We start from the raw sequence: 121,270 nt of genomic DNA, 5'->3' as shown, positions 1-121,270 counted from the left end.
GATCTGTGAGTTCCCCAGATTGCACAAGTATTTATTTATTAGTCCCATCCATTGCTTTGGATGGATATGTAAATTCTTCTTTTTGTGTTCCAGTGTTTTTAGTCTGATGGTGTGTTTGTTCCAGTGCCAGTGAGTGATGGATTTTATGATTAGCCACAGCTCAATGACAAATCCTCACCATGCTGTCATTTAAAGAAAACTGGAAGGATCAAACTGTTGATTGTGAAAGCAGTTTTTCTAAGAATAGGACTTGTCTGCTGTCTTCTTTGTTTTGAATTATCTCTGCTATTTATGCTGTTATTCCTGCTCCCTCCCATTGCAGAGGAACCCTCAGTTCTGGCTCAGAGCAGGTTGGTTCTGCTTCAGCTCTGCAGCTGTTTACATTGGTTAACACCCTTGTGCTCCTGCTTATCCCTCACCAGGAGTTTTCAGACATGAGAAGTGGCTTTGTTTGATGCCACTTGGCCTCAGTGCACCAGCACAGCTCACTCACTGCACTAACCACGGAAACTTTGCTTCACTTTCCCTCTGCCAGTGTTTGCCAGCAAAGAAAAGCTGCCCTGGAGCTGTGCTGCAGCTGTGACAGCCTGCAGGGGTTGTCACTCTGTGTTTAACCCTGAGCCTGCTGCTGGGGGACACGCTGCCCTGGCTTGGTGCTGTGGGTTTGGTGGTGTTTCTTTTCCTGCTGTTCAGAGTAACCCAACAGCATTTCCATTCCAGCACTGTCGGTGTCTTCAGCTCTTCCTAAACTCCTCCTCTAATCCCTCATCTGGGTACAGCTTGACCTAATTTACCGTGCTCCTGCCAGCTATGCCAGTTTCAGAAGGAGGGGTAAGATGTGGAATTTGTATGAAATACTTTGTTATGTTGCACAAGACTGTGTTTTCTTTCTGTTCTAAGTAGTAATTTATGTGTAACTTAAAACCATCTCTCTTGATGCTCCTTTATTTCCCTTATGAATAAATAAAGCTGTTTTAAAAGGAAAAATAAAGAAAGCCCCAACCCTTAATTCCTTCTGCACGTGCTCTGCTTCCCACCCTGCAGGGGACCCCTGTGTGCCATCCCAGTGGCACGGATGGGGACAGGTGCTCAGGGGCAGTGGCTCCCTCAGGTGGGCAGGACAATCCCTCTCTGATATGGAAATGTTTTGGCACTGGAACCAGTGAGAGGTAAAATGTTATGTTGGTCTGTGCAGGTATTTGAATGTGATGAACTCAGAATGTGAGAGCAGCCCCACTTAATCCAGTGGGAATAATTATGGAATAATGTTATCCACAGGCAGGGCAAGAGGGAGCTGATCTCTGTGCCTCTGGTTTGGCTGCTCCTGTTCTTGTTTCCTGCTTTTCCTTTGGAGAGCCCTGAACAATTGATGAGAATGTGATTTCTCTTTGGCTCAGAGGCACTGGGCAGCATCTCATGCAGGGTAACACCTCTCTGTGCCTCTGAACGATCAGCTGATGTTACATTCAGCCCAGAGCTGCTTTTTTATAAAACCTTCACTTTTGGGCTGTCCCAGTGCCCAGGGAGGACACTGCTCACAGCACCCCCTGCAATGTCCTGCCAGCCTCAGAGCTTTGCTGGAGCTGGGGATGTGCAGGCAAGCAGAGAAATGTGCTATTTCTTCTTCCAGATCTTCCATAAGACATTTCCTTATGTCTCTGGAGAATCAAAAACCAGTTTGGATTGGAAAGGACTCTCACAGATCACCTACTTCCAACCCCCCCAGGAGTATCTGCTTGTGCCCCAGCAGTCCCTGTGGCCTCTGAGTGCTCCAGTGGTGACCCTGCCCCTCTCCTGGTGCCCCAGGATCCATCCTCCAAGTGCCTTCTGATGTGACCCAGCCACCTCCCTGTGCCTTTTGGTGCAATATGGCAAATAATTCAATGACAGATTAATCTGCAGAAATTTAATCTGCACTAATGTACTTCCCCTGATTTAATTCCAGTTGTTGCTGTAAAATTCTGTAACATATGCATTTTACCTGGCATTTATTGTGAAGAACTTGCTGCTCCCTGACACCAAAACACAAAGGAGTGTGAAGTTAAGGTAAAACATAATTTTTAAAACCCTCCAATATGAAGCAGAATTATAACTTTTTGAGCTCTTTTAATTATGTCCTCTGGAAATCCAAGGTAAAGGCATGCTGTCAGAGGCTTTAATTGCTTTTAGAGTTTGGGTCAGATTCATTCAAGGAATTTTGGAGCTGAGCTTAATGGACTTCCTAAGGTTTGCACTGGATTCCTCAAATGCCTTGTGCTGACTTCCTGACTAGCTGAGAGAAGATGCTGAACCAAGAGCTGTTGCTAAGCTCCAGTTCCCAGAGTGGGGAATGCCAGAGCACACAGGATTTGCCTGCTTGCTCTGAAGCTACAGCCACACTCAGTGTTTCACCCACACTCCCTGACAGCTCTGCAGTCACTCCTTTTCTTGCCTTCCAACAGAGCTCAGCAGTTGAAGCTCTCAGCAGGGGATTACATAAATTGGGGCTTTGCTTTTATCCTGGAGAGAATTCAAGGAGCCTCTATTATAATCTTCCAGCTGATTGATCTGGTGTCTGTGCCAGCACTGTGCTGTCCAGGGCACTCTGGAGCAAGGCTCTTGTTTGACCCTTGCTGCTGAAAAGGTTCTGCTTTCTGTGGGCTGCGGAGGAATTGTGTGTGCAGCAGGAAGGATCCGTGTTCCCCCACTGCTGCTGCAGTGAGCATCTCCCCCAGATGAGTGTCTGTTTACCAGCTCAGTTTCCTTGAGCTGGGTTTTGGCAGGCTGCCCTCCTGCTCCCTCCCCTCCCACCTCCACTTTGGCTCACTTTTTCCACAGCTTTCTCAGTACTCCTCCCTCAGCAGCTTCCCATTTTTCACCCTTTGCTCCTTCTTCCATCAGAGTGGGATCCCCTCCTGCACCTATTGTGCCTCAGCAAGGTGATTCACCTCCTCTTGACACCCCTTAATGGCACTTAAGAAAATGCTGTTGTCTGTTAGGATCCAGAGTAAAACCATTTTTATCCTATTTTATATTACTTATTTTTATCACATGCTTTAATTACATGCATTTTATTTCCAAGCTCAAATATATTTGTGTTGTCTGTATGCAACCTGTCACCTGGATGTGAAAGACCCCAAGATTTTTGTAGAGAAACAGAGCTTTGACAAAACTGGTTATCCAAATCAGAAAGTGGGAAATTTATTAACTAAGTCCCTCTAAAACTTGCTTAACCATTTTTTCAGGAAATCTGTCCTAATAAATATTTAAATATTTTCCTAGCTTCAAATACTAAAAGGAGAGAAACCCTTTAATTTTTTAACCTCCCTCACTTCAGCCCCCAGCTGCTTTGTTCAGAAAACATGAAAATCCTCCACTTCCATCAGTTAAGCTCTTCAGGCACTTTTCTGAGCACCTCTTTGCACATGAAGATCCAGTGGAAAATCTCAATCATTAATTACTTTCAAATGTTTAACAAAAAGAGAGCTGCTTCAGTGAAAGCCTTCAGTCTTTACTATGCATGTATTGATTCAATTTAGCTGCAGCATTTGTGGCCTGATTGTAGCAAACAATCTGCACAGTTTCAGCCTGATACTCCTTTGCAAAAACAGGACCTTGCAGACTTGCTGCCTTATTTGGGCTGGTTTTTATCCTTCACTATTTCAGAGCGAGCTCTCATCCATCTCCAGGGTAACAAGGCAGAGGCAAAGGAGAAGGGGCTGTGATACAAACACAGGGATGTGAGACTGGAGGCTCACACTGGCTCCTTCCACCTTTGCAAGCAGAACAGGGTTCTAGGGAGAGCTGCAGCACAGAGAGCAGAGTCTGCTGCAGGGGCACTGTGCTGCCCTCAGGAGCCAGGAATCCACAGCCTGCACAGCTGAGTTACTCATTCAAGCTGCTGCTGGAAACAGAAAGGCAGAGAAGGTAACAACGAAAAAGTCCTCCTGCCCTTCCTGTTCTTTGCTGTTGCCTCTCTATCAATAAGAGAACCTGGCAGCTGACATGAAATAGCTTTGGTTCACTCCTCATCACCTGGAGTCTCAAAATTGGTGCTCCTGATGCTGTTCCCATTGTCCCTGTATTTTGTGAGTGAGAACTGAAGCACAGGTGCCTGTTGACTGTCATTCCATGCACTAACGCCCTGACTGCAGGAGTTCAGCTGTCAGGATCCTTCCAAAGCACTGCTGTGTTTGCTAACCCAGTCCAGCTGCCTTCCAAACCTCTCTCTGGGCTCATGCAGCAGCAGGACAGACCCTGTGCTGTGCAGAGCCTGTATTTCCTGCTGGCATTCACAGGAGAAAGGAGAAAACTGCAGCAAGCTCAGTGCTTGGAGTGTGTCAGGCCAGGCAGCTGGGCTGGGAGGATGCCATGGGCTCCCTCTGTCCCCTGTAAATGACCCAAAGATGACCTGGGGCACCCCTGCCTGAGCTCCCTCTGGCATCTGTCAGCTCCTAAAGCAGCAGTGACTGAACAGAACTCTGGAGCAGCTGAGCAAAGAGCCCCCAGCAAACAAAATGCTGCTTTCAAATGTCCCAAAAATGACTCTTTGGAAAGAACACACAGGTGTATATGGCTCCAGCTGATTTTATTTGAATTAAATAAAAAAGTGTATTCCCCACATTACATTGATTCATCTCAACCAGTTTCAGCAAAAGGCAGGTGAGCCCTCCCACCACCCCTGAAATGCAGACACCAGTCTGTGGGCCCTGGGAAATGTTTTATCTGCATCATTCCCTTGTGGAAACAAACTCCACTGCAAGGCCATCAGGACTGAGCTCCTGTTTAACCCTTCTGCTCCCACTGCCTGAGCTCTGCTCTGAGCTGCTGGACACACATCCTTACAGGAATCCCCCAGTGTGTTCTTGGCACAGGTAAGTCTGAGCACGGTGCTCGGCTCTAACGAGGTTGGCTGAGCAGTCCTGCCTTGGCTGCCAGAGCCTCGTTCTGCTGGATGTGGTACTCCTGGAATCTCATGGAGATCCTCTGTGTCATCTTTAGATACTTCTGCAAGCAGTTTTCTGAGCAAGTTATCTGCAGCAAGAGGGAAACACAGGGCTTCAGACAGTAAGTTAAACACATCCCCAACCAGGACCCAAAATATCACCACAGACAGGGATAAACAATTAGGTGAGTACATCCCATACTGTCAAGATGAAGGCAGTAGGAAATGCAAAGTTGATTTTTTCTGGTATGCCTGAAACATTTACTAATATTCATTCTCATATTAAAGTCTCCATGGAAAACACCCTGGACCTGGGAGATACCATCCTTTTGTCCTTGGGCTCCTCTTGTGGAACTGAACTATATATTTTGAAATTAATAATAAATCTATTAAATTAGGAAGTTTTGTTTTAATTCTGTTTACAAAGACATACTGGCTTTGACACCCAAATATGATCTGCTCTCTGCTAACTTAGTTTAACCCTTTTTTACCCTTGTTCCCATTGGCTCTATCAGCCTTCTGCTACCTGCCTTGCCACCAGAGTACATCAGTCAGCTGAACTGGGAAATAAATACCAGAGCCTATTCCATCCACAGTATTTTTCAAATTTATAGTGTAGAGAAAGAGCTGTGAGATGATTTCTGAGCTACAGTCCTACTAATTGGATATTCTGTGCCATGGCTCAAAGCTATCACTGCAAAGGTAACAGATTTGGGTAGAAAGGAAAGCCAACCCCTTTGCCTGGGAGCGCAGACATTGCTTTGGTTCTGCTCAGTACAGAGGATGTGGAAAGCAGAAGGGATGAACTGAACTGGACAGAACCCCAGCAACTCCACACAGCACCCAGCCCCTGCCCCTCTCTGTCCTCAGCCTGGCACCAGCTACAGCCAAACCTGCTGAGCAGGAGTGGAGTCTCCCTAGGAAACAACTTCTGGAACTGCCCCAGGCCTCTGGTGCCAGAGGGAGCGGCGTGCGTGACGCTGCTGGGGAGTCCAGACTTGCACTGGCACTTGGGTGAGGAAAGAGCTCAGAAGTTGGGTTTTTTCAAGTGTAGGATCCCAAAGGGGATGTGTGGAGGTATAAACCTCAACTATTTAATAAGAAACTACAACTCTCAAGAGAAACATGGGAATTTCCATCGCAGTGTCCATCTAGACAAGTGTCCTGTTTCCAGAGACAGGAAATCCCATAATGGACAATCTGGGCAGAACTTCCCAGAAGAAAGTCTCTTCCTAGTTCCTCTGTGAACAGATGGCTCCTGTGCTGCCAGACATGAACCCTCTGCAATCCACAGAAGCAAAAAGAGGCAGGTGACAATCAGAAAATGGTTTGGGTTGGGATGGATCTTAAATATCATCTCATTTCAGCCCCCTGCTGTGGCAGGGACACCTCCCACTAATGCAGGTTGCTCCAGGAATCTAAGAATATTTTGGACCTAAGTAATCTTTAATCCACAATAATTATGACCTGTAATATAATTCCACTAAAGCAGATGCAGAGAAGATTGGGAAAGAAGAAATCTGTCTTGGGAAGCTGAGAGAGCTCTGTTCAGGGCAGCAGAACCAAAGCTGAAAGGAGACATGAGTTTTGCCTGCAGTGAGGAGTTGAATTCCAAGGAGGCAGAAAAGGCTCAAAAACAATGGTTTGTTTAAAATGTTAGGCTTTTTTTTTTCTGCCAGCGGAGTCAAGCAAAGGTTATTAGATTTTTAACCAATAAAGTGATTAGGCTCTGAAACAGCCTCTCAACAGGAGAGGAGAAGCAAAACCATGCAACTAATCTTATGGAGAGCTTAATCTTTCTGCAGATGACGACGAGAGGGAGCTCCCTGCAGTGCAGGGAAGTGGATTGAACAGCCAGAGCTGTGCTCCCATGACTCACTGCAAAGCAGGAACGTGGGCAGGTAAACAAATATTTCAGCAGGATTCCTCAAAGAATGAGATGCAGGCTGTGGGTGGGCAGCTTCCATGTCCATGGAGTCACCATCCATGAGAAGTTAAGGCACAAGAACCTCCACTGACAGCTCAGGGAATGAAACACACAGAATTGCAATGAGCAGCCAACATGCAGTGGGGACTGGGCAGATTCTGTGTGTGACAACCACTTCTAGAATGGTTTTGGTGGAAGGAACCCTAAAGAGCATCCAGTTCCACCCCCTGCCACGGGCAGGGACACATTCCACTGTCCCAGGCTGCTCCAAGCCCTGTCCAAGCTGGGCTGGGATGGGACACTCTCTTGGAAGCAACATGCCACACACCCACACTCCACTGAAGGCTGCTGCTTTCCATCTTAGTTTAAAGATCAAAACTCTCTCAGTTGCTTCTGAAATTGGAATGCTGCACAGCAATTCTGCCAAAGAGTCATTAGAAGCCATCACCTACCTCTTCTGGTTTCACATCTCTGCTAGTGAAATCCTTTATGCAATCCACAAAGCAGTTTTCTGTAAGTTTATTGTATGTGCCAAGAAACTCTTTGAACTGTAAATAAAAATTGGACAACGAATATTAAAAAAAAAATTTAAAATCAGTGTTTATTTTTCTTACATACAGCTGCATAGTGTAAGGAAATCTGAAGGATAAGTCCCTAGAAAAATTTACTCTTAGTCAGAAGTTTCAGCACCAAAAGCTGCTCGTACACAAAACATGCTGTTTGTCAATGGTCACCTGCTGAAGTTTTGGTTGTGTTAACTCAGCTGATAACTCAGTTTTTGTCCTTCCCTGTGCACTACACCTTCCACTCCCTGTGACAGCAGCACAAGGCTTTCAAACCACCCCTCCCAAATGCAGCACCTCACCTGCTTGATCTGATCAGCCTCTGATATTTGTCCAGCCATGTTCCACCTCCTGTGGCTCAGTCACCTAAAGGTGAGGATAAAAGTCGAGTTTTAAATAAAAAAACATAAATATGAACTGCAAAATTTTACATCAGAATGGAATTTTGTGCACCCTTGAAGTGTTTAAATGCAACTTTGCTAGCAAACTTCCAAGCCATTCACTCAAAGGGAAGTTACCTGTTGGGAATGCATTCAGTTAAAAAAACCATCCAAGATAATTCCAGGCATGAAATCTTACGAGATCCACCTGCTAATTACTGTCCTTTAAAGACTTTTAGAGCATTTCACACAGCTATAGTGACTTATAAAAACAAATAAGGTATTCTATAAGTGCTGTCAAACTTACTAAATAAGCTAGGGCAGGAGCTGGGGAAGGAGCAAAGTCATAACACTTTCTAGCCTTGGAGTTTCAGTGATTTTAGATGGGATCTGTAAAAAGTAAGGAAAAAAGGCAAATAGAAACTGGCAGTCACTGAACAGATGCAGCACAAGGTGCAGGGCCTGGTTTCTGTGTAGCTGCACCAAACACCTGAACTGCAGCAAATGTTGTGGTTATTGTAGTGAATTAAATGCAAGAAGAACACAGAACAATGAAAATGGAACGAAACAGACAAAGAAAAAGGGAAAAAAAGTAAACAGCCATGGATCTAAGAATTTAAGCAAGTATCCTCAAGGAAGACTCACATTCCTAACCCAACACAGTGAACAAGTTAAGGCTTGAAAGCATCCCTGCAGGTTTCCTAGAAGACTGAAGCCTGCTCTTCCTTTTCCCTTAATTTCCATGTTATCTAAGACCTGTTATCACAGATGACAATGCAAACTAATATCACGTGTTGGCAAGAACAAGCTCCTTGGTTTAATTCAACTTGTGGAAGAAAAACGAGCACTGAAGTGCAGTCACTTGGGGAAAAAAAATAATTTTAGTCCTTTAGTGAGGGCTACTTAAAATTAATCTTCTATTATGCTTTGCCAATTTTTGGGCCAAAGACATTCATGTTTTAGAGAGCTTTAGTTATTGCAGTCTCTCAGCAGTGGGAAGGGAAGGGTAGCTGAACATGAACAAAGAGACAGCAACAATTATTTCTACAACAGAAAGAAAACGAAGCAACTAAAAATAGCATCAGGGAGCTCTCACAAGAGTGAGCTGTCCTACAGCACAGCGATGGTGACATCTGCCTCCTGATGTCACCACACCTTATGCCTCACAGGGAGCCAGTTCAGAGACTGCAGGCCGAGGGCACAGATGATCTGGGATGTCAGATGCAAGAACTCCCCAGGGGCAGGCAGGTCACACAGGTTATGGTGGGAACAAGGAACCAGCTTTTATTCAGGTGGTCACTGAGTCACAGACTGCTTTGGGATGGAAGGGACCTTCAAGATCATCTCATTCCACCCTCCTGCCATGGCAGGGACACCTTCCACTATCCACAGGCTGCTCCAAGCCCCTCCAGACTGGCCTGGAATAATTCCAAGGATGGGGTACCCACAGCATCTCTGGGCACCCTGTGCCTCCCCACGCTCACTCAAGGATTTCTTTCCAGCACCTAACCCTGCCCTGTGGCAGGGCAAAGCCACCACCCCTTGCCCTGTCACCCCATGCCCTTGTCCAGAGTCCCTCTCTCCTAAACCCCTGATTTGTTTCAGGAGCATGGACATGCCCATCACTGGAGAGAAGTGGTGGCAAGTCCACTCTCTCTTTCTCACCTGTGAGAAAACAAGAGCAGTGACAGTTCTCCCGGGGCGGGGTATGTGGATAATTAAACAGAAACTGCAGGGAGCACTTCTGTCCTCTGCCAAAGGCAGGAAGCTCAGAGTTTCACCTGTCGGTGCCATTTTCCCACACTCAGGGCTGCCCCATGATCTGTGTTTACAGCAAACCTGATCCCTGTCCTTCTGGGACTGACTTGGCAAGACTGGAAATGGCAGACTGAAGCTGGAGTTTCACAGACCTTGACACCTGGGAAAGGCTCTGATTCACATCAGCACAGCCTGATCTGAAGTGCCTGAAGCGCTTGTCCCTGTACAGGCATTTCACACATTCCACAGGGGAATTACAAGGCTCTGCTGCACCTTCAGCAATAAATCAGTCTTACATGTAAAAACCAGCTACTGAACATTCCCAGGAATGTGCAAACCTGCTTTGTTCCAAAATAGGCTAAATGTATTCTTCCAAGATTTCCTGCTGCTTCTCCCCTTTCCCTCCAACTCTGCAAAAAGCTTTTAAAGGGTGATGAAAGAGCGCCCAGCACCTCAGCCAACCCAGCCCAGAGCTCCCTGCAGAGCTGTTCACACCACCCCTGCAGGCTCAGGCTTAACCCCGTGGGCTAAACACGATTAGAAAATTCAGCACTGCCTCTCCAAGCAAGGATGTTCACACTGCAGGAAGCAGAGGCCTCTGAATAAACCTCTGCTGCAAGGGACACGCAGCCTGGGTGTGCTGCGTCACCAGAAAGGAACAAGAACTGGGAAATCTCCCTTCTTGAAAGCCTCTTCCAAATATGTAAGTTCCATTAAGAGAAGTCCCTCTGATCAAAATAAACAGGCCCTGTGTTTGGGATTGCCCTCCCCACCTTTTTGAGAAGAGCTGCATTTTTCTGGGAAGAAGAGTACAATAAATCCCTCACACTTGCAATCCCCACTAACCATCTGAATCAGCTGTAGCCACTACCTACTCCATAAAAAGAAAGCTGGAATGTCTCTTTCAACCTTTGCTTCCAGCTGCACACAGAAAACACCACACAAGTGTTTCTGAGAAGGAAAAAGAAGGGTAAAAGCATCAAGTCAAAGAAATGAGACAAAGAATAAAAATCTCAAGTCAAGGAATTGTGTCAAGGTAAACTCCCCACAGCTTCTAGAGAAACTTATCATGGGGGATTACTAGGCTACAACTGGATTGCCTTCAAACTTAAAAGAAGCCCAAACAAATTAATGTTAAGAGGCATTTATGGAAGTGAGATGGAGAGGGTGAGATGAGAGGGGCGAGTCAGGAGCTGGAAAATCAGGTGCAGCTCGTGCTCAGCTTATCATTCACTGCCTCCTGCGCTTGGCCTGGACCCTGCTCTGAGGGAGAAGGATCGGAGGTGGAAATGGAGCAGCAAAGGGGAGTTACCAGGCTCAGCCTGGCCTCGCGTGTACGGGCACCAGGCCTGAGGGAAAACACACACATTCCCCCCAGCACTCTCCTCTTTGAGCGAGATCACACCCGGCTGACGCTTCTCACCCGACAAAACCAAAACCTGAGCCGAACAGGCCGAGCTTTATCTTTTTTTGCTCTTCTCCTTCTACTCCATCCCCCAGTTCTCCCTTCCAAGGGCACACCGAGTTCCTCTCGCTCGGGAATCGCCCCCTCAGCGAAGCCCGGCCCAACACCGGGATCTCCCCGCTGAGGGCCCTCGGGAGCGCTCCCGGACCCTCGTGGACCACGGGGAGTCACCCGGTGTCTCCTGGGCCCTCAAGGGGACGCTCCCGGGCTCTCCCGGGTCCTCAAGGGGAGGCTCCCGGTGTCTCCCGGGCTCTCCCGGGCCACGGGAAGGCTCCCGGTCCCTCCCGGTCCCTCCCGGGCGCGCGCCCGCTCCCTCGCCCGCTCCGCGCCCGCGCGCACTCACCGCCCGCGCGCCGGCCCCGCAGATTCGCCACGCGCGCGCGCGCGCACGAGGCGGGCCCGGGCCCGGCGCCGCAGATTCGCCACGGGGCGGCGAATCGGCCGCGCGCGGAGCCGCCGCCCGATTTACCCTGCCGGGGCCGCGCGTTTCCCGCCGGACGCCGTTGAGGGGAGGACCCGCGCGTTTCCCGCCGGACGCCGGTTAAGGGGACGCCGTGGCCATGGCACCGCGCGCTTCCGGTGCCGCCGGCCGGGCCGGGACAGCGGGAACGGGGCTGGGATAGAAGGAACGGGGGTGGGATAGCGAGATAGGGGCTGGGATAGCGGGAACGGGGGTGGGACAGCGGGAACCGGGCTGGGATAGAAGGAACGGGGGTGGGATAGCGAGATAGGGGCCGGGACAGCGGGAACGGGGACGGGATAGCGGGATAGGGACCGGGGGGGCTGGGATAGAAGGAACGGGGCTGGGATAGCGAGATAGGGGCCGGGACAGCGGGAACGGGGCCGGGATAGAGGGAAAGGGGTTGGGACAGCGGGATCGGGGCCGGGATAGCGGGATAGGGGCCGGGATAGCTGGTACGGGACCGGGACAGCGGGAGCGGGGCCGGGCTATCAGGAGCGGGGCCGGGGCAGCGGGAGCGGGTCCGGGCTGTCAGGAGCGGGGCCGGGCTATCAGGAGCGGGGCTCTCCCCGGCCGTGCCCGCGCTGCCCCGGGAGCTCCGTGCGGCTCCCCCATGGAGGCGGGCGGCGGCTCGGGCGGCAGCCGGGACTCGCTGGGCAGCCTGACGGCGGGCGAGGTGCTGGTGCGCTCCACGGCGGCCCGCAGGGAGCAGCCCCCGGCCGGTAGCGGCGCCAGGAGGGGCCCGGGGCCGGGGCCGGTACCGGGGGCCGGGGCCGTGCAGAAGCTCCGTGCCGGCGGCTCGCCCTGCCCCGCGGATGCGGCTGCGGACGGAGCTCCCCGGGCTCCGGGGGGCACCGGGACCGGCACCGCTGCAGGTGCGTCCGGGAGCCCAGGGCGGGGCTGAGGCGGTGTCAGCGCGGAGGGGCTGTGGGGCTGGGGAGCCCCCCGGCTGTCAGCTCGGTGTTCTCCCGAGCCATGACGCACATGAGTGTGGGCTGTGGGGGCTGTGTGGGCTCAGGGTGCCCCGGCATCCCGGGCGGTGCTCCAGGCCGGGCTGGATGGGGCTCGGAGCAGCCCGGGCTGATGGAAGCTGTCCCTCTCCACTGGGGCAGGGATGCTTCATCCCCGCTGAACATCTCTAGGTAAAGGATATGATGCCTCAGGGTTTAGCTGTTATATTTTCAAATTTTCTGCTGCTTTAGTGTGGAGTTCTGAGCTTCACATGAGGGGATGGTGAGCTCTGTGCACAGAGCAGGGAGACAAAACAATTCCTGCTCCAGCTGGGCACCAAGGACAAATGATCCAAATCTCAGCCCAAGAGCACAAACCCCGTGGGCTGGAGAGAGAAAAACAAGCAGGATGGGACTGCAGGGGCTAAAGCTGGAATTGGAAAATTAACTCCAATATGGTAATAGACCAAAACTTATAAAAGTTAGAGACCCTGTCACCTGTGGTCCATTTTTGTGACCATTTTGGTTCATCTTTGGTGCAGCCCTGGCTGGGCTCTTGTGCTGCCCAAGGTGCATCCATTGAGGCCTCTGAATAAATCCCTGCTTTGTTCTTTAGTTCCATCTAGTCTCTGTTCTAGTCAGCCTTCACAAGGCATCAGCTGTTTAGTAATGTTGTTTTTTAGAGGTTTCCCCATGCTGTAAATTGAATTTCTCATTCAGACTCACAGAATTCATTGATGTTTTTAAGCTTCAGCTCAATCTCTGCTCATTTGTGTTATGAGGGTCATGATGTTTAGGCATTCAGAAATAAGGGAAATGTGGAGCTGTACAGAAAGTGCACCACAAATGATTCACAGCAAAACTGCTTTTATTTTAGGAGTCCTAAGCACCAAAGCATATCCAGAGTGTCTGCTTCCAGTTGAAAATTCAGAGCCCATGTTTTTATCCCAAATGGTAAGAAAAGCTGCTGCTCCTTCCTGCAATCCTGAGCTAAGAGAACACTGCTTTCCTCAAAAGGCTGTAGCTCCTCTAAAAGCAGCACAAGATTTTGGCTCAGCCTCTGCAGCACAGCTGTGCAGCTGCTTTTTCTCTTTGAGTTGCTGCTGATGTGGTGTTGTTGCTGGGGCTTTATTTAACACTGAGTGCTTCATTCTCTCTGTGTGAGCAATCCTGAACTGTCCAAGGTTAGAAACTTCTCTAAACTTCAGCAGGTTCAGTTTCACTATTGCTTCTTTGGCCACAAATGAGGAGAATAATCTTACTTAGCACTTAGAATATGTGGTTTTGATTTGAATTGTGTTTGTGGAGTTTTAGTCCCTAAAATGCCATGGGAGTTCTTGCCAGCAATGTCCAGACCTTTCTGTGGCAGAGGTCTTGTCATGTTTTGTGCCAAGACCTTTGTGTTGCTGTGTGCAAATGGTTCCATTTGTGTGCTCAGCAATTCCATCTGCCTCTAAAATTTTGGTTACAGAGGCTTTGATCTCTGCTTTTTCTGCTCTTGTTCTGAAGGGTCCTCCAAAAGAAGCTGCAGCACAAGATGATCGTTTGGGGCTGCTGGAAAATAGCAGAGGACCTGAAGGTAAAACACACCAATCACCATTTTTTTTTTTAAGGAGACTGATTAATTAAAGGAAAGGAAGCTTTTAGGTTGTTTTTTTTTTCATTATAGAAGCTTCTGAGTGAAAATATTCAAAGGTTGCTTTGATATAAAGATGATAATAGTAATAAAAATTCTTTACTTTTGCAAATCTTATCTCATTCTTGCTGGCATTACATTTTTTTAATTGAGTGGAACTTCTGCCAGTGTGCCAGAATTGAGATTCCCTCTGTTAACCAAATAGTCATGTCTCTGAATAGACAGTTTGGGGAAGGGGCTTGTTTTGATTAATTTTCCTCTTGTGAATTATTGTGCTGCAAAGGCATATTTTTCTTCAAGCAGCCTGTACCAAAAAAGTGTATTTCTAATCATCAAGAATCCTAGAAATCACAATGTCAGTATCTTTTCCTTTAATTTCTGAATCTGCCAATTTCAATCAGGTTTAGGGAAGTGAGAGCTCTTAAAGGAAACACACTTATGCAGTTTTCTTGGATATCTGGAGCTGTGTAAAGGAGAAAAAATACAAATCAATACCCTAGTTAAGACCAAAAATCAGTACTTTTACACTGACAGGCAGCAGCTATTTGACTTACCAGTATTTGCTTCCTCTGCCCAGCAAACAGTGGGTGAGGGAGAGCCTGCAATGCTTTTAGCATGATTTGCACCTATTAAGAAAATTTGTTGTAATTTATGATGATGGCAGGGAAATACTCTTTCTGGGGTTTTCTTAATTAAATTTTTTTCAAGTCAGAATTTGCAGCATTTTATTGGCTGGGTTATCTGAGCTTGAGTTGCCATTGAGACTTTACTCACCATTATTGGACTTTATTGATACCAGCATTCAGTGCTATAAAAATTGTGTTAAATGAAGCCTGCTCTTACTCTTACCATTATTTAAATTTTCTACTTACTGAAAGGAAACAATTTGTTATTGCAATAGATGATGTGGTTCCTGCAGGCAACAGATTCTTCACAGCAAAATTAAATGTATTGTACTTTGTCTCTACCTGTGAAATAGACATTTTGTGCCAATTATCTCAACCAAGGATGTTTGTCCTTCCCCACAGATGATGTTTTTATTTCCCAGTATGCTACTGGCCAGAAGGAGGCTCTGAGAGCAGTGTTAATGCAAAAGTGAGTGTGAATTGTTGAGCTGTTCTGTTTCTGTACAACTACACCACTTCAGTTTTGTGCCAAAAATGCATAGCTGGTAAGGAAGAAGTGTTTTTTTACTGTTTTCTGACAGTGTTCTTTTTCTGTGCATGAAAGTGTTGATTTTATTCCCTGGAGTATCTTTGCATTTCTCCTGGAAGTTTTGGCATACACAGTGATATGAATGCTGTATGTGGGAAATATTTGCTTGGAGGAGATATGGAGAAAATGCTGTTTACAGGCACTTTTTAATTTTTCTAGAACTCAGGTTATTCCTGTTCATAAGGAGGTGAAGGTGCAGCTCTTGGGAAATGCCTCCACAGAAAAAAGGGAAGGTGCTGGGAGTGACACCAGGACAGCAGCCAGGGAAGTTGAGTCTGCAACAACCATTGCAGCAGCCACTGCTGCTGCCATTGCCAGCACAGCTCCACTCCTCAAGGTCAGTGGGAGTAGCAGTTCTTTGTCCTCTTAACATAGTAAATGTTCCAAACAAGCCTGAAATTGTTGATGGTAGCTCCAGAGAGCCTGAAATTGTCTGCTTACTGCTTTGTGTGTTTGTCATCTCACACTTGCTGATCAATATACCAGAGGGAACTAATTTGGATTTAACTAAATGAGCAGAAGACAGAGAACATTTATCTATTTATCTATGATTTATCTATTAGAAATTCACAATATTGCTAAACCACCAAAAGTTTTTGTTTCTTTTGGGATGCAAATCCAGGATTCTGTGAAGGATGTTTTGTTCTTTTGATGCTCACACATCTAAAATAATGGGGTTTTTTCTCCCTTCCTTTTTTTTTTTAAATTATTTATTGCAGGTTCAAAATGATTTGGAAGCAAAAGTGAACTCAGTTTCAGAATTGCTTCAGAAACTGCAGGATACAGACAGGCAGCTGCAACGAGTGTCTGAACAGCAAAAAAATACAAAGGCTCAACATGAGGAGCCCCACTACCAGCAGAGAGTCAGTGAGCTTGAAAAACAAATGAATGCCTTCATGGTGCAGAGGATTCAGCACCTGGAAAAGCTACAGGAGCAACAAATGAATATTCAGGTTAATAATTTCTTCTGTATCTCAATGTTGATGTTATAATAATTTGGATTGTTTCTTAGTAGTAGAAAGAAAGAAAGTTCAGTGGAAGTGGATCAAAGTGAAAGCACTCAACAATGAGAAAGACACTGAGGGGCTGGAACATGTCTAGAGAAGGGAATGGAGCTAGGGAAGGGTCTGGAGCCCCAGGAATGACTGAGGAAGCTGGGAAAGCTCAGGGGAAATGGCCTCAAGCTGCACCAGGGCTGGGTATTAGGGGAAATTCAGGTTTTGGTTGGGTGTTAGGGGATTCTTCACTGAAGGGTGGTCAGGCATTGGAACATGCACAGGGATGGTGGAGTCACCATCCCTGGAAGTGTTCAGAAATCATGGATGTGGCCCTGGAGGACTTGGTTTGGTGGGGAACATGGTGGTGCTGGGAGAAGAGTTGGGCTTGGTAATCTTAAAGGTCTTTTCAACCTTAATAATTCCGTGATTATGACCAGAAATCCTCTGTCCTTTTGTCTCCCAGTCCCATCTCATCAGCTCTGCAGTGAGCACCCGTGGCCTGCAGCAGGGTCCTGTGCCTGCCCCTGGGCCCCTGGCAGGGCACTGGGAGAAGCCAGAGCAGAGATCACTCACTAATGAAGCACCTTCATCTCACAGGGGTTTATTTCCTGCCAGTGCTGCAGCTGCCCAAGGTGGAGACATATTCTTATTTTCATTGTTAGTTTTGCATTAATTTGGTGTCCATTAATATTGGATTGTGTATCACAGCAGTAATGAGTAGTAAATATTTCTTCTGTTTAATTCGTTTGATTTCCCAATGCTCTTTATCATTTTTGTGACATTCTGAAGATGTTCCAGTATCTTCCACTCTAAATTAAAGTGAGACTTTTGATTTACTGAAGTCTGCACCAGGAGGTGCCTGGACTTAAAATAATCTTATTGAGACATAACCTGTGTGGAAGCCTGTGATGAACTGCAGTGGGGTTTTGGTTTTTTTTAATCCCCTTATGGTAGCAGTCAGAAATATGACATTTTCTTCCTGTTTACTTAACTAGTGCTGTAATTCTTTACATTTTTGTGCAGAATTTATAGACCTGGAATGGGGCTTTTCCTAGATTTTTTTTCCTAGAGTCTGCAAGGGCAGGTAGTGATAGGACAAGGGGGAATGGCTCCAAACAGAAGGAATGTAAGTTTAGATTAGATGCCAGGAAGAAATTCCTGTGATGGTGGTGAGCCTCTGGCACAGGTTGCCCAAAGAAGCCATGGCTGCCCCTGGATCCCTGGCAGTGTTCCAGGCCAGGTTGGACAGGGCTTGGAGCAACCTGGGATAGTGGAAGGTGTCTTGCCCATGGCAGGAGGTTGGAACTGGCTGATCTTTAAAGTCCCTTCCAACCCAAACAACTCTGTGATTCTATGACATAATTTCCTTTGGAGAAAATTGTCAACATTTAAATAACTTTATTTTTTTTAGTGTTCCCTGAAGCATATTCAAGCAATTTTCCAAGTCATGGGGGTCTTACACAAAAATCTCCTCTAAAGACACCAGTGCCTCGAAGATATGCTCCAGAACCTGTACCCAAAAATGGGAAGATCTCAGAGAAAGAAAACTCTGTAGTAGAAAAAGAAAATACTCCCAAACCTACAAGAGAAGGTATTGTCCTCCACTGGCCTAACTAGCATGGCCTGGTGGTTACTTTGTGTATTCCTCATCTTTTCTGACCTTTTCCCTTGGGTTGCTGGCATTTAAATGCATATATTGAGAAGATTTGGAATCTACATTTGGGAAGGGTTAGTTTTGTGTGTAAGTCACTTACTCATAAGTAACTAAAGACTTAAAGACAGTGCTGATTTAATCTATAGAGTTTCAGCAGGACTGCTCACTGAAATACTTTTCAAAGTCAAGTTTCAGGAAGATTAGACAGAATAATGTAAAACATGGGAGCTGCTTAATAACTTTGCCATTAATATTGGTTAAATTGAATTTTTATTTCATTTTTTCATGGGTCTGCAAGGTCTCTGGATTATTATATTGAAAGCAGCAGATGTAAAGCAAATGTAAAGTAATTTTCTTTTGCTGCGTTTGATCAGGTTCTGTCTCTGTTACAAAGCTGTCAGGTATTCCTATTGTTCAGTGGGTCCAGGAATAAATGAAACAAGACAAAAGAAGCATGCTGTCCATAATGTCACAGATTTGTTCTCAGTGACTCAGTTCATTGCCATCCCAGTTCCATCTAGCTTTACTAATTTAAAGCAATCTCAGAAAGACAGATTAGTGTGAGTGGTTCTAAGTGACTTGCCTTATCTGAAATAGATCTATATATTTAAATTTAATAATATTTTACTCTCCTTGGTGAGTATAGTGAAATACCTGGAAAGGAAAAGAAAATATTAAATAAATTGAACTAGCTTAACTTCATTTTTTTTTCTATTTCATTTAACTTCATTGTAGGTGAAGGGAAGGGTCTGGAACACGTTTTGAATTCTCAAGAAACACAACTAAAGCAAATGGAATATTCCAAGAAGACAGCATTAAACAGCAATGAAAGGAACTGGCATGCTGACAGAGACAGGTGGATAAACACAACAATCCAAAACTGAGGGAGAGTTTCTGTTTCAGTGAAATTGAGAGAGGTGCATTGGACACTGCTGGTGTAACAGAGTCTCTGTGTGGTCCTGCAGTCTGGCACAGCTGTGCTGGAGTATTTCTGTTTTGGCATTACCTTTTACTGAGGGAATGGCTGGAGCTGTGCCAGGGCAGGTTTGGGTTGCATGTCAGGAAAGGTTCTTCCCCCAGAGGGTGCTGGGCACTGCCCAGGGAATGGGCACAGCCCCAGGCCTGACAGAGTTCAGAGCTTGGACAATGCTCTCAGGGACAGGTGGCATTGTTGGGGTGTCTGTGCAGAGCCTGGAGTTGCTCTCTGATCCTTGTGGGTCCCTTCCAGCTCTGATATTCCAGGATTCTGTGGTTCCTGTTGAACTGCAGGCAGGTGAAAGCTTGCTGCTAAGGATAGCTCACAACACCTTTCTCAGAGGTCAGCAGGTTGCACTTGGAGTGTTTTGCAGGAGCAGCATCCACCTAACAATTCCCAAGATTTAAAATGGGAGGAAAAAATGTTCTCAGCCATGCAGTCTGAAGCATATTTTCCCCAGGCAATAATGTAAAGTTATAATTTCACTAATCCAGTGAGAAACTTCTCATATATGCTGTCTAATTTAGAACAGTATGCACAAAAATGTTAATTGCTTCAAATGGAAAGATATCCCATATCTTTGGATAAGTGTTGCTCTATTAGATGTAATTTCACTTTTGAAAATAAAAGGATTGGGCTGAAGGTGTTAAGTGGTAAACAGAGAAAACCCAGTACCCTCTCTGTAACTTCAGATGCCAAAGCAAGTTCCAGTTTATCTGAAAGTCTGGTACTTGCACTGTAAATTCCTGCTTGGTTTCACAGTTGAATCCTTTCTTGGGCCACCTCAGGAGCCATGAGAGGTGTAACCAGGAGTGTTTCTCCCCTCAGACACAATGCTTTGCCTGCAGACTTATTTCCCTCTTTTGAAAGCTACAACTCAATTGAGAAGACAGTGCAAAAAGCAGATGATTTACTTCAAGATCTTGGAAAGCTGAGAAGAGAAATGCACAACATTCTGCAGGTAAAGTCAATCTAATCACCATGAGCAGGGTTTTGAAGAAGGGGAATAAAAATGTAGAGAAAAACATAAAGGTCTGATATCAGTAAAAGTGTTGCTCTTCTACACCTGTAAAAAGATCCACATCTGTTTACAATTAATTGAAATATTGGAGTCTCTGTGTGGGGAAGAGCTTTGAGGCTGAATAATGCTCTGGGTGTGCAATGGACTCTGCCTGCCATTGTCCCAGACATAAAATAGGTGAGAGAGAGGGAAGGACAGAAAGAGAAAAAAATAAGTTAGTTTATTTTTTTGTTTTAAGGCTCTGGATATTTTCATTGCCTGTTCTCTACAGAGCTGATGTAATTTTCCCATTTGGGAAAGAATAGTGTTCCATTTATCTCCAGTCAGCTTTAGGGCTGATTTAAGCATTTCCTTTTTCATTTTGCCACTTTTTTTTTTTGTATTGAGTGCTGTTTCCAAGGAATTGCCTGGCACAGAATCCTTGTGCTGTTTCTTGTGCTAGTGGTTTTGTACCTTTGGGGCTGCAAGATCTGCTTCTGTGCTGGCAACATGGAGCTTTAGACAACTGAGGCTTTTATCTCTTAACTTGGTGCCATTCCTGGCTCCACCTGTCATTTTGTGGTCCTTTCTGTCCTTGTCAATATACACAGTGAGAAAGGAGAAAAAAAGTGAAAATTCATCTCTGTGAATTTGCTTTAAATGTAATAGCTTTGATTCTGCTGGTTCATTTCTGTGGTTGGAAGTTTCAACTTGCATATTTCCCTAAAAAATATTTTGCATTACCTGTCTGGTTTTGTTGCTATATCTGTAGAAAATGCAGCTTCATCTGTCACATAGCATAGTTGATGTATTTGTTACAGATTTTGTAACACTTTGTGGATTTTACATTTAACTATTCTTACTAGGAATGGAAACGGGTGCCACTGAGGTTGCAAATATTTTCTTACCACTGTTGCTAAAAACTTAAACAAATAACAGACGTTGTTACAACAGAACAAGATGAGATGGGATAAGGAATGGCAGAAAGACACAGTTACTGAAATTATTTGAAATCTCTCTTATGAAAAGGTCAATAGAAAGACAGAGATGTGATGACTTAGCAAATGGAGAGTTGGGTCAGTTAAACACTTAGCTACTGACTCCTCATCACTGAGAGGTTTCTAGAGTGATAAATGATAAATTTTTGAGTAAATGATAAACCAGCTCTGTCATAAAGTAAAGGTGTGAATTAGCTGAGGACAGAAGGTGGTGCTCTAACCCAAGGAATTCATTGCGGCCAGAAAAACTGATCCAATGTCTCATGGATTTTACCTTCAAATTTCAACAGCTCTTCTTCTGTCTTTTCAGGAAGCAAGTTCATGGAAATCTGACATGACTGATCTTATTAAGGTATACCTTGACCTTTTATGTTGTTTCTTTTGTGGGTTTTTGGGCTTTCTATGAAATGCTCTAATGCTGAAGCAGTGTTGAGTGTGTTTGCAATGAAATGTCACTGCCTGCCTGTGGCACACCTGGGTGTTTGTTAAAGGATTGCTCTCATACAGATCACATTCCTCCTGGCTGGCTCAGTCCTAGGAAATCCCTTGAGGGGATCATGTCAGACTGGCACAGTGTGGGCTGCTGCTACCAGCATTTTTTATATATTTAACAGATCCAGTTACCATTTCATGATCTGGGTCTCAGTAAATCTGCATCATTTTACAATTTTTCAGGTATCTGTATTTCTTACCTTTCCTCACAGATTTTACCTTACTGAGTTAGTATCTGTCAAAAAGTTTCATTTTAAAATGAATGCCTATATAAAATTGATAAATAATTTGGTATCTTGTCTTTTACTCTTTTACACCAGGCCAAAACCAAGGTCATGGGATCAGAGTGTTGGTTCCTGTTTTGTAATGGCATTGTGGCAGTACGTCTGCTTGAACATAAACTTTTGTTTAATTCTGATTTGAAGAAAGAGTAACTTTAAAGCCAAAACTAAGTTGTGATCTGTGAGATTTTCTTTTTTCTGTGCATTCAGTTGATGTTTTCACAGTCTGGGCATTTTGGTTTTGGTTTGAGGTGTTTATTTAATGTACATTAATCACTTTGAAATATTTTTACTGTTTGATGAAGTTTTCATGGGCCCCTGGGTGTTTCCTTAGGAGTGTGAGAATGAATGTGAGAACTTGTTTCCTGTGTTTGTGTCCCTTTCTTTTGTACTTAGCAGCTAATTTATGCTCGATTTTTATCTCTGTAAAAGGGTTCTGCAAAGTGAGAGGTTTCATTGTTCTTTCTGAAAAGTGAAAACGAGTAAAAGTGAAAGAGGATCAAGGGGCTGCTGTGGGTTTTATCTTGTTAAAACTTACAAGTATTGCTCGGTGTTTCTTGGGGGTAGATTGATGCCAAACAAGTGCATATATTTAGAGGACTTGGGCTTTTATTAGGCTCTTAATTATATTTAATTACTGTTACATGGAGAGATTTGCTTGTGATACTTCATGTATCTAATTGCCATCTTTTCACATGCTTATTAGCCTCATTAGCATTGCCTCTCTTACTTCCCATCATTTTCCATTTGAGATCTTTTGGATGTCTTTCACTTCTCTAAATATATTTGCAACATAATGAACATTCTTGAGTAACTGAAGTTGCTGATAGTGCACATGGGCAAGATTTCATATGATGGCATTGATGTGATAACAAATTAATAGAAAATTACAATCTCTGATTAAAAACTAGAGGTTCTGTTTCAATTTTAGACAAAAAATCCTCCTGTTGTACCTGATCCTCCTGAACATCATCCAGTCAGCAAACCATCCATCCTTCAAAATGTCCAAGTGCCAAGGTCTATTCTGACAGATGCTGAAAGGATTTTGAGAGGAGTGCAAAACAATAAAAAAGTCCTTGAGGAGAATCTGGAAGCTGTTACTCAAGCAAAAGATGGAGATGCCATGTATGCTTTCAGTAACTCCTTGAGTACAAACAGGTCAGACCCTGCAGTTCAGTGCTTTGTGAGATTGTGTTTCCATATCTGGGCGTTGAAGAACTCATGTTCTTCCCTGCAAAAAGGATTATTGACTTTTTCTAGCAATCATTGTTTGATTCTTGAAATTCAGATGTTTTTCAGCCCTTGTGGTGTGAACTGATTTTTGTCAGGTGCCTAAATCTGATTTCTGAGGCTTTATCAGCTGGACAAACTGCTCTGCTGCCAGGGCATTTAACTGTTTCCTTGCCAACTTGCATTAAAAAGAAAGTTGAAGCCTAATATAATTATTCAGAGCAGAAGAGGCTTTATAAGCCTGTGAATTTACAGAATTTAATTACCTCACAACAGATCTTTGGCTTTTAAACGTTTGCTTTGTTAGTTGTGTTAAATACTCCTGCTCGAATAATAATGGAAATTTTCTATTAAAATACAATCTAAACCTGCATTTTCCTGAGGAAGGTAAATATTCTCTATGTAGGAGGGTTTTTTTTGAGGCATGTTACCTGCCCTCATTATCTTTTAGGGGATGTAGTAATTTGTCACCTGCTTTTTGTTAAGTTGGAATATTTTTGTTTTCTTGCTTTTTTCAGTTGTGATCAAAGTAGAAAGTGACACATGGCTGCCTCTTATTCCTAAAATATTTATAATAATGTCAGTGTTTACCAGCAGGGAGTGGGGTTTGCAGGTGGCACCATGCAAGAAGAGATTTGGGGTTGGGGCTGGTGCTTTTTGGGGAGTGTAGAGGTGCAGAATCTCACTGTCTGTGTTCTGAACTTCTGTTTTTAGAGCATTTAAAGGTGACTGCTTTCCCAGGAACAAATCTGTGCAATTTGAGAAGCATTGACCTAAAATGGTTCTTTTTTCTTTTTCAGAGATGTCCTGGAAGAGATTCGTATCCGAAGGACTGTGGATGAGTGGATCAAGGCAATCAGTGAGGAAATCCAGGTAGGGCTGGGAAAATGAGTTCAGATTTTTTTGTGTTGGGTTTTTCCACCTTGCCTTGTTCTTTCGTGTCCACAGTAAAGTGATTTACTCACCTCTTGAAAATGTGAGAAAGCTGCCTATTATTGCTGACATGCAGTAAGCTATAGTAAAAGAAATATAACAAATAAATAAAAATAATTAATAAATACATAATAAATAAAATATTTACCTCTGTTTTACAACTGTGGTTGTGTAATGAAAATCCCTGGTCTCACTTGCTGCCCAACATGAGAAACAGGTCCTTTCTCAGAGCTTCAGAATTATCCACACACTCTGCTGATAGCCTTGAAGACAAAAATCTCCATTTATTATATTTATGTTTTCTATTTAGGTTGAAATGGCAAGAAGTGATTCAGAACAAGGGAAATATGATCAAAAAGCCCCATGGAACAAGAGAGCCCAAAACCTCAGGCCTGTGAAGATCAAGAAAGAAACTAAAGAGAAAACTCAAAACATCCCAGGAGGCTTGACAAAAAAGCCTTCACCTCCAGCTCAGCCATTGCAGAAGCAGGTGGAAGATAACACAAAGAAACAGAAGTTTAAAACTTACTTTTCTGAAAATGTGCAGAGCAAAGAAGAAAAGGCAGACGTGAGTTGCCAAGTACTGGTTCCTTTTCTGGGAAAAACTGTTCAGTATTGACATGAAAAATGGTGTGTGCAGGTGTACTAATTCCAAATGAAGGTGATAGCTCTGTCCTGCTCCAATTTACATGAATGAAGAATTGTAAATTACTTTTTTTTTTCCTTTCTGGTGTCCAGCAGGAAGCTGTAGGTGGAACTGCAGTTGTCCAAAGTGAAGATTATCTGTCTCAAGTTTATGGGAAACCCATTTACCACGGCCACCGGAGCACGCTTAAAAAAGGACCCTACCTGAGATTCAACTCTCCCTCTCCCAAATCTAAACTTCCCAGACCCAAGCTGATAGAGACTGTTAGAGGTGAGTGATTCTTTGATGGGAACAAGGTGTTCCTTCCCTGTTTTTCTACCAGGAATTCCTTGTGGAAATGAATCTGTTAATTTTGGTTTATCTGCTTTTCAATATAAAGCTTGAGCTACTGCAGTGGCTTTTCAGAGAGGTGGTCACTGCCTCAGGTTGGTCAGGGCTTAAGAGGCATTTGGAAAATGCCTTTAACTTAACTTTTGGTCAGCCCTGAAGTGGTCAGGCAGTTGGACTAGATTGTTGTTGTAGGTCCTGTCCATTTGAAATAATTTATTTCTATTTAAGGCCCTCTTTTCAAAACTAAAAAATATCAGAAGTTTTTAAATTTTGCTTAATGTGTCTCTCATTTATTTTAGATTGTCAAATAAGTACTTATTCCTAAATTTGATTAATGTATTCCTATGTATTTATTGTTGTCCCAGATTTAATGAGATGAACTGCTAAAATTAATCACAAGTGAGTGTGTTGATAAATGAACTCAGTTTTTGATAAATGTTACTGGGAAACATATTTTTTGTGTCAGGTTTATCCAGTGATTTTTCATTTGAATATTTAACTCATTCATTTAACTCATTCAGAGTTCAGAAATGTACTGAGACTTGAAAACTGAAGAAAGTTGAATTTCTTGTTTCAAATACATCAATTGAAAGATGAAAATTTAAATATATGGGCATGAAGATAAAAATAGTGAAAGATGTAATCAGAATCATTGGTTAAGTTCACTAAGTGCAAGTAACTCCTTTTTCTTCATGCTGTTAAGAGTTATAAGCAGAGCAGAAATCCTTTCTGTGATAGCTTGTTAAGGTTATTTAATTGATAAAGGTTATTAGTTGATTAATAATTAATTATGTTCCTTAGTTTTGTTGGCAAAGTGTTAGGATAAGAGGGTCCTAATTTTCTAACCTATTAAAAATGTGTAAGAATAACTACAAAGAGAGACTATATGATATCTGACACAGGTCAGTGTAGATAAACTTCAGCTAGAGTTAGTAATTAATCTGATCTGCTTTATTTCTTAAGTACCTTTTCAAAACTTACCTGATTCTTAATGCAAAAACTAAGAGTAATCTTGAATTGTTATTAAAAAAAATAGTGTGGATCATTTTACTGGGGAGAAATGACATGAAAAAAGATAATGATGAAGGGAAAGTGTGGAGATGGGAGAGAGGCTTAAGAGGAAGAGGGGGATAAGGTGTGGTGGGCACAATGGAGTTAATAAGATGTGCACCCATGGAAAATATTAACTGGCTCCCTCCATGCTCCTTGCACTTAGGCTGTTGTTACCCATGCAGGGAAAATATACTTGATGCAGTCTTAAATGCCATGTTTAAAAATGCTGCCTGGGTTTTTATTACAGCTGTCAAAACATTATATTCTGTGTGAAATATGAGAGATTAACACCAGAAGGCAGCCAGTCACTTGATGAAATCATGTTTTTAGGCCATTGCAATGGATGGTGTAAAACATATCTGTGTTTCTGAAGGCAGGCAGTGCTGGGGTTTGAGGCTGGGGATTTTTAAACATCATCATCACCACAATATTATTAGTAGTAGTATTAGTATTATATTTAAAATTTGTTTGTTTGTTTAAATATTGTTTAAATAACAACCTGGTTTAGTGGAAGGTGTTCTCGCCCATGGCAGGGGGTTGGAACTGCTTAATCCTGAAGGTTCCTTCCAGCCCAAACCCTTCTGTGATTCTGTGGTTATGATGTACATCCACAGTGACAAGTCCTCAAATTGAACAAGAATCTCTTGTTTGGCCTGACCTGATCTTTATGGCACTTTTCCTTACCTGTGCTCTGGACCCAGTTGTGATTTGTGAAGAAAAAGTGTTATTGGTAGAAAACATCCACAATTTTCACCACCGTCCTGGAAAATGGGGGTTATAGTCCTGGCAAAAACACAGAAAACTTTTCAAAGCTCACCATCTTTTAAAAAGTGAGACCTTGTTACATGAAAACTGACTGAGGTATTTTGTTTGCCCTCTCTTGGATGTCTTTTCTTTGGTGAAAAATGGTGTACCCTCTGCTATACTCACTTGAAGCATCATATAACACTGGTTTTGACTATTGGCTGTGCTGTACACCCATAATTTAATTTATTCTATATAGATATCTTTGGGTGAAATGTGTGCTAGTAAGCATTTAGGGTAGTAATAACAGTGACACAGTGACCACTAAGATTTGGATTGAGAACAGGCACTCCTTTAAAAATATTTAATCAGCAGTTCTGCTTTTGCTGAGTCCTAAATGAATTTTCTTCTCTATTTATTGGGCTCATGTCCTTTACAGAAGGTCATAACCTTTCCTGGAAGGCCAATTTCATAATTCCAGAAACAATATCTAGTAAAGTGGCAGAAAGAGTGTCCCACTCCCCAGTCTAATTATAACAAATAGGTAATTTGATAATTTGAAACCACCAGTTGAAATTCAGTGGTGTCAGTGAAATGAAAGGTTCTGTGCAGTTGGAATGAGCTGCTCCTGTGCTTCAGCTTTTTTCTGTTGGGTGCAAATAGAAATGAAAGGGAAAACTGCACGGGATCAATGCTGCCTTCAATCTTGCAGAGCTCCTGTGTGTGACAAACAGCTTCAGAGGTCTTTGCTGGAAAACAGAGTGAACTCTGGATAGCCTTTTCCCAGAGTGGTTCCTTCCAAGCCATGAAGTCATGCTGCAGAGAAGAACATGTGTTTGCAACAGTAAAGCCACCATAAAATTTGTTTCTCTATTTAATATCAGGCTGGAGTTATGGGAAGTTATGGTTTTGTCTCTATCCTGACAGTAAATAAAATAAGACACCTCCTTGTGTTCTTATCTGAGGGAAAAATGGATTTTTTTGCAAGTTGTGTAAAGGAGCAGCACTCCAGTGAGTGTATCCCATTCCCAAACTTTCTGATTTTAATGGAGACTGAGGTTTGTTTGATACTGGCATTATTTATCTTTGCCTCTTGATAAGACTGTTGGCCAAACTGCTTCATTTTTGTCCTTTCCTTACCTTGCCAATAAAATGGAAAAATAATCCCTGGCGTTTCATGTGGGTCTCACAAAGACCAAACAGTTCAATCATTTGGGGGCTGGAAGAAGCTGTTATGGCAAAGCAAAGTATAAATAATAAAATCAGGAACAGTTCTGTGCTCCTCTATAGGAGGAATGTAAATAAAATGCACCAAGGTTGAATGATCACTTCAAAGCACCAGGTTCTTAAAAAAACAAAGAAGGAAATAAACAAATCTCTTCCACATTAGGCATGGTGAGTTTTTCCCTTTACAGATCTGCACCCACAGATTCCCTTCCTGGCCTTGATGTACCAGGTGAGAAAGGCTTCAAAATAATTAGAAATCTTTGGCCTTGGGTTTGATTGGCTGCAAAATCCAGACTCGTTAAATGACTGTATTTTGTTAGAGAAGTCCACTGAGCTTGTTTGAAATTAGTGTTAGAATAAGGATGTTTATTTAAGACTGAAATGGCCATCTGGAGAGTCTCTTTTCAGTCATTTTATAACTCTCAACCATTTTCTTTGCAAATAAACTATGGTGACTAATGCTTAGTTTCTTATGGGAAGTTAGGAAAAAAATTCAACTAGCACTTTTATGAGTAAGAGATCATTTCTAAAAAAAAGCTGGAATTATTTTCTTGCATAATATGAACTGATAAATACATGTAAAACACTGTTTTTTTAAAGCTAAGTTTAATTAAATGTCTAGTTTCTGCCCAGTGCAAATAAACTTTGCAGGGAAAAATGAAAAGTTGCAAGCAATTAAAATGAGGTGCTGTGTGTATACAGTACTTAATCATTCTCACTGAGAAAACCTTGTTTTTACAAGTTGGCAGCATTACAGATACACTGCCAATTTCTGCTTTTACTCAAAAGTTCAAGACCAAGGGGGACTGTGAGATCATGTAGTATGACCTCTTCTAAATCACAAGCCTCTGAACTGTATCTATTTATGTTACAGAGTCCAGTCGTTTGTCTGACTGCAGAGCAGTTTTTTTGGCTAACCTGTGCTTTGCAGAAAGGCACAAGCTCATCACTTAGAAGAAATTCTGCTTCTTCCCATAGCAAAACACCTTGTGCTTCAAAAGCAAATAGGGCACTTGAGATTTATTATCTGATTTGTAGTGAGGTTTTGGCTTCACTTTACAGCTACTTCACTCTCCAGGTGATTTTTCCTTAAAAAAGTGAAGAGTGCCTATTCATGTCTAATCTATTTTAGCATTTGCAGAGATACAGAATTAGTGCTGAATGCAGTGTTATCATCCCTGGAAGTCTTCTCCTGCTCCATCCCAGACATTCTGCTGAGGCATCTGGGGGTTGCATTTATCCAGCTGACCAGAGCATTGTGTTGTGATTTCTCATTCCACTGCTTACCCAACATGACCACAAACCCTTTTCTTGTGATGCTTCTCTCTGACCTGTGTTTTCTCATTGAGGAGTTATGACTTTTTCTTGTTTCCAGGCTTACAACCCATAATTTGTCTTTATAAGGGAACTGCCTTATCTGCTTGTCTGCATCTAACAAAAGTCACATTATCAATCTTTAGTATCCCTATATTTTATAATAATCGACTTTCATTTTTCAATTAATTAGGAGGCTCTTAAATGTGAACACAGTTAAAAGTGTTTGTTGCCACGTGTTAACTGGCTGCAGGTACAGGGAGGTGGTTATTAGAAATAACAGAGGAGTAAAATGACATTTTTTTGGCTGTAGTGAAGGCATGAAGTTGGTTATCAGCATGTTTCTTTCCAAATTCATTATTGTAACACCTACAAAACAACACTTCTGCCTGATTGACAATTGTTGACACCTTGTTGGGGGCAATTTTCAGGCAGTTTTATCCATTTATATTAAAGTTATTAATTTCCCTAATAATCTCCATGGTTTGTTGTAAGTTGAGTAAGACCTTGCATGACTATAGGGTGAGAAATGCACATTGCAATAAATGCCCTCCTCTGCTCTTTGCTTAAGACATTTTTACATATAAATTACTCCTGGCTGACTATTTACAGTACACTTGAAAAGCTGGGCCAAAAAATCAGCATTTCCTTGATGACAGAAGTCAAGAGTTTTGGGTTTTAGCTATGGCTTGATTTTGCAGTAGCACTGAGTAATTAAAGCAGGAATTTACAGATTATACCTGTTCCTCTGAGTACCTGTCAGTTTTGTGGCTGCATTTCAAACCTAAATTCTGGATTTCTTTTTAGCTGCTAAATCACACATTCAGTTCCAAATTTCAAACCTAAGTCATGGATTTCTTCTTAGCTGCTAAGTCACACATTTCATTCCAATTTACTGCTGTTCTTTGGTCCTTTTCATGTTTCTGTGCCCTTATCTGCTAGATTCAACTTAAAACTTGCAATTTTAACTCCTTCATTGCTGCCAATAACGAGACATCTTTCAGGTTCTGCCCTTTGGGACTCCCTCCCTCATTCCCTCCATCCCACAGCAAAAATGTGCAGTGGATTCAGTAGGAGGGCTTGGCTCAGTAGAGTGTTGTCACTGGGTTTGTGCATCCTTTGTGACCTTTAATTTGTGTGCTCTTGTTCCAGGCACAAAGGTGAAGTCAGCAAGGACCCAGACCTGCTCTCACACACAGAGGATCATCAGCAGCCCCAAGAAGAAGAAGAATCCTGTGTGTGCCCCTGCCCAGCAGAGCCAGTACCTCTTCAGCCCCAGCCAGGATGTCCCTGCTACCCCTGGTCCTCTGGAAGGCCACCTCATCCCCATGGCCATTCCACTAGGTAGGAGCAAATAACCTGGAGCAGATCATGTGCAGGTTAATCACTGCTGTTTCATGGAAATACAACTTTTATCTTCTTGAGTCAGTGGTTTGGGACTTGGGATTAGATGATCTCTAAGGTCTCTTCCAACCCAAATCATTCCATGAGATTTGCACCTGCCCTTCTCTCAGGAAATCTGAGGGATCAGTTGAAAATGTTCTGGTTTTCTTCATCCTTCATGCTGGATGTCTGGTGACACCCTAACACAGCAATTACCTGCTTAGCTGTACCTGATTTGGTTCATTTTGGTTTTAGGCTTCATGTTCTTGTTTTCAGTTTGGTATCCAAAGCAGGAACTGAATCACTCACCCTTGGATTCAACTTTTGCAATGACTTCAGCCCAACAGTTTCATTAGGACTGTGCCAAGCACAGCAAATTCCTTGTCATGACTTCTGGATTTTTTGGATTTTCAATAGAACCTTTATATAGGGCTTGTTTTGAGAAGGTTTAGTGTAATATAGACATTGAAATAAGGTAATTATTTTTTTTAAAGGCTGTCTCAGACAAAAATGTTTGGGTTGTTATAATAAATGTAATAGTACTTGGGGTGTAATGGTCTGTAGTTTTTGAAGGGCAAACACAATTCTTGTTTTCAGCAGTAGATGTCACCAGAGTCCAGAAAAGTAAATAATTTTAAAAACGGTGTTGAGTTGACAATTTCTGCTAGGAAAGCTTAAGATTAGCTGCTGAATTACTGTAGTTTAGCTAATGTTAATCAGGGGCTTTTTAATTGGTCTGTAATTGCACACAGAATCTCAAAACACGCAGAATTTAATTTTGATTAATTTATTAATTTACTGCCTTTGGAGATGGATATACGAAGTTTTAATTGCTTTTCAACTGTCTTTAGGTCAAACCCAAAGCAGCAACACATCATTGCAGCCTGCTTCAGTAATCATAGATAAACCACACCCTGTCACAGTTACAACCTCCCTTCCTCCAGTGCCACCAAAGCCTCCAGTCGAGGTTAAAAAACCAAATATTGCTGTGATAGAGATGAAATCAGAGAAAAAGGAACCACCTCAGCTCTCTGTGCAGGTACATGTCAAGAGTGATGATGATTTCTTTGTTTATTTTAATGAGTGCTAACCACAGGCAGCCTGATCCATCAGGAACACACTTGGACATCAGTAGATGGTTTCCAATAAGAATTAGAAAAATATGGAGTGGAGGGACCAAGCAGTTCTCATGCTATAGTAATATATTTATTCATATTTTAACAATTATCTTTATTATTTGGCCAAAATAGAAAACTATTTCTTTCCTAAGTCACCTATGCAGGGTATTTGTAAAATTTGTGTCACATTTTATTTTTTAATGACATTTTTGAGCCAGAACAAACTTGGAATAAAAAAAGTATAAATATAAATGTCAGTTTTCTTGGATGATTGCTTTGGCCTTTAAGATTTCTCTTTCAAGCATGATTGTCAGCCCAAGGGTTTCACTCCTGATTAATCAACCCTTGCAGTCCTTACCTTGTGGGTTGGGGTTTGTTGTTTTCATTTTTCACATGAGTCTGCTGTCAAGGAAGTGAATGTTTGTTACATCTTCACTGTTTTGGACTCCAATTGTTGAGACTGCACCCACTCCCCCACACACCTTTCAGACACAAATGATTCATGCAACTCAGAGTTAAACACAGGTAGGGTGTTCTGTGCTTTGTTCCCTTGCTGTGTCACTTCATCCCACCCACCTGCATTTTGCTGTTATTTCACCCAGTTCTTAAATATTTAAGGTGATTTTTCTTTTCCCAAAGGAATGAAGCATTGAAATCTTTGTTCTTAACAGAAATACAACAGATTTTAATTCTGTAATGGACATGCCTTGATTACAAACTATATTTTAATCTTCTAAACTACTTGGAAGTCCAACACACCTCTGCTCTGACTGTTTTAGGTAATTATTGCAGATACACTCACATTCTGTTCCAGGCAAGACAAAGTGTCAGGGAGTTAAAGGACAGGAGAAATCAGGTACTGCAAGAGAAGAGGTGACAATTTCTGGTGTTAGTTTGTATTACAATAATTTGATTTTCAAACCCAAGCTCATATCAGATGCAGGCATGAGAAAAGAAAACCATTGAATTTTAGTGGCTCAGAAGCAGGTGGAAGAAAAAAAATCTAAAATGTTCAATGATAATTGCCAAGCTAATATATAGATTTTTATATTGATGCGTTTTTTCTTCCCTAGGTGTTACCAAGTGTTGATATTGACAGTGTTTCAAGTGCCAGTGGGACTGTAAGTCCTGTTCCTCCAAGCTCTGAACCTCTGCTCTCTCCTGTCAATGCTGTAATACAGGTACTGATTGTCTGGGAATTCAAAATTACTCAAAGGGAAAATATGTTAAATTGCTGCAAAGTTCTCATTGTCTTTCTTTAGTTAGAGAAATGAGACAGTTCTAGGAAAAATGGAGTAATTACTCTAAAGAATTTATAGTACAAGGTATTTGTTTAAGAAAATGAAAAATTGTAGAAAGAAGCTCTTTTGCCAAGATTAAATGATCACCATGGTAAAACTCTAAGAAAAACAGTGTTCCTGTGTCCTGTAAAGAATTATAATCCCTGCTGGCCCATGCCTGCCTTGTTTTCACTGGCTTCAGTGCTCTGAGGATGTTCCTCATCCCTCCCTCTGCTGCTTGGCTCTTCTGGAGTGGTCCATGGTGTGGGCACTGGGCCCAGGAGCCTGTGGTGTTGCAGTGGCCACTCTATTCTCTTTCCCTACAACTTTTCAGAAGTGTTTTTAATCTTGATCTGAGCAGCAAGGAAGGTTTTGTGCAGCCCTAAGGGTAACTGCTGTGTGTTGAGTGCTAAGGACAGAGTGTGTGAAGGCTTGGTGAGGCAGTGATTATTTTTGTGTGGTTATTGTACATTCCATTTTCCTGACTTCAGGAGTTAGGTCCTTCAGAGTCCTGTGGTCCAGGTATTCACTGAATCAGACAGAGATTGTGGGCAAAAGTAGTGATTTGTATTTATTCTATTACTCCATCCCAGCAAGTTGATGAGAGAGATGGAGCTCCTCTCCTGTGAGGAAAGGCTGAGAGAATTGGGATTGTTCAGCCTGGAGAAGAGAAGGCTTTGGGGTGACCTCACTGCAGCCTTCCAGTGCCTGAAGGGACCCTGCAAGAAAGAGAGACTATTTACAGGAGTAAGGACAAGGGGGAATGGTTTCAAACTGACAGAGAGTAGGTTCAGATGGGATATTGGGAAGAAATCTTTGGCTGTCAAGGTGGTGAGGCCCTGGCACAGGTTACCAGAAAAGCTGTGGCTAACATGTCCCTGGAAGTGTTCCAGGCCAGGTGTGACAGGGCTTGGAGCACCCTGGGATAGTGGAAGGTGTGATTTAGTTGATTCCTGTCATGAAGGTTTCCTGCTAATGCATTTCCACCCCCCAAGATGAAGTACCTAACAATTGCAATCTGTCTTTGTTAGAATCCAGAAGAAATACACAGCGAAGAGGAAGACACAAAGCTTCCAGGAGCTAACTTCATTGATGTTACTGATGTCACACAGGTAATCCCATTGCTAAGGAGTCTTTTCCTTTCAATAATTTTTATATTTGTTTTATATTATTCTGTCAAAACTGGAAACACAGTGTAAAGAAACTATTTCGTTTTCCTAGCAGCTTTAAAAATGCACTTTGTGACCAATACTGAACTGTTTATAGTGTTATAGAGGATATTAGAGATTACTGTGTGTTGGTGAGTAGAGAAGCTTTTGAAAAATTAAGAGTAAAAAGCTAAAATTAGCTTTTATTTGGGTATGTTAGAATCCGCTAGAAATACAAGTATTTCTCTAAAATCAGCAGTGATTATAGCACTTAGACTTTACAATTTCAAACTCTGCATGTGATAAATATAGTGACAGGCTAAGAGAGCTGGGGTTCTTCATCCTGGAGAAGAGAAGGTTCTGGGGAGACCTTGGAGCACCTCAGGGGGCTCCAGGAGAGCTGGAGAGGGACCTGGGACAACGGCCTGGAGTGAGAGGAGAAGGGGGAATGGCTTCAAACTCACAGAGAGCAGGGTTAGAATTAGATCTTAAGAAGAAATTCTTGAAAATGTTGTTGTTTCTGGTTTATGGTAACAGGTTTATTTGAGATCCTCTTTCACAGTTTTTTTTTAAGGTAGCAAATCCTTTCTTTGGTTAACTGACCTCTTGTCTGGGAGGTCCTGAGAAACACAAGGTTGGTGAACCAGCCTGTATTTCACTTTACTGAGCAAAACTCCCTGTGTTTAACCAAAATTTCTCCCAAAACTTATTCTTTTTACTTCTCCTATGTGTTCCAGGATTAGAGTGTACATCAAATATTAGCTCAAGTGCTTACAGATAGATTTATTTTTAGAATGAGTTAATCATTTAACATTATAAGTTCATTAAAACAGCCCTAATTTGATGGTTTGTCTATCAAAAGTGTGTAAATGCTTTATTCATTTATAGTTTCAAAATTACCTTATGTTACTGGAGGGGAGGAGTTAAATCTCTGTGGACATTGTTCTTCTGTTAGCATCAGAAAAAATCTTTAAAGAAATCATTTTAGGAACTATCAAAAAATACTGCAATGTTAAATTTTTATTATGTGAATAATAGTTACTCATCTTTTATTTTTTTCTTTTTTTTCTCCTGGATTGCTTTTATCTTTTAGTTTTGGCAATGGGATATATTTTAACCACAATACCAGAAATGTTCCAAGTGAAACATATGTTTGGCCTATGACCACACAGACAATGTTCTTAAAAATGTGCAAGGCAAACACAATGGGGGAGCATAAAATCAGTGTCTGGAGTGGCAGGGGTATTTAAGACATCAAAAGAAAGCAAAGTTATTGTTGTAAAAGTCTTCAGATTCATGAAAGTATGTGCATAAAATGCTATACAAAAAAAAATAGCTTTTATTGTCTTCCTCCCCTCTCTTTTTATTACGAAAGCTTAATTCTGTTAGGACTGAGTAGGATAAGTATTTGTGTGAAATCCCTGCCTTTTTGGTTTGTTTCTGTTTCCTTTTCCTGTTTGTTCTCCTGGCAGTGCTCCAGGCCAGGTTGGTGGCTTGGGGCAGCCAGGTCTGGTGGAAGTGTCCCTGCCCGTGGCAGGGGTTTGGGACAAGGTGGTCCTGGAGGTCCTTTCCCACCCAAACCATTCTGGGATTATTTCAGAGTGAGAAACTTGCTCAGCTCACACGACTGACTCTCAGATTTATTAAGTCTGCTCTCGAATTCTTACAAGCAGCCACATCCTGCAGTTCTTTCAGCAAACTCCCTGGGATTTCAGAGTAAATGCACTTTTTGCTCTCTCTGAATGTGCTCTAATTGCAAGGTAGGGGATTTTTTGTTAGAATTTTTGCTTCCAATTTGAATGCCACAGCAAAATATGGAACCTGCAGGGCTCAGGTATTATAAATGTAAATGTATTTTCCTCAACTCTCATTTCCCATTGATGCTCTTGGGCAGGGCATTGATATTTTTACACTCCACTCTTCAGACAAAAGCTCACAGGTGACACCTGCAATGCAGACCTTGCTCCTGAGAATTGCTTTAAAAATCCATCAAGAAGAAATCCATGGCTTAAGTTTCAGGAGTCTTTAATAAGACTCTGCATGTATATGTTTGGTAATGGAACAAATCTAATCTATAACATCTAATAATTTCAAACTTTTTAATTATCTGACTATAATTTAGGAAATAGAATTTTGGCTTGATACTTTATAATAAAATACAGTGCTTAATATTCCAATCATATCTGAAAGACTTTCTAATTTATGCCATATTTTGATTGGGGGTTGTGATAGATATTTTCAGCAGTCCCCAGGGAAGCAAAATGCAGAATTGAGTGCAGAGTATTCAAGATTGGTCTACAAGCTGATATATGTTCAAATTCAATCTGTATAATTAAATACTGACTATTACATTATTTTTTTTGTTTCAGCAGAGATAATATATCACCCCCAAATGGATATGGATTTGTGTGCTATAAAATATAAAATACTTTAGAAATGCAGTAGAGCTGCAAAAGTTTGTCAGAGTTACTAAATAGATGTAAGATGTATTGTATGTACTTGCTTTATTTAATCCAGATGTTTGTATTTTGCATACTTTCAGAGGTATTAAATAGGCAACATCAAAGAAAATTTATGGAGTAATGCAGGCAGAGGAAAATACATAATGAAATGCTGGACAAAGACATCTTTACATTTGCTGTCAGAATGAATTACTGTTCTCAGTACACATATCCCAACAGCATGAACTGCTGAGCAGCTTGCAAGGCACCCAGGGCCTTCTGACTTCAGCTTCTCTGCTCATTTCTATTCCTAGAATGCTTTAAAAATCTTTGTTTATCACCCAAATACACATATTCTGGTTTTCTCCCTGCTTTGAAGGTTATCACTATTTAAAGATCCAGAAAGACCCAGTAGTTCTTTGTGTAATACCCATCAGGGACCTGTCTGACTCTGCAGTTTTAAAGTGTGTTAAGGCAGGAGAAGTGTTAATGCTGAGGTGGGGAAGGAGACAGGAGAATGTTACTTTTTCCCCCCTCCTTTCTCTGTTCTTTCTCTTTTCACTTTTTTCACTTTTCTTTTCACTTTTTCACTTTTTTTTTCATAGATAATATATTGCATGGGATCTTCTTATTTTATGGGTTGAAAGTAAGTGTAATTTATATAAGGGAAAAGGACACTTTTTTCCTCCTTTCACTGTGTTGAGATTAATCTTAGTAAATATGGATTTACAGTGAGCTTTTATGCACCATCACATATTTGTCACTGGTAAATCAGGGCTCAGCTCCTCATCTCTTTCATTTGGCATGCCAAATTTTCTTCTTAGAGAGTCATATTACTATTAGAGACATTTGGTTTTAATATTAGAAGTGGAGGTTGCAGGTTCTCATTCATCAGGAGGCATTACAGTATGATGGCTTAGTGGCTGCTTTGTGGGACTTGTGTTTGTGCTCCAGGGGAAAAGGAGGGAGGCATCTTTGGGAAAACCCAAATATTTTAACTCACCAAGTCACTTCTCTAACTTTTTGGGAGTAGAACTTTAACATTAAAATCAAGACATCTGTGAGGGCTGTCTGTACTGCCCAGAAATACCTTCCAACTTTCAGCAGCTGAAGTTAATGGGAGTGTAAACACACGTGTGACATATGTGTAAACTATTAATGTCTAGTTTTCAGTGCTGGCAAGTTCATTAGAGTTTTGATTGACTACATGCTCGTTAACTTTTGTGAATTTGTCTTTTCAGACTGGAGACTTTAAAGAACAAGACTGATTTATTTTAAGAAAAACAACCAAAACTCAACCCAAACAAACAAAAAAACCCCTAACCCAACACGTAACTGTAGAATGTTTCCTAGAGTTTTTTGCTTGGAAGAGGAACATTTCTGGGGTGACATTAAAGAAACCTGGTGTAGGTCACAAGTAAATTTTTCAAGTATTAGCATTGCCACTGGCTCCCTGCCCTGTGCAGCACAGGCAGGAAATATGAGCCAAATCATGTTTTACTGAGCAGTTCCTATGGCTTTATAGCTCTACAGATTTATGATTTGCTAAGCTTAGAGTTGTATCAATTAACTACAACACACTGAGGAAGGAGAATGTGGTTTGTGTGCTGTCCCACATCCACAAATGTTTCTTAAAGAAAAAAAGCTGACAGCTACCTCAATGACATTGCCTTCCAGAAATGTACCATAACTTAATTTACTGCTTATTTATTAGGATCAGGAAGAGGAGAAGGATGAAATTCCAGAATTCCTTGAGCCTGTTGTGGAGCTCAGTGGCCAGTTTAAAGTTGCCTCTCCACAGCACAATGGTCCTTTGTTTCCTCCAGTGGCTTCTGCTCCTCAGCAGCCTGCTGATATTTTGGATGAACTGATTCAAAAGAGAGAAACTATAGAAAACAAGCTGGTAAATTGGTGAGTTGCAGTTTAACAAAGTGGCAAAGAATATATGTGGAAGAAGGAATGATTCCCTAATTAACCTTCCCCTTTTGCTCACCTCCATTCCCTTATCCATTTTCCTTTGAGCTGCCCTGCATTTTATGCCAAGAATGCTCTTCTGTGTGCTTTTAGGTGTCTTGGTGTTTGCTGATACTTAAATGGCTTTTATTCTGCCAGGGTGGAACAAGAAATAATGGCAAAAATTATCAGTGAGATGTGCCCAGCTCAGACAGAAACAGTGCCCAGCATTAGCAGCTCCATAAAGAGTGAAGACAGTGAGGCTGGAACCCCTGGCATTGGTAAGTAGGAATTATTGTTCTCTGCAGATGGATTATCTCAATTTTTGACTAATTTTAACAAGCTTTGCAGGTGGCTGTTGCCTCAGACCAAAAGTGGATAATCCTGAACCAGTGAAACTGTGAAAAGCTGCAGTGAACACCTAAATTTATGTGGAGACAGAGCCAATGTTACAAGGCCATTGAAAGAAATTATCTAAAATAAAAAGAAGACTCAGAATAACAGCACTGTACAAATCACCTTCTGTTATTGGCCACCTAAATCACATTTGGCATTTTGCTGAGCCTCTAATGTTTGTTTGCCTTTTTTTAATAGATATGTCAAAAGTTACTTCTCTAATGAATGTGTGAGAACAGAGAGAAAAGCATTTCTCCTGTGATGTCACTGCCTTTGCTGTTGCCTTCTTTTATGCTCCTGATTTCTTTCTCTACTGTTGTTTATCTGGAATGTTAAAAGAAAAGACTTTTTGCAAAGGGATGTTTAAAATTCCATAGAGAGTGAGTGGCTGCAGTACAGTACATGGATTTTAGGAAGTGAGACCTGGCTGTGTGTGCTTCACATCCCTTCATTTTCAGTTGAAGTTGCAGGTGGTGGAGGATTCCAGCTCTTTGTCAATGCTGGTGTCCCTGTGGACTCAGAAATGATAAATCATTTTGTGAAGGAAGCTCTCAGTGAAACCATTGCAACCATGCTGGGTGACAGCCAGGCTTGCAGAGCAGCTCCTGATCCTCCTCCTCCTCCTCCCAGCACCACCTTAGTGATGGTAAGTCTGTCTTTTTCAAGGTTTTCTGCTGAAGTTCTGCTGGACTTGCTATCTAATTTCATGTTGTTGAAAGATAGCTCGTGTTATTTTCAACCAAAAATAGTTATTCTGCTTTCTTGCTAACAGATGTGAGATGAAAAAATTAATTTCCTCATCTAATAAGGAATGGAAGCTGAGAGCAATATTATTTTTGGTCTTATGGGCTTGCAGCCATTCTTTAAGATCTGTTAAAATGACTGTTAATTCTTTCTGAGTTTTGGCTTCAGTAGTTTTGAATAAATGCTTAATTGATGAGTAGAGCTTCCTGTAATACAGGATAATTTCCTGTGTTCCCTTTGATAATCAAATGACAGCTGGCTCTTACTTTGATAACAACATGACTGTGCTGCAATCTGGTGCTGTGTAATGTCTTTGGGATGCTTGTGGAAATTGCTGTGCTTAGAAATCCAGCTATGGAAGCTTTGTTGAAAGTGGGATCAGTCATTCTGTTCTGCTGCAGTGCAGCTAGCCTGAAGCATCTCCTCCTGCCTGCTGCAAGGGACAAAGAGGTGATTCTATAGGCAAAAGTAAAGGTTTCACTGCTGAGGGCTCAAGCTCAGCCCCCAGCATCTCTTCCACTCCATTAGAGATTGAGAAGGGCCTGATGTTCATCTCAGCTTGTTCTTCTGATGCTCAAAAACCTCTTCTGTTGTCCATTCTGCGTTTCCTGATCTCCCTTTTGTTTCTCTGTCAGCTTAAACTGAAATATCCTTTAGCTGAAGTGGTTGGGTTTTCCTTGCTATGTATGTTTGTTCACTTGAAAAGATGAGTTTTCTCCTCTTTGGCCTTTTTTTTGATTAGCCTAAAGAACGCAATCATCCATTTTTTGACTCTTGCTGTTGGGCAACACTTTGATGTTTTCCAGTTTAGATTGGTTTCAAGCACAGGTAATACTAAAATGCTAATAAACATTTTTAATAATAATGTGGTCTCCAAGACGGGGTTTCCTCAGTGCCCTGAGCTGTAGTAGTGATTTTCTCCTGCCTTTATTGGAATCCTAGGTAGCTAATTATGTTTTTTAAAGTCTTTCCACATTTTTTAGCATGATAGCACAAGTTAAAGGATAGCTAGCAAAGTTTTTGAATTCTTCTTTTTCTATTTGTACTCAGCTCATAGCAGAAGTTCTTGAATATGTAGTTTATGCATTCTTGATTTCTCCCTTCCCACTGTGAATTTTCCTATCTAGAACTGAATTTCAGCTGTAACTGAGTTCTTTAGTGTTCAGGATGTCACACAGTTGGGTGTGAGCTGCCAAATGTTCCTGCAGGTTCCACCTCCCATGAGAAATTTTAATAAAAATTATCAGCTTGAGGACATACTCTTCAGAAATTAGCCTGGAAGTCTTCCTATAGCCTCACTGCCTTGTTTTCTTTATGAAATGTCATAAAACAAGGCTGGGAAAAACCTGCAAAGGTCCAGCATATTCCTCCTCAGCAGGCCAAACAACAGCCATCATATTTGCTTGTCAGATTTATGTCCATTTCTGTCATCTTTTTAAGGAACATCCCAATTCTGTTTGTGCTTCTTTTAGTGCTTTGCTGTCTTGATTATTGCTTTGTTTATGATTCTTTTTTCAGCTGATACTTCTTACCATAAAATCATCATACTGTCATCTTTTTAAGGAACATCCCAATTCTGTTTGTGCTTCTTTTAGTGCTTTGCTGTCTTGATTATTTCTTTCTTTGTGATTTTCTTTCAGCTGATTCTTCTTACCATAAAATCATCATTCTGACTCAGTTTTATCCATGTAATGAAATATTTTCTTCCTTAACATTATCTCAAATGCTTTATTAAAATCCGTATAATAATGGAATTCATCTTTAGACTGGACATTAGGAAGCATTTCTTTACCAAGAGAGTGGTTAAATATGGAATAGGCTTCCTGGAGAGGTCGTTGGTATCATTAAATGTTGCTTTTTGGGGTTTTTTTGCCTCTGTTAAGGTTGGGATTGAAAGCGCTCAAGATGATACTTTGTGTTCAGACTCAAATGTTTATTATTTCTTTTCTATATCAGTCTTACAAGTTGTGAGTTCTACAGCATTCTACTAACATGCAACAAAATGGCTAACTATCTTTTTTTATAAGGTCTTTCAAGGCTAAACTATCTAATGAAGAAATGACACCTAAATTATTTTCACCTTTAACTCAATAACTTACCACCTGAAGTCTGCAATGCAGACTTTTCTAAGTAATTACAAAATACCACCCAAACCCATGAAGAAGACAAAGAACAACTAGCCACTGCCTTAAAACTTCCATATTGCTTTTTATATACTGCTGTATTCTAAAACTTTAAACTGTAGGTTTTCTACCTTGTGATATTGAATGACACCTAAATTATTTTCACCTTTAACTCAATAACTTACCACCTGAAGTCTGCAACACAGGCTTTTCTAACTAATTACAAAATACCACCCAAACCCATGAAGAAGAAGGTGAAGAGCAACTAGCCACTGCCTTAAAACTTCCATCTTGCTTTTTGTATATTGCTATATTCTAAAACTTTAAGTTTTCTACCTTGTGATATTACACACTTTTATTCAAACTACACACCCGTAATCCCAGTGCTATCAATCAATTTTGGAAGCTTTCTCTATGGCTTCAGGTCAAATACAGTATTCTCTTGTGGGTCTGTGCCTTTTAGCACAGGAAGTTTAAAATTCTCAGGGTTCTAACAGTTGGTATCCCAAATCTGTCAGTATTTCAGGGGCATTTGGACAATGCCTTTAACAACAAATTCCAGTTTTTGGTCAGCCCTGAATTGGTCAGGCAGTTGGATTGGATGATGACTGTAGTTCCCTTCCAACTGAAATAGTCTGTTGTGTTCTATACATAATGATTTCCCAATTTAATAATTTTAATGCTTAATTAACTGCTTTTAATGAATTTTGTCCTGGTGCAGCTTCCTGGAGGAGTTAGATCTATGGAAGCAGCAGCTGTTGCTGATGTGTGATGAGCTGCCTTTCCCTCTCTTCCTCAGCTCTCTCTGGGGCTCCTGGGAAGGCAGGAATTCTGCACAGAGATTATAACTGTGGTTATGATTTTTCTTCCCCTCAGGAGGCTCCTGTGCCTACTCCAGTGCCAACACCCCAGGCCACACCACCACCAACACCACCTTCAGAAAAAGAACTGCCTCAGGTGAAAACTCCAGATTCATCTCCATCTCCTCCAGAGATGAGTGAGGATGTTCATGGACATGAAAAAATTAAAGAAACAGGTATTGAAAATAATAATTGAAGTTTAGAAGTAGCAAATATGCTTTAATCTACTGCCTTTAATTTTCTTCTTCAAAGAAATGTTATCTCTCAAGATAAATATTCTTGAGGCTATAATTCAAGTGGAAACTCATGTTCTACAAAAATTTATGGGCTAATTTATATAGAAAGCAAACATCTTTTATTTGGTAACAGTTCTATTTTCAAAATTAATGCACATTTCTATGGTCTGTGTGATTTCCACCCCTCCCAACCCCTCCACAATTTCTCACATCAGAAAAATAGCTGTCTTTTGCTCCTTCCTGTGCTTGTAATGTTAATTTAATCAAATGTACACTCTTCAAGTAAAGCAGCTTGATTTTTTAAAATGCAGAGCAGTCTCCCTTGAGGAAGAAATTGAGGTTTTATTCTGTCTTCTTCAGGTGCCAGCACTGTACTTAAAAGAAGCAATTCTTAATCCAATCTTTATAACTATCAAAAAGTATCACAAAAACTGCAAGTGCTTGGTAGAACTGACTCTCTCTGTCTGAGATACACTTCCTGCTTTCCTCTCTGATCTGAAATTTGGCTTCCCACGTGCAGGAGCTGAGATTGCAGCTGCCATGGGCCGTGTTGTCACCCCTGTGGTCACCCCTGTGGTCACCCCTGTCACCACACCTCCCCCAGTAGCCACACCGAGCCCTCCTGCCTCAGAATGGGACTTCCAGGCTGAAAAAAGGGAAAGTCCAAAGCTTCCAAACCCGTGGGATGGTGCAGAACTTCCTCTGGAAGAAGAGAACCCCAGTCCTGTCCCTGAAGAGCCATTCTGTCCTAAGACTGTGTGAGTTCAACAGGCTGCACAATTTTCTTGTTCCTTGAAAACTGCAATACATATATTCTTTCTACAGATATGCTCAAAAAGTCAGAAAGAAATGCTTAATGTATACATCAGGAGGCATTTGAGATAAGACAGGATTGGGTTTTCATTTTTTTTAATTGCTTGAAGGGCAGTTTAGAGAAAAATATGAAAACAGGGCCTTTCTCAGGATTTATCAGCCCTTATTCATTGCCCTGCTGAACACTGTACTTAGTAAACTTGTGTTGCTACACCTGCCAGTAACACGTAGAGTGAAAATGAAATATTGTGTTATTAGCATTTAAATGTTTGTGTTACCTCCTTGGGAATACACGTGGTAATTTTTAGTTAAAACCAGAAACTCACAGATAACATTATTTAACCATGTTAACTGTTGAACTATTCTGTAAAATGCTTTGCTCTCTCATTAGAAAAAATAGTTCAAAATTAGTTTCTTTTCAGAATTAGTTCTTTTCAGTAAAGAACTAGAATTAGTTCTTTTCAGTATATAATTCAGATGTTGGTCTGCACTGTGTGTGTCTTGGTGTATTCATAGCGCACGTTCTGTCCTTGCAGGGAGATGTCAGTGGCCAATGATGAGGAGCCAGAAGCCTTGGTTTGCCCATCTCAGCAGCTGCCAGGGAGGCTCTGTGAGCCCCTGCCCTGCCCTGCCCAGGTGCCATCCCCTGTGCCCACGGTGAGCTCTGGGGTGTCCACCCAGGAGAGCAGCCTCACCCCCCCAGGGACTAAGACCACGGACAGACCCCTTTCAGAAGGGGAGGTGCTCTTCCCCTATGGACAGCCACTGCCTGCAGCAGGTAACCAACTGTGGAAATCAGAATTTGAATCATTTCTTATTCTTATAGAGCTGCAAGCATTAACTTGCACTTTGTGAAGATTAACAAGGCCTTGTTGTTCTTTTTCCCGTCGCTGAACAAAATGCTGCTGTTTATTAAAGAAAAAAGATTCAATCTGCTCTTTTGTCATGAGATCAACTTGGAAAATAACTGGGACTTGTCTTGCTTAAGTACCATGTGGTACTAAGTTGTTATTGTGAAAGTGTAAGAAATAGGAAAAGAAATATGAAAATATGTCTTCATAATAGACATCCAGCAGTAGGAATTTCCAAATTTACTAAAGCACAGTGTTGCACTTAAAGAATGTGGCTTGGGTTTCCTGTCATGTAACTTGAATGTTTTTAATAGTTGTAACATAAAATATTTTTCAGCCTTAGCAGAAGGAGGATTATCTCTTCCAAGCCTTGCTGAGAGCTTATCCAGTACTCTCCGAGATGCCAATGAGATGGTAAGGAACTCTTCCATAAAGAATCACAGATAATGTGGGTTCCACCTTGGGCATCCTGCTGAATTGGATGTGCTTTAAACTTTTTCACTCACCAATTTTTTTAATTCACACTTTTAAACTGCATACTCACAAGGAGTGTTAGAATTTCAGAACACCAAAGGAAAAAAAAAAACACATTATACAAACTAATTTATGTTTTTTAAAAGTTGGATAATTCATATACTTCTGTAGGTGAAAGATAGCTATTATGCACTTCCATTTCTTTATTGTTTCTAGTTTTAAGGCATTTTAAACAGAATCTAACATTGCTATGCTCTGAGCTGTTGCAGCTTTGAGCCATCTTTTAATTGCTTGCATGATTAAATTATTAAAGTGGGTTAGCTGAGGCTGGAGTTGGTTAAAGCTGCTTAAAACATCAGAATAGTTTCTTATCCAATGTCTGCTGTAGTCCATGGTTCTGGAAGCCTCCCACGTCAAGATATTCTCCATTCTCTTTCTCTTTTGCTGTTCCTCAAATGCCTGGACGTTCTCTCTCTGACTTTGTGTAAAGCCTCTTGGTAGGATGTAGCTGTGACATAATTATAGGAGACATGATGGAGAAGAGAAAGCTCTGGAGGGACCTTGCCAATGTATAAATATGTGGTGGAAAGAAGTAATGAAGAAAGAGCCAGTGAAAATCGAGAGGCAGTAGGCACAGGATGGAATTCAGGAAATTTGGTTTAAACATAGATTTTTTTACTGTGGAGTGGCCAAGCACTGAAAGAAGGGCTGCCTTGGGCATCTGGGCTGGTCTAAACAACCTCCAGAGGTCCCTTCCAAGCTCCATAAGACAAGTTTAATATTCTGGAGCAGGAGTCCCCTTCTCCTGGCCTGTCCTTCCTACCCAGAGCTGCCCATGAGCATCCATGATTCCATTCAAGTCATAGCACATCCTCAGCTGGAAGGGACCCACAAGAATGATCAAGTCCCAGCTCCTGGCTCTGCACAGAACCCCCCAAAAGCATCCACCACAGTTGTGAGACTGCCCTGGACTGGCAGATCTTCAGGTGCCTCCTCTGTCAGCCACACTTCTCCCCTAAACTCTGGGCTTAAAACGCTGACAACAGATGAACCTAAATTAAAGTTCTCTTCATTAAAGGAACAATTGCCTGCTGAGATATTCTCCCCTCTCTTTGTCATCTGGATTGGAACTCCTTCTAGTAGTTCTCCTCCTTCTAGTATTTCTCCATCCTCAATCCAGGCTGTCTGGTTGAGGAAGGTGATTCCTTGCTGGTGAGAGCAGCTCTGCAGCCAGATTGTTGCTAGCAAAGGATGTGTGAGGATTTAACTGTTTCCCTGATCTTTGGAGGCCTGAGGGGCCTTGTTCCTCTTTAAGTATTACAGTATTTTGTATCAAATAAAGAATGTGCATGTCTGTGGATAAAAGAAAACAGTGTGTCATCTGTTTGCTTATTTTTAAATGCTTGAATTTTCATGACATAATTTTACAGTGTGGAAACTTACTGTTAAAAAAAGCTTAGTTGTGAACTAAAGTAAGAATTATTCAAATTCCTACCAAAAACCAGTTTTGGAGCATGTATTATGTGGATTTTTCTGTTTGTTTCTTTGTTCTAGGATTATGATCCTCCAAGTGAAGGGCAGGTGGTGAGGAGAATGGGTAAAGGCTGTCACAGGGATCCTGTCCTGGCTCTTCTAACCAGATTAAACCAAGCACCTGTTTTTGTACAAGAAAGAATAGAGCAGTTGGAGGTAACTTACAGTCCTTGGCTTTCCAGTACAGTAGTTTTGAAGTGATTCTTTCCTGCTCATAAAATACCCCAAATGTATCCTTCCCGTTGGCTGTAGAACAGCTTCATACACTTCATTCCCTGCTGCAAGTGATCCCACTTCTGTTGGCTTCATTCTTGTGTAAAACTCTCAAGAAACACTGAAGTCTCTGTTATAAACAAACTGTACATCCTGTGTACCTCGTTTTCCAGGTGTGTGACTGTCCCCATGTCCCAGGTTTGTCCTGTCACTTGGACAACCAGGGAATTTTCTGTCACTTCAGCAATACAGGTGGAATGTTCAACAGTACAAGTACACTGCATTTAACAGCCACAGGAGTGTTTTAGGGAGCTATGAAGAGCAGCTCAGCAAGTGTTTACATGTACTTTGCACATGCTGTTGATACTGATCTTGGAACAAAACCTCAAAAATTCCTATTCAGTTGGCAGAAAAAAAGAAACTCACAGAAAAATGAAATTATCTGCATCACAATTTTTTGTCACACATCTGAGTTATTTCTGTGTTGGAAAATAGCAGTTTGGACTGGGTGTTCATTCTCACTGGCATAGCTGGAGGAATGCTTGAGGGAAATGAACTTTGAATGCTGCAGCAATGGTTCATGAACACATTTATTTACAGCAGATCTTGCTTTTTTGTGATACTACTGATGCATATGCTGTTTCTTCCTTCTGTCTTGGTCAGTTTAGTCTAAATAATTACCAACCTGACTCACCTCCTTGGCTGTCCCTTTGTCTTTCTTTATTTTGCTAATGAGCTCTGGTGGCTGGACTTGGTGAAAAGCTTTCTCCAGTGTTAACTCCCAAGTCTGCCTGTAATTGCAGTGCCGTTTTCTCATCAGCACTGCCAATTACAAATGAAGTTCTGCTTTGCTTTTTCCCTTTCTCACAGTCACAGACCACTCAGTCTGTCCATCCAAGGCATTCATAAACCCCCCAGATTCTGGCAGGGTGTCCCTTCTCCTTCAGAGGAGAATCAGCATCCTCCTGGATGTTCCCTGTAAGGCCTTAGAGTGATACTGTGCACATGTGTGTGTTTGTGTGTATTCCACCTATTTTCTGACATGGAAGCAAGCTGGGTTTAACCTGAAGCTTTAAAAGTCAGGATCCAGGGAACCATCCCTATTTTTAGTGCCCTCCAAACCCACTTGAAAATTGAAGCTTTTATCTGACATGCAGTGCAGAGAGTCGATAGCTTTTAGATGCTGCCAATGTTTCAAGGTCAGGCAGTCAACAGTGGCCAAATCTATAATATCAAAGGCTTCATGTGCTAAAAATGTAGCTTAGGTTCTCATCATGCAGAGATACCACTAACAGAATAAATGATGTTTGGCTGCAAGTGTTTCTTTTCTGTCCTTCTGATAAATGTAGATCTTCATTTCAAACCCAGATGATATCTCCATGGCTTGTTTTCTTCATCCAATGCAAATAGGATAAACTAAGGTTTAGAAAAGCTTTCAGGGTTAATGTAATTAGAAAACAATACCTGGTTTGGAAGACTTACACTGGGTTTTTATACGTGCTGTGGTTTTGGTGTTCCCTGCAGGATTCTGATGGCAGCATTGGGGAGCTCAGTGAAGGTCAGAGGCCAAGGCTGTCCAGAGCACAGGAGAGAATCCTGATGGGAAATTCCATTTTTATGGAGCATCCAGCTGCTCAGAGCTTTGGGAACAGACCACGCCAGGGGCTCCGTTCTGCATCTCCAGGGCAGCTTGCCCAAATTGGTGGTACAGTTACATTCTTATTTCTTCTCTATGATATTCGTGGGGATTCTGAGGATTTTCCATAACAGAATCTGAAATAATTTCAGACCATACATTCAAAATCCAATATTTACAGGCAATTCCTACAATGAAATTAGTAGTGTTCTTCTTTCAAAAACTGGATTTAATTCAAGCCTTGTCTTCACTCTTAGCAATTTCTTACAATTGGAATAAAAATCATGGCAAACACCCATTTGCCTATACAAAAGTTAACTTGTAAAGTGTGTATCTTATTCTTTTAAGTCAAATTCAGTTCTGAGTAACAGATGGAGGCAGTTTCCATTGGACAGGTGTTAGCACCAGCACTTCAAGCTGCTTCTCTCTGTCCCCTTGCTCAGCACTGCTCCTCTTTGCTGTTATTACTCCATCATGGTGATTCTGCAGTGCCTCATAAATAGCAGTATATTTTTGCTTTATATATTCCTCTAATGATATTGAAATTGATTTTTTTCCCAGATGGATAGCTGAGGTACACACATCTTATACAAAGCAGGGAGTTACTGTTGGTAAAGGAGGGAAATTTATTTTATTTCAGTTGAAAGTAGTGATGAAAGCAGTGGTCCATCCTTCCTCCTTCTTATTTTTTATCCCTGGTTCTCTGTTGTTATCTGAAAATGTGCTTCTATAATTGTTTAATGTAGCTGCTGCAAGCATGTAGAAAGTCTTTATTTTGTTGACTGTGGTTTTAAATATGTTTAAACTGAACTGAAATAATTACTGAGCTGTTGCAACACAAACGTGGTTGCACTGATTCATCAAAGGTTGTGTAAATTAAAGTGATCAAACAGCTGCTTTTCTGTCCTTTTAATTTTCACATTTATGAATTTGACAAGAGAAGCTTATCTCACATTATTAACCCTTGACCAGTAGGAAGTGCATTGAAATTAAATGTGTTTAACACATGGCAAAAACAATCTTGGAGAAAATAAAATATTTGCTTGGTTTTGAAGTGATTAACATTTGAACTGGTCACACAGAGAGTAACCTTTTAAACCAGCTGTGACCTAACATTTTGGACAACTACAGCAGTGTCAACCCTGAAAATATGTTCTGGTACTTTATATATTATCAAACTTTTCCTTTAAAGTTTGTTGAAGGTTGTTTGAAAATAGGTTGCATGATATTTCCTGAGATAAGAGATTTCTGTGAGTCACTTGTTTGACTCTGTGTTGGTAGAGGTCAGTCAGCACTAAGGACACTGATGGAGCAATAAATCAGTGATCAGATCATCTGCAGATTGTGCAGGACAAGGGGGAATGGTTTTAACTAAAGAGGAGACATTTAGATTAAACGTGGTGAAGAAATTCTTTCCTTCAGCCCTGGCACACAGAAGCTGTGGCTGCCCTGGATCCCTGGCAGTGTCCCAGGCCAGGTTGGACAGGGCTTGGAGCAGCCTGGGATGGTGGAAGGTGTCCCTGCCCATGGCAGGGAGGTGAACAGGATGAGGTTTAAGGTCCCTTCCAGCTCAAACCATTCTGGGATTTCTCTGGTTCTGTAAATCTGTAATGGTGCTCAGGACCGTGGAGTTGGAAGATGCCTGTTAGTGGCAGAACCTGTCCCTATGTCTGTCTGTCCTTCTGCCCTCCTTACCCACACTGTCCATGGCTGTGCCTGGCACAACAGGGTTGTATCTCCTTTTATCTTTAAAAATAATTTTTAAAAATTATTTAATTCAATTTATGATGCCCTTTGACTGTCCTGTAAATATCTTAACACCTTTCAAGGCAGCTCCTGCATGTGATGATAATCCACCAGCAGTGTGTTTCTCTACTGATTTTTAAGGTCATCTCTAAATCTTGTAGAGTTGTTTTTAGTCTTTATTGCAGCATATTTTTGAGAGGACATAGACTAACTACCATAGGGCAATGCCTTGTTCTTTTACATAATTTTTATAATCCCAGACTGAGTTCTGTTGCATTCTGATGATTTTTAATTTAGCTTCCCTCCCTCCCCACCTCTGAACAGTAATTTGTTGCATTGCTAAGGAAACAACATTATATAAAAGCTTGGATCTGCTTTCCAGACAGGAGTTGTTTTCCTATCAAGGAGGAACAGAAATCCTTGTTTCTAAGTCCTTTTGTTACTGAAGTCAACACTGAAAGAAAACAATCTGGTTTTGCAGGGAGGGTCGGGTGAAGGGTGGAAGGGATGATCTGTGATTGTTTCCACTTTCCTTCCCAACCTTTTTTCTCTCTGCACTGGGATGTGATTGCCTGTCCTTCAGTGCAAGTCAGCTATTTCCTGACAGCCACAACAGCTACCATGCAGGGCCATCATTTTATTTGATAATTATTTTCAGGGCTAATACTAAATAATAATAACACCATGGGTGTTAGAGCTCACATATTTCAGGGTGTGCATCTCTGCACATGAAACCTTGCAGTGGATACTCAGTTCCTCTGGCTGAATGAGTCACCCACAGAGGTGTCTGTGGGAATTTTGGGGGTTGTGTGTCTGTGGGAATTTTGGGGGTTGTGTGTCTGTGGGTTGTTTTCAGTTTTGTGACCAGTTTTTATTGGTATTATGGGAACACAGTGTCCATTTGTAGGATGGAGCAGGTGTTGCTCATGTAGGTACATAAAAGCATCTTGATGATCAGTTTCCTTGTTTTCAATGCTAAAAGTGCTAAAACTCAGGGATATAAAAACCAACATGCAAATGAAATGTGGCACATGCAGTCTTAAAGTGAACAATAATTACAGTTAATTAAGCAATGATTATAGTTAATTAGGCTTAAAATTCATTCTTTGGCTCTGTATGATAGCAGAAGGCTAAAGTTAGTTCATGAGCTGTCAGTACATTTTTCATAAAGATGTTTTACACACTTGCAGGCTGCAAAACCATGATAAATGTTGGATTAGAGAGCAAATTATCCCTTTAACAGAGACTATATACAGGTTTCTTTTAGTTCATACAGGACTGAAACATTTAATGAAGAAGCTTTTCCAATTTCTTTCCAGTAAGTGTGATAAAGCTCATTAAGCATATAATAGTATGATGAACTGTACAGCTCTGAAGCTTTCTCAGATGCTGCCACATTAGAAATCTACAGATGATAAAGCTGATTTATTCTTTCAATTTCCACAGACATGTATTTCTTATTTCATTTTTATCCCCACAAGAGCAATTTAAGGGGTATACAATGAGCCATGTAAGGAGGAAATCATTCTCTTTAACATTGCATGTCCCCTTGTTGGAAGTTTGAAAGGCTGCACATTCTGCCATGTGAATTGACCAGGAGATTATGGCTCCAGCTCATGAAGGAATTTTTTTCTCTCAGCAGAAATTTTTGGAGATGCAGATACAAGTCCTAGTCCAATGTTTTTGGCTGAACTGGAGTCACAGCCAGGTTCAAATCTTCTGCCAGCAGCCCAGCCAGGCTGCAGAATGACACCACTCCCAGAAGATCTGTCCCAGGTGAGCTGAAAGGATTTTTCCTGTGCCTAGTCAGAAAGAGCAAACTGAAACCTGGGAAAATAAACTTTCCTGTTTCACTGTCATGCCTGACATCACAGAACTGGTGCATTGAAGTGACACATTCAGCTGAGAAGGGTCAAAGTGTACGTGTGCAGTAAAGGTGACTGTGTTTCCTGTGACAAATCCTTACAAAATCCCTTCTTTAAAGCTCAGACCTTCTTTTTTAGCTTTTCTGCACTTCCTCACAGCCTGAGTGGTCTCACAGGATCCAGTCCTATACAACATTCATTGGGGCATTCCCATGTTTTAGGGACACAGTCCTTCAAATGCAGGATGACATCCTGGATATATGGCTGAGGAGGTGAAAATAGAAATGTAGAAATTTGGCCTCATGAGCTGTAACCCACTCAGCATTCCAGGAGCTTCATTTGTCCTAATAGGGGCAGGGCTGGAAAGGCAGGGAGGATGATGAACCTCAGGGCACTTAAAGGTAGAGAAACATCCTATTGATCTCTGCTTCAAGCCTAGACATTTAATTTTTTGCTACTGTATTAGTATGTGCTGTTACCTAGACATGATGGTTTACTTGCTAACTAATTCAAATAACAAGTGGCAAAAACTAAAAATGAAGTGGCAGACTACTCTCTAATATGTGAGGCCTCACAGTGTGTTTGAAAGCATTAGATACTTACCATGGTTGTTGTATTCATGGACAAATTCTGTCCTTCCCTGATGATTTTTTTTGTTGTATTTGATGTTTTATTTGTATTTTTAAAAATCTAAAGTATCTTGCATTAAATTACTGTTGGGTCTGTGTTTTTGAGCCTTGATATGTATTGTGCCATTGGTGTCTGAGCAGTTATTAAATTTGTCACCTGAAGTGATGTGTTGCATCTTCAGAGAAGATTTTTAATGTTGCACCTCTTTTACTTTGAGCTCACCACAACAGACTTTCGTGGAATTATTGTTCAGAGGCAAAAGTGGATTCTAGCCAAAAGTAATAGGGACAGAGAGGGGGTAACACATGTGCCCTTCACAGAAGATATACAGATAATTATATATTATCTTATCCTTTATCTGTAGGTAGTTATACATTATCTCATCTTTAGAAACTTTTTCTTGCATCTGAACCATTAGTGTGGTTTTTTTTTTTTCCTGCTGGCATGTAAAACTCACCCTCCCTTCAAACCACACAACCAAACCCCAAAACTTTGTGTGGTTTGGTTGGGTTTGTTTTTTTTCCTGAATGTGGTTATTCCTGATTTAACTCTACATCACTTTCTCCCAGGATAACTTTTTATGAAGTGATCATAGATGTTCACTGTGGTTAAGCCATATTCTGTAAGATCCTCTACTAGATCTTTACATCCTTCCCTGTACCAGGTGATTTGAAAGCTTGTTGTGACAGCAGTTACCTACCCTGTGACAAGGATGAGCTTTCCCCTGCTTTAATTAAGGATGGCATCTGTGTTCAGCTCTGCCATTGGATCTGCCTTGTCACCTGCCTGCAGGAACAGATTTTCTGGTAACATTACACCAGCTAAGAGAGCAGGAGCTGCTGAGGCTTTCAGGGTGATTCATTCATTCTATGCAATGTTTAAGGCAGCAATCACTTCAGACTTCTTGAAGGATTTCCTCACAAGTTAGTCACTCACATCTTGTTCTTCATCTGCAGACAGTGTTTGCCTTCACTGAAATCAAACCGTATCACCTACGTACAAAGGGAGAAGACAGACCTACTCAGGAGCAAAGTTTGCTGAGAGACCTGAGAAATGCAGGATTTCAGATGCTGTCCTGCTGTGCCTTGGCCTTGGGAGGTGATGGCACAGCCTGGGTGGTTCCTGCAGCCTGAGAGAGCAGGATCCTCGTGCCAGGGAGGTTTGGCAGGGATGTGGAGCTGCCAGATTTGTTTGCTCCCTGGCACTGGTGTGTAGGTCAGGTTTTCACCAGCAGAAGGAGCACTGAGTTTTCACCCTGGGCATGAGCAAATGCCTTTTAGTCATGAAGAGTGAAGCCTGTGTGGTCACTCAGTCCAAAACAAATGGCTTAAGTCATACAGGAATTTTCTTATCTACCCAAATTCCTTGGCTGCTCCTCCATTTCTGGTATTAGATTTTTTTTGAGATTTATATATGCTCTTAGCCACTGTTAGATAGAAAGCCAGACTAAATACATCTTTACTTTGACCCCTCCTGCCTATTCTTGTGCAACAATACAGGAATTGACTGTTATTTGTGGCCATTTTGCCCCCATGGTCTTAGCTCTAAGAAGCAAGAGAATGACTTGGAGGAAGCTGAGCTCTTCCTATTCTAAATAAATCATTTTGATCATGGGAGGGACAGGAACATTGAAGTCATATTTGCGTGGCTACACATTCCAGAGATGGTAAATCTAAATAATTTGAAGTCCCAAATGCATTGTTAAAATCTTAGAAAATCACTTGGTTGCAAAATATTTTCATAATATTCCTTTGTAAGTATGGATGTTTTTATACAATCTGCATTTTTCAAGTGGGATTGTCACTTTGGTATTCTCATTAGCTTTCATTTTTAGTATTTCAAAAGACATGGTTTTTAATCTTCAAGAATGCAGAATTGTAGGTTATGAATCTGTGTTATCTCTAAACTTCTGTTTGCAGCTTGGTTCAGTTTAAACTGAGTTTTGCTGTATTACAAATCCAATAGGAAAAAAAAACCCACTTCAGATGGACCCATGAGAACTGTCATGCTACTGACATTTAATACTAATTTAATATATTGGTGTCCTTCAGTCACATTTCCATGAGACCTTCATGCTCTCAGAAAATAATCTCAACTCTTTCTCATCTTGTCTGCTTTAAATTTGTCAGTTTTAAGAGAAAGCTTAAGTCTTCCAGATAGGCACAGAGTGACAGGACAAGGGGCAGTGATTTTAAACTGCCAGAGGGCAGGGTTAGATTAGAGATAAGGCAGGAATTCTTCCCTGGGAGGGTGTGAGGCCCTGGCACAGGCTGCCCACAGAAGCTGTGGCTGCCCCATCTCTGGAAGTGTCCAAGAGCAGCCTGGATGGGGCTTGGAGCAACCAGTTCTAAAAACATGGCCTAGGAAATAAATTTTAGATTTGGCTTGAGTTTTCCAACCTGTGTGCTGAAATTTTTATATTTCTTTTCTCTTTCATCTTTCCCTTCCTAGTCAGGAGGGTAATACCTAGGGAGATATCCTGGGTAGTGAAGAAAGCCAGGGAAATTTTATGTTCTTTCCACTACATGCTTTGAGTAAAAATTGAAAGTCTCCTGTGTCTTCAGGTCTAAAGTGGCACTTTTCCATCCATTCCTGCTGCTCCCAGGATGTTTGTCCAGAGGGAATAGCTGTAATAGGCTAATTCAGAGCTGAATTCTCTTGAAGTCAGATGTAGGGAACATGTTTAATGAATCTTTAAAAACTTCTTTGGATGTTTCTTGAAGCTGAATGTAATCTTGCTGTGCTTTGACATCAAAAGTGAGGTTTGTAATGTGATTTTAATGCCTGATACCTAGGAGGAAAGCCAAGGAGCTGCACACGTTCAGGCTGTGAGACCCCGAGTTATCTTTGTGAGAAGGAAATCTGAGGAGATGCAACAAGAAGGTAAATCAATGTCAATATGCAGAGTTCTCTCAGTAAAGCACATGGCTTCTAAATATTGTTGCATACTGACATAACAGTGCTGATTTTTAAAATTTTGGTTTTCATTGCTCTACAACATTTCCAGACATTTCTGTATGCAGAGTTTATACAAATGCACAGAGTTATGGCTGTGTGTGTACACAGTTATGTTATTGTTGGGGTGCACTGAAAGGATTGGAAATTCATCCTGGAGAAGAGAAGGTTCCAGGGACACCTTAGAGTCCCTTCCAGTGCTTAAATGGGCTCCAAGAGATCTGGAGAGGGACTTGGGAAAGGCATGGAGTGGCAGAACAGTGGGCAGTGGCTTCACACTGCCAGAGGGCAGAGTTAGATGAAATATTGGGAAGAAATTCTCCCCTGTGAGGCTGCTGGGGCCCTGGCACAGGGTGCCCAGAGAAGCTGTGGCTGCCCCTGGATCCCTGGAAAGGTCCCAGGCCAGGTTGGATGGGGCTTGGAGCAGCCTGGGATGGTGGAAGATGTCCCTGCTGCCCATGGCAAGGGGTGGAACTGGATGAGCTTTAAGTTCCCTTCCAACCCAATGCATTCTGTGATTCTATGAAATGTATCTGTATGGAAGTCATGAGAATCTTGGCAATTAAGTATTTATTTAAATTTGGATTTGACAAGAGCATTGCAATGTGCATTTTCTGTAGTCAACTGAATCTTAATTGCTTTATAGAGTGCTGTTCAGCAAAGGAGATGTTCATAATGTTGTGATAAAGGGAGTGGCTCATAAAATGCTTGATAAAACACAGGAGTGCTGCAGGAGAACTGAAAGATAATGTGAAGTTAAGATCATGCAAATGTGGTAAAAATTACCTATTTTCAGTGTTAAAATGACCAGGTTTGAAATGGGCTTCAAGCTGGTGTGTAACAGATGAAGATTTTCTGTTCTGAAGGACACTAAGTATTATCTCTGCTGTTTTTGGAGGTTGCTTAACAGTGTTTGTAAAGGTGTTCAGGATGATGAAAGAGAGGGAGAGAATATCTTTTGTTTATTGTAGTTCATGTCAGTGTGGAAAGAGCATAGACTGTGCACATGACTGCCATGGGTAATTGTTTTAGCAGATAAGAAGTTTGTGGAGGTGCTGCAGTGAGATGTGTAGCAGTTTTAATCTTACATTCTAAGAACAAGAATCTAAAAACCTGCCTGTCTACAATATATGCAATTATAATTGCTCCACCCTAGCACTGAGAAATTCTTCCTTCAAGCCCTTTTAAAAATAATTCTTTGAACTTCTTCCATTTAATTTTTTTAAAAACATCTCATCGAATTCTGAGGGAATTATTCTGCTTCAAATATTTATAAGTGGTAAGAAAAGCCCCAGGCCAATGTTATTGGTCGTGGGACTTGGAACCTGATTTCAAAACCGTGGTTTGCATATGAAGAAAGTTATGAATAATGTAAAAATTATCTATGGATAATTAGTGGAAAAGCTTCCAGAGCTGAAGTGGCACAATTTAGAGCAGGTCTGTGTTTAGTTGTTTTTACCTCTGCATTTATCTGTAGTGTAAGACAAGAAATTTGGTCATGGTCCAGCTGTGTCTGTGAGCTGAAAATGTGTGACCAGGAGATGGCAGTAGTCAATTTTCTTTGAGAGGAAAAAAAAAAAAAAGAAAAAAAGGATGATTTATATACCAGGATAATTGAAATCTCATTCGAAGTATACATATTTAATAAGCCAATAAAAATCTCAGGGATTAGAGAATGGAAACAACTGTCTGTCACTTTTAACCAGAATGTCTCCTCTCTCTAAGCTTCACCACAGAGACCTTAATCAGGCCAAAAGTTGAGGGTAAAAATTAATAAGAAGCATTTGAAAGAAAAAGGAAAGCTTGCAACATGATAAGTGTACGTGGCTTTAAGCAAATACAACATTTTAAAATTAAGCACATCTGTTACTGTAAGTTCAAAGCACCTTGTTTATAAAAGCTTCATGTCAGATGGTTCTTTCCCTGGGAGAGCAGGGGACAAGGAATGCTTGCCTGGAAATGGAGAAGCATTCTGGAGGCAGGACCATTTAGGTACTTTTTCAGAATTTAAAGGGTGATTGGGTTGGTATTAAGAGTTTAGGAAATCCAAAGCCCTGAGATGAAGTGTGAATTCACAGTGTTTGGAGAAAAGGAAAATTGTTTTGGACTGCAAGCTGGATGTTGAAAAGCCATTTTTTGTATAATTGATAAGTGCATGACAAGATTTGATTCATCTTTCGGTGGCCATAAACATATATACACATTAGAGCTTTCTTTTGTTGTTTAAAAATTTCTGTGGTCTGCAGTGAACATGTGTTTTTACTGAAAGAAAGTTGATTGATGGCTTCTAATGAAAGTTGAAGTTCAGGACTGCTACAATATCATGCCTGAAAGGGTAAAGTCTCCTGAAAAGTTACAACTGAAAATCAAGCCTGGATGTATTATTAATTGAAATGTGTGCCTCCTCTAGACACAGTGGAGACAGTGGTTTGAAAACACAGAGTTGTAGTACATAATATACATGCATATATATTTTTGGCTTTATAATACCCTTTAATCTTTGTAACCATTCTTTCATATATCTTCATGAATTTAATAGGAGAGTAATTGTTGTGGTTGGTGGATGCTCATATTTCCAGGATTTAAGCATTTTCAGGCTTACATTAAAGGGATTCAGAATTTTTAAAATTAAAATGAAAGAACAGGTGGCAATGCTTGAGTGCAGAGCAATTTTAAACTTTAATATGAGCAGCTCAGAGGTAGATGTATCTTCACTTAATTATTTTCCTACAGCACAGACTCTCAAAATGTGACCTAGAGAGCACAACTTGATGATAGTAATTCCTTTTTATCTCCAGCTAGTGAATTATGTTCAGGCAGTGTAAATACATGGGGAAAGGAATATTGGGACACTAAGCAATTGGCTTTGTTGCCACGGAGAGATTGCACAACTACTTGTGGGAGGAGATGATCTGTGCAATAAATGAATAAGATGACAAGAAGCCCTTAAAACAATCTGTATAAAAACAAAAATTCCATAGTCCTTATTCAGTATTGAAAATGGGCTGCTTCTGTGTTAACATTGACATTAGGCTGTACTGAAAGCTGTAATGCTGAAAATATGGCTATAACTAAATACTTCTTTGTCTTTCTTCTTCAGCCAGGAATTGCTCTGAGTTAGGTTTTGGGTTATTTTTTCTTAAAACTCTTGTGGAGTGAGGCAAATCTGTAACAGATGCTTCAAGGAAGGAAGAAGATTAGGATAAGGCTAAAGGTCTTTCTTTTTTTCTTAGAACTGGAACTGTTTTGGTCAAACTCAGTGACTATTCTACTGAAAGCTTACTTCTCCCTTCATATCCTGCTGTTTCTTTTTTTGGCCTGAATTTCACTGAAGGTTTTTAGAAAGACTCTCCACAGCACCCTGGATATAGCAGCCAGTGAAGCAAAGCAGAGCTCTTTCTCCACAGAGCAGGGAGAACCACCACAAGTGAAATAGTTTGTGTAGCCTGTATTGCTCCTTGAATTTGCCTAATTTCTGAGAGAAGATCTTGGAAATCAGAGGAATGAAGTCACTTGGCTGTAATTAAGGCATTTTTCAGGCAACTGCTTCATGTAAGTTTTTTTTCTGGGCTTCTTCAGAATTCTTGTCACAGACTCACATGATGGTGTGGGTTGTAAAGGACCTCAAGGACCATTTAGTTCCATCCCCTGCCATGGACAGGGACACTACCACTAGACCAGCTTGCTCCAGCCTGGCCTTGAACTCTTCCAGGGATGTTTCTGATCTATTTTTCCTCTGGTTTTCCTATCCAGTTACCCCTCTGTGCTATCAGGTGGCTCATTGACATCACTCAGTTAATGTATTTTACATTTGGACAAGTCAGGAAAGGCAAGACTGCATTTCCCACAGAGGCTCTGGCTTTTCTCTAAGTAGTCATTAACTTTTAGGTGCTCCAAGTTGTTTAGAATGCCAGTTCTCAGGGAGGTTTTATTTATTTTGTTTATTCTGCATGTGTCCATAGGAGCTACACAATAGCCCATGCAGTAGAAAACGTGTTAGTGATAAGTGTGCATTCTGAATAATATCCCACATAAAATCCTCAGTAGCCACACTTGAGAGTTTCTGCTGTGAATTCCTCTAAGTAAATATTTAGCTGTGTTACAGTACATTTGGAACAGGAGCTTTTAATTCCTTGGCTTTTGTAAATATTATTTATCTGTTAAAAAGTGTCATTTATATCTGTGGCTGCTTCTTTTCCCACTGAGTTACTTCAGTTATTTTTCAGACAAAATGTTAAACCAGAAGTTGGACTTTCCATAGCTTAAGGCAAAATCTTGTGTGAATTTGTCACTGTGGATGATGATGTGCTGCTGTGGGTGTGTTCTGCTGCTTCAGGTTTGAGTCATGAGGAACCAAACAGCAGGAACTGCTGGAATTTCATGGGACTGTGCACATCTTCGTAGCCATTCCCAAAAAATCTCTTCCAGGGAAATGCCCCTCTGCTCTCATACAGCTGTCATTTTTTTCCTTCACTTACTGGCCCCGAAGGTGTGAAGAATAGTAACCACAAACAGGTGAAGCACAGCTCTAGTTTGTTTTTTGGATTCCTAGAATGTAATTTGATTTTTTGAGGCGCCTAAATAAATTGAAATACAAGTGGTCAGATGGAGAATTTAAAAAAAAAACAAACAAGACAACACAATTTATACTTGAAGCAAACTGTACCAAGCAGGGTCACGTTGCCCTGCAGTCTGAGGGTTTGCTGCTGAGGGCTGTGCTCAGGGAGGAGGGATTCTCCTCTGGAGGCCAGCTCCACACCATGTATTGCCAATCCTTCCTACTTGGCAATTTCCTTCTACTTCTGAGAAGCTGAGAGTTTGTTCTTCTCTTCCTGCAGCCCTCCTTCGGTGTCACAGCTCTCCCTGCTGCAGTGACATTGCTGTGACCTTGTGCTGAGGCTTTTGCCTTGTGCAAAGGCAGGAATTTTCCCTTTTTACCTTCTCTTGGTGCCTGTGTGATGGTGCTTTACACCCATCACAAAATCTGCACACTTTCTGTATCCTCACACCTCCCTCATCTGCTGGGTTTGTGTTTGGGTGATCTCTGGAGGGAACCATTTTGTGCTTTTCATACAGTAAAAAGAATAAACCCTCCCTTTTGAGAAGACCTTTGTGTTTAAATACATTTCTTTTGCTGAATTTCAGGGTGTGTTCCTGTATCGAGCCCCTCCTCTGGTCTGAACACAGCAGCAGGGATTTTCAGTGAAATTCCAGCAGCAGATGGGTTTTTTTGTGCAGAAAGGGAAAGAAAAATGTCTTCAAAGTTATGTGATCACTACTGAAAGCATTATTTCCTATGGAGACTGTGAAATATTTAGTTTTTTTGCTTGTCTTTATTCAGATTTTCTGGGGCTCAAAGGTAAATATTTAAAAATCTCATCTGATTCCCTCTTCAAGCCTAGATTTTAAAGGATTCCAGGTGATCTAATCCAGTGACCTGTGGCATCCCTCTAAGTGTGTTTTATAGATCACAAGTTAAACTTCAGTTAAACTGCTATTTCAGTCATGAATGGGGGCTGTAATGTGAAAATATTGAGGGACCAGTCCCTTTTTCATGCAGATAAGCTGAGAACCTGTGGCACTGCTTCACAAAGCACCCAGTGTACATTTGGGGTTTCAACTTTTTCATGGAATCACAAAATCACAGACAGGTCTGGGTTGGAAAGAACCTTAAAGATCATCCAGTTCCAAACCCCTGCCATGGCAGGGACACCTTCCACTGTCCCAGGCTGCTCCAAGCCCTGTCCAGCCTGGCCTTGGACAATTCCAGGGATCCAGGGGCAGCCACAGCTTCTCTGGGAAATCTGTGCCAGGGCTGCACCACCCATATAATAGAAAGAGTTTCATTCCAATATCTAAGTTAAATCTAGTCTCCTTCAACTTAAGGCCATTCCCCCTTTTCCTATCAATTTTTTATACCCCTTTTACCTCAAAATATCATGTGGTGCCTAGTCCAGGTGCCTGCTGAGCTGCCTACATCACATCAGCCAGACACCAGAAGGTTCAGAGGATTTTCTGTTCTAAAGTATATAATAAAAATGTAAAGGATTTCACATCCAAATTAATTGGAATGTATTTTTTAAAAAAAAGAGTAATAATTGCATTTACTTTTCAAACACTTGTGATGACTTGGAACCAAAGTAGCACTATTGGTAGTTCTGCCACTGCAATTCTCTGTATTTTCCCTTTTTTTTCCCATCTTTTTGCCAGTCAAGGTGGGGTTTTTTACAATTGTTTAATTGTTTGGAGGATTTTGATATTTTGTTTCATTTCAGGGCTTTTGGTAGCTTGTGTCTCTAGTGACCAGGCATATCCTAGGTAGAATACTCCTTAAAGAAAGTGTGCCTCTTGCTGCTGCACATCCACTCTCAGGAATGTACAAGCTGAAAGCTCTAAATTGCTATTTCCACTTTGGCAGCCTACCTTTGATCTCTCACCAGTTCCAGTTTTAGATGTATAAATCCATCTATTGTCAGCCTGTCTGGGGGTGAAGCTCCAATGTGAGGCTTTTCCTTTTGTTGAAGACTCTCATGTGGGGGTGAATCAACTGGAGTTGCTGTGCATTGCAAACAGGGGATGGAATTGATAACAACTATTAAATGCAAGTCTCTGATCTCCTGGACACTACCACACTCCTCTCCAGTCTGTGGAAATGGTTGTGCCAGGACAGCTTTTCTCACAGCCTGTCTGGGGTTTGTAAACATGCTGGGATCTGACTGAAGCAGCTTTGTATTGAGGATTATGATTTGTATGCACTTTTACAAACTTACAGTAATTGCTGTTGCCTTCATTGTAAAGAGCAGAAAATAAACACACACAATAAACCCCTTTAATGGGCACCGATCCCACTGGCACTGATCTTGAGCAACTCTGAATAAAAGCAGATGGTGGCAGGCTGGCTAGGCTGACCTGCTTTCACCTTTCATGCAAACATTGCTTATATAAATGGGGGACACACACAAAAAATTAATGGGCTTGGGCAAGCCACCTAAGGACAGAGACTCCCCATGTACTTAATGCTTACATCAGCCCCAGGGCTGTTTCCAGTTAGTTCTTCTCTGGAGGGAGAAGTTTCTCACAAATTAGTGGTTCCACAGCTCTGAGCCCATGGTTTAACAAGAAATAAGTGATGTGCAACTAGAAAGTAAGCATGTTTAGCTGTTCTGTGGCCTGTGTATTGTGGTGGGTTGTGGAAGAGAATTAGAACAGTCTCTCCTGAAGCTGTTGCTCATTTGTAGACAAATAGTTGAGTCTGAAGTCCCTCTGCACATCATCTGCTGTCATAGTGTTGTGAAGAGGCATTTGATTTTTGTGGTCTTGTACTAGTTTAATTCACATGCCTATTTGTTAGCAGTGATGGTAAAAGAATGTAAATTGGGATTCCTGCTTGTTCCAAAGGATGTGCCCCAGTGTGTCAGTGCTACAAGATGTGGCCAGAGGGCTGGAGCACCTCTTATGTGGAGACAGGCTGGGAGAGCTGGCATTGTTCAGCCTGGAGAAGAGAAGGCTCCAGGGACACCTCACTGTGCCTTCCAGTACCTTAAAGGGCTCATAAAAAAGAGGGAGATGGACTTTTTATAGATGGAGAGTGACAAGACAAGGAGCAATGGTTTAAAACTGAAAAGAGTCAGGTTTAGATGACATGACAGACATGAAGAATAAATTTTTTGCTGTGAGGGTGGGCAGGCCCTGGTACAGGGTACCCACAGAAGCTGTGGCTACCCCATCCCTGGAAGTGTTCCAGACCAGGCTGGACGGGCCCTGGAGCCACCTGGGATAGTGGGAGGTGTCCTTGTCCATGGCAGGAGTTTGGAACTGGATGATCTTTAAAGGTCCCTTCCAACCCAAACCATTTTGTGATTCCGTGATTCAGAGAAACAGCATTCCCTTTCCAGCAGGGCATTTGATTGGAGTTCCTGTGTCCAGAATCTCACACAGATTCCAGCCTACAAAGGCAGTTTTCTGAATAAGGTACATTTCCACTTCTCAGTCACTCTCTGTGTGCAGCCTGATGCATCCATACCAGCTAATCTGAGTCAGGAACCATTCCAGGTCCCAGGCAGACCTGCTGCTGGCTGGCTTAGTTCAGTTGGCACACATCCTAGGATGACCATCCCTACTTGGATTAACAGTTATTTAAGTAGGTCTCTTATCTCCCTTTTTTTCTTTTTATTTTTTTTTTATAAAAGGCATCAGTATCAGAGCAGGAAGTCTTGATGCTTTTGGGTGCTGGCAACACATTGCCTGGATACTGTTTGGTGACAGGTGAAGACAAGGAGTATTGCAAACACATATTTCAACTTGGAGAAACATATATAGCACCGTGATAGGAGAAATGCAGGCTTTATGTCTTCAGCATGTGCTGAGCTGGTTACATTTTTCTGCTTGGTAGGGAAGGCAGATGTTGCCTTTTATAATTCAGTGGCTCGTGCAAGTCTGAGAGCAGCACAACAGAAGGAGCAGCTTCTGCTCTCCCCACTGTGCTGGCTTTGCTGAGCCCTGGGCAGAGGCAGCTGGACTCCCTTCAGCTTTACCTGTTCTTAAATTGCTCTCAATTCAGCTTTTTTAAGCACTACATAAAAGCTGGAAGGAGCCAGCTGTTAGAGTGGGGGGTGGGTAGGAGAGAAATCCCTGGGACATGAGTGTGTATGAGGTGAGTGATGAATAACTCACAGATTCTGACTGTCTGCCCCCAGACCTCTTCTACAAAGCAGACAGAAGCTGTCATTCTCAGACGATAAACTTCTTTTTCTTTTTTAATGCTTTGTAAATTTTTGGCACTGCTAAGGAGAGGCAAGGCACAGCTGTAAAGTTATGATGTGAACCAAAGTGGCCAATAAAGATGGATATTTAGACAATTTGTGTCCACAGTCAAATAGTATTTTAAAAATTCTACTGCTTATTAGATTGTGAAAGGGCTTGACTTACAGGCAGTTTTCATGCTGGTGCCCAGTGTTGTTACTAGGTACTTTGTTTCTTGTTTTTCTGCATGCTTGAGAGTAAATAGACTTCATGCACCAAAGAGAAGCCAGATTTGTCCAGCTCCACCTTCTCACAGTGATACAAAGGATGCCTAAAATTAAATATAAATATAGGGTTCCCAAGCCCACAGGATTAATTTCTTAAGAATAGGAGCCCATGAAATTTTCAAATAATGCAACAGCATGGAGTAAATGTTATCTAGGATGTCTTCCAAGTGAAGAACACTATGTAAATACTGGTAATGCTCCTCTTTGATAACATGCTGATTTTGAGAAATGCAGGCTGCCAAAGTAGCATTCTTGTTAAAAAATGGGGTAAGGACTGGTGAGTGAAGATTAAAGTTGTCATGCATGACCTGTTGCTCAGTGCTGAGGCTGCACATGGGGCTGTGTTTTGTAACTCTGTGGAATAACATTTCCTAACATAAAGCTGGAGTAAAACCCTCTTCATCTTCCATGCAACTGAGTCTGTAAGTGAAGTACAGCAAATCCTCCTCTCTGAAATACCACTTGCAAATGTGCTTTTGGTGACTGCCTTTGCAGGGAACAGTAGTAAATGATGGAGATGGGTTAAACTTTGTCTGTGGACTACTGTGCTCTGGTTTTTATCATAGTGCTGTCATTCAGGAGAGAAAAAAAACCCCTACACCTAGAAAAATGTAATTTAAATTTAGAACCTTTGTATGTCCTTTCGTTCTGCTCTAATCTAAAACTTATGTTTAGCTTTTAAAGAAGGAAGAGCTGGTTTTAAGCACAGTTCTAAACAACCTGAGTGAAAGTTGTTGAGTGTGACACAAAATATGGAGCAGGTCTGTGAAATGCATTTTTTCCCCAGTGCTTTGGCTGTAGGGAAGTAACTGTTTCTCTTTGTGTACAGCATGACTTTGCCTTCCAGTTAACTCTTTCTTTTTTAATGTCATATAGGCATGTATTTTTCATACAAATTAATAAATCATCAACCAGATGCGAACAATGAAAATGTATTTCACCTTTTCTAGGTCTGGTAGAATTATGTTTATATTTTGGCTCAAAATTAGCCAGTCAAGGCGTCTTAGACCTATTGGATTATCTGCTGCTCTCCATCCTAACTCAGGTAGTTAAAGTAATAATGTCAGGATTGCATATCATGACCTTGTTTTTAGGCATTGTACATATTGCAAGAGTTAGGCAGAGCTGTGTTTGTTTAAAGACATAAAACAGCTGCAGTGTCTGTCCTTGTCAGGCCATTGTATCTTCAGGATAAATAAAAAGCACGGAATTTGTTGCAAATTGCTTCATTTCTGACTTTTTTTTTAGTGTGTTTTTATTATCCTGAAACCATAATTACAGATCTTGAGAAAATTGTTTCATTTACTTAACGGCTGCCACTGTTATATAAATCAGAGTTATAAATGGGGAATATTTACAAGTTTGAGTTGCAGTGGAAATGCACGAGTGACTTCTCAGAAGCGTTTGTTGCTTATTTCAGTAATTGGACCCGCTCCTAGACCCAGCCAGGCAGGGAGATTACACAGGGAATGCTTGTTGCTGAAGATGAAGCTTCCTTCCTGATTAAAAAGCAAAAAAAAAAAAAAAAAGAGAAAGGGGGGAGCAGTTTCCTGTTGGAATCCTCACTTTGAGGGAGCCTGGGCAGCCGTGCCTCCCCCTGCTCCAGCTGCCCTTTGTGTGCAGGAGCTCTCTGACAGACCATGTCCAAAACCCTTTTTATAGCAGCAATTGGGGTTTGCCTCTGCAGGCAGACCTGGGGTTTTAAGAGGTTTTTGCTCCTCTCTCATCTGCTTTTAATGCAGGACTATGAGTGCCAGTATCTCTGAGGTTTTAAGGCTTGATAAATAAAGGCTGTTCTGTTCCTGAGGTTCATCATTTTCTGGTAACGACCTAACAGAGGGACTCAACCCAAAATTTCAGCTGCACGTAGAAAATGTGGTCTGACCTCGATATATATGATGTGAAAAATGAATAACAGCAGCACTGCAGGCAAAGTCTTCTCTTGCTATAATGTGACAGCCCAGCCCTGCAGCGGAGGGTTCAAGAATTTGGCTGCACTTTTGGAAATCAGCCCTGTGGTTCTGCTGGGGAGATGTTTTAGCTCAGAGAGAGCACAGCACACAATGGCTTTGTTGGCTCAGTGCTTATGGTAGGACACTGGAGTAAAACCTGTTTTTTCTACCTGCAGTACGTGGTGGTTTGGTTTTTTTGGCCTTTTTTTGAAGTGAAGCCATGCTCAAAGGCTGGAGAGCAGCTGAAGGCTAGAACCACTTAAGGGGATGATTAGGGCCTCTGAATCTCTAATTCATTAATTCAGAGAGGGTTTTTTTCACTTTCTTAAAGGACAAACTCCCTCTGTCATTCCAGAGTCAGCCTGTTAAATGAGAGCCATATATTCAGAGTGGATTTAGATCAGATATTAGGGGAGAAAAAATCTTCCCTGTGACAATGCTGAGGCCCTGGCAAAGGGTGCTCAGAGAAGCTGTGGCTGCCCCATCCCTGGCAGTGTCCCAGGCCAGGTTGGACATTGGGGCTTGGAGCAACCTGGGATGGTGGAAGGTGTCCCTGCCCATGGCAGGAGGTTGGAACAAGATGGTTTTTTTAGGTTTCTTCCACCCCAAACCATTCTGTGATTTCATGAGGTGTGGGACACTGCTTTACAAGATACCCAGGGCATCTCAAAGCCCAGGACATCTTCATGTCCAGGTCCTCGCTTGGATTTCCAGGTGTGGCTTCCTTGGTGCCATCCAAGCTCTCACACTCGTGTGGAGCTCCAGAGTGCAGGGTCTGCCAGAGGGAATAGTCTGAAGTATATGAAAAGAAAGTTCAGATGTTTTCAGTCTGAGAGTGAAATTGCAGAGGGCCCTTAGAGGTCTGAGTTATTGTGCAATCTCTGTAAGTAATTTGTAATCAAAATACCTTTGCACATGTCACTTTCATATTTCCTGTAATAAAACAGCAAGAGCAATTAAGATTTTGGACCATAATCTTCTACAAGCTTCTAAAAATGAGTGGGCTGGGGATTTTTAGAGTTATGGCTGAAATAGGCAGTTTTTAAATTTTTGATTGCTTCAAAAAAGGTTTGGTAATAGCTATTTTAATAGATTTTTTAACTGTAGCCTGACAAAACTCTTATGTGGAAACATAATTGATCTGAAGTTTGCTTAAAAAACCTAAGTAAGAAACCAGAAGAACTCTTCATAAAACTGGAGGACATCTGTACTTTGGTAACCCAGCATGTGACCTATTGGGCTTTATGCATTTCAATTCAAAAAGAATCAGTAAATATATTGCCATATGCATGCAAATATGTTTAATAACCCTCTGTGTATCTGTAATGTTGTTCTGCCACAGTTCAGAAAGTTGTCTGTGGTCTTGGCATTCCTCAGGAAACATTAGATTAATATAGCTGCCTTTGTCATAGATCTTTTTTTCGTGTTTAAGTAGGTGTGTGAAGGCTGGTGCTACATAAATGAATTACACGGAAGACTTTGGAGGAAGAAGGGGCTTGTAAACGAGACTGAAATTAATGAATATGAGAATTAGAAATCAAAACTTTATGTTTAGTCTGAGGAGAAACAATTCCTTAAACCCTAACCACATGGCTGTTTCTTGTTTGCATCAACTCTGGTTGACTGTTATTGTCTTCTGTTAATTCTCTGGGGCAGTGGCCTGACTTTGTTGAATGAGCCAATTGTTTTCCTTTGTGTTGCCCATGAAGTGAGTCCCCATCTGGTTTGTATCAGACTGTTTTCACAGCCAACAACTGCTGCCTTTTCTATATCCTGACACTTAAGGGCCCCATGCTATCAAAGCATTGCTGTGATAGCCTGTCTGGCTGGGCCCATACAGCTGTGCCTTGCAGCTTGAAGCCATTACCCAAGTAATGGTAACTTAGAACTTGAACTGGCTCTTATTCCCATTGGTGTCGTGTGTACAGTGAACAGAATACATTTTTGTTGAACTCTGTGTTCCAGAAAAAAAAAGAAAAATTTCTTGTGTGAGTTTATGCAATTGGTTCCTTTTTATTTTCCAGCAGCTTCCTGTATCTACAGGCAATTTTGTGTTCTTCTGAAATTAATGAACACAAGAAAATCAGTATTTAGTTAAGGAACTGTTGTTATTACTTTTATGGTACATTAAAGCTCAATAAATGAAAATTAAACAAGCAAATGATTCTTAATGGGGATTTTTCTTATCAGATTTAGAATAGGTTTCCAGGAAACTTTCTGTGCGTGATATATGTAGGTTGTGTGAATAAAGCTACACCTTGGATACTCCACTACTCCCTTTCCAAGTAGCTCTCTAAAAATGCAGAGCAATGCACAATGAGTCTGCATTAACCTGTTTGCTTCTCATCTGAAGGATTAGGGAATGATTGGAGAACTCTGTAATGGTAGAGTTAAAACTACATTGCAGTTTGCATTGCAGAATTAGTGAGAGAGCTCCAGGCATGATCCAGACCCTTTCCAGGCTTCCAACGATGTAGGAGACAGTCCTGTTGCAAGAGATTTTGCAACACGTGTCTTCTCTGCCTCCAAGGTTTAAAAAACCCCCAATATTGCATTAAATAACAGTGACACTTAAATGTTGTGTTTAAAGAAAGATGATCTTTAAGCCTTTGTTCTCTCCTGCTCTTGTGTAGGCAGCATAATGCTCAGTGACAGAGTAATGACAAGGGAAAACATATTCCCCAACTCGGAGATGTATTGAATTTTAAGTATATTCTAGACTGAGTTCTTCCCTGATATTGAAGAGGCAGAAAGAAAGAAAATAATGGATAATGTTTCTTAAAATTCTGGTCTTATTGTAGCATGTGAGGGAAATTGCCAGAAAACAGATTGCTTTATCTGATACTTGCAGAGAAAGTGTTCCTGAACTTGGGAGTGTGTCGTGTGTGTATAATGTGAATGAATCTGCTTCAGGTAACATATTGGGAGCCATTAAATTCCATGAGGCACACAAGATAAGACTTCCTTTGCCATTGTGCTTTTCCTGCTGGCACACACTGGGTGTCATCATGTCACGTCAGGATTCTGCTGAGTAATTGAGCCTGTGCCATTGTCAGGTGTGTGGAGGGTTTGCAAAAGCCACTTTCCTGAGGAGCTTTGTGTAATTGCTGTTCCTATAACAGCAATTCCTGAATTCAGGTGTGTGCTCTCTAATGATGCACACAGCCAGGTGTCTGTGTCCTTTAGAGGACTTTTCCAGTCTCAGTGGTTGGAGATTCCCAGTTGTGTCCATCACCAGGCAGAGCCCACACTCTGCTCCCACAGACACAGACTGGATTTCCATGCATGCTCCTCTGCAGTGCAGATCTCCCTGTATTTTGGCCAGGGCCAGGGATATTTAAACCCAGAGACCTGATAAATGATCTTCCCTCAGATGCCAGGAAGCTCTGTTAATCCTGCTCATGGCCTGTTGGTTTCTCTGGGTCTGGGTTGAAGGCACTCGAGATGGTAGTTTCATGTTTGGACCCAGGTGTTTATTATTTCTTATCAGTAAAACAGTCTCACTACTGTGAGTTCTGCAGCTTTCCATTAGAAGGCACAAAATGGCCAACAATCTCCTGTTACAAGGTCTTTTAAGACTAAACTGTCCAATTAAGAACTGACACCTGGATTATTTTCCCTTTTAACCCAATAATTGATCCCACAGAGCTGCAATGCAGACTTTTCTGCCCAATTACAAAATGCCACCCAAACCCCTGAAGAAGAAGGAAGAAGAAGCATGAAGAAGAAACCCAGGACAACACCCTGTGCCCTCCATCTTGCTTCCATCCACAACACACTAAAAATCCCAAAACCTCAATTTCTCACCAAGTGATCCACCTGCACTACTCTCTATAACCTATTTCACACTTTGTGGATTCCAGTCTTGAAGTCTAGGAAACTTTCTCCATGAATGAGGGGCAAAGTCAGGGTTCTCCTGGGGTTCAGGGCACTCCAGAGGAGGCAGAGAAATATTCCCAATGCCCTGGGTTTCCACAATGGTCCAAAGCACTGAGGGAGGGTCTGGATGCTCACCAGGTTTGGCACCAACAGCTTGAGTTGGGAGGAGCTGCAGAGCTTCCTGAAGGAAATTGATGCAGCCAGCATCCCAAATTTCAATTTGTGTGCATGTGGCTGCAGCTTCAGGGCAAAAAGCACCTGCCCAAATGAAAACCTGATGGAAAAGGGTCTGTTCAAGGCCCTGCTTGACAGCAGCTCCAAGGGTTGTGCAGAGCAGCTCCTGACAAGAGTTGTTGGTGTTTCTGGTGCTGCTGGGAGCTGTTCACTGGCACAGAATCCTTTGAGAGGCACAGTGCTGGTGGGAGCTGCCTGCAGTCCTCCCTGTGTTTTGTACCACTTAGCACAGATGGTGGGGGATGATACTAAAATCACTGATGTGTCTAAGAGAGAGTAGAGAAGGTGGTGCACTGTGCTTAATGTGCAGTGTAAATGTAGAGCAATACATTTCTCCAGCTCATTTATTCTGCTGCTTTACAGCTCAGATTCACCCAAGTATTGCAAAGAAATTTTAGTTTTACTCTTTCCCCTGTAACAGGCCAAGGTGGGGTTTTTTTTGTATCTTTTTGCTCAGATTCACCCAAGTATTGCAAAGAAATTTTAGTTTTACTCTTTCCCCTGTAACAGGCCGAGGTGGGGGTTTTTTTGTATCTTTTTTGCCTTTTTTTTGGTTTTGTTTTGTTTTGGGGTTTTTGTTGTTGTTTGTTTATGGGGATTATAAGGAGGAATGCTTATCTCTATTGCACAAAACTTAGTCATTTTAGATTTTAACAAACTTTAAAATAGCACAAGATAAAATCATATATTTACTCCCAGACCTTTCCAAGTTTCTGGTCCCAGGCATTAGATTGTGAAGGCAGAGTTACTTGTCATCACACTGAGTGCTCATTTCAAGAGCAGATCAAAACAGGGTCTGGACACTGACAGGACCAGAGGAAATGTCTCAAGTTGCAGCAAGGGAGGTTCAGATTGGATATTAAGAAAAATTTCTGCACTAAAGGGTGGTCAGATATTGGAGCAGGCTGCCCAGGGGAAGGTTGGAATCACCATCCCTGAAAATGTTGAAAAAATGTGTTGGATGTGGTACTTGGGAAAAAGGTTTAGGGGTGAACATGGTGGGTTAATGGTTGGTCTTGATGATATTAGAAATGTTTTCTAACCTAAATGATTTTGTGCTTCTATAACAGTGAGCTCCCAGATCTTCCAGTAAAGACATTTAATGTTTTCCTTGTCTGAACATGCGCTTGCTTATTCAGTCCTCTTTCTGAGCTAACAGAAAAGTTTTTTGCCTCTCTAAGCTTCCTAGAAATGCTCATTCCTACCCATTTTCAAAGGTTATTGATACCCACAAATGGTAAGACCTGTAGTGGCCACCCTCTGCAGCTAAACAAAAGGCTGGAAAATATGTATTTTTATAAGTTTACTTGTCCATGTACTAGAAATGTGCATGGAGATGTTCTGGAATTTATTAGACTGACCATTGGAAAATGCAAACTCTGTAGGGCTGGCTTTTGTTCTGTCTTGTTTTGTTTTGTTCCTGGGGAAAATGTTCATAATTTTCTTTTGAAAAGGTGTAATTACAAAAATTTTGGGTAATTGTGCTGTAGGTACAAGCATTTTTAATATGCCAGATCATGGTAATGGTAGTGCAGTAAAGGGAGTCTTGGCAAACTGTTTCCAGATGGGGAATCCCATGACTTTGTTAGTGAAAATCATCAAAACAAATCACAGGATCATGTGAGTATTTGAGTATTCAGAGTAGAGGAATAAAGTATTCAGAGTAGAGAAATAAAGCCATTTTGCTTGTGGTCATCTAGAAAAACACTTATTTGAAGTTCTTTATACTGAGTATACCTTATTTAATTTTTTGTTATAATAATGAAATTAAGTGACTGCATTATATGTGAGGAGTGACTTGCAATGAGAAAATTCTGCCCTGCAGCACTGCCCTTCAGGCAGAAAGCTTTCTCTTTTCTTTCTGATACCTATTCCCTGACTTCCAGTCAAATCTGGGTGCAGATTGCAGCCATGGGATAAAACCTCTTTTTGAGGGAGAGCTCATCGAGGTCTCTCACTGAACTTTTTAGTGGTAGAAGTAGTTTGTGACTTCTTACAGGGGTTTACTTGTCCTTTGAGATTCCTCAGGATTTTTCTGGATATTTGGTGTCTGGGGATCTGGCAGGGCTGGACAGTTTGGAATTGTCCAATTCCATCCCCCTGTCATGGGCAGGGACAGCTTCCACCACCCCCCCAAGATCCAGCCTGGCCTTGGGCACTCCAAAGGATGGAGCTTCCACAGCCTCACAGGGACACCCCAGAGCTAATTTTAGCTGGGAACTGGGAGGATGTTAATTTTCAGATCTTAATTGATGGTGAAACATCACTTGACTTTGGTCGCTCAACTTTAATTATTAATGTAAAAATATTTTTAAATTGTTTTTCAATAGAAGGAGGCCGTGTAACTTCTAAGAATTAAAAAGAGCTTTGATTTTTATTTCTTTTCCTTGCCACTCCCCAAGAAGGCTGTGAATGCTGTTAAGTCTGGCACTGTGGCACGATGCAGATAAGCTGGAGGCAGTATTGCTGCAATTAATATCATTAAGATACAAGGTCTCAGTGGAGCCAGTCCTACTGCTGGGTTTGCCCTGACTGACTCTGCATCCTAAGGGAATTCAGCAGAACTTTATCTTAGAATTAAGTGTGAATTCCCACGATTGATCCCCAAGCTCCTTTTTCTTTTTTTTTAGCTTCTTTATTTTGTTTCAGATACAGACATTAAATTGTCTTTTTGAGCCCCAAACATGAAGGTGTGAATAACAGAGCCAAATATATTATAGAAATATGCTTTTTAAATTACCTTCCTTGTCCACTTGCTGGTTAGATGTTGCATAAAATTAGAAAAAAAATGGTATGTAGGTGATATTTTGTTTTACTGAGTAAGTAAAATATTAATTACACCATTAGATCTGCAGATTTTTAATTATCACTTGTCAGATTCTCCAGATTCCACCAGTTGTTTACCTAGGTTATCTCTTGTAGGTTTAGGGATTACTCCTCCCCTGGCCCTTGCACATTATACACCTTTTCCTGGTGGTTTTTCAAAGACTCTGGACCAGTAAGGAGCCAACTCTGTCTCCCTTTTTTTATTTTGAAATAAAAGCTGCAGTTCAGTATTTGCCACAGAGCCTCATCTGAGTTTTCCTCAGGAAAATGGTTGCAGCCTAGAGAGAGCAGTGCTTAAATGTTAAACTATTTGTTCTGAGCCAATTGCACATCCAAAAATCACAGCCATCTGTATGGAAAAATCAAATTCACTTCTTCGTAGTATTAATAATTATTGTAGTTATTTGGAAAGATCATTACACGTGTTTTGGAAGGGATTTGGTGGGAAACAGCAGCAAGAGATGTGGCCAGAGAGTGAATTTGTTAAGCAGTGAGAGGTTCTACAGAGCAAAAGATGCCAGATCTAAAGGAGCAGAGTAGATTTTAGGCACCAAAAGGAAATATTTATTTAGTAAACTGTGCAATCTCATTTCTAGATGTTTTTGGAGCTGCTTTCTGTCTGCCCTTCCCTGCTGGTCTCTATGTTAGGATTTTGAAAAATCTGGTTCTAGTTTATTTAATGTATTTCTAGTTTTTGTTCTGTTTAGTGTTGCTGTTGGTGGGAATATAGAGTGTTTTGGAAAAACCACTGAACCTTGAACTCCAACTTGTGAGGAGGAGAAAACCATTTTCAAATAATCTGCTTTGAAATATTTGTTAGCTGCTGAGCCTGGCTCCACCCTCCTTTACTGGCTGGGGAATCTGCATTTATTTTCTTTTTGGAAATATTTACAGCTGGGCTATACATTGGGGTTACACAAACAAACAGCAAAAGCACAGTGTGTGTATACACGTGTTTATTTTCTGTGTGCTTGTGTGCAGGGTTTTTCTAAGTACATGACACCAAGGGGAAGGTGGAATTTGCCAAGTTTAGGTCAGAACTTGAACTGAACTCATATTATATAGTTTTCTGTCTCCACTGGTGTCTGTGGCCCACTTATGGAAGTTTATGAGTTGGCTGCAGCCTTTGAGAATGAAACCATGTTTTTTCAGCTCCAGCAGTAGACTCGTGCTTTTAAATCCAGACATTTTTGGCTCAAGTCCCCCAGATGTCTGTCCATTTCTGTAAAACAGCTCAAGTGTTTTAATTGTAAATGTACCCTTTTCATGTAACTCAGCCCTAGAAATTTGGCCTTGTTTTGCCTGGAATCTTTTCTGTTTGTCATGAAGCAGCTAAGCTGGGGCAGTCTGGGCTGGGGTTAAAAAAGAGAGCTGCAGCCTTTGCAGGACATCTTGTTTTTGTTTCTGTCCCAGTGGAAGGCAGAGCTCTCACCTGCTGCCAGGTAAACGTTTGGCAAAGCATTCACACAACAACAAGAGAGTCCCTGCCCTAAAAAGCACATTTTGGCAGAGCTGAGAAAGGCCAACTTCTCCACAATAACCTAAACAAGCCCATGGATTCAAGGTGACAAGAACAAGGAAAGTTCTGGAGGAGGAGCTCTCATTGCTGATAAATGAAGAATAATTTGCCAAAAAATTTGAATTATTTGAGTACCTGTTGATGGTCCTGCTTATTCTTGAAAAGATTGTATTCATTTAGTTCTATAAACTGCCCACTTTCAACTTTATAAGCCATTGAATCCAGAAACATTCAATAGCCAGTATGCACAATACAGCTAAATATCATTATAATTAGTAGCGTGATTGACATTGCAGTGTAATTTCTTTTTTCAGCTCAGCCTTCAGAATTAGTTACATCAAAATATGAATGTTTCTTATCAGTATGTGTTAGCTCAGCAAGCCTGGAATAATTTTAGTTTTGCCAAAAATGCCACTGTTGGGTTGTTGTGCTTGGTAACTCACTTGTATTACCACACATGAAAGTGAGTGAATTTCAATGTGGTACCACACAAACCCATGGGGACATGGCCAGGACACATTTTGGCCCAAAATGGACCTCACAGGATTGCTTGCAGGTAAAGGGAACAGAGAGGAGAGGCTGAGAGGAGAAAAGAGAGGAACAGATAAGAGGGGAGAATTGAGGTGCAGATAAGAGAGGCTGAGGGCTGGGCATGTTCAGCCTGGAGAAAACTCCAGGGAGACCTTAAAGGTTCAGCCAGTGTCTAAAGGGGCTCCAGGAGAGCTGGAGAGGGACTTTGGACAAGGGATGGAGTGACAGGACAGGGGACAATGGCTTCAAACTGACAGAGGGCAGGGTTAAGTGAGATCTTAGAAAAAATTCTTCCCTGTGAGGGTGGTGAGGCCCTGGCACAGGGTGCCCAGAGAAGCTGTGGCTGCCCCATCCATGCAAATGTTCCAGGACAGGCTGAATGGAGCTTGGAGCAACCTGGCATAGTGGAAGGTTCCCTGCCCATGGCAGGGGGTGGAACTGGGTGGTCTTGAAGGCCCCTTCCAACCCAAACCATTCTGTGGCTCTGTAAAATGTTCCTACTGCCAGTGGTTCTGTTACCTTTGAGCCTGTAGACATTCCTTCTACTTTGCTTTAGCCATTAGTGTAAAGAATTTCTGACAACTCTCTTTCCCTTCTGATGGTCTTTGTAACTGTATGCCAGATGTAAACCTTTTTATGTAGGGAAAAAGCAAAATGGGGGAATGACAGAAAGAAAAAAAGGCCCCTTCAATGAAGATTTTAAGATGCTGAGTTAGATCTGCAGGTGCTGTGCTATCCCAGTGCTCAGAGCACTTGAGCTAATGCCATCTGGAGGAAGTTATTTGTTGGGACAGGACAGTGTTTGAGACTTTGAAGTCAGGAATAAACAAAGAAAAAGCAGCTGGAATCTGGCAGAAGAAGAAACAAGCCATTCCTATCAGCCCCTGCTATTAAAGGAATGAGAGCACTGCATTGGAGTTGTTTTTACAATCCTGGGAGTTTATTCTTGCTCTTGAAGGGAGCTGCTTCAGTTGGGGAATAGAAGGAGGATTGTTTTGAAATTTTAGGAAGCAATAGGTAGGTAATTACAGTAATTATGGTTCTGGTTTTATACTGAAAAATATCCTGGGTCCTTATCCTTCAAACCCTCCCTATTTATTGTCTTGATGGGGAGAGATGATTTACAAGAGCATGGACTGACAGGGCAAGGGGGAATGGCTTCAAAATTCAAGAGAGTAGGTTTAGATTACATATTGGAAAAAAATTCTGGACTGTGAGGGTGGGGGGACACTGGCACAGGGTGCCCAGAGCAGCTGTGGCTGCTCCATCCCTGGCAGTGTTCCAGGCCAGGCTGGACATTGAGGCTTGGAGGAACCTGGGATAGTGGAAGGTGTCCCTGCCCTTGGCAGGGGTTGGAACTGGGTGATCTTTATGATCCCTTCCAACCCAAACCATTTTTGTAATTCCATTATTACAATTTCACTTACAAGATATGGCTCTCTTTCATCCCCAGATAGATTTAAAATAGTTTTATTTCATATATGGACACCCAGTCAGAGGAGTTAAAGCACATGGTTTTCATTTGGCTTAAAAGTCAGACTTGTTTAGTCTTTTTATTTTGCCAAATAGAAAAATTCAAAAAGAAAGATTTTAAACATTTTTCTTTGTTCTTACTGATACTATATGGTGTGAGTAACCAAACCTCCCTTCAGTGTGGTTAATTCCTTTTTCCTTTGGCACACATTCATGACACCCTTTGTATATGGCATATTCTGAGTGTGACAGTACCTCTTAGAGAAAAACTCCCTTCACAGGTCACTGGATGGTTGACACACCATTAATTTTTATGCTTCTGTTAAACAAAGGTCTGGAAATTAAGGACTGTACATGAATTTGTTAGAGAGTGCCAAGAACAGGAAAAATCTCTGATCTGAAATGTGACCTTTTCCATCAGCAGGTCACCAAGATGTTTTCAGTCACTGATGAGTTTCTACCAGCCAAGGACTCTCATACCAAAAGTGTCAGTTTTCACAGTTCATAGGAATTTATTCTATTAGATGGTCACCATGAATTTGGAAAACTGGAGGTCACCTAAGGTCACATGCTCAATTTATTGGATTTTAACAAGAAAAGTTTTTACAAATACACCTAACTACATGATTACGAAATTGTACTGAGTACTCCCAGAGCCTCTAAAAAAGGGGAGGAAAGCCATGAAGATTACCTGCCTGCTTGCCCTTTTGTGCTTTGTAAAGGAAAAAAAAATAATTTCCATTTTTATGGTGTATCAAAAGATTTTAACCATTCTGGTAAGGAACTCAGTGTTGAAGAGGAAACCATCTTAATATTGGTTATGAGCTGCTCTCTGATGAGGGCAAAACATAAAATGGAATATCACATTATTAAAGAAGGAGCAGACCAGGGGCTATACAAGGATTTAAACCAGTCTGCCTCTATTTGTGTCTTTATTCCCAAACCCCTCCCTGGATGTGTATATAAAGTGTTTTATGCACTGGGTGTGCACGAGGTTACACTCAGCAAAAGGTAATAATGATAAAACACATGTGAGAGTAACTTGGTAGTTGTATTTTTGGGGCCAGTGCAGAGTTTCAGGGCTAGCTGCTTTCTATCCTGGGAAGTTACAGTCATGGAGCAGAATCTCCCATTTAGCTGAAATATGATATCCACAGTTTTTTCACAGTTAAAATGCTGAAAATCCACGTTCTGTACTTTCTGTGTGAATTTAACAAAGTCAGAGACTTCAGATTTCTGCCTTTAGAAAAGGGCAGTGTTGACTTTGAGTATTTTTAAGTTAAAGATATTTTTATAGCTCAGGGACTGGTAAATTTTCTGTTGAGCAAGTAGATGGAATTACTATTTTTATTTTTTTCTGTCTTTTAGCACTTTATAAGTATTGTAAAATTGGTCTGTAGTATATCTGTAAAATATATTAGAGTATGTGTTAGAGGAATGCAGACTAATATGATACTTTCTTTTAGCACTCCCAGAATCAAAGACTTGAGAGGTTCCGACAGAGCCTTGGGATAAGGGAATATTACTTTCTTTTTTCCTTTCATTTTTTCTTTTTTCCTTTTTTTCTCCTTTTTTTAACAAACCTGAAAACAGCTGTTGAAACAATGACATCATGGAATGTGACATGACTGTGGAAATTATTAAGAAAGTCAAGCTTTGAAAGCATCAAACTACATCTAGTGTTGGAGAGGGGTTTAGTAGAGGGTGATTTGCCAGGTTTCCTTGGGCATTGCACAGTCACATCCTCACTGTGTCATGTCCATGTTTGACCAAACAAACCCTTGGCTTTTCTTCTCAGCAGCCTTTTTGTATCACACAAACACACCTGCAGACTGGAATCCCAAAATCCCAGAACGGTTTGGGTTGGAAGGGACTTTAAAGCTCGTCTCATTCCAACCCCCTGCCATGGCAGGGACACCTTCCACCATCCCAGGCTGCTCCAAGACCTATCCAGGCTGGCCTGGAGCACTTCCAGGGATCCAGGGGCAGCCACAGGTTCTCTGTGCAACCTGTGTCAGGTCCTCACCACCCCCATCACCTCACCACCCTTCTCCCCAATATCCCATCTAACTCTGCTCTTTGTTAGTTTAAAGCCATCCCCCCTTGTTCCATCACTCCATGTCCTTGTGGAAGATCCCTTTCCAGCTCTCTTCCACTTAGCTACTGGAAGGCTGCTCTAAGATCTCCCCAAATCTTTTTCCTCTCCAGGTGATGTGCTGATTCCCTGAGGACACAAAAAATGTTCTTGTGCTCCTGCTGCCTTCCTGAACAGCAAGAGGCTGTGCTGGCACAGGTCACTGCCTGTCCTGCCTTTACTGTCTTGGGCCTCACTCCTGTTTGATTTCCCAGGCTGCTGGCTGCTGTTCTAGCAGGAAAATCACCAATGGAATTTTATTTTAGCAGTGGGGTTTTGTTTTAATTAGCCATTCGAAGCGTGCTTTGCTGCCAGTCAGATGAATGCAGATGACTGCTTCAGTGACATAGTAGATAATTAACTGGGCTGAAAGAAAGCCTGACTTTTTTGTTTTATTGGGAAAATAGTGTTTTAATTACCTAGTCTATCACAGAGGAAGGGAGAATTGTTACAGCTTATTGGAATAAGAACAAGCTCTAAGACTTTGCTGTTGTACATGGGCTCAGATAGCTCAGATATGTTTGTTTTGCTTGTAGCTGCTGCACTTAAATCCCCCCCAGGACAACTGAAATCTCAAAATGTTTTCTGTAGTTGAGTGCCAGTGCCATTTCTCCTGAGTTCCTTCATTCTTTGTCTATATCCTAATCCATGACTTCCTCTCCTTGCTCCATTAATTGATTCATCTGGTCTCCTTCCTTTGGCTAAATGCATTAATTTTTGCCCATGACCTTTTTATGGATCCCATTCCAATGCTGTGGAAAACACCAGAAACACCAGTGCCTGTATTTGAAATTATTCTGGGCCTGCTGAAGATTATAGATCCGTGTGTGTGTGGTGTTAGCTGTATGTAAATACAACCCAGTCTATATATAGAACTCAAGTCCTTCCAGTACTTAAAGGGCATCCAAAAACCTGGAAAGAGACTTTATACAAGGGCAGGGACTAACAGGACCAAGGGAAATGGCTTGAAACTACAGAGAGTAAGGTTAAATTGGAGATCAGGAAGAGATGCTTCCCTGTGAGAGTAGCGAGGCCCTGGCACAGTGAAACTGGGGTTGCACCATCCCTGGAAGTGTTCCAGGCCAGCCTGGATGGGGTTTGGAGCCCCCTGGGATGGCGGAAGGTTCCCTGCCATGGCAGGGGCTGGGAATGAGATGGTCTTGAAGGTCCCTTCCAACCCAAGCCCTTCTGTGATTCTGTATGTGTACAGAAATTCATCCCTTTGTTGCCTGGTAAGGAAAGTTCTGCTGGCTCGAGCAGCACCCTCTGAAGTGCCTCAGATCTATGGGCAGCAGGGGTTTCTGTACCTGTATTTCCATGGAAAATGGAAAAATGGAGATGATTTCAGCAGAGTTCAGCCATTTGTCACAGAGAGCAAATAATGACTTCAGTTTTCCTTTTTACTTTTTCTTTCTTTTTTTTTTTAGGAGAGGATGCTGCCCCTCATCTGAATCCACATCTCTCTGCAGCAGGGCTGTCAGTGCAGCTGCCTGGCAGGAGCACAGATAATGAAACACAGAGTCTGAGCAGTGCACGTGGAGATTCAGATTCTTCAGGGACAGACACATTTTAAAGCTTAGGGCTGTTTATGGCAGTCTCTGTCTGAAGATGTTGTCACTGGTACGTTTGTCTGTCTAGTGTGATAGTCTGGCTGTTCCATCAAAATAACAGTCTTTCAGTACTGTTTATTTTCTACTATTTTTTTCTTACAATTTTGTTATTATTTTAAATTATTCTGTCTGTGAATATATCAATTATTTTTGAGCAAATAAAATTCAGTTTTTTTCCAGAATTGTCATGAATGAAGTCAATAAAGACCTTTTAAATATTTATTATTATAGGAGAATGGGGAAGTGGTTGGTATTAAAATCCACTGCAGAAGTGTGTCTCACTTATGGAAAACCTCTTGGCTCAATATCACATCGGTACAGTCAAAATGTTGAGCCAAAGGGAAATGCATTTGGAGCCAAAGTCTGCAAGAGAAATTTCTCTTTCTGGGTATCATCAGAGGTTGTTCATCCTTAGAAGACCACTATGAACAAACCAGGAATTCAAAACTGTGTGTGAAAAAGACCTCTAGAATTTGTATTGTTATTATGAAGAATTAATTTTTTTAGACTTACAAGAATTTCTCAGCATTTCATGTTTGTTTCCTTAAAGATTTTTTCCCCATCTTGAAGCATACGAATGAGAGACTGTGTAAGTAAGGCTATTTCTTTACACTTTTAATGTAATTTTTTTTCCTTTCTCATGAGACAGAATTAATTCCTGCAGTCTCAGCCCTTCAGAATCCTGACAATCTCAGCTGGGAATGCCACAGTAATGGTTAACAGCAAGAGTGTATGGACACAGTGCCACTCTCCCAGAGACTGCTCCACCTTTGTGGGGCCTCTGTCAGGACAAGGTGGTTGATCCAGCAGGAAGGTGGGACCACCTGTCCCAAACAGCATCCCAGCAAAATGAAAAACAGGAATTCAGATATGTTCCAGTAGAAAAACTGGGAAAGAAGCTGATTCCTAAGCAAGGCAAGCAAAGCTTTTGCTCTGTTCACTTATGAGAGGCATTTAGTTGTTGCAGATACTCATAACTGTGAGCAGTTCCCATTACTCTTATTTTCTGAAGCCTGCACTGATTTCATCTCCTCTTAACAGAGAAATATTACAAGTTCCTTTTGGCTTCATGTTGATCTCACTGACCACAAGGTTCAGTTAATTTGCTGCAGCATCTGCAAGGGTAAATGGAAAAAGAGAGAGAGCTTCAGCCTCCGAGGTCAGTGATATCCCCAGGACTCAGCTTTCAAGGGTGTCCCTTAAGCACCTTGCAGAGTTGTGCCTGTCTGTTGTGACAGACACATAAAATGCAGATTTGGGTGGGGGTGAAAGAGTGTCAGGCTTTGTGCAAAATGCAACAGCACTTTAAAGAAAAAGGAATAGCACAAATGAGAATTAGAGAACCGTGGAATGATGTAGGTTGGAAGAACCTGAAAGAGATTCAAAACTGTGTGTGAAAAAGACCTCTAGAATTTGGGGTCTTTCACTATCCCAGGGTGCTCCAAGACCCATCCAGCCTGGCTTTGGACACTTCCAGGGATCCAGGGGAAGCCACAGCTTCTCGGGCACCCTGTGCCAGGGCCTCACCACCCTCACAATCCAGAATTTCTTCCTAAGATCCAGTCTATGGGATGGCATCTCTGGGAGCTGGCTTCCAGCACATGATGCCACAACCCCTGGCACCAGCAGGGAGCTGCTCCTCAAAGTCCTGGTGCTGTGATGAGGATCTACACAGTTCTGCTCATTGCTGCTCTGTGGAACTGCACTTTAAATCCCACTATTGACCCAATCAATGCTTTCTATAAACAACAGCTTCTCTGGGGAGAGTGGAGACATTCTTCTACTCTGCAGTAAAAGTTGCTACGACAAGTGATTGCACTAAAACAAGTGAGAGGTTAAGGAAATGCAGTGGGGAGGGCAAGAGCTTCTGAAACTTAAAGCTTTCCTGCAAGAGCAATCCTTCCTGGAGCTGTGTTCCAAGGGCTCTGTCAGGCTCCTGCAGGGCTCAGGGTGCTGATGTATAATTCAGGTCCCCTTTGTTGCAGTGTAAAGAGCAGTTGAGCTGCTCCTGTGCCCAGGGCTGCATGGCTGGGTCAGGACTGTGCTTTGCTAAACAAAGTGCACTAACTGAATTGAGAACATGCAGAGAGCTGACAGATGAGGGATGGGGATGGAAGGGGAGGCAGCAGATGGGTACACAGGCAAGGAGACTGTTTAGGAAGGGATGAGGCAGCCCAACCAGTGGGAGAGGCCATCAGCTCATAATCCCAGGAAAATTACTGCTTGGGGTTTTATTGTCTGCAATGCTGAGCATCTCACATTTTGTTCCAATTATCTTCTCTTGCAATTAATCAAAGGTGTTGTCATTGTCATTGACAGAATTGTGGAAAAATTTTGAGGAAAATATGTCAGGAAATGCCCAGTGAATACCACTTTCAGTCAGTTTTTAAAATTCCCCACAGGGCTGTGTTCTCTCCCAGCTTGTCTCTCCCAGCTTGTGACTGACTGATCTTTTTGGAAGCTTCTGGGTTCCTGGCATTGAGCTTCAAAGATGTGCTGCTGGTGGGGATTACACTATGGATGGCAGTGGGATCTGCTAATCCTTCATCCCCACTGCAACCTCTGCTGTTCCTATTCAAAGAGCATTTTGGAGAGGTGAAAAAAGTGCAAACTCTTGGCTTTTCCTTCCTCCAGGCTTCCCCAAAACATTGTGTCCTGCCACATAAACATAAGGGAACCTTTGTAAATCTGACACTCCATGCATGGATCATATTACAATTCTTTATATTCCTAGGAAAAGCCAGGGGGAGAAGGGAGGGCTGCTTTAGTTTTTATCTGAGTCTCCATTTTGACTTTGAAATGGAAAAAAAAAAAACCTAAATGTATCTTCTAGAAATTTATCTATTTCTTACTTTTGGACTCAGTCTTGTATTTCAGGTTCCTGTAAGTAGTTTTCCGGAGTTGGAAATGGTAAGCACATGTTCTGTGAGCACAGCCAAGCCTTGATAAGGAATTTTTCTGTCTGCATCTCCAAGTTCCATTTTGTTTCTACAGCTTTTATGATTGAAAATGCACATTTCTCATGGGCACTCACGGAACTGAAACAGCGTGATTTGCAAGCTTGCTAAATGGATTTCTTCCAAGCCAGTCATTGGGGTATGTCATCAAAGCTTAACAGCATCAAATAGAATTCCATCCAGGAAAAGTATTAAAAACCCACCTCTATACAGCTCTATTTTTCAGTTAAATCTCAGCAGCAGAGAGGTGAGGGGGTAGGAAGGGTGTTATTGGATTTCAGGGTTGTAGCGTGGAAACCAAACCCCTGGCTTTACTTTGTGGTTTGATTGAATTCCTGGTGAAGTTTGCTCGTGTCTTAAATTGGGAAAGCTCTGGAACGAGGCTGTTTGTTCATGGATTGGACTGGCAGTGCTAGGAAAGCACGAAACTGAAATGTCAGAAGCTTTTATATTTGCAGAGAATCTTTTTCTGACTTTGATGAGGAAAATCTGGCATTTTGGAAGTGAGGTGCTTGAGAATCCATGGCTTTTTTTCCCCTTTTCTCCCCTTCCTGAAGATAAAAGAGAGCAGCTCTGTAGTGAGTGGTAGGAATGAGATTCCTGGCACTGGGGGAGATCCCAGCTCCCAGTCCAGCCCTGGCTCTGGGGCAGGACTGCAGCTGGTGTCACCCTTCCCTGCTCAGCTTATCTGGGTTTTCAATATCAGAGGCAGAAAATTTCATGTGCACACTTCCATCTTATCTGAACTGTGGGAAACTGGATAAAAGTGAGGTTTTTGTTGCTCCTGTTCATGGCTCGGAGATGGAAGTTGTCAAAATTAGCTGCTAAAAACATGAGCTGGCCTTCCCAGGTGCTTTCTGAACTGCTGCAGGATAACATTTCTGTCCTGATGGAGGAAAGATGCGTGTGCCAACCCCCTCCCAGTGGATTAAGCACTCAGATGTGTAAAATGACACATGTGCAAAAATTCTGTTGGATTCCAGTCTGAAATGCAGCCACAGAAGAGCTGGAACCCTGCAACTGTTTAACAGCTCACTGTGAACACTTGGCACGAGCACTGGGGGCAGGATTGCATCCTATGGGATTGTTACAACATGGGAAATCCATCCTTCCCAGAGGTGTCCCAGTGGTGTTTTGTGTGTGGAACTGAAAGCTTCTGTACAAGCACTGAGATATTTGCCTGCCTGGCAGGATTGTTCCTATGGAGATCTCTTTTTTATTCCCCTTTTTCTGCTGCACTCCTGATTTAGATGCATATCGTTCATAAGTTACCTCAAAATATTCATTATTTTGATTGTGTGTTGATGCCTCCCCCAACCCTCCAAGACTTGGATGAGATTTTGGTTTTTTGCTCTTGTGAATGTGGCCGGATCCCTTATCCAAATCTCAATGTTGTGGCATCCTTGAGCCAGGTCGGGGAGCTGCAACAAAAGGTTTTTTCCAGAAATCCCAAATAAAATTATGGAAATCTCAGTGTGGTGGTGTGGCCAGCTGAGCAGAGGCCAGAATAAGGCCTGGGCTTTGTTCCTGCAATGGCAATAACACAAACCCACAGTCCTGCATCCATGTCTGCAGCTTTTGTTGTATTTTGGGTAGAAGGGGAAGCCTGGTTTTGTAGTTTGGTCTCATTCTCTGCCTTGAGAGGTGAGTGCAGAAAGGGGATTCTTATAGTTCAGGGGTTATTTTGTTCTTTATACATTACTTCATATTTAGATTAAAATAGAGAGGGAAAAGTCAAGAAGTGGAATCAGAAGCCTGTGACGTGCCTTGATCATGGGGGAGGTAATTCTCATATATTTCCAGTGCAAAAAAGGGCCATTTTGGAAAGAGGTGCTTTTTCACCCCCTCTGCAGGATTTACTTGGGGCAGAGAATTGTTGTCCTTCTGGTCAGACTTCATCCCAAAGGCCCCAGGCTGCCAGGCTGGCAGATCCTGCACTAAAGTTGTGGAGGACCTCAAAGGGGGATGTGAAACTCCTGAAATTTCTTGAACTAAAATCCAGTGGGGCTCTTGCCCCTGGAAAGGCTGTTGCAGATCTAGGGCAGCTCCCAAAAAAAAACAGCTGGGAAGAAGAGACACAAAAATCACTCACATGAAGAGCTCAGCAGGTGCTGAGCAAAGAACTTCACTAAAAACCCCAAAAAACCTGAAACCAGCTGGGAAGCAGCAATCCTGCTACTCTGCTGATGAGCTGGAAGCCCAACCAGCTTCCAGGAGGGAGGTGTGGGAGGAAGGCAGTGAACTCCCAGCAGTGCCAGTCTTCATCCTGCCTGCCCTGGGCAGCTTGGACTCTTCAGGCACTCTCAGCTCTGTTCTCTCCTGGCAGGGGTGCCCAGCCCTGCAAATTAGGGTTGCTAACACTTCCTATTGCCTTGACCTGGCTGCAGGCAGGGATGCTGTGGGGTCTTCTAAAGGTCTCAGCACTCCAATTTTTTACTGTCAGATGAAAAAGTCTCCCCTGGTGGGTGCCTGTTCCTTAAAGCAGGTGCAGTTGTGCTTCTGTTATCACCCAGAGAGCTGAGTGTTTGATCACCATGGAAAAATCTTGCCACTGAAATGAGGACTTAGAGCTTATTTTTAATGGGTTCTGGGAGCTGCTTCTTGTAGTGATGGGGGATTTGGCTGGATGAGTGGCATCCTGTCATTTTTCTTCCCTCCCTTCCTTTTATCCTTTGACAGTCTGGGAAATCTCTGCTCCAGTGCAAAGTGCCCTTGGCCAAGGGCATTCAGCATCCTGCATGTCACACAAACACCAGAATCACATCCTCCCTCTCTCCTTCCCTGCTGTGCTCCCTTCATCAGCACCTCTGGCACACTGTGACACCCAGGAACTGTTTCAGGAGCACTCAGGGCTGCTCATGCCTGTGTTTAAAGCAGCTTTCCAGCAGCACCGTGCCAGGTGCTGGACACTCAGGGATTCCTCTGGACCTTAAGCTCTGCAGCTCAAGGCTGAGGGGGATTTTCTGTGCTGGGATGCTGAGATGTTGCCTCTTTGTACAGCTGATTTTGAGTCACAGAATTCAAAGGGACCGTAAAGACCATCCAGTTCCAATCTAGGGACAACTTCCACTAGCCCAGGTTGCTGCAAGCCCCATCCAGCCTGGCCTTTGGCTTTGTTTTTTTTCCCCAGAACAATTAACTAAACTCATCTTTGCCATAAGTGTTTTCTTTTTAAAAGCAGTTGCATTCTTGCCTCCTCTAAGTGTGGTAAGGATGTTTTCCAGGCTGTGAAATGCCAGTGTAGATTCTTTATACAGACAATAGTGGCTGACTTCTGCAAGTCCTGCTAAATCCAGGAGGCTCCAAAGGGTTGAGATGGGGAGCATACCACAAAGAGGCATTCTTATAGAAAATAAAAAGAGCAGGAGTGTGAGTCAGAGGGGGACAGATTCTGCTTTCATGCTTGTAGCAACAGTTCTGCATCTTCTCCTTGTACTGTTTGACAGGTAAAGCTCTTTGAGGGAGTAAATCCTTGTTTTTCTCTGCACTGGGCCAGTAAATAACAGCAAAGAACTGTTCATCCCTGCCTACCCTGAACTACTTGTGTTCTTATCTTAATTGCTTCGTTCTCACAACCCACACTCAATCTTCTCAGAAAATCAGAGCCTTGAACTTCATTCCAGGATCTTGAGGAAATCTCACCTCTCCCTGCCATTTCCCAGCCCCTCTCATCTAGGAGAACAAACCCCCTCTCTCCCCGCTTGATGTACTCCGAATTTCCTGGGGGATTATCTAAACAGAGCCCACGTGATCCTTCTCTCTCAAGCCCTCTACAAATGGGAAGGCATAAATCACAGGGCCCTACAAATAAACACAACTGGCAAGATGTTATTTTCCCCTGTCTGAAGTACCACCAGCTCTTTCATCTGCCGCCTCCTGGAAACGTGTCTGCTCAGAGAAAGTACAACCCTTCCCATGTACACACAGTGTTTTTCTGCCACTTCTCCTCACAAGCTGTAATGGGAACCCTGCACCAGAAACACTCAAAGAAATGCAGCCAAGTGAATACCTCTTACTGTTTTCACTTCTCTTCAGCTTGGCTCTGAAAGCTGAAAGCATTCCTGTTTGTGAGGAAAGGAATGGTTGGCTAAGAAAGGGAAAATCCTGACCGTGAAATCCCGCTGCAGCTTAATTTGCAGACTTGTGACTTTTGGTGTTATAGTTGGGGGGTGTTGGGCATCATTAATTCTGAAAATATTCTTTGTAAGATGAAGAAAGGGTAAGTTCTTGCCGTAACGAATACAACTCGGAGCTGAACACTTAAAAATGCTACAAAAACTGGAGATGTTTTTACAGTTAAGCCTCGTCTGGAGTTCATTTAAAATAATCATGTTTACATGGAGGTGAATTAGTGAGCTGAGCTCTGCCAGTGCCTCACCAGAGTCAGAAGTACCCAGCCAAGAATTATAACCCTGGTAATTCAGTCCCTGCCTGCTGCACCCCCAGCCATGTGCAAGAACCCAGAGGCAGAAAGGCCAGTCTGGAGGGGTGCTGGCACCCAAATTCACTTCAATCAGTGATAAATGTTGTAGAAATATCCCTTGGGGAATAAGTGCTGGATCCATGCTGTGCCTTTCAGTGCAGAACCACTGTTTTCCTGTGTGTAACAGGTAAGGCCAGACAGAGGTCCTGCTGCTGTGACTCTGCTGAGAGTGGGATTCTGTTTGGTGGGCAGTGAAGGTGTCCACACCTCTGCTATCCCCCTGCACATGGTTTTTGGAACATGCTCTCTAGGATGTGAGCCACCTCTGCTCTTGGAGACTCCTCCTTTGGGGTAAGGTGGGTTTTTCTGTTCATTCCCCACATCCCTGGATGCTTGGGATCAGGGCTGGTGGAGATGAGCCCACCCCAATGGTCATTTTCCACTAGGACCATTGTTCTGAGAGCCTCTACTCATCTTAACCTCATCTCCCAGCCTTTCTTTGAGGAGTGCTGGCTGCTAAATCTGTATTTGAAAATAGCAGTGGCCTGTTCAAATCTGTATTTGAAAATGCAAGAATTACTGCTCCACTCTTGTCCTTCGTTCAGCTACTCCTTGCTTGAGAGCAAAATACACTTATGAAATGAGTTTTGCATCTGATACACATAAATAAGACCAAGGAATGGCTCTGGCATGTCTGGGCTGTGTGATCCTTGCAGGAGCCTGAGAAAGCATTTCCCTCCCTAAACTTGTGAGTGGCAGGATGCCTTCCCAGAGAAGGTCTGTGAGCAATCGCAGAGAGCAAAAGCTTTTTGGTTTTGCTTTGATGATCAAAAATGCAGTTGCCTTGAGTGTCAGCTGATATGAGAAAGAGCTTTATTTCAGGCAGCCTCTGCTGTTTTCAGTTAATTGAAGCTCGTGGTTGCAGCAGTGCCTCTCCTGACCCTTGTCTGGTCTCCTATCTCTGTCTGCCGCTAGTGAGCTGTCACCGGAGATGCTCTTCCTGCCTGGGCTCTCAGCCTGCTCCTGGAGATGCTCTTCCTGCTCAGCCTGGTCCTGGCAGACTGGACCTGTCCTTGCCAGGCTGTGTGTCAGCAGGGACAAGTGGCCTGGCAGCTGCTCCATGCTGGAAGCTCGGTTGCTGTCGTTTCCCTTGTTACTGCACCCTGTGCTGGCCAGGAAATGTCAGCCATGGGCTGCCAGCTCGGGCTTGGCTCAGCCCCCCTCATCCCTCTGAAGGGAAAGGGAGACATAGGGAATCATGGAATGGGTTGGGTTGGAAGGAACCTTAAAGGTCATCTCATTCCAACCCCCTGCCGTGGGCAGGGACATCTTCCACCAGAGCAGGTTGCTCCAAGGGAAAGAAAGTTGACCAGGAGCAGGTCACAAAGGTACACAAGGTTACAAATGGCACTGGAAGGTGCCAAGCAGGCAGGGACAGGCAGGGGGTGTGTGTTGGTGGCAGATGGGCTCTGTGCTGGGTGCTCACTCCTTTGGGTCTGGATCTGTATGACCATGAGATCTCTTCCTCCAAGTAGAAATAGCCTGGAGGAATCTCGAGGAGATGAAAAGGAAATAATTTTATTGCAGCAGCCTGCAAGTTCCTTTTTTGTGGGTATTACTTCTGCTTAATATTGGGGATCAAATTCTTCCCTGATATAAATCTGCCTGTGGCTCCTTTGGCTTTTATGGCACCAAAGCCATTTTGTGCACCTTGTTATTCACTGGGTCTGTGCCTGGATGGTTCCCAAGCCTGCAGATGACTGGAATCCCAGCCGTGGGTCCAAGGTGCTCTGCTGGGTGTTTGCAATCCAGAGCATCTGCCCAGGGAAGCTGTGGCTGCCCCTGGATCCCTGGAAGTGTCCAAGGCCAGGCTGGCCAGGCTTGGAGCAGCCTGGGACAGTGGACGGTCTCCCTGCCATGGCCGAGGGGTGGAAATGGATGAGCTTTAAGGTCTCTTCCAACCCAACCATGCTAGGATTCTATTATTCCATTAAGCACTTATTAATTAGGCTGTCTTGTATGGCACAGTAGATTGGGTGTGTTGACAGCAGCCTGTGGTCCAAAAGCTACAGATGCCACTGCTCTGAACATTCCTCACTAACCCATTAGCTTTTAATTTGTGTAAATACAGATTCTCCTTACTTATTTTTTCTTTTTATTTTTATTTTTTGTCACTTTTGGGGCTGGGAGAGCTCTTTGCCAGCTGCTCTGCCCACAGATCTTTTTCTCCAGATAACAAATCTTGGGACCAGCAGCTGAACCACGACACGCTGCCATTTTAACGAGCTGTAAATTTAGAGCATCTTGGCATATTTGGGAAAAGCATAAATCATAGGTTACTCCTGAATTATTTTTTTTAATTTCCAAAGTGAACAAGTAGCCAAGCATTAGGTTTCTTTCAGCAGTGACAGGCTAATTGTTTCAAAATGGGGCTGTGAAATACGTTGAGTGCTGCAATGCGGGATCAGCTGGAACATCTGTTCCTGAAAAACGCCATGTAGGAACATGGCTTCTAAACAGAGATAAGCCAGCTCAAACAGGATATGAGGGAACCTTGCAAAGCTGAGAAAATTGCTGTCATGACAGCTGTAAAACCAAAAACCTCTTGGAAATGCAGCCTGGGAATGCTGCTCCTAAACAGAAGCAGAGAAGAACCAATCTGGGTTTCCAGGGCTGGTCCTCTTGCAAAACCTTTAAAAAGTTCCTTGCCCATTCCTCTCTGTGAGAGCATTTTGGAAGCTCTGAGATGGCTTGGAAAGGCAGTGCTCACGTGAAGAAATTAGCTGGGAATTCATGTGGTTTTCAAGAAGTGCAAGACAGTTGTCAGAGGTTGGATTTTCCCTGTGCTGTGGCCATCACCAAAAACATGGCTCGAACTTGGATGGATGCAGGACAGTTGTAGTGCTGCTTCTGTTATTTTTACAGCTATTTCTGCATCCTGCCAGGTGTCTTTGTTAAGAAAAAGACCATCCTGGATTATGGTTTTTTCCAAAAGGTTTTTGATGTAATGGGAATTGAACTCTGATAATTAATTTTCACATGGCAAATGAAACATCTGGATATTAGGATAAAGGATTTTGGATATTAGGAAAAGGTATGGACTTGAATACGAGGAAAAAGTGTCTCATTCAGAGGGTGATTGGGCACTGAACAGGCTCCCCAAGACAGTGGTCACAGCACCAAGCCTGACAGAGCTCAAGGAACATTTGGACAATGCTCTCAGGCACAGAGTGGGATTGTTGGGGTTGTTCTGTGCAGGGCCAGGAGCTGGACTCATTGATCCTTGTGGGTCTCTTCCAATTCAGAATATTCCGTGTTCTATGATCTGAAGAAAACAGTGCTTGGATATTGGATCGTTTAGGGTTAGGTAAAAGTAATACATAAATTTCTGATACAACCCAAGCACCTGATCAAATACTGATTTTCCATGTCCCTGGGAGTATTTGAATTGTTTGGGTGGCTGCTGCTGCTGCTGCTAAAACTGACACCAAATGGAAAACTTATCCACGCCAAATGGAAAACTTGAGTGTGCAAACATTTTTAGTAATGTGAAAGAAGCTCTGAAAGCAGCAGGCCTGGGGACAAGCTTAGAAACATGGAAGTATTTTGGGTTACTGTGCCCAAGCTTCAATTTCACAAGATATTTCAAACACATCCCTACATTTAAATATAAGAATACTTGTACCAGCTTCAATGAGCCCCTTCTCTTGGGTAAATTTAGGCATAGGCTCAGATGTCTCAGTGGATGAGAAAGGAGAAGGAGTCAGCATGTTTCCTCCTCAGAGCCCAAATAGTGACAACTCCGAGTAAATCTTGGTTGAGTACATAAAGCAGATGAGTGCAAAACCCACTGTGATAAATGCTGTAGCAGTCCTTAAATCTTGCTGATCTTTAATCTGATAACTTTTCCTCCCTCAGACAAACTAGTGGGTGTAGGATTTCAGCCCTCAGACTGTGCTGGTGTGTGTGGATTTACATGTTGTTGTGCCTCAGGGCAGCCAGAGCATGCAGAAATTAGGAATCTGGGTTTTTCAGTAAAATATAGACAATTTTTAATCTGTCTTTTGTTAAGTTTATTCTTTAACAGAGAGCTTTCTCACTCATCCAGGAAATGCTGCTTTAGAGGTGCTGGTGCTGCAAAGCCAGCTTACACACAGGTTCCTGATGCTTGCAGTGAAGATTAAATGAAATAATTTCTCTTGCTGCTCCCTGTCCTCTGTTCCTGTCCCTGCTGAGGGATTTGTTCCAGGTGCTGGTGGGTGAGGAGGGAGGTGTGCTCTGTGCCCTGTGCACCCCTCACAGGTGATGTCCAAAGGATGAATGTGCCAAACCCCACCAGCTGAGCTGAGATGGGGCTGCAGAAGGATCTCCTGCTCCTGTCTGCCTGCCAGCATCATCTAACCCTTCCCTGCATCCTTCAGGCATCACCACAGGCAGCAGGAAATGACTGAAAATCCCTGGGGGAGCAAACCATCCATCTACAGCTCCCTGAAAGGAGGCTGGAGTGATGTGGGGTTGGTCTCCTCTCCCAGGTAATGAGTGAAGGACCGGAGGAAACAACCTCAAGTTGCACCTGGGGAAGTTTAGATTGGATATTAGGGGAAATTTCTTCATGGAGTGGCTTGTCAAGCACTGCAACAGCCTGCCCAGGAATGTGGGGGAATCACCATCCCTGGAGGGATGGAAAAGGCCCCTAGATGTGGCACTTGGGGACATGGCTTAGTGGTGGGTTTGGCTCTTGCAAGGCCATGGTGAGGTGCCCAGCTCAGCCCTTGCACTGCTGCCTTCCACTGGCCCTGCCCTCCTGTGCTGCTGCTCCCTGGGTGATCCAGGCAGCCTTGGGGTGCTCAGACCTCACCTGCCTCAGCTTTGTGCTCCTGCATCCATCCCCCAGCTGGGCTGGGCTGGGCTGGGCTGGGCTGGGCTGAGCTGAGCTGCTCTGTCCTCTGCAGTTCACTGATGCAGCACCACCTCCTTTCAATCCCAAATTTTCCCATTTCTGAGGGTGATGAGCGTTCAAACAGCAGCATTATGAGCAGTTTCAAAGCCTGCTCTTCAGCACTGAAGTCACCAGTGTTACACTTGCTCTTACTGATGAGGACTGGCTGCAATGCCAAAATGTCTGTATGAACTAAAATAGTTCATAGAAGGCCTTCAACAGAAGGCCTGTTCCTGGTGCCTTCTGTTTGTAAAGAGAATTTCATAAAGCCATGGTTCCTGCAGCCAAAAAGCAGTGACAGTGATGCAGCAGCTTTGTGGAAGAGCTGATTTGAACCTTTTATTTGGTTACAGGTTAATAAAGGCAAAACTTCAGTCATTGACTTCAAACCAGTCGGAGCTCAGGAACTGAATTTAAATCCCAGCTTGGAAGACATCTCTCCATCAGGGGTGAGAGCTACTGCCACAAATCACTCTGTCCCTGCTTTTGTGTGTGGATATTTTGGTGCTCCCTGTGCTCTCTGCCATTCAAGGACCTTCCAACTACCAGAGCAGTGTGGTTGCTGTAATTTCTGTGTGGGGTTACTCCTCATCCAGCGAGGAGATGAGATCAGCCTTGATTCCAGCCTCATTTCCCAGGTGCTGGTCGTGACTCATGGCTCTCACTGACAGCCCCCCTGACCCACTCACTGAGCTGAGCTCCTTTGGCTGCTCTGGCTACTCCACTGATCCCCAAATTAATCTTTCCACTTTCTTTCAGCCACTTTGCAGCTCCTCAGCAGCTTTGCCTGGAGCAGAGGAGTATTTTTCATCTCTGCTGAGTTTACACGAGGTGAATTCTCAGAGCTGCCAGCGCCGGCGAACTTCCCAGGCAGCAGCAGAGACATTCCTGCCTCTGAGTGAAAACCCAAGGCTGGATTGGATTTCTCTTGTTTCACTAATTGGCTCAGCACTGTGGTTGGTATTTATGGCTTTTGTGCTGCTCCTGGATTTCTCGCTCTGTCTGGTTTGTTGTGCTGCTCCTACGAAACACGGGAATATCATGCTCTCTTTGGGATATGCCAACAACTCGAGGAGTGGGTGAGTGTAGCCAAACAGATTTTCCACCTTCAGGAGCAGGGAAGCTGCTGAACTTTTGCCTGCCTTTTGTTTAGCATGGGAGCTGCTGTGTAGATCGTGTCTGCTGTGTGTATTTCTGCAAAGGGAGCCAGCAAGGAAAGACTTCTGCCTCCATCATCTGCAGAGCCAGGCATTTTTCACAAGGGGGAATGGCCTTAAGATGGAACAGGGCAGATTTAGATTAGATTTAAGGAAGAAATCCTTAGGTAGAGGGTAGTGAGGCCCTGGGACAGGTTGCCCAGAGAAGCTGTGGCTGCCCCATCCCTGGAAGTGTCCAAGGCCAGGCTGGATGGACTTGGAGCAATCTGGGATAATGAAAGGTGTCCCTGCCCATAGCAGGGGGTGGAACTGAATGTTCTTGAAAGTCCCTTCCAATCCAAACCATTCTGTGATTCCATGAATCTCCTTCTGAGATTGTTTTCAGACCCAGACTAGGCAGGAGCACAGCCGAGTACTAGGAGTCTCACCCTACTGTAGAATTATTTCCTTTCATAACTATTATCTTCCCTGTTTTGGAGGTCCTCTGCTCCTCCAGAAGAAGTGCTTTTAAGTGGTAATGAGGTTATAAAAACAGAAAATCAAAATGCTGGGAGAAATTTTGCAGACCCTTCAATGACACTTCTGTGAGCAGCAATGAAAAAATGCACCTGGGCTGCTCTCCTGGAGCTTTTTTTGACTCCTAGCAAAGTCTGTCTTCAACCAGCCTGGTCTCAATGGCAGTGCTGCACCATCATGGAAGTCTCTGAGCCCCTCCAGATTCCATGTAAAATGGAAACAAAATCTTTATTTTCTTTTTTTTTTTTTAATCACAATTCTTCAGTTTACTCTTGGCCAACGCAGCTGGAAAGAGAGAGGGGAAGTGTTGGGGGTGTGACTGGAGGTGATGCCACCACTGATGGTGTTCCTGCATCTGTTGCTAAATTGAACCTTTTGAAACCATCCTTGAGTGGAAGCCAGCCTGCAGCAGGTCCTTTGCAGGAGGGATGGTGGGGATTTTGGGGTGGGTGAAGGCAAGAGTGATGGACCTGAGCTGCCTGTTTGGCCACTTCCCCCAGGATCAGCTTCCCTGAGTTCATCAGGAGAGTGCCAGAACCCTCTGGATTCCTTCTCATGGTTTAAAGTAAGGCCTTTTCCCCAAGGAGCTGCTGTAAAAAGTAAAAAAAAAAACCTCAGCAGCCTCTTTATAACTTTTCATGCAGTCACATTCTAATTAAGAAACAAAACTCATCATAAATTGCTTTCCAAGGGACTTACTCCAAGTGGGGATTGAGGGCATTTGCCATGCACCAGCAGAAACATTTAAAAGTGTGTTTTTAGAGTGCAGCAATTTCAGCACAAGGGAACAGGCTATTCCAGCTCAGGGGATTTGACTATTCCCCATTTGGGGGCCCTGAGCAGTGCTTTGCTGAGGACAAAAATGTCTTAAGCAAGTACAAAAATCCCCTTTAGCTCAAGGATTTAGTGGATGGCCATGCTGGAAAACTGAAGCATCAGCAGGGAGAGTTGTTCTCTTGATGCTCTGGTCAGATGTTGGCACTTCTGAGACCCAGCCGTCCCAAGGGATTCTGGATTAGTTTAGAGCCATTACCCCTTGTCCCATCACTGTATGCCCTTCTGTCCTTTTGTTTTTGTTTTTTGTTCTTTTTTCTCTTTAAAGCAGAAATGCTTCCCTCAAACCCCTCCTTGCCCAGCTCTGAGAGCAGCCACTCCTCACCCCAGGGCAAGGGCAAGGAAGGGAAACAGCCCCTGAGAAAAAGAAAATTATCAAACCACCTGTTTCTAACCCATGCAGGGAGCAGGGTTTTGAAGCACTTTGGAGCTTTTCTCTGTGGCCTCAAGCCTGCCCAGAAAATGATTTCTAGCTCTACAGGCTGTTTTCAGTCAATTGCATCAAAATTTACCATCCAGTATTCCATCCTGGCAGAGAAAGAGCTTCATCCCATCTTCCTGGGCTGGTGGGGGAGTGAGGAGGGGGCAGCCAGAGGAGACAGGCACTCTCTGTGAGCCAGGAACTCTTGTGGGAGAGAAGAGAGGGAGGGCTTTGAGGCTTAAGAAAAATCTGGAAATTGTTTTTCTTCCATCCCTGGCTCCCTCTCTGGTGGTGCTGCTTTGTGGGCAGCACCATCAAACTCATCACCTCCTGCCCCAGCCATGCAGAGGCTTTCCAGGAGCCTCTGCCAATTGCAAAGGGCTGCAGGAAAGCAAACTGGCAGCAGGAAGGGGCAAGAGCTCAGCCAGGCACAGAGCAAGTGGGGAAAGAGGAAAAAAACAAAGAGAAAAGCAAACTGTGCCTCAAAACCTCAAGCTGCAGATCAGTTTTTTTTTTTTTACTTTAATTTTCTGAGATGACTTCTGCATCCTCCTCCCTTTTCTCAGCAGAGTCCAGCTGATTTTTTCCCTCCTGGGGAAGGATTGGACTGCCCCTGTCAGCAGCTGCAGACAGACTGATTGCAGTGTGTCACACATGCATATGTATAGGTGTATTTATGTGCACATCTATATATAGGTGCTGCCCTGACACTCTGAGACTATCCAAGGGCACAGTCCCACATCACCAACCCCCCAAACTTCTCCCTCCCTTACCCCAAACTGGCAAGTGTCTCAAAGTCGGGGTGAAGGTCTTCAATTTCTGCACTGCCTTGGAAAATTTCCCTGCTGCTGGAATCAGCATCTCCATTGATTATTATCTCCACTTGTACTCCAGCACTGCAGTCCTGGCATTCACAAGCTCTGCTCACCCTGACCCAGATCCTGGTACAAGAATTTTACAGTGAAAAATGTGACAGCCCATGGATGGACAGGCAGGATTTGGGAAGAGCCCTGACCTGCAGCAGTGGAGTTTCAACATTCCCTTTTGAACAGCAGGAAAATTGAAGCCCATCTCTGTCCTGGGAATGGGAAAGCTCTGCCATGGATGTGGATGGGTGATTTGAGATAAGAAAATGCTGATAAGAGTGCTGCATCCAACTCTGGGATCCCCAACATCAGAATGACATGGACCTGATAGAGCAAAGATGTGGCCAGAGGGCTGGGGAGCCTCTGCTTTGGAGACAGGCTGAGGGTTGGGGTTGTTCAGCCTGGAGAAGGCTCTGGGGAGACCTCAGAGCCACTTGCAGTGCTTAAAGGAGCTCCAGGAGAGCTGGAGAGGGACTTTGGACAAGGGCATGGAGTGCCTGGACAAGTAGAAATTACTTTAAATTCAAAGAGTGCAGGTTTAGATTGGATATTAGAAAGAAATTCTTGACTGTGAGGGTGGGGAGGCCCTGGCACAGGGTGCCCACAGAAGCTGTGGCAGCCCCTGGATCCCTGGCAGTGCTCCAGGCCAGGCTGGATAGGGCTTGGAACAACCAGATCTAGGGGAAGGTGTCCCTGCCCATGGCAAGGGGCTGAAACTAGATGGGCTTTAGGGTCCCTTCCAACCCAAACCATTCTGTGATTCTCTGATTCTCTTGCTAAGTTTGTTTTCAAACCAGAACCAGGAAGGATCAGAGCCAAGTTACCAGAGGTCTCATCCCACCAGAGAATTAATTTTCTTTTATAACTCTTACCTTGCCTTTTTCTCTTAGATGCTCAGCCAGTCCATAAGACTGATGCCACATTTTTCTTCAGGTCACCAAAATTTTATCTGGGGCTCAGAGGGACCATTAACACCAGTGTGTGGGGACACCTGTGCCTTTGATTTATCCCAGTGTGGAGGGAAAGGCCTCATGTGCTACCAGGTTCCAGGGTCCCCCCATCAGATCTATTATTAAAGATACTCCTGCCACTGAGCTCATTAAAAAATACTTTCCTCAGCTCCTTCTGGCCTGGCCCTGCCTCTTTCAAAATTGAACCTTTTAATTTGAATGAATCTTTAATTTGATTTTTGTGCTCTCTCCGTAAAGAGCTATTCCCCAGGATCCTTAGGATGAGTAATTTGATAAGGTTTAAAGAGGAAGTGAAGCCATGGAATTGATCTAATTTTGTTGATGTTGCTGCAGGATTTTATTGCCTGCTTGTAGTGGGGTTGGGTAATCATAAAAGAGAGAGGGAATGGGAAGTTCTGGGATTTCTGGGTCTGAGCTGCTCACCTCCAAAGGATTTAGCACAGGGAGCAGTGAAGGGAAGGGCTCACTCCTGGGTTGGTTTCCTGTTTTTTTCAGGGGTTTGCTTCATTTTCAGCTGTGCATTTTTTTGTGCTCAAGCTCTCCATGCAACAGGACACCAGGAGGAAGGGGGAGCAGGGAGAGGATATTTAGCAACAAAAAGTAATCCATGGGGACTTTCTGGAGGGGGGTTAATGGCTACTTTTAGGTCCTGACTCTATTTCTGGGAAGTGAATGGGCAAAGGGCTTGAACCTTTTGCCTCTGGAGGAGCAAACGGAGCTGGGAAGCAGAGCCAGGCTGGAGTGTGGCTCTGGGTTTGTGGGCTCTTGGTTTTGACCCCAGGTTTGATCTGCAGCTGCTGAGCACTGGATAAATGCACACAGCTGCAAACCTGATCTGGGGAGAGCACCTCTGATCCAGGGAAACCATCACATGTGCCATGGTGTGGGGTGATAGGGACGAAATCCCCTTCCTGCTCAGCCCACAGGGCCTTCCTGCAGAGCCTTTCTTGTCTGACAGCAGAGATGGAGGAGGTGGTTGTGGCTGATAAACGGGAAATCCTGCGGGTTCCCTTCCTTCCCCTCCTGGATGTCTCCCCAACCACAACACCGTGTTTGTCAAACCAGCACACAGAAAAGCACCTTCCCTGCTTCCCAACCCCTCTGGGCAAGCCCTGCCCTGCAGATGGAGGCTCTGAGTGCTCTCCTCATTTACACCCCTGGAGCTGAGGGCTGGGCCCTCACCGTGCTCACCCCAAACACTGTCACACCAAAATGACAGAAATCAGCTCAGCTTCAGCCATCCCCAGATGAGCTGGTGCTCTGCAGCACCCCTGGCCTCTCCAGTCCCCCAAAATGCTGAAATCTTTCCTTAAAATCCCCCCCCCAGGCTGCTTTTCCCCATGGGCCCTGCTCAGTGTGTGTGTCCCTGTCAGCAGCTCCTGGGCTAGCCTTTGAAGCCCCAGCACCATGGCTCCATCCCTCTGAGGCCAGACCCTGCTCCCTGCCTGCTGCCTCCCTGCCGGCTGCTGCAGTGGGGTTTGGGGGAGCAAATGCTGCTCTGGGAGCAGCCCAGCCCAGCTGCTGCAGGTGCCTGTGTCCCCCAGCAGTGGCACAGCTGGCATCAGGCATGGCTGCAGCTTGGTGGGACACCCCGGGGTGTCACACACACTCTGGGGGGCTCTGGCTTGTGGCAGAGCTGGTGTCACCTGCTCCATGGCACCTCTTGCTGCTGCTGCAGGGTCTGAGCTCGTGTCTCCCACAGGGGCTCCTGTGGGTGATTTGGGCCTCACTTTTCTCCCTGTTCAGGTGCTAAACCACCCTGAAAATTCTCTTTAACTGGCACCACAGCGTGCTGAGGCAGGAAAAACACCATAAAACACCTCAAGCTGGTGAGCTGGGCAAGGGGATGGGCTTGCAGTGACCATACCCCACAGGGATGCACCCAGCACCAGCCCCTGGCTCCAGAGAAGCTCCCAGGCACTCCCTGCATCCTCCTGCCCCTCAAGGAGAGCTGTGACCAGGCTGAAGGGTCTTGCCTTCACTTTCCACAGACCAACTTCAGCTGCCCAGGCTCCCCTGCTTGCCAGGACCAGCAGCACTGGCACCCCACTTGGAAGGACACAGCAGGACTGCTCCCAAGGGACATGGATCGTGCCACTTTTGGAGCCTTAAGCCAGCCCTAAACCCCAGGCCTGGATTATTCCTGCAGGAATCTTGTGTAAACCCTCCTCTGCTGAAGAGCTCATTTCCCATCCAGGCTGAAGTGGACAGAAGAGTGGAAAAAAAATTCAGCTTTTGTGCTGCTGGATCCAAGTCTCCGTCTGTGTTTAAGAGCTTGGCTACTAAAACCAGGGATGGGGAAGCCTGGTTAACCCATGCCTGGCAGCCAAAATCTGCATGTGGCTGTGCCTGTCCTGGCTCTGGGGGTGGGAAGACAGAGGTGCTCCAGACTTCTTTATTTTTAGGTGCCATCAGTACAGATAAAATCAGACTTTGCTGCTGATTTAGATGAAATTTGACCAGCAACACCGTTCCCAGCCTAATTTTATACCTTTTTGACTCTCCCCTGTATTCCTGCCCTTAAAATGTTTTATGGATTATGTAGCTCCTGCCAAAGGATTTGAGTTTGAAACCTTACTGTATTTTGGCCTGTAAAGATGTTGAATGAACAGTTTAAAACTCTGAGTCATTAAAACTGTCTGGGAGAACCTAATGAATGTTATTTACTGTGCTTCCCAGCTCAGCACAAATCCAGCTCTTTCTTCTCTTGCTTTCTATACTTTACTTTTAAAAACAGCAGCCAAAGTTGTCTGGAAACCATTCCTTGCTAGAGACAAACTGGATCAGTAAGTGGAAATGTCAGTTTTTAGAGAATCTTCACCACTGCTTTGAAGTAACTTAATTTTTTTGTTTGATTGTTCTAATTCAAAAGCTTTATCTTCTAGGATATCTCAAAAAAAAAAAAAAAAAAAAAAAGGAAATTTAGGGGCGGCAGCTACCTTTCAAGAGGAGAAAAAAAGAAAAAAAAAAAGCTGCCAAATCCTGATCTTTTGATGACAGTCTCTTCAGAAGGCTGCCTAGGTGGGCTGGGCAGCACTGCTGAGCTGAGCTCAGTTACTCTCCCTTCCTGTGATCCTGGAGAGGTCAGAATAGGACCCCCCATCCTCTTTAATTTCTGTTTGTGTTGCTGAGCTTAGCCTTGGAAATGGAAATCTGACTTGAAAAGAAACTACTTGCGATTAGAGGCTGTGAAAAAAAAAATAATCTAATGAGCTGCTGCTTTTAATTCCACATCTGAAAGGCAATCTATTACTGTCTTTTATCACTCCTGTCTCCTATTAGGGAAGCAATCTCATGCTGGGACTCTTTCAACACCCAGGCAGTTAATATACATTATAATTATTGCCTAATGTATGAATAGCCTGGTGTGCTCAAGTTGCCTGTTCATTTTTACTCAGCTCCTGGAAAAGCCCAGGCAGTACCTAAGCAGGGCTGGAGAAGGGCTCTCATGAGATTGATCAAGGTTTGATTTTAAATTATTTATTTTTTGCATCATGCTGCTGCCCCAGGGGCTCTGTTTGAGGACAAATGCAGAGTACTCTGTAGGAACAGACAATTCCTGTCCCAGAGGGGCTACAGAGTGATGGGTAGAGGAGGGAAAAGAAGGGGGATAAATCCCAAGAGATCAGCAGGGAATGGTCTGCCAGCAGTGAGCTCAGGAGGTCTGAGCTTAGGGTGGACTTCCTAGTGCTGCTAAAATTCATAAAGAAAAGAAAAAATTGATGAAATTTTAAAAAGTAAGTAATTCCCAATGTTTCACTTAAAATATTTATTTTTGCCCCTGATTTGCAAGTCTCAAATTTCAGCTTATTTAGCCAGTTTTAAAGCAAAAAGCAGAAGAAAAAAGGCCAGTATTTTTGAGGCAACATGCAACAGCAGAACCTCCCTGCCCACAGCCCCAGAGGGGCCTGACTGTGCCCTGGCCCAGCAGTGACAGGACCACTGAGCCCCAACCCCTGGGTGACCCGGCACGTGGGGTTTCAGACAAGCCAGAAGCTCACAGCAGGTTGTGGAAATCCTTTATTCCTCACCACATGTCGGGGACAGCTCGATGCAGTGATGGATTTTTGGTGCAGCAGCAGCAAGCACCGGGCAGCCTGGCACAGCTTCATGGCTGAACCCTCATTTGAACCTTCCCCCAAGTTTGCTGTCTGCAAACTCCTGCTCTCCCTCTTCCCCATGGCAATTCCCAAAGGTCCATCCACACCCAAGGATGGTGTGAGCCATCCCTGAGGGACTGAGGTCTGGGTGGTTCCTCATAGCCCATGGTCCTGCCAGGAACCCACATTGGTCACAACACCAGCGAGGGCTGGAGCAGCCTGAACCCCCAGGACAACTTATTCACCCTTTCCTAAAACTCTCGGAGTGCAGTTAATTATTTACAAGCCTTTACACTTAGGGCCACGTGGAGCCAAGGATAGAAGGGCATTAAAATGCCACTTGATGCTCACCAGGCCTGACTAATAAAATAATGTCCAACAAGGACATCAATTAGCTGCCAATTCGGCAACACTCAGAGAGGCTAATGACAGCTGGAGCGAGGAATTTGAAACCCGAGTCGTCTCTGCAGCCTGCACTGGGGTGCCAGGGATAAAAGGTTAGTCATGTGTACCAAATGCAGCGTGAGCTCCTCCATTATTTATGTGTGTCAAACACACAAGGAGCGTTTCAATGCCTGCAGTCACTCTATGGTAATTTGTATTATATAAACAGATATAATTTGGTCATTAATACACATAATTCTGAGCGAGCTGACAGTAATGAATCTGGAGTAGGTTATTCCATTGATTTGTTTCCTTGCTAGATGACAGTCTGGGGTAAAAAGGGCTGATGCACCGGGGACAGCAGCATTAGGAGTGGGGTGGCTTCATGGTGGACTCTTTATGGTGGGTTCAGGGTGGACTCAATTTTTTTTTTTTTTTTCCTCCAGGCCCTGGCCATGCACTGCAGGGATTTACACTCCTCTTTCCCCATCCCCTGAGTTTGCTGGCTCAGAGCTGCTCACGTTGCATCAATCTCTGCTTGGCACTGCACGCCCCATGTCCCTGGCTCTGGTGAGCTGGGCTGGGCTCCTCAGCTTCCCTGCTTCTTCCCACCTCTTGGAAGAATGCTTTCATTAATAGTCAATAAATGAGGGTTTTTTGTAGTGGTGTAACAGGCGTTTTCTGGGAAAGCAGAGGTGGGTGTGTGTGGACATTGCTTAGAGCCTTGTCTCACCACAAATACAGCAGATCTGTGCCTCTCTCTGTAGATTTCCTTATTTTTTTAAGGCACTGGAAGGTGAAGATGCCAACTGGTGATGCCTCTCCACCTGTGCCACGAGTGGGGCAGCTCAGCTACTGACAGCTGAGCCAACAGTGCCCGTGGGATGTGTTTAGATGAGCTGATTTCCATGCAGCTGCAGTGGAAATGGGAGCAGCTTTGTGAGTCAATAGCAGGATGGCCACTATCCTGCACATGAGACATCAGTCCCCCACTGTGAAAAGAGGATCTGCTATTCCCTCTTGGCAAGGTGGCTCCAGGCAGGGAGGCAGGGAGCACAGTGGTGCCTTGTCCTGGGAGTGAGCCTGGCCATGTTCTCATTGAGCTGCCCTGGGCTCACCCGTGCTCTGCAACTGTCTCCATCAGTAAAAGGTTTCATGACTAACTCTGCCTTTCTGGTAACTCTGAGGATGCTTTGGGAGCTCCCTGAAGGGCTGCAGCTCTGCTAAAGAGCAGGGAAGGGGCTGAGCAGGATTTGTATGGAGTTTCTAAACCAGATTGGCAATAAACAATGTGCTAACAAACCCAGATGAGGTGGGTTTGGGAGTGTCCAGCTGGAAAGGCAAACTCTTGATCCCACAGTGAGTCTCAAGCCCAGGAGCTGTAGGGGAGTGTCTGCAAGATCCTGTCCCACCCAATGCCCTGGTCCTTCTTGCTGCTCCAAGGGCAGTATCCAGCAACAACAGCACAGGCTCCTCCTGAGATTTAATCTCCAGGATCCAGGAGGCCAATCCTGCTGCTCTTTAGGAGGACAGGAAAGATCTGTTTGCCAATGGCACAACTGGCTCATAACTACCAGTGGAGATGGGGCAGAGATTTACTGGAAGGCTACTCCCAGGGTTTTAGGTGTTGCACCCATGTTGATCTGACCCAGTGTTACCTCACACACGTTCTGGCCTCTCCTCTGCATGGGAATTCCCAGAGCTGCTTCTGTTAGCAAAGCATCAACAGGAAACTGGAAGGCAAAAGCCCAGCACAGACAATTCTGCCTTGCTGCAGGTTGGACAAACCCCTTTATTTAAAAATATCTGATCTCTGCCTAATGATCACCCTACTGCCCACTGGGGGGAAAGCTCTGTCATCAGCTCCAGGTGATGTCACTTCACCCTCTGGCTGTTCTCAAAGGACACACACAAAAATTGGTGCTCTTCTGCAGGGCTATTTCCCCCCACATGGAAACCAAAAAGTTCCCCTGTACTTTAAAAAAATTGCTGCAATTGTCCTAATTCTCTTGGCTGTCTCCTCCCCTTTTGTTTCCCATATGGATGTTCCATGGATCATACCTTTGGATTTGTACTCACTGCCTTCAGCATCTCTGTTCCCCATTTCTTTATAAATAATATCTCTGTTCTCCTCTTGATGAAGAAGTATTGTTTTAAACACTAGAACAGTCCCTTACTTGTCAGATTGTGGCTTTTGTCAGTATAAAGAAATATTCTTTAATATTGCCTATTATCATGCTTGGGATTTTTTGTTTGTTGTTGGGGTTTTTTGTGTTGTTTTGGGGTTTTTTTTCTGTTTAAATTCTTTCTCTGAACTGAGTTAGCCCATGATTATTTTCAGGTTGGTAACAGCAGCCTGAGAGAGCAGCAAGGCAATGTCTGACTGGGTTTGATTTTATTCCATCTGCACATAACAAATGTTTTTGAGTGGCAATCACTTCCCACCTAAGCTACTCTGTGTTTTCAGTGCTGTGATCAAATTCTCTGTATCTGCCAAGAAAAAAGGTCTGATCCACAGTTCTCCCTGTTGGATGTGTGAGTTCTTTTGAGATAGCAAATAATCACCATCATCCCTCACAAGCACGGCGCCTGTCTCGGTGCTGGAGGCAGCTTTCCTGCAGATTTGCTCCATTTGAAGTTTCCCTGTGACAATCTGGCCCTTTTCCCCTCCTTGCCTTTGGCAGCTGCTCGTGGGGGATGTTCAGATGGTTCACAGGCTTGATTTTGTGCTCCACTGCAGACACTGGCTGGTCTATTTTGTACTTTCTATTTTAGATGATTGAGCCATCAATTTTCAGATTCATTTACTACTGAGTCCATTGACCTGGATGCTCATGATCCCGTTTCTAACAGGTCCCTATCTTATCCTGACTTCAGCCTCCCTAAAAGCCATGGTTTTAACACTCCAATGAGCTTCCCACCAGGTTTTTATCTTTCCAGCTAGGCCAAATTTTTGCTGTACAACAGAGATTCCTGTTTATTAGCCAGGACCTACCTTTGGTGAATAGGTGATGAAAGCGGTTTTCTCCACTTCCTTCTTTGCTTTGATTAATTTTGTTCTCAGCACCTTCATTATGTGTTAAATGAGTTTCCATTTGTTCCCTCTTTGCACCTTTCCCTTTTGTTGTTAGTTTAACACCTCCCTGCCCAAGGCAGCCTGCTTTTGCCTCAGAAAATTGGTTTCTAATTCGGGAAGGAAGCAACCAAAATCCTCCAAATCCTCTCATGGAGGGTTGAGAGAAGTGCTCTGTAAACAACTCATCTCGCCATTTCCATGCTCAGTTTTCCCATCAAAAACCTTCTGTTTTTCTTCGTCTACAGGAGAGGACAGATCTCTGAGAGCTCCCTAGAAAACTTTTTAACATCCTTTCAAGTGATGCAGCCTAGAAAACATGAGAGAGGCTGAGTGCCAGTGCTGAGCTGCAGCTGAGCTCCTGCCTCCCTGTCTCAGTGTCCTACCTGCTGGAGCCAGCACAAGGGAGCTGTGACTTTCTTTTGGAATGGATGCAACCTCTTGGAAAGATGGTTGTGCTTGGTAAATTAGCAGAAAACTAACCTGTTTGGAAATGGACAGAGTTTCTCTTTGTCTTTTTGTCTCTGGAGCATTTCTTCAGGACAGAAGTGGTAGCATGGATTGATCCCCACGGATCATCCCATTGATTTTGGTTGCCATTGGGAACGATGCTTCCTCTTCCTCCCAGACTTTAAGCATCTGTGCATGTCCTACTCATCAGCAAACATTCCAGCAGATGCCAAGCATCCCTTGGACTCTCACCAAGCTCAGAGCCACACACAAGCTCAGGTGCTCCACTGAGCTGGGGCCTCTCTAAACAAGAAGAGACCATTAGTTTTGGCTCATTAGCTTAACTGAGCTGACTATTAAATCCCACTCCTCCCGCCACTTTCTGTAAAATAAACTTAGAAATGAGCCATCTTTGCAGCTGTGAGAGTAATAAATCCAATTAATTTCCATGTCTTTAGTGTTAATATATGCATTAGACGTGTCAGCACTGCCTTTTTGTTTCCTTTGTGGAAAAGGTTGTCTCAGAGATCCCCTTCTAATTAGGATGGGAGTTTAATCCTTTGTGGATATATTCCTCCAGGAAGCCACTTGCTGAGATGCAGAATCTTCAGTCCCAGGAAATTGTGTTACTGTTTGGAAGCTTTTTTGTTTCTTTTTTTTTCGTTGTTTTTTGTGCATATGACAACTACCATCACAACAAATTCATACTTCCCCTGCTAATGTAAGAGTTAAGGAAAAAAAACCTGCACTTTGTCCCGTGAAGATGTCACCAAACAAAGCAGAAAGCCAGGCACAGATGCAGCTCCCTTTGAAATCTGCATAGTAATGAGTGTTTACCCTCCTTTCTCCATGGCTGATGACTCCAACACCAAGGGTACAGTAAACAGCTGTGTGGCATTCATGGCCAGGCCCATGAGCAGGATGAAGCAGTGGCAGAGTGCAAGTCTCATGCCAGTCGTTCAGGGCAAGCTGAGAGGAAAACCACAGAGATCACAGAGTCTGTTCGAAGTGTTGCTGGTAGAGCTCTTGGCTACAGGGAGATCAGAGCCCCAGCACAGATGGAAGGGCAAAGTGCACAGGCTCCAGAGAATCCTTTGAAAGTTTATCAGCCCTTCTGCTCCAAAAGATGCCTGTAGGTGCCTCATAGCTGTGTGTCACAGCCCACTCAAAACAGGAGCTGGTGGTGCAGGTCTCAAGGCACCCCGGGCTCTGTAGATAGAAGGAGCTGGAACTTGGATCCTGTGCAGAAGCACTTTTAATTGTGTCACAACCAAGAGAAAATCAGCCCAGAAGCCAAATTTACATGAAAAAACTCTGCTACCAACCTGCTCCTGCTGCCCCATGACTAACCTTTCCTCTCCACCCTTACAAATATTGCAAACTCCCAGCTTCATTTTCTGAGATTTCCCAGAGCACTGCAGATTCTTTCTTCCTGCCTGTCTCTCCTGTTACATCCAGGAATGGCCATTTCTCCTCCCAAAGGTTATCTAGGTTTGGAGCCTCCTCCCCATGGACACAATCATGAGGTCTCTGATGAGGAACAGCAGGGCTTTGTTCACTCTCAGTGCACAGGAGCTGTAAATCCTCGGAGGGTGACCAGGGAAACCAAGAGCTGGCTGCCCCAATAAATCTGCCAGGGTGGCTGCTGCAGTGCTCCCTGAGAGCTGCAGGTTCCCAATGTAGCTGTGGGACAGAAAATAAGCCAGTGTATGCACTAAGGAAAAGAAGGAAAGATGTTTTTTGTCACTTTAGTTAAAAGGTTGCCTGGATAAGCTGCTGGGAAGGGCAGCAGAGGGTAACAACCTTTGGAGTTTTCCCCTCCTTCTTGGTTAATCCAGCCTGGGTCACCAGGGCTTTGTGCACTAAGCTGGAAGTGCTGGCAAAACCCCTGCTGTGGTAAACCCAGGGTTACACCCACACTGGGGCTTGGGACACTCCCTTGGACATGACCTGGGGTCTGGGGACAGCTGGGGAGGGTCTGAGGGATCAGCACGATCCAGCCAGCACCCTGCAGCCTGGATGTTGCTCTTGGGCTGGGTCCAGCCTCTCCTCAGCTTTTCCTAGAATATCCTAATTTGAAAGGGACCCACAAGCACCATGGAGTTGTGGCCTTGCACAGGACACCCCCGAGAATCCACCCTGTGCCTGAGAGGGTTGTCCAAACACTCCTTGAACTCTGGCAGGCTTGCTGCTCTGACCACTTTCCTGGGGAGCCTGTTCCTTTTATCTTGCTCCAGCTTCAGGGAGGCTGAGAGAGGACAGGGAACAGCCTGTAGGGCACAGAGTGACAGCCAGGAGCCAAACCCTTGTTATTGTACCAACATTGCCACCCAGTCCTTCCCAGCACTGCAGCCCTCTGGGGTTGGTGCCTCCATGGGCCTGTCCATGCAAGGTGAAGCTCTTGCCTCATCACAGCAGTGCCTGGTGTCTCTTGCAGTGCAGTGAGGTTATTTTGAGAGCTTCTTGCTCCAGGATGTCGCACATTTGCAAAGATGCGAAAACATCTGTGGGACCAGCAGGCCTCAGCGTCACCACCTCAAAGGCAGAGAGGCAGAGTCTGAGAGCCCCACAGTGCCCAGCCCAGCCTGACAGCTCTCACAGCTCTGCTGGGCTGCCAGGAGCTGCTACTTGACTTATTTTAATAATTTATTACCTGCTCCTTCCCAGGAGTAATCCTTGTTCCACATCCAGGGGTGTGAAGGAGCCTAATTTTGTGTCAGTAGTGCCAGATGGTGGCTGGTCAGATTCGTGCACAGATGCCAGCTCTGCTCTCATCTCTGTGCCTCAGCTCAGGCAGGTCTCCCCATCCCCGTTTCCCTCTTGGTCAGAGGGGACAGTCACTCTTCATCTGCCTCTGGAATAAAGGATTCTTGGTGTCTCCAGCCCACGTGCTTTGGTGCAGAGCAGATACAGTGGAAAGCACATTCACAGGGCAAGTCTGAGGCAGGTGTTGCCCAAGGCAGTCATCATTCCTGCCTCTCCTCATCACTGGTCTCCTGGTCAGTCCCTGTGCCAGACTCCCTTTGTCTCTGGCTGTCTGGGAAGGACAGAGCATGGACAGATGAGGAATGTTGTGGCTTTTGTGGCAAAGCCATGTAACAGCAACAGCACATGCCCTAAGGGATGTTCAAGGCAGAGTCATCTGTCACATCAGGGACACTCAGTGAGTACCACCACCAGAAACCCCTTTAGATAACCCTCCAAGAACATAAAAGGGCTTCCAGTAAGGCACAGAGCATGCAAATGAGTTCAAGGACAGTTCTGTTTATGGATTAGCTAGGGAGTGTGCTGTAGTGAGTATGTGGGATCATGAGGGAACAAATTCCCTGCTGTACATTTCACAACACACCTGATTAGAGGAAATATCCCCTGGATGTTCAGCATGCTGAGAATAAAGAAAGCCTGCTTTCTAAGACTTCAAATTGTATTGGAAAGTTTGGTTTCTAGCCAATTTCATGACCATCAAGGAAAGACCTGCTGGTTCCCTGGGCCTCTTTTTGCTCTAAGTGACAGCTCCTCCTGTAGCTCTTTGATGCTCCTTCCTGCTCTCATCTTCTGGCAACCACTTCATCAGCAAATCCTTCAGTGATGCTCTTACTGGCAGGCCCAAGATGCAGCCGTTTGAATTCTGCCTTTTGTTTTTAACCAGGTTCATTTTCTTCCCCTTCAGGCCATTGGTAATTCCCTTGGAGGGGCTCCTGACTCCTCCTGCTGCCTCAGACTTCTGACTGCCACTGGCCCTGCTCACCCAGACAACTGGCAGTCCATTTGTTTTCAGTGTCCCTGGAACAAGCCTGGCCTTTTATTCCCTAGCTCTCTTCTGCCCTGCCAGCAGCCCTGAAGCTCCCTTGTCACAGCAAGGGAGGAGAAGAGTTATGCTCCACACACTGAGATGTGGCTGGCACTGGTGTGAGATGGGAAGCAGGCCTGGGTTTGGCCATGTGGCCCAGATGTTTTGGGTTTGATTTATTCGTTTGCTGCTTTTCCTGATGCCTGCTGCTCTGCTCTGGAGGATCTCAGCTTTTGTTAGAAGCAAATTAAAATGAATAATAAAAGGAAAAAAAACAACAACGGGGGAAAAAGAAGAACAGAAAGTGTTGGAGGAAGCAGTGACATTTGGAAATGTACACAAGGCAACGTGGTGATGTTTGCTTCAGTCTGGTGAAAGCTTGAGACAACAGCTTGGAGGAGGATGGAGGATCTCCCTCTTGGCTGCCATCCCTTTCCTCTGCTGCATCCCCCTGGACTGGGCTCACTCCCTTTGCTCTTTCCCCCTGCAGCCACTAAGTGGATGCTGGATAATAACCAAACCCGAGGATTTCACTCAGTTCTGGGAGCTGTGCTGCAGAGGCTTGACATTTTTGGAGGAGCAGCCAGACTGGAGGAGCTTTGCAAGTTCTGCACACCCCTGGGCTGAGCATCCACCCACTGAACACTGAGGTGGTGCCTCAGCTTTGAGGCGGAGCTGGGGAAGCATCATCAACTCCAACCTTGCATAGAAACAGTGTTTAACAGCTCCCTGCCTGCACTTCAAACTCTGTAATCAACACAAGCATCGATCAGAGTGAGGCACAAGCTGAAAAATTCAGGTCCCAGCCCAAAATATGAATGTGCCAGCACTTGGGTGTGTAGTTCTGGAGCTGGAGTCTGACTCATTTGCAAATAGGGACCCTCTAAAACATCGATCAAGGTTTGAATTCCTGTCCCTCCAAAATTAAAGACTGAAGAAATTCTGAGAACTCAGTGTTTTGGTTCTGGGCCATCTAAGAGAGGTGAAGTATGTGTTTAAGTGCTTTGTTGAATAGGAAGAGACTTGAGCACGTGCTTAATGTTATTAAGTGCTTAATTGTTTCTGTTGAATCAGGGCCCCCTCCCCAGCTTTTAAAGTCAATTCTAAACCCTTAGGCTGCATCTGAAAGGATTTGGAAAAGAAGTGGCATCCAGATACTGCTGGGTGTTTGACTGCTGAGCTCTGCATTCCTGCTTTGAAGGCTGGTTCCTGTGAATTTGCTCTCATTGCTATTCCAAACCATCTCCACGGCTTGTCCCTGCCATCAGGTGCCTAAGGAGAGAGCACAGAGGGTTATGGACATTTAACACAGGCCCTGGCACAGCTCCTGGAGAAGTTTGGATGTCCTGCAGTTTCCATCAGTGATCCCAAGGCAGCGTGGTAACACCAGTGTTACTGCCTCAGGGGTTTGCTTGTCTCCAGTACCCTCTTCAGTCCCAGCAGGGACAATGAGGATTCACTTTAACTTTCTCTGTAGCTCAGACCAAGAAAAAACTCACCTAGGATTCCTTCATCAAACATCTACTTGCTGTGTGAGCCGTGTTTGTTTTTAAGGCATCTGCCTGAAGATAAAGGCTTAAATTTGTAAATAAAAATGTTTAAATTTAAAAAAAAAGCAAAACTAAAATCAAAACAACTGTAGTGTCACCTGCTCTAGTGGAAGGTGTCCCTGCTCGTGGCTGAGGGTTTGGAACTAGATGATTTTTAAGGTCCCTTCCAACCCAAGCCATTCTGTGATGCTGTGATTCTGTGCTGGCCCAGCTGAAGAGATACTGCAGGCCTCCTGATGGCCCCCTTTGGTGCTTGTAACCAGCTTCCCCTGGTTGTGAAAGCCCTGAAGTCAGGGTGGCTACAAGGAGTGGGTGACATGAGCTAAGCTGGCTCGCTGTGGCTGAGGGAGTGATCCCAGGAATGCAATTGATCCCTCACTGACAGCAGGGAACTGAGAGTAGCTGCAGGCAGTGGGCTTTGCAGCCAGCAGGGATGCTGTTGGGAAGAAGGTGTCCCCAAAAATCTGCAGCAAGAGGATGTGAACCTCATCCCCTGGCACAGCCTTTTGGTGGCAAAAAAGCTGAAGCTGTGCTTGAGAGGAATGAGACTCCAGAAAATAAGTGGGAAAAAATAGAACTTTTCCTGCTTTACAGGTAGAAGAGTATCTGAGACCAGGATGGAAATAGATGGAAAACTTATGCACAGATGAAAGGCTTGAAATGAAATCCATTATGCATGAGACTAACAGTTGGAATCTGAGAAGCACTGGGAGGTAATCATCTGAAAAGTGGGAACAGTTCTGGGCAACAATACCAGCCTATTGCAGGGGCACCCAAAAGGTTCCCAGAATTTGCCTGTGGAAGGAGCTGAAATTGCAGGGGTGGAGTGGCCTTCTCTGGACAAAGCAGGCCCTCCTTCCCCATGTCCTCTCCCAGCTCTGGAAGTCTCCTGGCTCAGTCCAGGACAGGGCTGGCAGTGCTGTCCCATGACAAGCAGTGCCATATGAGAGAGGCTTTGACTGGCAATTTTGAAATGGAATAACATCCCCAGTGCTACCTTGCTGTGTTCCAGGCTATTTTTCTATGAAAAACCAGTCCTGTCTGCACATCTGATGGCAGTGCAGCAAATGATAATGTAGAATTGCAGCATGCCCTGAATGAACAGTTCAGCTGTGAGAATCAGATCAAAGTTTTTGGGCCAATAATTTCTGGAAATTGAAATGCCATTCTTGCCTCTTGCAGGTTTGCAGGTGCCTGGGTTGATAGAAAATGCGTTCTTCCAGGACAAAAGCTTTCATTAGAGAAGATTAAAAAGTGTTATTCCCTCTTATGCCAAGATTGATAAAGAGGGTCAATACTGAAAAAAACCCATAAACCAGCAGAAATTCAGGTACCTCTGGTGTCAGTTTGCGCCTGACTTCAAACCCAGCCTTTCACAGAACCACGGAATCATTTAGGTTGGAAAAGACTTTTAATGAGTCAGGTAAACATGAGGATGGAGTGACACAACATACAGGGAAGAGCTGCAGGAATAAATGTTCCCATGGCAGGGACCAGAGCTGCTCCCATCCTGCAAGGTGGGAAAAGAGTTGCACAGGTTTCTCAAAGGAGAATGGAGCTGACTTGTGGGTCATTCTGTAAAACCTGCAGCTCTTCAGCTCAGATTTTAAGGTAGGCTCAGAGGCTGGCAGCAAGAACCTCCAGAGCCCTTTCAGACCCTGCTGGTTTTGTGCCCTGGGCTCTGTGGCTGCACACCTGACCTTCCCAGCTTTATGGGACTCACTGATACAAAGCCTGGGGCCAGTGACACTTTCCTTCCCCAGGCAAGAGCTCTGTGTTTGTTCTCCTCAGAGCAGTGGAAAAGGAACTTTTTCAGGCAAAATGATTTATGGTTTTGGGTTTTTTAGTGGTTCCTTGACCTGCTGTTAACTCCTCTGAGTATTTTGCCCAGCTCCAGGCTCCCATCATGTGCCAGCTTCACTGCAGCCACCTGTGCCCTCATCATGGGCAGTTTGAATGCAAGTTGTACTGCAGGTTACACTCTTTTTTTCCTGGAAAAGTTCCTTCTGTTGGGAATTTCTCCCAGGCTGTCTAAATCTCAAGCTGTAATTTAAGTTCCAGTGGCTGATTGTTCACAGTTTAACAGGTATTCTTTCACAAAGTCCATGCTGCTGAGGGCTGTCCCCAGCCCAATGTGCTCAATGAACACTGGCAGCATGGGTGTAAGAAGGCATTAAACTAAGCAGAAATTCATGTCTACAAATTTAGGCACTTTTAAAACATACGTATGAAACCCAGTCCAGGACAAGAAAAGGAGTCAAAACACAAGAACATCAGACATGATATTGTAAGGATGAATTGAAAGTAACTGGAGTAGAACTCAACTGACATCATCTGCTTGGTGATGAGGGGAAAAAAAAAACTGAGAAAGGAAGTGTCACTTGGAAAAGTCCAGCTCTGACTTATTTGAAGGGTCCATGAACCTGAGGAGGGAATGCAGTCCATGAGTTAGCATCAGGGCATGATGAATTAGGTGATTTGCTGAAATGCTGTGAAGTTTCTTTATGGTGAACTATAAGGGTGGTAGCTTCAAGCTCTGGTTCTTGTCAGCTGTGAACATCATAAGTGACACTGGTTTGTTTAACTCAAATTTCTCCCTCCCTGTGCTGTCCTTATCAGACCTTCTCTTATCCTTAGAAAACAGGTTAAAATGGAGCTGATCTTGCCTGGCTTTCACTGAATCACAGAATAGTTAAGGTTGGAAAAGATCTGTAAAATCTTTGAGTCCAACCACGTACACAGCACCACTGTGTTCACCACTAACCCATGTCCCCAAGTGCCACATCCACAATGCCTTTTGAACACTTCCAGCACCCCATGCTGCCCTGGGCACCCTGTTCCAATGCCTGGCCACCCTGTCAGTGAAGAAATCTTTCTCAATATCCAATCTAAACCTCCCCTGGTGCAACCTGAGGCCATTTACTATGGTCCTGCCACTTGTTACCTGGGAGAAGAGGCCAACCCTCACCTGGCTACAGCCTCCTTTAAGGTGTTTGTAGAGAGTGAGAAGGTCACCCTTGAGTCTTTTCCACCTTTCCATCAAATTTCCTCACAGATCTTCCCTAATCAAGGGATTAGAATCAAGTTTTGCATCACCTTTGCCAGTGTGACACCTGACAGGCTCTGGGCATTGCTGAGCAGCAGTGACACCTCGCTGGGCTCGGGGCTGGTGGCAGTCCCAGTTGTTGGTTTCTCTGGGTCTGGGTTGAAGGCACTCGAGATGGTAGTTTCATGTTTGGACTCAGGTATTTGTTATTTCTTATCAGTAAAACAGTTTCACTACTGTGAGTTCAGCAGCAAGGCACAAAATGGCCAACAATCTCTTGTTACAAGGTCTTTTAAGACTAAACTGTCCAATTAAGAACTGACACCTGGATTATTTTCCCTTTTAACCCAATAACTGATCCCAAGAAGCCCACAGTGTGGACTTTTCTGCCCAATTACAAAATGCCACCCAAACCCATGAAGAAGAAGGAAGAAGAAGCATGAAGAAGAAACCCAGGACAACACCCTATGCCCTCCATCTTGCTTCCATCCACAACATACCAAAAATTCCAAAACCTCAATTTCTCACCAAGTGATCCACCTACACTACTCTGTATAATCTATTTCACACTTTTGTGGATTCCAGTCTATCTTGAAGTCTAGGAAACTTTTTCCATGAATGAAGGTCAAAGTCAGTGCTCCCCTGGGGGCCAGAACACCCCAGAGCAGACAGAGAAATATTCCTGTCCCTGGGTTTCCACAGGGGCTCACCACTCCTCCACAGGTTCTGCATGAAGTGGGTCTCTCATGGCCTTGGGGAGCACCACAGTGCCAGAGGCAGCAGTGGGTGATCCAAAATCAGCCCTTTTCCTGACACAACAGATGGGCTGCTGCTGTGAAAAGGAAATGAATGTCATTGCATGGCTTGTAGTCTGACAGGAATGTCTGGAGAAGCTCTAATGTTGCTTCCCCACAAGCAGCTGTTGTCTGCATCCTCTTCCATGGCCTCCTGGGTGACTTCTTATTTTGAAAACAGTCCATCCTTCCTTCCACATTCCGTCTGGATGGAGGTTTTTGCTGGAGGGTTTCCTGCTCTTGTCTCCCCATTCCTGCACAGCTCTGCTTTCTCAGTCATGCCAGTGCAACTGCTCACCCTTAAAAGTGGATCACTGAAATATCATCAAAAAAGGAAAGAAGTTATTTTGGTTTTTTTTTTAACTCAGACCAGAATAGAGATCTGTTTTCCAGTCCCAGCACAGCTGTTGGAACAATGCTCTGCAGCAGAGGAACAGAAAATGCCCAAATGAACAGTCTGGAGCAGGGAAGGGCAGTGCTGTCCTTGCTGGATCCATCACATCTCCTCCTCTCCCACATCAGCTGAGGAGAGCTGGACCCTCACAGTGACCCCCTGGGAAAAATCTTTTGATGGGAGACCACAGCCACAGCAGATGAGAGCCAGCCCTTGAGAAACTGGGCCCTTGAGGGACCTAATCAAGCTGGCAGGGGTTCCCAATGCAGCAGTTTTTGTCACAACACTACAAACGTGGCAGTGTTTTGACAGGCAAGGGCAGTGCTTGTCATCTGAATACTGTGAATTTGTGTTAAAGATTCTATTCAACTTTCCCAAGACTTTGGCCTCTGCATCTTGTTGACAGCAGGAAAATGTTTCAGTGCTGTACAAATGCAAGTAAATAAATGCAGAAGGTTGAAAATGCATCGTAGGTATGCTGCCGTTACCTAGCACCCAGAGAAATTAGTTTTGTTTGACAAAAAATGGAAACACAGCCAGGATATTTTGCTCCAGTTTAGCTTGTTTGCTAGAATTGTTTGTGGTTAGTAATGAGCACAAGGTTCACTTGTAATAATAATGTAACCATGGTAATATGATAACACAGGCTGATGCCAGGCTGATTTGCTGATAAGATTTATGCCCTATTATATTATCCAATGCAATTAAGAAATACTTGGACAATTAACATTAGAATAGATTAAAATAAAGGATCAGACAGCTGTGGGTCTCAGGCATAAGTCCCCGAGTGTTTGTGTCACCCTGCTGTGTTTGAATGAGCAAGGAAAGCATTTGCTTTCATTTCACCAACAGGGAATTGTCATGTTCCTCATTTTTTTCCAATTCCCTACACTCATTTTAGTGTGACAGGTCAGAAATGAACCTAGGAAAAGCAACAAGTGTTAATTGGCCTCATTCAAGCTAAATTGAATTTGATGATCAGCAGGGTGAAAGACAAATGTGTGGTTTGGGATGTAGGGGTTTGCTCCCAGTGGGAAGGAAATGACCAGGAGATGGGGGTCAGAATCTCTCGCCCCTTGCCTGTGTGTTGGGAATTCACTGTGCCAACCACTACTTTCCCAAGACTCCTTTTAGATTACCAGAGGCAGCTCTTTCTTGTCTTGGAAGCTCTGTGGGGCAGAGATCATTCCCCATCTATGAATCCTGAAGGAACACAGCATTTCTAACACTTAATAATACAAGCACAGGAGTTGAGGCAGGGTAATCATGAGATGAGCCATTTCATAACCGCCTCTGTAGCAGACAGAGTTACATCTCTCATAACATCCTAGCAACAGAGCTCCTCAGCCATCAGCTCTTCTCCTTACCTGCAGACATCTCACTGCCTCACTCCTTGCTGTTTCCACGTTCAGTGGGGAATCTGGGATTATTTGTGGAGATTTTAATCTGAATACCCCAGTGAAGGGATAGCAGCTTTCCCAAAGAGTGTAAGAGCAAGTCCTTTAGCTGTTGCCATAAGTCAGGAGATGAATGGTAGACAATTTTGGACTTTTTTTTTTTTTTTATATGAGAATCCTATTATTCAGCCCTTGCTAAGAGTTTTGAGATGTTTGGTTTGCTGAGACAGAGGGCTCCAAAGGTCCAGGCAGAGCTCATATGGGAACTGGGGCCTCTCTCATCTCTCAGATTGGTTTTTCATTGGGGTGATTGACTGCAGTGTAGGGGAGGGGGGAGAAACCAATCTCAGTCTCTTGTTCCTCATGTGCTTAAAATCCCATTGTACTAAAGAATGATGCCTATCCCTTCCTCCATCTTCTCACCTTATTGTCCCCTCTTGCTGCTGCAAAATGTGGGCCCTACATTTTGCTGTTTTCTGAGTGGCTTCCTGAGTAAATTAAAAGGCCTCTATTTTATGCTCATTCTCTTTGCTCTTTCTCTGCCTTCATCCCTGCCTTTCCAGGCTCTCTCCTCCCTTGTCTCCATGACCTGCACTGTGCTCAGCTGCATCCTAGCTCTCAAATGGTCTCTGTGGCCCTCCCTTGTTTTGTCTTAGGTGATGCCTTATTTCCTTCTATTATTCATATAAATTGTCATTTCTTGCTGGCTGCTCAATTGCACATCTCCTCCTCCCATGCTGTCCAGCCTCCCCAGTCCCACTGCTTCCCAGGCATCACATTCCTTCCTCTATGGGGAAAAAGCTCAGTTTCTCTCCATCAGATCCTCCTTCCCTTCCTCTTTACTGATCCTATAACCAGTCTGGTTCACTCAAAGCTGCATTCTCCTCTCTGTGTGATGTAGGGAGTTGACTGTTCCGGCAGTTCCTCTGCTTCTTTTCCTTCCTGGAACTAATGCACTGTAAAGGATGAACACAGAAATGTCAGTAGAGTCCTGGAGACAGCACCTTATACTCCTTAGAGTGGAAGAGGTGACTTGGGAGAGAGGAATCAGGCTGAAATCTACAAGATGATAAGTGGCAAAAAAAAAAAAATCATTAAGACAGATTTTATTCAGCTGTATTTTATTTTGGAAGCGATGTACACATTGTACAGTGCACAACAGCTCAGAAGGAGCTGAAATAGCTTTGCATAAATATTGCATGAAGCTTTGTGTGCAAACACATATGAGGCACAGAGCTATATGCAAAACCTGGCTACAAAGGGTGAAGGAAAATGTGGAAGCTTTTGCTTCCATATCTGGAGAGCTTCTGGTGCCCTTGGAAAAGTAAATCTGCATTGCAATACAAGTTTCAGCATCAACATGCTCAGGGATGCTGTGAGCCAAGATCCACGCAAGAGGGAAAGCCATGGAGAGGATTTTTAAGTCAGCAGGGGTGGCCTAAATGCTGTGGGGCAGGGGTTGAACCTACTTCTGGGCCTTTTTATGGGCACAGATACACAAAAGGAGTAGAGACAGAGGCCCAGCATGTGGCTTCTTTTTATTTCTAGTTTTTCTTAGCAATCTCAGGTGAGCTGGGATGATGTGGAGGGAGCCTTTGAAAAGTCACTCCCAGTTCAAACTAAAAGATGACCATAGATGCCCTGCACTGCCACAGCTGTGGGCTGAAGCTGCAAAAAGAAACCGAGTTGGCTTTGGCTTCAACCATCCTCTGAACCTGTGCCCTCACCTGCATCTGGGCCAGGATTTGGGAGGGCTGGTTTTAAGCTGCAAGAGGAAGTGGATATGCTTTTTTGAAAGCACTTTACAGTGACTTAAGAAGACTGTGAAGTAAGGATTTTGCCAGCTGTGGCTCTCAGGACAAGGACCTACCAGGTAAAGCAGGGTATGGCACACCACTATCTATTGTGTGCTGCAAACAGAATGGGAATGAGGAGACAAATTCCATCTGAGACCTTCTAGTACCACAAACACTCATAATCTTTTGAGGGATGGTGAGAAAGAGCATTTCATTATGTTCATAATGTCCATGAGAGCTGCTGTACAGTGGGCTCACATCTTCCCAAGCAAACCCCATATTGTAGAGGACTCCCTCAATGCCTGTTTCTTCCTCTTCCATTTTTTCCCCTTAGTACATGCCTGCAGCATAATTTTTGCTCTATTTTGAAACTAACATTTTCCTTTTTTTCCCTTCAGCATCTGCATTCTACTCTCCGCCTCTTTCCACCACATGCCCATTGAAAACCTAATTGCAGATCCTTTGCTGCAATTAGTCTGCGTGCTGCTGCAAAGTTCACTTCATTATGGCTTTTTTGGACTGGTTTACTCACACAGGCTTTGAAGCAACTGCTCACCAGTGCTCCGATCCCACTGCCCATGCCCTGGTCAGCACCCCAATGCAAGGACTTCCATGTTATCCTCTGCTTTCCACTTTTCCTGCTCTTTACACCCTCACCTCTTCATGCCTGGATTTTTATTTTTTTTTCCCCCAGATGCATAATTTTTGCTCCTGGTTTGGACATGCTGGTCTGTATAAGCAGCGTTTGGCTTTAAACTGACACAGGGCAGGTTTAGATTAGGAATTAGGAAGAAATTCTTCCCTGTGAGGGTGTGAGGCACAGGTTGCCCAGAGAAACTGTGGATGCTCCATCCCTGGCAGTGTTCCAGACCAGACTGGACAGAGCTTGGAGCAGCCAGGTCTAGTGGGGGTGTCCGTGCCCATGGCACGGGGGGGTTGGAACGAGGTGGTTTTTAATATCCCAACTCAAACCACTCTGCGACTCTATAATCACAATTCTGTCATCACTCTGTGATGGTCCGCGACTACGCCGCGCAGGGCTCCAGAGGTCACGGACGGAGTTTTTGGGAAGGTCAGCGGTCTGCACTCCCGCATCCCCCGCCCTCCCGCACCCCGCGGCGAGCGGACGACGGAGGTGAGAGGAGGAGGAGAGGGAGGAAGATGATGAGGAGCGAAACGACCACGGGCGTGGATCCGCGGCCGGGCGGGGAGGAAGGCGGGCGGGAAGGAGGGATGGAGGAGGGCGGGGCCGGGGCAGGCGGCGGGGGGACCCGCGGGGGCGCCCGATGCGCGCTGGCGGGAGAAGGGCGAAGCGGAGGCGGAGCGGCAGCGCACCCGGGAGCGGCTGGAGGCCACGCTGGCCGGGCTGGGCGAGCTGGAGTACCTGCGGCAGCGGCAGGAGCTGCTGGTGAAGAGCCTCCTGCTGCGGCGGCCGGCGGGAGCGGGGCCCGGGGCGCAGGGCGGCCGCGGGGAGCCGCCGGGAGAGGGGCCGCCGCCGCGCAGCCTGGAGGAGAAGTTCCTGGAGGAGAACATCCTCCTCCTGCGGAGGCAGCTGGTGAGCGGGGCGGGGGGCGCCGCGGGATGCGGGCGGGGAGCGCCGGGGATGCGCGCCCGCTCGGTGCCCCCGTGCCGGTGTGAGCCGCGGGTCCTGCCCGCGGAGGGGCGAGGAGGGAGCCGGGAAGCCCCGCGGGCGGCACCCCCGGCCCGCTGTCAGCCGGCACGGCGCGCAGGTGAGGCGGCGGGCCGGTGACAGCTCGGAGGCGGACGGGTCGTGCCCGCCTTGTGCCGCTGGCCGCACGGTTCCCTTCGGGTCCCGGAGCCAGGACGGCGGTCCCACTTCCATTCATGGCAAGAGAGGCGCCGCCGCTGCCATGAATGGAAGTTGGGAGCCAGCTCCCGGGTCCAGCCCCGAGAGGAGGCAGCTCGGGCACCGGCGGGATCGGGCCCGTGAAGAAGGGATGCTTTTGTTGGAGGACGCGCTTTGGAGCTGGTGTGGGAAGAGATGGAGGGCGGCATGAAGCGGCAGATCATTTTTCAATGAAAATAGCGTACAGCTGTGCCTGGCGCTCTTTGTGCGCGGCTCAGCATTTGCTTTCACCCAGGGAGAAGTTGGATTGCGTGATTTATTTCCCTGATTTTTTCTTTTCCCCACCCTCCGTTTTTCCTCCTTTCTTTTTTTTTCTTTTTTTTTTTTCTTTCTTCTTCTTCTTACCCTTTTGGTTTAGTTAGGGTTATTTCCCTTTTAAAAAGACAAAAATAAATTCTTTTTTTTCTGCTGAGAAGGGGCTGGCTGGCAGCCGAGAGCCGTAGTGAAGGACCACGGAATCATTACTCAAAAAAAAAAAAAAGTCGGGGATTTGTGGTAGCACTTTAATTTGTGCACTTGACATTGCAGATTGGAACCAGATGCGGTGCTGACTGGGGGAGGGGGCGCTGGTGGCAGTAGGTGGCGCAGCGAAGTCATCCCTTGAACCCATCACCTCCTCCAGCCTGGCTGCCAGCCAGCCCTGGCTCCCCCAGGAATGGGGGAGAAGGCTTGGGATCACCCCTCTGGTTCTCCAAAGGATGGCCTTAAATGCCAGCACATCTTCAACCAGTGGTTCTAGCATTTGTTCTCCCTTTGCCCAAGGCCAGGCTGGACAGGGATCTGAGCAACTGGTTTAGTGGAAGGTG

The 121,270-nt window shown here is 43.7% G+C and overlaps 3 protein-coding genes across 10 annotated transcripts in view; 2 read left to right on the top strand and 1 right to left on the bottom strand.

Annotated features, from left to right (window-relative positions):
* Positions 1-4,550: 4,550 nt before the first annotated feature.
* On the bottom strand, positions 4,551-11,443 carry TIMM9 (translocase of inner mitochondrial membrane 9). Of its 2 annotated transcripts, none has more exons than XM_039712841.1 (4): positions 11,361-11,443; positions 7,717-7,780; positions 7,304-7,399; positions 4,551-5,013 (listed from the first exon to the last, which is right to left on the bottom strand). In XM_039712841.1, exons 2-4 carry the CDS (start codon positions 7,753-7,755, stop codon positions 4,879-4,881), a joined length of 270 nt encoding a protein of 89 aa, XP_039568775.1. In that variant the 5' UTR covers positions 7,756-7,780; positions 11,361-11,443; the 3' UTR covers positions 4,551-4,878. The 2 variants fall into 2 exon arrangements, with proteins under 2 accessions (XP_039568775.1, XP_039568776.1); XM_039712842.1 differs by lacking the exon at positions 11,361-11,443 and adding an exon at positions 8,102-9,331.
* A 479-nt stretch (positions 11,444-11,922) lies between these two features.
* KIAA0586 (KIAA0586 ortholog) lies at positions 11,923-100,482 on the top strand. 7 transcript variants are annotated; one of them, XR_005627851.1, is made up of 33 exons: positions 11,969-12,352; positions 13,305-13,381; positions 13,937-14,006; positions 15,092-15,158; positions 15,438-15,615; positions 15,998-16,231; positions 16,740-16,908; positions 17,688-17,867; positions 18,666-18,786; positions 19,735-19,867; positions 21,215-21,256; positions 22,609-22,835; positions 23,708-23,780; positions 24,151-24,408; positions 24,579-24,756; positions 30,307-30,498; positions 31,389-31,576; positions 32,729-32,836; positions 33,967-34,047; positions 38,239-38,435; positions 38,637-38,758; positions 39,332-39,519; positions 42,617-42,776; positions 43,357-43,594; positions 44,186-44,427; positions 44,838-44,914; positions 46,529-46,663; positions 48,245-48,425; positions 51,742-51,878; positions 55,393-55,480; positions 93,412-93,696; positions 93,818-94,137; positions 99,815-100,482. XR_005627851.1 is itself a non-coding variant. In XM_039712816.1 (32 exons), exons 2-32 carry the CDS (start codon positions 12,091-12,093, stop codon positions 80,700-80,702), a joined length of 4,749 nt encoding a protein of 1,582 aa, XP_039568750.1. In that variant the 5' UTR covers positions 11,923-11,952; positions 12,033-12,090; the 3' UTR covers positions 80,703-80,921. The 7 variants fall into 7 exon arrangements, 6 of the variants coding, with proteins under 6 accessions (XP_039568750.1, XP_039568752.1, XP_039568751.1 ...); XM_039712816.1 differs by lacking the exons at positions 93,412-93,696; positions 93,818-94,137; positions 99,815-100,482 and adding exons at positions 11,923-11,952; positions 80,557-80,921 and having other exon boundaries at positions 12,033-12,352; XM_039712818.1 differs by lacking the exons at positions 93,412-93,696; positions 93,818-94,137; positions 99,815-100,482 and adding an exon at positions 80,557-80,921 and having other exon boundaries at positions 11,970-12,352; positions 24,582-24,756.
* Positions 100,483-119,611: 19,129 nt separating this feature from the next.
* DACT1 (dishevelled binding antagonist of beta catenin 1) overlaps positions 119,612-121,270 on the top strand; it is a 9,676-nt gene continuing 8,017 nt past the window's right edge. The window contains exons 1-2 of the mRNA XM_039712907.1: positions 119,612-119,645; positions 119,770-120,152. Coding sequence (XP_039568841.1) covers positions 119,612-119,645; positions 119,770-120,152 — 417 coding nt within the window. The remainder of the gene's footprint in view (positions 119,646-119,769; positions 120,153-121,270) is intronic.

This window comes from Passer montanus, unplaced genomic scaffold (genome assembly GCF_014805655.1).
Source record: "Passer montanus isolate IOZ18808 unplaced genomic scaffold, ASM1480565v1 scaffold27, whole genome shotgun sequence".
In the NCBI taxonomy this organism is placed as follows: Eukaryota; Metazoa; Chordata; class Aves; order Passeriformes; family Passeridae; genus Passer; species Passer montanus.
The sequence above is the reverse complement of the archived record's forward strand: the minus strand, read 5'-3'. Positions and strand labels throughout refer to the sequence as shown.

What these genes read in the sequence shown, in the direction of transcription:
- TIMM9 (XM_039712841.1), bottom strand. Translation starts at nt 7,755, where the DNA reads ATGGCTGGACAAATATCAGAGGCTGATCAGATCAAGCAG. An exon ending in AGGCTGATCAGATCAAGCAG is followed by an intron (nt 7,400 to 7,716) that starts GTGAGGTGCTGC and finishes TTTTATTTACAG; the next exon opens with TTCAAAGAGTTTCTTGGCAC. An exon ending in GAGATGTGAAACCAGAAGAG is followed by an intron (nt 5,014 to 7,303) that starts GTAGGTGATGGC and finishes CTCTTGCTGCAG; the next exon opens with ATAACTTGCTCAGAAAACTG.
- KIAA0586 (XM_039712816.1), top strand. Translation starts at nt 12,091, where the DNA reads ATGGAGGCGGGCGGCGGCTCGGGCGGCAGCCGGGACTCGCTGGGCAGC. An exon ending in GCACAGCTCCACTCCTCAAG is followed by an intron (nt 15,616 to 15,997) that starts GTCAGTGGGAGT and finishes TATTTATTGCAG; the next exon opens with GTTCAAAATGATTTGGAAGC. An exon ending in CACCTCAGCTCTCTGTGCAG is followed by an intron (nt 31,577 to 32,728) that starts GTACATGTCAAG and finishes TTTCTTCCCTAG; the next exon opens with GTGTTACCAAGTGTTGATAT.